This window comes from Carcharodon carcharias, chromosome 7 (assembly GCF_017639515.1).
Source record: "Carcharodon carcharias isolate sCarCar2 chromosome 7, sCarCar2.pri, whole genome shotgun sequence".
Taxonomy (NCBI): Eukaryota; Metazoa; Chordata; class Chondrichthyes; order Lamniformes; family Lamnidae; genus Carcharodon; species Carcharodon carcharias.
Genome location: NC_054473.1, coordinates 30,669,940 through 30,786,607, shown reverse-complemented (window position 1 = coordinate 30,786,607; position 116,668 = coordinate 30,669,940). Strand labels below are relative to the sequence as shown.

The window sequence follows — 116,668 nt, the reverse complement described above, 5'->3', positions numbered from 1 at the left end:
GGGGAACGGGACAAGTAATGTTAAGAAGATAAGCCTTAAGGCTATGTGCCTTAACGCGAGGAGCATTTGCAATAAAGTGGATGAATTAACTGTGCAAATAGATATAAACAGGTATGATATAGCCGGGATTATGGAGACTTGGCTGCAGGGTGACCCGGGATGGGAACTGAACATCCAGGGGTATTCAATATTTAGGAAGGACAGGCAAAAAGGAAAAGGCACTGGAGCTGCATTGCTGGTTAAAGAGGAAATTAACGCAATAGTGAGGAAAGGTATTAGCTCCGATGATGTGGAATCTGTATGGGTAGAGCTGAGAAACACTAAGGGGCAAAAAATGTTAGTAGGGGTTGTATATAGAGCCCCAAACTGTAGTGGTGATGTTGGGAATGGCATTAAACAGTAAATTAGAGACACATGCAATAAAGGAACATCTGTAATTATGGGTGACTTTAATCTGCATATAGATTGGGCAAATCAAATTAGTAACAATACCGTAGAGGAGGAATTCCTGGAGTGTATATGGGATGGTTTTCTGGACCAATATGCTGAGGAACCAACTAGAGAACAGGCCATCCTAGACTGGGTATTGTGTAATGAGAAAGGAATAATTGGCAATCTAGTTGTGCGATACCCCTTGGGGACGAGCGACCATAATATGATAGAATTTTTCATCAAGATGGAGAGTGATGTAGTTGATTCTGAGACTAGAGTCCTGAATCTTAATAAAGGAAACTACAATGATATGAGGAGTGAGTTGGCTATGATGGATTGGGAAACATTACCTAAAGGGATGCCGGTGGATAGGCAATGGCAAATGTTCAAAGAGCCCATGGGTGAACTGCAATAATTGTTTATTTCTGTCTGCGCAAAAGTAAGATAGGAAAGGTGGCCAAACCAAGGCTTACAAGGGAAATTAGAGATGGTATTAGATCCAAGGAAGAGGCATACAAATTGGTCAGAAAAAACAACAGACCTGAGGATTGGGAGCAGTTTAGAATTCAGCAAAGGAGGACCAAGGAATTGATTAAGAGGAGGAAAATAGAGTATGAGAGCAAGCTTGCAAGGAAAATAAAAACTGACTGTAAAAGCTTCTGTAGGTATGTGAAGAGAAGAAGATTGGTGAAGACAAATGTAGGTCCCTTACAGTCAGAAACAGGGGAATTTATAATGGGGAACAAAGAAATGGCTGACCAACTAAATACACACTTTGGTTCTGTCTTCACAAAAGAGGACACCAATAACCTACCAGAAATGTTGGGGAACACAGGGTTTAGTGAGAAGGAGGAACTGAAAGAAATCAGTATTAGTAGGGAAATGGTGTTGGAGAAATTGATGGGATTGAAGGCCGATAAATCCCCAGGGCCTGATAATCTACATCCCAGAGTACTTAAGGAAGTGGCCCTAGAAATACGGATGCACTGGTGGTCATCTTCTGAGATTCTATAGACTCTGGGAAAGTTCCTACAGATTGGAGGGTAACTAATGTAACCCCACTATTTAAAAAGGGAGGTAGAGAGAAAACAGGGAATTGTAGACCAGTCAGCCTGACGTCGGTAGTGGGAAAAATTCTAGAGTTCATTATAAAGATTTAATACCTGAGCACTTGAAAAACAGAGTCAGCATGGATTTATGAAAGGGAAATCATGCTTGACAGATCTACTGGAATTTTTTGAGGATGTAACTAGTAAAGTTGATGAGGGGGAGCCAGTGGATGTGGTTTATTTGGACTTTCAGAAGGCTTTTGACAAAATCCCACATCAGAGATTAGAGTGTAAAATTAAAGCGCATGGGATTGGGGGTAGTGTATTGAGATGGATAGAAAACTGATTGGCAGACAGGAAACAAAGCATAGGAATAAACAGGTCTTTTTCCGAATGGCAGGCAGTGACTAGTGGGGTACCGCAGGGATCAGTGCTGGGACCCCAACTATTCATAGTATATATTATTGATTTAGATGAGGGAACTAAATGTAATATCTCCAAATTTGTAGATGACATAAAGCTGAGTGGGAGGGTGAGCTGTGAGGAGGATGCAGAGATGCTTCAGCGTGATTTGGACAAGCTGAGTGAGTGGGCAAATGAATAGTGAATGCTGTATAATGTGGATAAATGTGAGGTTATCCACTTTGGTAGCAAAAACAGGAAGGCAGATTATTATCTGAATTGAGAGAGGGGAATGTGCAACGAGACTTGGGTGTCCTCGTATACCAGTCGCTGAAGGTAAACATACAGGTGCAGCAGGCGGTAAAGAAGGCAAATGGTATGTTGGCCTTCATAGCGAGAGGATTCAAGTATAGGAAATATGTGGCCTGTGCTGTTTGAGCAAGAAAACACCAATTTAAGTCCTATATTTCTAACTTAACTAATAATATATTCTGCATTACATTTTATCTGTCTATCGCATTATAAAGCAGATTGACTATACATTTCTGTGTAATTACTGTCCATCATATTTCAGATAGCACAAACAGGATATAACCTTCAACTTTGGCAGGGCATGTGACATCAGATTAGCTGTCTTTTATACATGCCGCACAGGAGCAGGATTTTTACCTAGTCGGGCGGGCGGGCTGGTAGCAGCCTTGAAACTGACCACCCCCTCTGTAATTTCATGCTGGCTGGCCAATTAACAAAAGCACAGAGCTGCCTCAGGGAGCTGAAGATTTTTGAAATGAGAAACAAAGCCTGGAAAAATGATTTAGATGAGGGGACTAAATGTAATATCTCCAAATTTGCAGATGACACAAAGCTGGGTGGGAGAGTGAGAGTGAAAATAAGGAAAACATGTCCCCTCATGTGACTCTGCCACATGAGCAGGGACATGTTAAAAATGAGTTGTAAAAGTTCTTTTTTAATCAATGGTTGAAAGCTCATCCCACCTGTAGATGAGGTTTCGCAAAAAACGCAATGGCCACTTGGCCTTTACGCCCATCCCTGCTGACCATAAGGTTGGATGGGCAGTGAAAAATTCAATTCAATTAATTGATTAAGGGCCTTAATAGGTCTCTTAATTGTCGGTGGGTGGGCTCCGCCCCTCGCGTGTACCTGCCGACTGAGATATTGCACGAGTGCACGATGATGTCGGGATGCTTGCCCGACATCATCGCGCACTATTTTTCTCCCATTCCTGTCCCCACCCAATGAGGGAAAATACTGCCCCTGGAGTTGTTCCCAACCCCGGAAACAGTGCGGAGGCAGCCAGATTGGGCTACTGCATTCAGAGGTAGGCTGTTTAAAAGGCTTGCCTCGATGGTCTGGGACTTCGTCCTAGCTTTAAAAAAAAAATAGCCCTCTAGCCCTCACCCCTCACCATCCACACACTCCCCATGCCCATCCATGCCAGCTCATGCCACCTCATGACCCCCACCCTGGTCCCCCATACTCCATGCCAAGCTATGTCCCTCTACCTTCCCCCATGGTCCTTTTAACCCTTATGCCAACTTAATGCCAACTCATATCAAACATGTCCCCACCCACCACCCTTTTCCCTTACAACCTCCGTGCCAACTCGCTTTGTATCCACCATGGACAGACCTCATTCTGAGATGAAATAAAATAAAGTTCTAAGTGTTTATTGCATACTTTATATTTTAAAAATACACTCTCTGATAAAAACCCATTCAATACATTTAAGTTCCTTGAAGTACTTAATCCCTTATGAAAACATTTAATTCAAGCACTTAATCCCTTACGAAAACATACATTTGTATTCATAACCCCACATCACAGACTTGTAGCTGTCAATCAAACTGTGAACTTTAAGCTTCCCATTGTGATGATGATAGGTTGTGGAATCAGTCGTGCAGCATTAATCCGATAATGATAACCCTCAGAATTATGTCTACAGACAGCTAGTGAAATTGCAAGCACTGATTTTTTTTCAACTGCAGTGTTTTTTTCAAAAACCTAAAGAGTTTGGGGAGTTAAATGCATTGACAGCTTGACAGTTCCACTGAGTCTATTTTTACACGCATTCATGTCTAATTTTAATAGATCTCTCCCAAAGAGGCATATGACTTCTCCTCAAAGGTTACCTGGACCTCGCCGAAAGAGTACCCCTACCTCTCCAAGTAACTCTGGCAGCTTTTCACCTTTTGCGCAAATATCTAAAGCCATGAGTCACGTTTTGGATATCCCACCAATGAAAATTGGATCTATTTGAAGGGACTGCACTTTTTCATGTGCAACTGGCTCCGTGAACCATGGATGTGCAAACTACAACCCGCTCCTGTTCTGCCCCCTCCCCCACCCCGGTGAAAATGGTGGGTGCCATGTTCGGGGGCAGGACTTCTGGAATTGGGGCTCTGGTGCTATTTTGGCTAAGGCACCGAGCCCTTCGAACTGCACATAAATTCAACCCAAAGACTTGGATTTTAAATGATATCTTATTGTCTTCCTCAGAAATGCCTCATTGCTCTTCACACAATAAATTGTTTTCAATTAAGTGACTGCTACATCAAGATTTCACATATGCTGCAGAGGTTTCTCATATTGTACCTGTACTTTCTAGCTTCTGTAGGCACATTAACAGCCTTGTTATACTGCAGTATTTCATTTGGTGTTTAACTTGTGCAATTTTTTATTCTGCTACACTGTCTAGGCAGATTCTACTTTGGGTCATTAATAAATGATTACATGTAGAGGCAACCAATATAAGATCATAAGATAAAAGCAAAACACTGTGGATACTGGATATTTGAAACAAAAACAAAAATTGCTGGAAAATCTCATGATAAGAGCATGGCTGAAAGGGGCCGGAAAATCCTCCCACGTACTTTATGACTGGGGTGAGGAGGAATTTCTTCAGCCAGAGGGTGGTGAATCTTTAAAATTCTCTACCCAGAGGACTGTAGAGGCTCAGTCATTGAGTATATTGAAAGCAGAAGCTGATAGATTTCTAGATACCAATGATATCAAGGGATATGAGGATAGTGCGGGAGGATGGCATTGAGGTAGAGGATCAGCCAGGATATGGTTAAGTGGCAGAGCAGGCTTGAGAGGTTGAATGGCCTATTCTGTGCTGCTGTGTCCCCTTGTTCTAGACCCCCTCATTCCTCTGCTTCTATTAAAGCACTTTGTCTGCAAGTATAATGCAATAAAATGGTAGTGATAAAACTGGAAAGGTTATTATCAAGGAGATATTAAATTTCAAGTCAGTTATGAAAATGTCAAAATAAATCAAATAGCATTGCCATGTTAAAAGCAAAAGGTTAATGTATATCATTGCAATATCCCACATAATTTAACAGTATTAATCAAAATAGTTTGTTGATGCATTTTATTATATTTAAAGTTAATATATTTTCGTTTTGTTTTCTTCTGGATGAAGGTTAATTTCCACAAGCTCAGAAACTACCCTGAATTAAACCACAGTTCTGTAAAAATTAGTCTCAGCTCAGATTACTGTTGGTTCAGTCCCCAAAATGCACTTTTTCATAATAATTTTCATAGGGTAGAGCAATTTCTCAGCTTCCTCCATCCCAGGAACATCACTGCACTGATCAGCACTTTGCTGTGAAGAAGTTGCAAGAGTTAATGCAGGTGATACGTAGATGCTATTTATAGTATTCATTGGTCATTATTGCAAGGTTACAGCATTTCAGTTGTTGGATTTAATCATACATACATATTTAACTTGACAACATTCCAACAGCGACTACACTTCAAAAATACTTCATTGGCTCTAAAGTGCTTTGGAACATCCTGACATGTAAAATGCTGTATAAATGTAAGTCTTTCTTTTTCATTTATAAAGTTTCAAACCTATAGTGCTACCCACAAAAGAAGAGATCTCTATCAATTCAAATTAGTCTCAGGTGTCATTGTTATTCACACTGACCTTCAGGCTAGAATGCTGAACAGTTCCAGTCCAAAAATAGGTTAAACTGGCTTAGTCATTATCTCTAACAATTTTCTATTGTAGTGAAAGGAGGTGCTTTTTAAACTCTTAGTGCTGAAATTCTGCAAAATGCTCTTATCTTTGCAATTAAACCAGGAAACTTTTTAGAAGTATGCACTAGGCAGTAAGGGCTGGATTTTGCAGCAGGCTTCAGGACCCTGGTGTTGGAACCAAATGTGGTCCTAAGCCCACCCTTGCTGGCAATGAAAACCGCTTACCAATCTTCCAGGAGGCAGCCTCTGGTGTCCCAGTGCTACTGGCCCAACCAGAGGGCTGGCAGCTCTGGACCCTTGGTAACCTCACCAGCTCAATGGAGGTGGCCTCACTGGGCTGCACAGCAGTGCAAAATTGAACAAAATTTAGGCTGGCGGTTCCACAGGGATGGAGGAAGAAACCCCTCTACTGGATTGGGTTCAGCTTCGATGTGGCCTTTCATGTTCACAGCCCCACCAATGGGTTGTGGAGCTTCTGGCTCCGATTAAACCACCCAGCCTGTGCCAAGGATGTCACCTTGATTGAGTAGATAGGGAGAAACTGTTCCCACTCATGAAAGTTTTGAGAACAAGAGGGTACAGATTTCAAGTAATTGACAAAAGAACAATAAGCAATATGAGAAAAGTCTTTTTCAGGCAGCAAGTGGTTAAGGTCTGGAGTGCTTTGCCTGAGAGTGTGGCAGATGCAGGTTCAATTGAAACATTCAAGATTGTTACCTGAAAAGGAAGAATGTGTGGGGCTTTGGGGTGAAGGTGGGAGAATGGCACTCGGGGAATTGCTCATTCGGACTGCCAATACATACACAATGGGCTGAATAACCTCCTCTGCGCTGTAACAATTCTGTGATTGAACTGGTGGCTTCTGCATGCAACAGGGGACCCTTCACCAGTAGCAAAATACCAGCAAGGCCACAAAATTGCCCCTAATTGGAGCCTTATGAAGAATAATTTGTTGCATGCCTCCATGGAGTGGGCAGCCAATCCAATTCCCAACCCGCCCCTCAGAAAGCTCCCCAGTTGTGGGAATGTATAGGGCTCCATCCTGATGTGGTCCCCCTCCGGTATTTTCCAGGCTCCTCTGCTTCCAAGCCTACCATCATGTGGCTGAGTCTACCTCCACCTCCTACGTGGCTGTCCCAGGAAGCAGCAGTAACTGGGATGGAAAAGAAGTAAAGTTGTATTGTGTCCCTCCTGCTATTTGCATAGGTCAGGCAAGGAAAGAGTGGCAGTGGAGGTCTCAGTTGGGTAAAAGAGGAATATTCCAGTGAGATAATGATAGACCTCACTCCATAAATATTCCGGCATTCTCCTTGTCAAATCCTGTTCTGATCCTGTCCAATTCTGGAGAAGAATTTCCTCCCCATACTTTTACTATGGATCGACAAATTAAGTACACAGAAACTTTAACATAAAATATTGTATGGAATTCCTAATCGGTGTATAGTTAAAAAAAAAGCTCCCAGAAGTTAGTATAAACACCAGTTAAACAGATCAAGCTAAAAGGAAATTTATTTTACTAATTTCTGTGTAGCAGAAATGCCTGTGATGTGAGTATTCTGAGCTTTTGCTGCCTTAGAGGATTAGCACAGTTTTCCAGTGTAGGGAATGTCTCTGGCAGTCTAGATGGCCATTGATTTACAGTGTGAGTAATGCTTTCCAAACATCAGCTGCAGCCTGGTCTGCTCAGAGACTGGTCCTCAGACTCATCGAGATCATCCATTTCATCTTCATCTTCGTCCTCCTGTACTTTCTGGTTAGGTTTTGATTTCCCATTCTTACTCAACAGCTTTCAGAAGTTTGGAAAAAGTAGATTTAATAATAGAAAGTGAGTGGCTGTGACCCTCACACTCATTGCTGGAGTCAGCAATTTTTCAATGATTTTTCACGGTAGAAATGATACAGATTCTTTGGCAGCTACCGTGGTATTTCTGAACCCAGCAAAGCAGAAATTTTGAATTGGCTGATTAGAAGTCTTTTTTGCAGGTTTGTATTGAAGAAACAATGTGTGAGTATGACCTTCACATCCTGGGACAGCAGCAAAAGCAGGGAATCATAGAGGTATTATAGCTACTTACAGATTGGAATGGGTGATGCAACGAGCATTTGTATTGCTAATTGAAGTCCTTGCTTGAGCCATTTTGAGGGGCCAATCCTATTCAGTTACTGCTGGCAGCTTGTGAGTGCTGTATCAATGCTCACAGTGGTTTGCTGCTTTGGAGGGGTGGGTTTGGTGTTAAGTTGGGGGTGAGCTGCAAATTGCATCTTAAAGGGTGGGGAAATAATTTTGGAGTCGGGGGTCACAGACAGTTCAGTAGTGGCCAGGAAGATTTAGCTTCTTCTGAACCCCATAAAGTTCTTTTAAGAACTTAGCTGGGCTCTTTTGTGTGGGCTACGTAGGCTGTTCAATGCCTGGCACCAACTGGTGCAATTCATGTAGTCAGTGGTACTTCTGGAATCATAGAATTGTTCCAATACAGAAGAAGGCCATTTGGCCCATCATTTCTGTGCCAACTCTGCGAGAGCAACTAATCCAGTCCAAATCCCCTGCCTTTCCCCTAGCCCTGTAAGTCTTTTCTCTCTAGATAATTATCCAATTCCCTTTTGAAAGCCATGACTGAATCTGCCTTCACCATACTTGCAGGCAGTGCATTCCAGATCCCAATCACTGGCTGCATGAATTTTTTTTCCTCATGTCACTTCTGTTATTTTTTACCAAGCACTTTAAGTCGATGTCCTCTGGTTCTGACCCTTCCACCAAAAGGAATAGTTTCTCCCTTTCTGATCTGCCCAGACCTCTCATGATTTGAGACATCTCTATCAAATCTCAACCTTCTCTAAGGAGAGCAAGCCCAGCTTTTCCAACATATCTTTGTAACCGAAGTCCCTCATTCCCAAAACCATTCTTGTAAATCTTTTCTGCACCCTCTCCAATGCCTTCATATCCTTCTTAAAGTGTGGTGCCCAGAATTAGATGTAATACTCCAGTTAAAGCTGAACCAGTGTTTTATAAAGGCTTACCATAACCTCCTTGCTTTTATATGCTATGCCTCTATATATAAAGCCCAGAATCCTGTAAGCCTTATTAACTGCTTTCATAACCTACCGTGCCCCCTTCAATGATTTGTGCACATATACCCCCATGCCTCACTGTTCTTGTATCCTCTTTTTAGAATTGTCTCTCTTATTTCATATTACCTTTCTTAGTTCTTCCTACCAAAACATATTACTTCACATTTCTCTGCATTAAATTTCATCTGCCATGTGTCTGCCTATTCTACTAGCCCATCTATGTCCTCTTGAAGTCTATCATTATCCTCTTCACAGTTCACAATACTTCCAAGCTTTGTGTCATCTGCAAATTTGAAATTATGTCCTGCACACCCAAGTTTAGGTCATGAATATAGTTCAAGAAAAGCAGTGGTCCTAATACCAATGACCACCAGGGAACCCCACTGTATACTGTTCTCTGGTGTGAAAGACAACCTTTCATCACTAATTTCCCTTTCCTGTCACTTAGCCAACTACCAAATTGCATTGAGATTCTTTCAATTGGCATACCTGAAAAGCTGAGGTCACCCAAAAAAGGCCCCAGTTAAAATGGCAGTGATTGTATTGAGAGTAGGAATGAGATAGTAAGTGGCACACATCCGAATTTAGTGTGCTTCTGCCCTGTTTCTGTCAGGATGCCACTCTAAATATCTTCTTCAATGAGTGGAATAGCGATCAGCTTGGGTCACCAAAACAATGGGGCGAAGCCTGCAATGCACTTGAAATGCCCATAAATATTTAGAAATATGCTTTTTAGGGTTGGTAAGCATTAGTTTAAACAAACTTGTCATCACAAGCTAATTTGCACAGATCTTAGAGGGATGCTTTCACCTCCAGTTCACAACATGTGTTCCTCATGCTTCAGGTTTTCCCGAAACCAGGCTTAGTAGATCAAGTAACTTTTCATTTATGTTGCTGTTAGATATATGAAATCTAGATGTTGGATACTGGTGTCATAAGGATCTCTCTAAATGACTTGCGTGTAATAGACACAATAATGCAATACCTGAACCAGGTAAGTCTATGGGGGAGGCGGTGATGCAGTGGTATTGTCACTGGACTGGTAATCTAGAGACCCAGGGTGATGCTCCAGGCACCCAGGTTTGAATCCCACCATGGCAGATGGTGGAATTTGAATTCAATAAAAATCTGGAATAAAAAGTCCAATGATGACCAGGAAACCATTGCCAGTTGTAAAACCCATCTGGTTCACTAATGTCCTTTAGGGAAGGAAATCTGCCTTCCTCACCTCCACAGTAATGTAGTTGACTCTTAAATGCCCTCTGAAATGGCCTAGCTAGCCACTCAGTTGTATCAAACTGCTAAAAAGACAATAAAAAGGAATAAAACCAGACGGACCAACTGGCATCGACCTAGGCATCAGAAACCAGAATGGCAAACTTGGCCCTGTCGATCCTGCAAAGTCCTCCTTACTAACATTTGGGGGCTTGTGCCAAAATTAGAAGAGCTGTCTCACAGACTAGTCAAGCAACAGCCTGAAATAGCCATACTCATAGAATAACACCAAACTTCACCGTCACCATCCTTGGGGGTATCTTGCCCCAACAGCAAGAGGTGGTGACACAGTGATATACAGCCGGGAGGGAGTTGCCCTGGGAGTCGTTAACATCGACTCCAGACCTCATGAAGTCTCGTGGCATAAGGTCAAACATGGGCAAGCAAACCTCCTGCTGATTACCAATTACCGCATCCCCCTGCCTCAGCTGCTGAGTCAATACTCCTCCATGTTGAACACCACGTGGAGGAAGCACTGAGGGTGGCACAGAATGTGTTCTGGGTAGGGGAGTTTAATGTCCATCACCAAGAATGGCTCCAGAAGCACCATTACTGACCGAACTGGCTGAATCCTAAAGGATAGTTACTAGACTGGGTCTGCGACAGGTGGTGATGGAACCAATGGGAGAGAAAAACATACTTGACCTCATTCTCATCAACCTGCCTGCTGCAGATGCATGTGTCCATGACAGTATTAGTAGGAGTGACCACCGCATAGTTCTTGATGTCCCGTCTCCACATTGATGATATTCTCCATCATGTGTGGCACTACCACTGTGCTAAATTGGATAGATTTCGAACAGATCTAGCAACTCGACTGGGCATCCATGAACTGCTGTGGGCCATCAGCAGCTGCAGAATTGTACACAAACACAATCTGTAACCTCATGGCCTGGCATATCCCCCACTCTACCATTACTATCAAGCCAGGGGATCAACTCTCTTTCAATGAAGAATGCAGCAGGGCATACCAGGAGCAGCACCAGGGATACCTAAAAATGAGGTGTCAACCTGGTGAGGCTACAACACAGGACTACTTGCATGCTAAACAGCTTAAGCAGTAAGCGATAGACAGAGCTAAGCGATTCCACAAACAATGGATCAGATCTAAGCACTGCAGTCCTGCCACATCCAGTCGTGAATGGCAGTGGACAATTAACTCACTGGAAGAGGAGGCTTCACAAATATCCTCAATGATGGGGCAGCCCAGCACATCAGTGCAAAAGATAAGACTGAAGCATTTGCTACAATCTTCAGCCAGAAGTGCCGAGTTCATGATCAATCTTGGCTTCCTCCAGAGGTCCCCATCATCACAGATGCCGGTCTTCAGCCAATTCGATTCACTCCACATGATTTCAAGAAATGGTTGAAGTCGCTGGATACTGAAAAAGCTGTGAGCCCTGACAATATTCTGGCAATAGTGCTGAAGACGTGCTCCAGAATATGCGTAGCCTCTAGCCAAGCTTTTCCAGTACAGTGACAACACTGGCATCTACCTGGCTATGTGGAAAATTGCCCAGGTATGTCCTATACATTAAAAGTAGGACAAATCCAACCCAGCCAATTACCAACCCCATCAGTCTACTCTCGATCATCAATAATGTGATGGAAGGGGTCAGTAACAGTGCTATCAAGTGACACTTACCTAGCAATGAACTGCTGTCTGATGCTCGGTTTGGATTCTGCCATGGTCACTCAGCTTCTGACCTCATTACAGCCCTGGTTCAAACATGGATAAAAGATATGAATTCCAGATGTGAGGTGAGAGTGACTGCCCTTGACATCAAGGCTGCTTATGAATGAGTGTGGCATCAAGGAGCAAAACTGGAGTCAATGGGAATCGGGGCAACTCTCTGCTGGTCTAGCATGAAGGAAGATGGTTGTGGTTGATGGAGGTCAATCATAGTTCCAGGACATCACCGCAGGAGTTTCTCAGGGTAGTGTCCTAGGCCCAATCGTCTTCAGCTGCTTCATCAATGACTTTCCTTCCATCATAAGGTCAGAAGTGGGGTTGTTTGCTGATGATTGCACAATGTTCAGCGTCATTCGCGACTTCTCGGATACTGAAGCAGTTCATGTCCAAATGCAGCAAGACCTGGACAATATCCAGGCTTGGGCTAACAAGAGGCAAGTAACATTTGCACCACACAAGTGCCAGGCAATGACCATCTCCAACAAGAGAGAATCTAACCATCGCTCCTTGACATTCAAAGACATTACCATCACTAAATCCCCCACTATCAACATCCTGGGAATTACCATTGACCAGAAACTGAACTGGACTAGCCATATAAATAAAGTGGCTACAAGAGCTGGTTAGAGGCTAGGAATCCTGTGGCGAGTAAGTCACCTCCTGATTCCCCAAAGCTTGTCCACCATCTACAAGGCACAAGTGAAGAGTATGATGGAATACTCTCCACTTGCCTGGATGAGTGCAGCTCCAGCAACACTCAAGAAGCTTGATACTGTCCAGGACAAAGCAGCCCGCTTGATTGGCATTCCTTCCACTAACATTTACTTCCTCCACCACCGAAGAACAGTGGCAGCAGTGCGTACCATCTACAAGCTGCACTGCAGAAACTCACCAAGGTTCCTTAGGGAGCACCTTCCAAACCCATGACCGCATTTGGAAGGACAAGGGCAGCTAATGCATGAGAACATCACCATCTGGAAGTTCCCCTCCACGCCACTCACCATCCTGACTTGGAAATATATTGCCATTCCTTCTCAGTCAATGGGTTAAAATCCTGGAATTCCCTCCCTACAGCACTGTGAGTGTACCTACATTACGTGGGCTGCAGTGGTTCAAGAAGGCAGCACACCACCACCTTCTCAAGGGCAATTAGGGATGGGCAATAAATGCTGGCCTAGCCAGCGATGCTCACATCCCATAAAGGAATAAAATAAATTCTCAGTTTCCTTGATGGCTGACTAACCAGTCAGGTTAATTGATGGGACAGGAGTTGACATGTCACTAGATGTTTTATATTATATTATATTAGTCCCAGGGGTCCCAGCAAGCAGGCCTCCATCAGAAAGCAGCAACGCCGCTAAGAAATGTACCCAGTTTTACGTATAAAGCAGAAGCAAAAACCTACATTTTGCTGGGTTCCCCCATCTCCCATTAGTTCTTGGAGTTCCTGAAAGTGGCCAATAAATGTGTTGAGTTGGAATCAACAATGGCCTGTATTTTGAGGTCAGCAGTGATGAAGTAACGGTGTTGCCGCTAACATCAAAGATAAGTGCCGACAAAGATCGCCAGATGGGATTTCACCTAGTGTGGATTTCATTCTCTCCGATATTAATTTGATTCAGGTTCCAACTACAAGGGGATCTCTGGTCATCAGCAACAGTGTTATCATCAAACAGGCTAAGCAACAAATCACATTGAAGAGTTCTCACAGACGGTAAACCTGGAAGTAAAATCACCATTCACTTTTTAAAATACTTACACAGAAACCAAAATAAAGATTGGGATATACATGTGGGTTAAGAAAGGAACTGAAATATCATAAACTTCCAAAAAATTTATTTTTTAGTATATTAAAAACCTATGGATTTTTAAAATCATAATGGAGTAATTTGACATTCCACAAATATAAAAATGGTTTTTCAGCACGTGAGAAGTTATTCAGCATTACTTATGACTAAGTACGCCATTAAAAAACCAATTATGCCTCATTAAACAAGGCATAACTTTTTCAAGAGCTTGTACAGTGAAACAAATAACTTATTAGTGAAGGTTCATATTAAATCAAGTGATTTCTTAAGCTTTCTGTTTGCGAGGACTTAAACAGCACATCCTGTGGAGGAGTAGAGCATCAATGACAGCAACATCTGAATTTCTGCATTAATCTGCTCATGTACAGACGGCAGAAGTTGCTGTCAGTTTTACGGGTTGTAATGACAATGAAGGCTGACAGTTTCGCTGCCAGTAGAACCACAAAATCCAGGCCATTGTGGTCTGATGTCATGACATGAATGCCAGGACCTTACGGATATACTGTAATTAATTTGCACTAGAGCAGTGGCCAAAGAGTCCCATCACAAGATAGCTGTTCAGCCCATCCTAGTTCATCCATCTAGAACAAATCTATGCCTCAAAGAATAATTCAAACCTCACCTATGATATATATTATATATGGCGTCAAATAGGAACATGAAAAGCTTGGTGAGCCCATAAAGCTCAAGCTGATGATTAAGTCTATGTTAAAGAGTTAAATGCACAATTCCTGTTCCCCACTCAGCTTGACAGCATGCCAATATTACTCTTCCCTGTGAAATCAGGAATCATCAATTTCTATTATAATCACTTCAGCCATGCTATATTTATTGCGCTAGGTGGCAGTGCAGTCCAGTCTAATCTAGTCTGCATTAACAACGATCTGTTTGAAGCAACTCAGATAATATTTAGCTCAGTTTTCTTCCATTAAAATTGTAATCCAGAAATTCAGGGTCTTTCAAAACATATTTTCCTAGAACTCCATGTCTGAACCACTCCAAACAGGTTTCTGCCCCCAAAATAGTATCCAAATGGCTCATATCAAAGGTACAAATGGCATCCTGTATGACTATGACAATAATAAACAATCCATTGTTACCCTTCTCGATCTGTCTGCAGCCTCCAACACAGTCGACTACACCATCTTCTCCAATGCCTCTCCACCACTGTATGGCTAGGTGAGACATTATTCTCCTAGTTATATATTAATGTACCTGGTTATAGCCAGGGAATAACCTGCAATGTCTTTTCCTTCTCCTACATGTTTCCTCTGGTGTCCCCCAAGGATCCATTCCTGGCCCCTTCTTATTCATTTTATCAAAATACTGCCCATCAGCAACATCATTCAAAAAAACATTGTCAGTACCCACATACATGCAGCTCTACCTCACCACCACATATCTTGACCCCTCCACTGTCTCTAAAGTGTTAGGCATCTTGTACTGGATGAACATAAATTGCATCCGATTAAATAGTGTGAAGGCTGATGCCATTTTCTTACATCACTGCCATGAAGTCCATTCCCTAGCCACCAACTCCATCCCTCTTCCTGGCAACAGTCTGATGCTGAACCAGACAACCCAAAGCCTTGTTGTCACATTTGACTCTGATATGAGTTTCTGACCACATATGCACACCATCACTATGGCTGCTTGTTTCCACTTCTGTCACATCATTCAAGTCACCCCGATTCAGTTATGCTGCTGAACTCCTCATCCATGTCTTTGTTACCTCTTGACTTGACTATTCCAATACACATCTAGTCAGCCTTCTACTTTATATCCTCCATAAACTTGAGGTCATCCAAACCTCTGTTGCTGTGTCCTAACTTGCACCAAGACCCATTCATCCATCAACCCTGTGCAAGCCAGCCCACAGTGGCTTCTGATTTTAAAATTCTCATTCTTATAAATCCCTCCAAAGCCTCAACCCTTCCTAGCCCTGTAATCTCCCCCAGCCCTACAACTTTCTAAAATATCTCGAATCATCCAATTCTGGCCTCTTGAGTACCTCCAAGTTTAATCCTTCCACCAAGACCCTAAGCTTTGGAATTTCCTCTCTAAATCATTCTGCTTCTCTTCCTCCTTCCCTTAAAACAATCCTTAAAACCTACTTTGTGGCCCTCATAATTCCATTATGTGGCTTGGTGTGAAATTTTACAAAATCAAAATACTGCAGATGCTGGAAATCTGAAATAAAAACAATCAATGCTGGAAATACTGGTCAGGCAGCATCTGTAGAGAGAAACAGAGTTAACGTTTCAGGCCAGGGTGACCTTTCATCAGAACAGAAGAAAGATAGAAATGCAAGAGTTTTTAAGCCATTGAGGGAGGAGGTGGCAGGAAGAACAAAAGAGAAGGTCTGTGATAGGAGAGAGGAGATTAAATAAAAGATTTCATGATGCAACGGCCAAAGAGAGTGGCAATTGGTACAATAAAAAAACAAAGGTTGTCTCCAAATGAGGTGTAAATGGCTATATAAAAACCACCTAAATGCAACATGCAGGGATAATGAAAGAAACAAGACAAAACCAACCCAGCAAAACAGAAAAAGAGGAAAAAACATAAGAACAAAATGAGGTAGAGATTACGATCTAAGATTGTTGAACTTGATGTTGAGTCCAGAAGGCTGTAGTGTATCATGTTAAATTTTGTTTGATAATGGTCCAGTGAAGCATATTGGATCATTTACTACTTTAAGGGTGCTATATAAATATATGTTATATATCATGTTTATCCAGAGATTATATTGAAATATTGTTTGAGCAGTTAGAAAATTGCCTGTATTAAACATTCATACATTATTCCATTAATATTGGATATCACTTACTATCTTTCTTTAAAGTGACAACTTTCTTAAATGATGCATAATTATACTACAATCACCACTTAATAATAAATTATAAAGTGTTATGGCTGCTTTAAATCATATATTTAACTTCAAAGTTATTGCAAGAAGCATGTCATTTAAAAAATACCAAGTCAGTATTTCTTTTCATCATTGTCATGATACTGACTTGGATTCATACTAATCCCTATTTACACAGAGTATAGAAGATATGTTGGGAGTCAGGAAAGCATTTGAGTAATTGAATATAAAGAAGACAATTTTGGCAGTAGATGGGGTTTAGGTGGAGCATAGGTGGGCCATGTTATAGAGTTGGAAGGAGGTGCTCTCTGTGATGGAGCAGATAAGGAGTTGGAAGCTCAGCTCAGTTGAAAAGGACAGCGAGGATGTGAATACTCAAGTAAAACTTACAGTAGCTGGAGAGGGAACTTGAAGATGGTTTTGGTCTTCCTAGAGTAAATTGTGGCTCAACCAAGACAGGATGTAGGTCAAACAGTCTGATATCACATTGGCAGTGAAGGGGAAAATAAGTTTTGGAGAGGTAGTGATGGGTCCTGTCAGCATGCGTGTAGAAAGTGGTCCCCAGGTCTATGAATAATATTGCCATATCGTCCAACAGAAGCAGAGAAAGAGGCCATTCATCCCATTGTATCTATGCTATCTCTTTGAAAGAGCTTTCCAATTAGTGCCACTCCTCTGCTTTTATCCCGTTGCCTTGAAGATTTTTTCTTATTAACTATTTAGCTAATTCCCTTTTGAAAGTTACTAATGAATTTGCTTTGATCATACCAACTTGTTCCTTAATGCTAACCAAATAGATTCTTTGAATCCTCAAACATATAATCCTTTCCCAAATCTATAATGGTATCTTTGATCAATACTGCCTACCCCTATCATTTTTTCCCTTCCCTATTCCATCTGAATATACTAGAGATGGTAATGTTAAGTTTCCATTCCTGTCTTTGTTTGAGTCAAGTCTCTATTATTGTCACTATTTCATTGCCTCATGTAGCAACTTTTGCCTGTAGCTCATCAACCTTATTTGTCCTGCATGTAGATGAAAAAGAGAAAGAACCCATAGAATAGATTTTTTGGAGGCTCCAGAGATAACAGTATGGGGTTTAGACAACAGAGCAATGAAATCAGAGGACTGAATTTAGAAGCCCAATGCTGATTCTAAAATTGTGCTTAAATATTTTGTTGAAAATGATTATTATAATTATTTTAATTTTATACACTTGCTTATTAAATCTTAGAATAAAGATTCAGACTTGTACTTCAAACCACAAAAATTAAGTGAGATATAAATGAGAATGTGGCAAGAACCAAACACAACACACCTCTTCCAACTTTTCCTGTTATAAATTCCAAGCCTGTATTTGTAAAGACCTATACCTCTGTATAGGATTGCCAGCTTTGGAATGAGCTAGTCCTGGAGGTTTTATTATGTGATGCTGGGCTGCAGGATGTCTAATTATGTGACATCTGCAAATGATATTGTATGCACCATATAAAGATTGGTTCCTCTGTGCTTTTGTATGAGAAGTTCTAAGAACCAGGAAACCACTTCTGAGCAGGCAAAGAGGGGAAATTGAGGGTGGGGTGGGATTCACAGGGGAAAACCAAAGGTATGAGGAACTTTGATTCCACCAGTGACTAATAGTAGCTCATTGAAATTGCACTATTAATAGTAATACTCAGATTCCCCTAATAACCAACAGTAATGCAATAACCCATTGATGTAACTGGCAGTGATAGGTACAATGACCCAATATCCTACCTGTAACTAATAGTAATCCTATGACCCACCAATATTTACCCTGTCTGTTTAGCCAGAAAGTTGCACAAGGTGTCATTTGGTTCTCCAGTTGTTACCCACTTTTGTCAGACCCATCCCTATCCTTTTCAAATACCTCAGTCCCTCATTTGATGTTCTAACCTCTGCCTTAATAAATACTTGCAGTGAATCATCAAGCCGGGCTAGATAGCTCATATGGTTAGAGTGTGGTGTTTAATGGCACCAGCAGCCCAGGTTCAGTCACTGTTCTGGCTGAGGTTGTATTAGGGACCTGCCATTTCTACTTGCCCCATTGTGATATTGTGGCATCATCAAGCCACAATGAATAGCTGAGGACACGGCATAGAGAGAGTGAAGCAACTATGGTCTCTTAGCCTTTAGTTTAAATATCTTTTACTCTTCTAAGATTTTTCCAGTGAATATCACTGGTCTTTGCCCAGCCCCAATCCCCCCATTCACCACCTGTGGAAACAAGTCACTCACTATATGTCCACAGGTTTTATGTAACTCTTTACCAACTGCTACTCCATCGATGCCACTTCACTAACCATATTACTGCTGCAGCTCCCGGCTCTGTAGGAAATGCTGGGCCCACACTCACCTATCCCATTTCCCAGTCTTCCTTTTAAACTTCAGCCTAATCATCAATCTTCCAGGTTCCCTCCCTCACCCTCACCTGAGCCCAAATCTGCCTGACCCCAGACTTGCATCTGCATGGCCTTTTCCAATTATCTCCTACCCTCTAATGTCTCTTCATCTGAAGATGATACTTAGTCTAAACTGTTTTTAATGGAGTGCCCCAAGAGATTAACTAAGATTTCATCTGGTTCACTAATGCTCTTTTGGGAAGGAAATCTGCTGCCCTTACCTGGTCTGGCCTACATGTGACCCCAGACCCACAGCAATGTGGAAATTAAGGATGGGCAACAATGTTGGCATTGCCATCAACACCTACATCCCATGAAAGAATAAAAGTTCCTGATATTGAGGGTATTTATATTATATTTACACATAGAAATGTTTAGATAATAAATTGCTAAGTATTAAGTTTGGGTGGGAAAAGTTAATGGGGTAGATTTTCTTTTAAATTAGGAGCAATATAAAAGTTTCATTTAACTCCAACATACTGTGGATGCTGGAAATCTGAAATAAAAACAGAAAATGCTAGAAATACTCAATAGTTCTGGCAGATATAAATTCAAAGCCTGGTCAGAACCTGATTCCAGAAGTGAGCAGTGTAATACACCAATACGAACCAGGCTCCCACCACATGGTGTCAAACTCACTTTAAAAAGTAGAAAATGCTGTAAACACTCAACGGGTCGGAACAAGTAGTGATGGTAACTGAAAAGTTAACTTGACTGTCCACTCCCCAGATCCTGACTCTTGTGTTTCAGATTTCCAGCACGTGCAGTATTTTATTCGCAATGTTTTAAAACGCGTTTGTTTGATCAGTTAGACCCTCTGGACATTGTATAAACGGACACAGAAATGCTTTAAAGTGTTTTGTGAAAGGGGGATGGTTCATGGAGCTACAGTATAAACACGCCCTCGTTTTGCAAAGCTGCCGAGGTAAGCTAACAGGCTGGGGCGGTGAAACGACCTGGGTGGAATTTCATTTGCTATTCGTAGCCCTGGTGACATACTGATCGTGGCTGTAATGCCGGACCTTCAAGGTCCAATATCTTGTTTCAACTGCCAGGCGTCATCAAGGCGCTCGCCTCTGAACGCTGGTGGAACAAATACAAAACTTTGATTTACTTTTTAAACTCGCCTATTAAAAACTGCATGCCACCCCCCCCCCCGAATAATATTATTTAATTTTAGTTTCCGTTCCCCCCCCCCCTTTAACATAGGTCGGATGTTTATTGTGAGCCCCTCTCTCAAAGGCGACCTTTGTTGGTATTTAAAAGAGTTATACCTCCCTCCCGAAAAAATAATTACGCATCTTTGCCAGGGCCCGTGAACACCATCGACAGGAAGATCAGCTGCTTTTTACTTTATTTTTTAAAAAGAAATAAGGCGCCGTGTGTGTGTGTGTGTGTGTGTGTGTGAGGGGGTCGGTGCAGGTCATGTAGCGGGAGGCGGGTGTGCATCGTGCAGCCTAAGCATTCCCACAAAAATAATTTGAAGTGACCATGATAGAAAGCTCTAACCACGAAATATTTCTCTCCCAGCATCCCACGCAGAGTGCGATGTGAAAGAGTTTGTGATCACAGCAGTTGGCAGAGTGTGGGAGCAGTTCAAGTGGGGAATATGATGATGTCAGCGGGCGACAACTTTTTCGCTTAGTTATGGCGGAGGTCAACTTTAGAAAGTTGGCCAACTTTCGGATTCGCAGCCCGGCACCCGTGGACCTGCGCTAAATGTGTACCCGGGTTTGTCGAGATTTAAAGGGGCTGCGAGCGGCCAGCGATCGGTGAACGTGTGAGTGTCTTTTTTTGTGTGTGGATTAGGAAAGGGTTAAAGCTCCAGTTTGTGCCTCTTGTTTGATTTACTCTGTTGTTGTTGTTGGGTGTCCCTCTTTGCAGGAGGGCCCGAAGCGTCGAACGTTAAATCTTGGCTTCTTTAGGCTGGTCCCAAAGTATCTTTCGGTTTTGTACCCAACGCCGGACTTGGTGTAGACCCGAAAGGTTCACCGGCGTCTGGCCGTTCGTCCCCAGGCGGAACTCGCAGCGACCATTACATTGGAGCTGATGTAAAACTACTGCAAACATCCGAGAATCCAAGCGGCCGTGTAGTCTCCTGGATTGCACAGGTCTGTGGCTGTAGGCTGCTTTATTCTGCCTTGTCTGTTAGACTAGTTTAAATGACCTGGTCTATTGTGTGCTCATTCTTCACATTGCAATGCAATCCTTTCTTTATAAAACTCACCGGCTTTGGGGTGGGGGGAGGGTTGAATGAAGAGAGGTGGAAGTAAACTTAGAAATTTTGAGGGGGGAGAAAAATATTTGTCTGTTTTCAGTGGGCTATGTTTATCATACCAGGAATGCCGTAAACACACACCCAGCTTCATTCGGCCAAATCCAAGCCTCGCCAGTGACTCGACTCGATAGTTGGCACTGTCGATAACTGATCTGTTTTGTGGTTGTGTTGTGAGGTTTAGTAGTTTCAGTGGCTGCAAAGAATTCACATGTGTGCGGTTCAAAAAAAGTCACGCATGTTCGAAATCACACCCGAGGAGTTTGGGAGTTGTGAATTTCCACCCAAGTGTTTGGGCAAGTAGTACAGTTAGTACGTGGTTTCTAAAAGTGGAAACATCCATTTTGGCAATATATTCTGGACGCATTCTTTCGTAGTAATAGATAATTAACTAGTGATCTTTGGATGTAAACCTGGATCATACAGACAGAAATATGATAACGGCAGCGCGGTATAATTCCTTTGATCACTATCACAATAGGAGCCAGACTTCCTTGAAACAACCGAAATGTTTCTAAGTTTCATTGAAGACTGAACTTAAAGTTCAGTTAGGAGCCACACGGCCCTCAGAATGAACAAAACACCACACCAGTGCAAGTGTCTTTCCATTTGTACAAAACCCCTCATCTCGTATCTTGGTGGTTTATAGGTTTTATACTAAAGAGAAAATTGCGATAGGTTCCCTGTCACCAAGGACAGCTTGAAGCAAAACATTTTTGAAGCATTGCTATTTGTTACTGTAGCTATCTTAAGTGTTTTTTTTTAAACACAAATATTACTCATGCTTTCTGGCGATTTACTGATAACTGGCTACTGGCACTTAGTTCTATGTAGCAGACCAACTGCTTTCTATTCACATATATCCATATTGGTAAATATATTTTTACAATACACTGTAAAACAACTGAAGATGTAAACTATTGGTGTGAAGGTAATTATTAACTGAAACATTCTTAGGAGGAAGGGGATTTCATTGACAAAGCCAAATAATGAGAAAAAAAATGTGCAATTATTTTTTGAAAGCTGGAAGTGCTAAAATATAGATCTGCCAGAAATGACCCAAAAGTTTTTGGAATTATACATTGGTGTCTGTTGATTCATGCATCTTTCTAATGACTCACCCAGGAGGTAGCACTGAAAAGTAGTGTCATGTGATTACTACCACATTGAAGGTTCTCGTTTTTGCCTGTAATGATCCCCAGAGGGCACTTTTCTAAATGGGTTTGGGAATATTGTATATACAATGGACCTTCTCCCTCCCACTCCTAATACCATCTGTGGACTTGTACAAGGAAGCATTTGTAATTGGGATATTTTACTTGTGTTTGAACTATCAACAGCCATTCTACACCAGGCCAGGAAATATTAAAGAACAGTATAAAGAAGATCTACTGTATCTTGTATTGTTGATCTGGGCAAACAGTCTGTATGCATCTGGCTAAAATACACCAATTCTGATGCCATCCTTGCTTAAATATGTGCAAATGGAGCTGCAGAAAGACTGGTATTTCTTTGTGTGATCCGATGAATAGGAGTTACACAAATTTGCATTCAGTAACTGTTCTGTGAATAACGACCATGAACAACAGTCAATGTTTGTGTTGTTATAGCCTTGGGTAGGTCACTTGTCTATAGAAAAAAGGTCGTACTAGGAGAGACTGTTATCTAGGTCCTGACACATAGTAAGTAAGCAATGCTGGGATTGAGATATTTGTCAATGTGTTTCTTTTACCATGTATTGTAACTACTGTATATATAAAATAAATAGCATATTCTGTAAGTTCAAATATACTCCTATGTTCAAATTCACCTTTTAGATGGGTAGGCTGTGTTGCTGCTTGGCTAAATTTGTTAGTCATCTAATTGTGTTTATAGCTATAGACCAGCAACAACTTAGCACTTTTGTACAGAGGAACATCTTGGAGTTCTTTATTGGGTGGTGGATAATTGAGATGATAACAAGGAGAAGGGAAGCACAGACAATAAGGATTGTCTTAATGAGGTTTTTGAAGTGAGGAGAGAGGTAGCAAGGGAAGGAGTTTAGAGGGTAAGGCCATAGTAGCTTAAGGAGCAGCCAACAATGGTGAAGAAAAATGGACAATTATCAGAGTAGTATTGGATATGTGCGGGGACTTGGTGCTGGAGGAGATCAGAGAGGCAAGAAAGAGCTAGATTAAGTATGAATTTGAAGGTGAAGGTGAAAGCCTTAAAGTTAACTCTCAATAACATGGCACACCTGTGGAATAATGAGCTTTAGTGCGGTGAGAAAAAGATGTTGAACACTAGATTGTGAGTACATAAATAATGTAGACCTGGAGTAAATAATTTAGGATCATGATTGCCAGGCTCTGCTGAAATAAACCGAGCTTGCATTAAGGTAGGATATACAGATTGGTTACCAGTGAGTTTTTAGAGGGAGCACAATAGCAAGTGGAGCATACAATTGTGATTCCTACCAAGTTTGAGCTCTAAGCTGTTAAGTCATTTTAGTTCTATTTATAACTGACAGAGTAATGGTTCTGCTGATATTGTATACCTAGTTTGGCATGTGATGTATATTTTTAGTGCTATACAGTATATGGTATGACATGTTTGGCATGTGATGTATATTTTTAGTGCTATACAGTATATGGTGTTACATGTCAATAGTTCAAAGCATATTATGTATAATATAGTGACTTTCAGCTACCACTGTTTTGAGAAGTTCTGTTTTCAGAGAGAAGTTCCTTTTTCACTTCTGCTATTTTTATGCAAATAGCATATTGATAAGGATGTTTTGAGGTGATTCTGAAGTTACAGTAACAAAACTGCAGTTTCCAAATTATATATTCGGTATGTTAAAGGCGCTATATAAATATAAGTTGTTGTTATTCCATGCTTGATTACACTTCAGAAAAGTGCTTTGGGACATTTGACCACGTTAAAGATGGCAAATACAAATTGTTGTTTAGCTTGTGCATATCGCACCTGCCTGGTTGTGGTGTAGAAATGGGAGCCATCACAAATAAAACAAACTCTTTTATTTTAACATTAAGGAAGACAAATTTATGGCTACACTATAAATGTTTGCTCTGAAAATAGCAATTGTTGCCTTAAAAGAATTCTCTGGAAGAACTGATATTCAAAGTTTCAGGCAGCATACTCTGGATGAATGACTGGAACAGGTGAAAGATTTTGTTAAATATAATGGAGGATGTTAATATGGGCAGTATCTTATTGGTGGTTGGTCAGGCTATTGTGTTTGCAATAGGTTTCATTTTGCTAACATTTTAGGTCAATGACCTTTCAACTGAGTTCTGATGAAAGGTCATTGACCTGAAACGTTAACTCTGTTTTTCTCTCTCCACCAATGGTACCAGACCTGCTGAGTATTTCCAGCATTTTCTATTTTTATTTCACACTTCCAGCATCTGCAGTATTTTTCTTTTCTTTATGTTTTATAAATTTATCTGTGCAGGAGTGGAGGGAGAGTTGAGTACAGGATGGGAGGATACCTGTAACTTTCCATGAGGCTAAGACAGATGTTTCAAGTTTCCATGTTAACCGTGGATGAGGACATTGCCCACATGATTTTGGGTGCCTGTTTATGCTGGGAGATGTGTCAGAAGTGGTGCCACAATTTCCATAAATTGTGAGATATAAGATGACTCAATTTTTCTGGCCCCGAAAATCATGATTTTGCATATACTAAGTGTATAAGTTGACCCCTTTTCAGCAACAACATGCATGAGTAGTCAGCCTCAATTTTTCTCCCCACAGATGGATGTTTTACTTAATGGTACCTTATAACTGGACATAAGGGATCAAGATGATGCAGGCTGTGTTGCGGAGGTGAAGGGGCATTTAAGACATGCCCACTCTTTGCATTGGAAGCTCATAGACAAAATAAATTACTTTTGGGGCAAAAGAGGAAAAAATACAGCCTAAAAAGTAATGTTATGATTCTTGATTTATGAAGCCGCACTTGAAATTGAATATTACTACCCGTCTTAAAGACCTAAGTGTGTGTTGTGAAATCTGTTTTAAATCTTAGCATTGTTTGTTTAAGTTTCCCACTTTTATTGCACTGTTCTATTTACTGATCATTTAACTTAAATTGCTGCTTACTGGCTGAATCTTAACTTGAGATGAGCCACCCAGTGCGATTGAAGCGACTTTGATTGGGAATAGATTACTGTTAACTTCAATTACCAAGAACAGAGTCTCCTCAGATATAGGTAGATGTGTCTTCCAATTACAAGTTGTCCTGCTTTATTTAATATGCTTGTACAAACAGCCCATTGGACAATTGACATTTGTGATAATTATAGAATGATTATGAGGGTTTTGATAAGAGTAGCAGGGTGAAATTGTTGCCTCTGGCAAATGAATAGATAACCATAGGTCATGGATTTAAAATAATTGGAAAAAGAGCTAGTAGGGAAATGATAATTCTTTTTCACACGGTTGTTAAGATCTGGAATGCACTATCTGAAAGGGTGGTGAAAGTGGAATCAGTAGGAACTTTCAAAAGGCAATGAGGTATATACTTGAAGAAAACAAATTTGCAGGGTTGTGGGGGAAAAGCTAGGAGGTAGGACTAAATCGTACAGCTCTGGCATAGGCTTGATGACCAAAATGACCTTCTTCTGTGCTGTAAGATTCAATGGTTCTTTTCAATGTTAGTGAAAATGAATTATATAGAACATGTAAACTTAACCTTTCTACTTGAGTTCTGAATTGTTTTTGTGAATAAATTTGAACCTGCTGCTACAAGAACTGAAGGGTTATTCAAAAGCACATGCAGAGGAGGTCAAACATGGTTTTCTGATAAGATTGGAAATGTTCTGTTACATGTTTTCAGTGATTTCTGCCAAGTGAAGTTGATCATTTGGCATTCTTGCTGCAGCATTTTCACTGAATTACACTGGGTAATTTTTGAACATCTTTTTATTGGAAGGTAGAGATGGTTCATTTTAAATATATATTTTGTTTACATGCACTTCAACCTAGCCAGTGGTATGTTTCTGCAGATCAGCTAGAATAACACGCATAATGGTGAGCTCTTGAAAATGGGGCAGGCTACAAATGACAGGCACATGCAGCTGAAGCTCAGCACCACTGAAAACGGTAGTTCTACCAGAGAAATTTACTTTCACAGGAACGTTACATATCTGCTACCATTATTCATCTGAACCTCGGCAGTGAGTCCTTGACCCTGGGGACATCACAACTAGCCTGAAGCTATCCTCCCTGGAATCCAGTACTCATGCATTCACAAACAAACTTTAGTGGCCACTATGGTTGATTTCCCTGTCCTAACTCAGGATATCTGAGCAAGTTGTGGCCCCCCACTCCTCCCCGACAACCATCACCCTGATGGAGATCAACTGATTCAGCATAGTTCTAGGTTCAAACTTTAGACCTCTGGTTAAATGGCTCAGTTACTTGCTGGATAAATTTATTAAGACACGAAGGGAAAGATCATAATTCTAATGAAGGCTGAGCTGTAGATTACTGTAGAACTGAATTATTATTTATGTATTAAAATAGGACATTTATTCATTTCTTTCTCACTCCTTACCCTTTCTCTCCAGAAGTTGTTGACTTATGCTTAATGGGTGGCAGTGGTCCTCTGGTCCTTGCTCAAGTGCCTACTCTTCATATGGAAGCTTGAGCAATAAATACTGTTGGCAAGTTACATGACCATCAAATTATAATGTTGACACACACATTTCCAACAGAAGTGCAGTATGGCAAATTTTCTTCCACATATCTAGCCCTGGGATCCTGAGGCCATTTTTTTCATCACTGCTGCTGCCCTGAGATTGGCTGACTCAGTGAATGACAAAGTGTCAAACCTCAACCATTGTACAGCTTAATAACAGCTTGTATTACTCTCCCGCATTTAACCTGGTAAAATGGTCCAAGGCTTCTCACGGGGTAAAATGGCCCAAGGCTATCAGACTAAAATTGACACTGTGCCAAAGGAGGAGCTATTGCTCGGAATCTGCTAGGGATTGTTTATTTTCAGGAGTTGGGACGATTTCCAGGACCCAAACCCACAGGATCTGCAGTGCATACTCTAGTCAGCCTCTTAAGTGACTACCTCTTTGTCCACCATTGACTTAAGAATAAGGGGCAGGTTCCTGAGGCTGCAGGCCCAATCAGAGGTCCACAGCATTCAAAGGCGGGCATCCCTTCTGTGAGAGGTGGGTGTTGCTCTAGCAGAAAGCACTGCATGAGAGCTCCCCAAAATAGTGGCGTCCTTGGAAACATACGTAATATTTCAGAAATGAAGAGTGATGAAGCTAGTAGGCCTATCAGAGCAGAGGGAAAACTCGTCTGGAGGATTTGTCTGGGCTAGAAGTGCAGCCTTTCCTGCTCACATCCTTGTCATTGGGCCATGGACCCTCTCTCTGTCTGCAATGGCCATCTGGCCTGCCAGGCTCAGCACTCTGTGGGAATCCCCTCCGACGCCAGAAAGATCTTGGTGGAGTCCTCCTTGCTCCCTCATTGGACCTTTAGTTGATGGTTACTGGCCACCCATCGCTGTTGGGCAGGTAGCCGCTGCTGGTGCTAACCTGCTTCCAGCAAGATCGCTCAGAGGAGGGAATGTGTTTTGCTGTTGACTGACATCCTGACCTCCAAGTCTGCTCCCAGTTACACCTTCAAACCTGCTTCTGTGGGAATCAGAAGATTCTGCTGATTAGTACAGATGACAAAAAGATTGGTCAAAGAGGTAATTTTTTAAGAAGGTTTTTAAAGGATGGGAGAGATATGGGGGGTCAGAGATGTTTAGGGAGGGAATTCCAGAGCTTAGGGCCTAGACAGCTTCAGACATGATTTACAAGATGAGAGGTCAGATTTGGAGGAACAAGGCTTGAAGGGCTGGAGGTGGCTACAGAGATAGGAGGCAAAATTTAAAGCCCTCCCCCGTGTGAGGTGAGGTGGTGGTGGTGGGGGGGGGAGTGTTTAATCAGGCAGGAGGATGGGGGTGCGGGAACCCTTCAGTCTTTTTGCCTTCACGCCAATTAAGTCAATGGTGGGAAGGTCTGTGGATGGCCGCTGTCTGTTGAGGCCCTTAACTTGGCATATAATGCTCACTTAAGGGCCTTTTCCCACTGCTGATGGTATTAACCCAGCAGTGGGTAGTAGGGGCTTGCCATGTGGGGAGGGCTGCATGCGAAGAGGAGGGGGATTTTGGGGTCCCTCTTTCAAAGGCATTCAGTGCTTGATTAAGGGATCCAGCATCAGGATTGCCTTTGCTGCCAACTTGGCACCCCACTCTACAACACTCGCCTTCACTCACCTGTGGCCTGGAATCCAGCGTCAATCTTGGCCTTGGGTGGGTGTTGTATTGACAGCAGCCACTGCATCCCCTCCTCTGATTGGCTGGCAGCTCTTGGTCAATCTTTTGCCCCTGGGGATCCTTAATCCTGGGAAAGGCCCACACTGTCCAGTTATGTGCCTGATTGGCACTTAATTCAGTGGGCCTTTCCTAAAAGAGGCGACACAAAGCTCCCACTGGCTCTCCAGAGATCCCCGTCACCTCCATTAAATCCAGTCCAGGGAGTGGCAAGACTGTGGAGGGATTTGAATATGAGGATGAGAATTTTAAAATGAAGGCATTCTGGGGACTGTGACCCAGTGTAGGTCAGCGACCAGTGATGATGGGGCAAATGGGACTTGGCATAAGCTAAGGTAGAGGCAGTGGAATTTTGGTTGATCTTAAATTTTTGGAAGGTGGGATTCAGCAAGGAGAGCATTGGAATAGACAAGTCAATGGGCTTAGGTGTGGTTGGAGATGGGTGATATTCGGAATGTAGAGGTAGGCTTGCACTTGGGTTTGGAATCTCAGCTCAGGGTCAGATAGGATGGAGAGTTTGCAAACAGTCTGGTTCAGCCAGGGAGGGGGATGGAGTTTGTGGCAGGAACTGAAGGCAATAGCTTGGTCTTCCCCAGTGCTTAATAGAAAGAAATCTTAGCTCACTCAGGACTGAATGTCATACAAGCAGTCTGACAATAGAGAATCATTCTAGGTTCGAGAAAAATAATAATAATGCACCACTTAAATTTTCTTGTGAATTTATTTGGATTTGATTCATATAGTTCTATAAAGTAAGTAGCATTCTGGGGCTCCAGATATTAATATAGAGGCAATTCCAAGAAATCCATTAGAAATTTTCCAGTAGAATAAATATTATGATTTTCCAATAAAGTCTGGTAGAATATTTGTGTTTCGAACAATTTAGAAGATTTATCAAGGGTTTTTTTTGCAAAGAATTGTTAGGAATGGCTTTGCAGTTCATCATGAATCTCCGGTTCTTTGCAGATTTGGAGAACTAGATCTGGATCACAGGGTATGTAGATGATAACCTTGGAAAACAGCTACATGGAAAAAAAAGACAGTCAGTGAAGCCACTATATTTAAAGCTCAAATGCCGTAGTACTAAACTTTGTGATGCTGTGACACAATGGTTTTTTTTCACCAGCCTTTTAGTCATTTGAAAATATATTTAGCTGCATAAAGCCCAGTATTAGCAATTTACAAGTTGGAGAATGGCCAGAGCAATCCCTGCATTAGATTAATTGGCACTGAATACCACGCAGAGCCCTGTTGCAAATTGATTTGGCTTATGTTTATATTCTAACTGACATCAACAGAAAATAGAAATGCTTAAAGTCGGCATTTTACTGAGAAGGAGTTCCACTGAGCAGACTAAGAAACTGAAATTTGCAGTACATCGCCATCAAATTAATATAGGCGTTTTCACACTGCCAGACATTTCAAGTGACCTTTAAATTAAGATTATTTTATAGAAAACATATTTTATTGACCTCAAACTTGAACCTCCATTAAAATGGTCCTAATTTGCAAACTTCTTAAAGAGACAAAGCTCTTTGGCTGATCTCTGCAAAGTTGTGGCGATGAGACACAGAGCAGAGCTCCGGGAACAGTTAATCTACCCAACATCTTGAACAAAGAAGGGTAGAAAGTACCTTAAACGTCTTGCCAATACCAACGTTCATCTAATGCATGACCCATTGGCTTTCACTTACGTATGTTATAACATTTCTTTTTCATCACCCTCAATTCATATGAAATATGATGAGTAATTTATTCACCCTGAGGCAATAATCAATGGGAAACTGGTACTTCAAAAATCTGAATGATCTTATGCCTTGAAATCAATCGATAGATTGTTAGATGATATTGTTCAGAATGTTTCTTTCCAGGACTAGATTACTCCAAACAGTTATCACTCTTTTAGTGAAGAAGTTCTTCCTGGCACAACTTTTAAATGTACTTTTCTCTAATTTAAATGTACACCCTCTAGTCCTATTTTTCTGTCTTAATTTAAAATCAATATACCATTACTGCATGGTATATAAACATGGCTTCAGCGAATGGATATGGTGTACTCTTTCATTGTTAAATGGTTAAAACCTTTTATTTAATGAAAATAATCTGTAGGTGTACCATTTTGCATAGGCCCTGTTAATACAGTGCCGACCACACTTTCAACAGGGGATTGTACTTGGCATGATTCCAAGAGACCACATTGCCAGGAGCAGGGCACATAATACAACACAGTTTTTGTTACAGTCAGCACTTTTTAACATGGTTCTAAAAACAGAACTGTAGTTTTAGTGTATGAAGTAATCTTCAGAGTCTAATACTAAATCTAGCCTAACTAAATACTATATATTTTAATGCATGATGTAAGAACACCATAAAGTGAGGTCTTCTTGCACATCTAAGATATTTAGTTTGTGTGTTCAGTATTTCTATAAATGGGGATCATTGCAGGAGGGTGGTGGGTGCAGTGGGGGTGTGGGATTGTTAGGATGTGAATTCAGCCCTAGAGTAGGCTAAGTTCCACTTGCCATATTTTTTCATTTTAAATGTAATGCATTAATCTTGGGGCAAAATGAAGTTGAATGGCTATCTTAAACCCACACTGTACTTCTATAGGTACTGAATAGTGCCACAGATTTGCTTTAGCTCATTCATTTCTTTGTTTTAGACGAGAACCTTGCCATTTGAACTGCCTACAGTCTCCTTTAACCTCATGGTAACTGTAAGCATCTGTATGGATAGCAAAGTATAATCAAGATGCATTTTTTTTTGGCAAGGATATGGTTTGCAGAGCAACTTTAACTGTCCTTCATTAAGAAGCACATTATGAGATTATTTTCCTGTAAAATATTCTAGAGTTTGATATGTGTATTTCGAAAGCAACAAAGGCTCACAGTTAAGGATAGAATTCTTTGCTATGGCTCCAGATAAACCCAATTACATTTTTTGCTTATACAAAGCAATTTTGAAGATTGTTATAAAAAATGAAACTTCTGTTTTTGAGCTTTATATTGAATATCACACAATATATTTCAAACAAATTGTGGATGAAAATAGTGCATTCTTTTTATTTTATTTGATTTTAATCAGTTAGATAATTGTGTTCGAAATATCATCAGAGCTATAGTTTCACTTTTCCTGTAAGGTAGGCTTGCCTTGGCCAGGCTATGTATTGACAGACTGCAGCTAGTAGTGAATCTCATTCAATCATAAAGGACTACCTGGCCTTGCTGTCTCATCCTTTGTGAAGCAAATCTGTCATTTCTGACGATGTGACCTCATGACCTTTTTATTGAATGTGATGTTTATGGGTCCATATAAATCTGACTGATTTAGGAACTGGAGCTTCTGGTGGTTCTTGAGTTCTGATGCCCAGTGCTCTAGCAAGCAAAATGCAGTTAGATTAGAATTTACACTGCAGCAAGATGATTCATTGTCACTTAGCAATTAGCTTACTTCTCCACATTTCACCATACAGACTTCCTATTGTTATCAAATGTTCTTTTGACCCAAACCTTAGAATTTTCTTAGTAGGACATATATATTGCAATAAGCAGATGCTTTTACAACTATTTGAACTACACAGTCATCAAAATATTTATGTTTTTACATGATTCCTCTTAGAACATTGTGATTTGAAACTGGTATTGCATAAATTTTTAAAAATGTACAAATTGGCTTAGGATTCAATAAATGCTCCAACATGAGAGCTCCTGACCTACTTAATGGGTTAGAATTGTACAGTGCCTGTGATGTAAGCACACTGTGTTGAATTTTGGAAATTGCTTAATAGCACGCTAAAGAGGCATCTACAATCTAAGGAATGTAAACTGTTTAAATGTTACATCTGCTTAACTTTCATAACCATATTAAATGCAGATGACATGATGCAGTTCTGTAAATTAAGAGATGAACAAAAACAATTATAAGCTGAGCCTTAGTTTTTTTAAAAGTTTGGTTTTAAAACTGTCATAATATTTTCCAGATGTTTTAATATTACATGCATTCCATCATAGATGTGGATCTACTAGAATGTAATAATGCATACATTTATGAGTTTGATAAAGCTGCATTCACTTCATCCACTTTTCTTGTTTGGCTTGAAACAAATCTCACCATCAAACAAGGACAATATCTGCTATTATTCTAAGTTTGCATTTGTACTCTGCTAAATTTACAGAAACAAATGTTCACACCACAGCAGTATAATCTAGCCCACACTGATTACAGATGCAGGCTAGGACATGTTGTCACTTACTTAAAAAGATTGTTTTTACTGATGTTCATTTCTTGTGGCTTAAAGGCCAGGGTGTAAGAAGTACAGAATTTTTTTTTTTAAATTGTTTTCTTTTTCCATTTTACTGTCTTGAAAACTAAATGTGCATCAACCCTGATTTGTTTTAGCTGTCTCTTCTGTGGGTGAGTCAGTTAATTTCTTAAAAAAAGATCTGTTTGGAAATACAGTTTTGAAACCAATACTTGGACCACATGCATTTGCAGCCTTAAATCAAGAAGCTATGGACAAAAAAAAAAATTGTACAACATTAATCTTAAATAAGTATGAAGATATTAATTCAGTGACTTTTTCATATGAGGGAATGGACACTACAGTGTCAGCATCAAGTGCTCTGGGATTAGTTGATGTGTTGATCTGATTAGTTTTCTTTCCCTCCTCACTCCAGTAGATCTTTCAATTTTACAAACCAATTTCTCTCTTGGCTTTTGTGAGTGGAATTGCTCAGCTCTCAATTATTCTAGGCAAGCTAAACAAAATGTCCTGCATTATTTTAAGATATTTCATCTCTCTGAATTTGCACAAGAAATCATTTTAAAAAGGAATTGAACTAATTGTAGTGTTTCCTAAATAATCATCTAGATGGAAGTGGAAAAATTATTCATTTCACGTGTGTGCTTTAATTATAATCTCTATTTGTCTTTATGTATTTACATTTTTAATTTTTCTCTTTTCTCACCATCTGGAGCACTGGCCTTTGCTGGGATATCAGTCTTCCACCTGTGAGCCTAGGTTGTGAGTGTTGTGGGATGTTTGGCTGTGAAGGCCATCAAAGATTTTGCCCAATCCTGCCTTCACCCAACCTCTAAGGATGTACAAAACAAAAACAGAATTACCTGGACAAACTCAGCAGGTCTGGCAGCTTCGGCGGAGAAGAAAAGAGTTGACGTTTCGAGTCCTCATGACCTTTCAACAGAACTAAGCTTTCTTTACAAGGAGAGGGAAATAAAAGCTGGTTTAAGGTGGGGCGGAGGGGGGGGCGGTGTGGAGAAGTGGAGCAGATCATCAAAAGATGTCACAGACAAAAGAACACAGAGGTGTTGAAGTTGGTGATATTATCTAAACGAATGTGCTAATTAAGAATGGATGGTAGGGCACTCCAGGTATAGCTCTAGTGGGGTTGGGGGAGCATAAAAGATTTAAAAATAATGGAAATAGGTGGGAAAAGAAAAATCTATATAAATTATTGGAGAAAAATAAACAAAAGGAAGGGGGAAGAAACAGAAATGATGCCACCACCAAACACATCTTCCCTTCACCCACCCTATCGGCATTCCGTAGGGATCGTTCCCTCCGGGACACCCTGGTTCACTCCTCCATCACCCCCTACTCCTCAACCACCACCTATGGCACCTCCCCATGCTCACGCAAAAGATGTAACACCTGCCCCTTCACTTCCTCTCTCCTCACCGTCCAAGGCCCAAACACTCCTTTCAAGTGTTCAAGTGAAGCAGCATTTCACTTGCATTTCCCCCAACTTAGTCTACTGCATTCGTTGCTCCCAATGCGGTCTCCTCTACATTGGAGAGACCAAACGTAAACTGGGCGACCGCTTTCCAGAACACTTGCGGTCTGTCCGCAAGAATGACCCAAACCTCCCTGTCGCTTGCCATTTTAACAATCCACCCTGCTCTCTTGCCCACGTGTCTGTCCTTGGCCTGCTGCATTGTTCCAGTGAAGCCCAACGCAAACTGGAGGAACAACACCTCATCTTCTGACTAGGCACTTTACAGCCTTCCGGACTGAATATTGAATTCAACAACTTTAGGTCTTGAGCTCCCTCCTCCATCCCCACCCCCTTTCTGTTTCTTCCCCCTTCCTTTTTTTTCTCCAATAATTTATATAGATTTTTCTTTTCCCACCTATTTCCATTATTTTTAAATCTTTTATGCTCCCCCACCCCCACTAGAGCTATACCTTGAGTGCCCTACCATCCATTCTTAATTAGCATATTCATTTAGATAATATCACCAACTTCAACACCTCAGTGTTCTCTTGTTCTTTTGTCTGTGACATCTTTTGATGATCTGCTCCTATCCTAACACCTCCCCCCCCACCATAAATCAGTTTATATTTCCCTCCTTGTAAAGAAAGATCAGTTCTGTTGAAGGGTCATGAGGACTCGAAATGTCAACTCTTTTCTTCTCCGCCGATGCTGCCAGACCTGCTGAGTTTGTCCAGGTAATTCTGTTTTTGTTTTGGATTTCCAACATCCGCAGTTTTTTGTTTTTATCTCTAAGGATATGCACTTGTTACTGTGGTCACTACATAGCAGTCAACTGCCTAAGATTACACTGGTAGTTGTCAGTGCGGGAAGTTCAAGTTTGGGTGGTATATGGCCCTAACTTGAATGAAAGAAAAGAAAGACTTGCATTTATGTAGTGCTTTTCACGTCCACCAGATGTCTCAAATTGCTTTACAGCCAACAAAGAACTATTTGAAATGTAGTCATTGTTGTAACATAGGAAACATGGCAGCCAATTTGCACTTAGCCTCGGCAAGCTCCCACAATCAGCAATATGACAATGGCCAGATAAAATATCATAGTGATTTTGATTGAGGGATAGATATTGGCTGGGGAATCGGGGATACCTCCCTTGCTCTTCTTTGAAATAACATCATGGGATCTTTACATTCACATGAGCATGCCTCGGGGCTTTGGTTTAAAGTCTCATCCAAAAAACAGCTCCAACAGTGCAGCAATCCCTCAATACTACACTGGAGTGTCAGCCTTGATTTTTATGCTTAAACCCTGGAGTGGAATTTAAATTGAGGAGCTTGTGATTCAGAAGCGAGAGTACTACCTACTCAGCCTCGGCTGCCTGGTAACGCCTAGATTTGCGTGAAGGTCAAGCTTCTGGAAGACTGATGGTGGAATGGCATCCTTCAGGAGAAAAGGGGAGAAAAATGAGCAAGATAAATGTTTTATTTTGGTTCAGTGCCTTTTCTGACTGCTGTTTTGGGAGAGATTCCACATTTTGTTGTACAGTGGTTGTATCATTGCTTGAAGCTGATATCAGGGAAATTGGTGTTTGTTTCATAGACTTGGGGTCTTTTTTTAATAGACTGCCACAAGCATTTAAATAAAATTTGGATAAGCAGTGAAGAAATATGGAGACATTTGGTAAGATTCAGCACAAGAGAACATCATTGCGCATGGAATTGAAGGTGACCATTGTGACTTGGGTTGGTAATTGGGTGAACGATAGGAATCAAGAGTAGTGATAAAAGGAATGACTCTGTTTCTTAGGATATGACAAATAGTGTTTCTTAAGAATCTGTAATCAGGTTTCCACCGTGTATGTGTGTGTATATATCCCAAAGCGCTTTACAGCCAATGAAGTATTTTTGTTGTGCAGTTAGCCAGCCATTGTTGTAATGTAAGAAACATGGTAGTTAATTTGGGCACAAGAAGCTCCCGCAAACAACAGTTTAATAATAACCAGATAATCTATTTTTATGGGGTAATTATTGGCCAGGGCACCAGGGAAAACTCTCCTGCTCTCCTTTGAAAAGTGGTATGAGTTCTTTTACATTCACCTATGAGGCCAGATGGGACCTTGATTTAATGTCTCATCTGAAAGATGGTACCTCTGACAGTATAGCACTCTCTCAGTAATTATGCGTCAGCCTAGATATTATGTTCAAGTCTCTGGAATAGAATTTGGTTTCATAGCCTTCTGATGCTGGTAAGATTCCTACCTCTGAGCCATGGCTGACACCTGACAAATGGAGTCAATACAGGGAAGTATGAGGTTATCCACTTTGGATCAGAGAAAGGCAAATCAGAATAGTTTCTAAATGGTGAGAGACTAAGAGCAAAGGGATTTAGGTGTCCATGTACACAAATCACTAACTGCTAGTGTAGAGGGGTAAACAAATAATCTAAGTACCTAATGAAATGTTGGCCTTTATCTCAAGTGAGCTGGAATTCAAAAGCAAGGAAGTGATCCTTTAGTTCGAGAAAGTCCTAGTCAGACTCCATCTGAAGTAGTGTATTTGGTTTTGTGCTCTGAACTTCGGCAAAGATATCTTGACCTTGGTAGGAATATAGCGGAAATTCACCAGATGCCAGAATGATTATTATAAATCCGCAGGTTCCATAAACTTGGCTACCATTCCTTTGAATTTAGAAGGTTGAATACAGATGTAATAGATGTGCTTAAAATGTTTTAAGAATTCTATATCTTACGCTTCCTCTGACGGGAGTCCAGAGCCATAAGGCATAAACTTCAAATTAGAGCTAGACCATTTAGGAGTGAAAATTAGGAAGCAACCTTTCACACAAACAGTAATAGAAATCTGGAAATCCTTCACCAAAAGTTTGTGGATAATGGGTCAATTAAAATTTTCAAGGTTGAGATTAATAGATTTTTGTTAGGTAAGGCTATCAAGGAAAAATGGCTGTTTGAAGACAATGTCCATCGATAGAGTTGAGGCACAAATTATCTCTTTGGTGGAACAGGCTTGAGGGATTGATTGGCTTATTACTCCGATGTTTCTATATGTAGACTGGGCATTAAATTGCATTTGATTCTGTATTGATCAGGCATCAAAGAAAGAAAAATAAATGTTTTTAATTTATTCATTCACGAGATGTGGACATCATTGGCAAGGTCAGAATCTATTGCCCTTCCCTGACATTTTCACTTGAGCATAAACTGTTGATTGGTCCAGCATGGAGTTGTGGATGAAATCAAAACCCCCTTCACTTATTCTTTCTGTCTGCTTGATCTGGAACCAGAAATAAAACAAAACAAAGGTGAGTAAACTTTAATTGACTTGATTTTAATGACAGCAGGACCATGTTATACAAATCCCTGTGATCAAACACCTGTTCTTGCGCTCACAGCTGCCCTCGCCAAACAAACCAGATTGTCAGCCAACTATCTTTGTGACAAGTGATGTGATTAATACTTCAACGGTTAGTTGTTCTTTAGAGGATAAATGTGTAATTGGATCATTGACCTGGATTTTATAGTGCTAATGATGGAAAAGCTGTCGTTGTTCACCACAGTTATTCCATTGAACCTCTTTGGCCTTTTGTCTATGACATATTTTGGCAATCTCCACCTATCACTGGCCCTCTATCCAGCTCTACTTGTCCCACCCCCCCCTTAAACCAGCTTATATTTCACCTCTCTTCTATTTTTCCTTAGTTCTGTTGAAGAGTCATATGGACTTGAAACGTTTACTGTATTCCACTCCGCAGATACTGTCAGACCTGCTGAGTTTTTCCAAGTATTTTTATTTTTGTTTTTGTGTTGTATATGAGAACCAGTTGTTTTACTGCTAACTGTAAATCTAGCTCAGTGAATATTGTAGAGTTGTGTCTTGACTTTTGCACTATTCTCGCGGGCAGTGCTCCAATGTGGAAGAGGCTGGGTATACAGTTTATTTATTGTACATGTAATTTTATTTAATTTCTATATAATTTTGCTCCAATTTTTCTTCTCCAGTTTTCTCCATCTTCTGAAGGTTCACGTCCACAGTGGGTAGAATTTTGAGCAGCTAGCAGTCACCCTACAATATATTGCTCATGTGCACATTACTCATGTGAGTCTTGATGTTGAATGGCAGTAGGCTATTTCATTGTGGAATATGTCACAACTAAGCCCATTCCTGTCTTCACCAAATACCTACATGTGCACATCCCCACATGGGATCCCTGTGTAATCAGGATTGGGAGCTTGGTCAATTCTTCTCTTCTCTAGCACAAAGGAGCTGACCAAATATTCTTTTTTGCCATGGCACAGACCAGCTGACATAGTATAATGTTTATATATAAAATATCCCTCCTGTTATAAAGGTACTGTATTTTACTGGGTACAGAACCATAGGTATTGAGCAGCTACTGGTTTCTCACCCAAGTGACCATTCTTCACCTGGGAGACCATTATTACTATTGCAAATGCTGTGACAATTGAGTGCATCTTCTAGTTGTGATTAAGAGCAGCTGATACTAATTAGGGAAATGTTAGGGCACATATATAAGAACCAGTTTATATCTGTGTGGGGAACAAACTGTGTGGAAGGGAAAAGTAGTTTTTACTTTTGTTATACAGGATTATTCTTAAAACCCTGTGTTGAAGTCTTGTGGCTCCAGCTTCTTCCATAGCCAGATGGATGTTCACCGAATTAACAGCCATTTCCCCTGTGAGGTTTATCACAGCCAAGTCTGATACTGTCCTTAACCAATACTCATGGTTAGACCTTTCTCTTTTCTCCCCTTATAACCCAGGAGTGCTGAGGAATACTGACGTGCCTCTACCACTGACTCTTGGGCTGATCAGCAAACTCAACATAGAATGAAAATTCAACGTGGAACTTTAAATGGTCTGTGTACCTCAGTTCCATGCTAAAAACTAAGCTATCAAGGAACTGAAACTAATTGTTTAAGTGGTACAACCTGACAAGAAAATGTGCAGCTGTAATGTTATCCAGGGAAAACTTGCAGCACAACTTGTGACACTCCACTATAAGGCACTCTATAGACATGCTGGCATTGTATCAAGAATTGCCTCTCCATTAAAGCAAAGCTATGTGGGTTTCTGACATTGAGATGGATAATTTCCTTCAATATAATACTGGCATTAATTCAAACTCTATATTGATGCCAGTAATCGAGTTTTCATCTATTAGGTTGTTTGTGGTCACAGGTAGGGGAGGGCTACTTGAATTTGCAATGGATTGTGTGTCTTACTATTTAAAAAAAGACTTCTGATGAGTGAATTCAGCACATTGGATCAGTGTGATCTGCTAAAAGAATCTGATCGAAAACAGCACGTCATGCAGGCATTTTTGATCAGGGTCAGTGAACATTGTAGCAGCTGCACTGCAGCCTGAGATCTCTATACTTTTTAAACTGTAAACTTTCATGATGCTTGTTGTGAATGTTGTTTGATTCACTTTGTTTTTTTTAAGATTGGTTTTCACTGCTATGCTATATTTAGCTTGGTGGCAGTCAGATCAAAGGGTACATTGGTTGCCAAAGGCATTGAGCAAGCAGAATTTACAACTGATCTGTTGAAGAGTCATATGGACTCGAAACGTTAACTGTGTTCCTCTCCGCAGATGCTGTCAGACCTGCTGAGTTTTTCCAGGTATTTTTGTTTTTGTTTTGGATTTCCAGCATCCGCAGTTTTTTGCTTCTATCTCAGAATTTACAACTGATGTGTATGTCACAGCCTAGAACTGGTTCTGGCATACTGCAGTAAATGCAATACCAAAGCCTATAGTTTTTTTGGGATTGTAGGCTATTAGAGTTTAGTAAGCTGAGAGAGCCATTTCAGATGAACATGGACTGTAAAATCAATCAGGGTTGGCAGGAATTGGAATCAGGGGTCTAAACCAGCTGTCTTGGCTCTGAAGTCAACTGGAACAAATGGAACTCACAAGCTTTTGTTCTTTGCTGCATCACTATGTCAAACCTCATTGTTATGGGTATGTTCAGATGCTTGATAGGTTTTGAATACTTAGGAAAGCCTGTATAGAATCAAAGAATCACTCTGTCTTTAATTTGTGTTTGCTTCTCTTGCAGATCCTCTGCCTGTCTGATCAAAATGGAGTATAATCTGGGATTCTGGAAATCCACCAGTAATGGTTTCAGTCCACAAGATTTTTTCCATGATGTTTCTACATCTGTTTCCCCCACCTTTGCTCATCACTTTGCATATCGTCGTGAATCCGAGGATGGGAAATTGGCAGATGCTTACAAAGCAAGTGGCACTATTCGGGTTTACTTACCAAACAAGCAGCGTACTGTGGTAAATTGATGTTCAATTACTTCGAAGCCAAATAATAGAAAAATATTTTCTTCCTTCAGAATTTTAGATTTTCTGTAAAGGGGTAATGGTTTTTAAGTAACTATTGTATTTTGTAAATAGTGCAATTCGTACAGTAACATTCATTAAAGTAATTAGTATCTACATAGTAATGCAATCTCACAGTGCTGGGAAGATGAGGATAATATTACATAAATGCTTCCATTTAATACATTACCTGCCTTGGATAATTAAAATATGATTGTTTTGCTCACGCTGAGGAGCAGTTGACTCTTGGCCAGAATGGTATGAGATTTCATATGACGGCTGAACTCAGGACTGGTAGATAGGAATGTCATCTCATGGAGATGCTTCTTCCTAAAGAGCAGGGCAAAAGGAAAAATGTAGAATCTAGGATGCAATTGTATCACTGATTATTTGATTCTTGAATAACTTTGAAGACAGCTCTGAGGAAAAATTACATCACCAAGACATTTTTCTTCTGAGCTCATACTTATTAATTTGTTAGAAAAAGGTGTAGTGTGAGAGGGCTGGTGGATAGCTCATGTAATTTCTACATTTAAGAAGTGGGATGGAACATGTCCAGGGAGCTATGGACCAGTCAGCTTGACATTGGTCAAGAGCAATAATGGAATCTCTTCTAAGGGAGAGAATAGAAGGACATCTAGAAACATAAAATATAATAATGATTAGTTAGCTCGATTTTCAAAAAGCCAAATCTTGCATAACCAAACTTGTTGAATCTTTTGAGGAGGTGTTAAGGCACAGCGGATGGTAAATGCTGAGCTGCTCAAATCCCATAAGATCATAAGACATAGGAGCAGAAATTAGGCCATTCGGCCCATCGAGTCTGCTCCGCCATTCAATCATGGCTGATAAGTTTCTCAAGCCCATTATCCCACCTTCTCCCCGTAACCTTTGATCCCCTTACCAATCAAGAATCTATCTATCTCGGTCTTAAATACACTCAATGACCTGGCCTCCACAGCCTTCTGTGACAATGAATTCCATAGATTCACCACTCTCTGGCTAAAGAAGTTTCTCCTCATCTCTGTTCTAAAAGGTCTTCCCTTTACTCTGAGGCTGTGCCCTCGGGTCCTAGTCTCTCCTACTAATGGAAACATCTTCCCCCACGTCCACTCTATCCAGGCCTTTCAGTATGCTGTAAGTTTCAATCAGATCCTCCCTCATCCTTCTAAACTCCATCGAGTATAGACACAGAGTCCTCAAACATTCCTCATATGTTAAGCCTTTCATTCCTGGGATCATTCTCGTGAATCTCCTCTGGACCCTCCCCAGGGCCAGCACATCCTTCCTGAGATACGGGGCCCAAAATTGTTCACAATATTCTAAATGTAGTCTGACCAGAACCTTATAAAGCCTCAGCATCACATCCCTGCTTTTATATTCTAGTCCTCTCCAAATAAATGCCAACATTGCATTTGTCTTCCTAACTACCAACTCAACCTGCAAGTTAACCTTAAGAGAATTCTGGACTAGGACTCCCAAGTCCCTTTGCACTCCAGATTTCTGAATTCTCGCCCCACTTAGAAAATAGTCTATGCCTCTGTTCTTCCTACCAAAGTGCATGACCTCGCACTTGCCCACGTTGTATTCCATCTGCCACTTCTTTGCCCATTCTCCTAACCTGTCCAAATCCTTCTGCAGCCTCCCTGCCTCCTCAATACTACCTGTCCCTCCACCTATCTTTGTATCATCTGCAAACTTAGCCAGGATGCCCTCAGTTCCTTCATCTAGATCATTAATGTATAAAGTGAAAAGTTGTGGTCCCAACACTGACCCCTGTGGAACTCCAGTAGTCACCGGCTGCCATCCTGAGAAGGACCCCCTTATCCCCACTCTGCCTCCTGCCAGACAGCCAATCTTCTATCCATGCTAGTACCTTGCCTCTAACACCAAGGGCTCTAACCCAGAGGGAATCTTGAAACAGCTGCCTCCACTGATTTGCAATTTGTATTTTTATTTCAAGATGTGTGCCTTGAATTAAGTAGTAATGAGCTCAGCAAGACTTAGAGGCTTTTTACAAAACTAAATTGAACATTTATTAATAGAAGAAAAGATTTTAAGCACATACATGGGTCTACAAATTACTACTATAATAACTCCTAAATCTCCTAATTAGAATAGCTCCCAGTTACACCTCCGTTAAGGCAACAGTAAAGCAACATAGATTTCAACAGACCCAGGCAACACACACAATGCCCTGGACAGGGATATTCATGATGAGTTTTCTTAGCTTCAGTTCCTGTAGACAGCAACTTGATACCTTGAGGCTGGAGGCTTTTCACACTTGTTAGATCTTAGAATGCCTTCTTCCTTACACATAACCTCATCTCATCTCATGTATACATGTTTTTCCCTTTTTAATGTAAACCCCATTGTTCCAATATGCCTTTGCAACTTTACTTTTTCCATAATGTAACTCTTTCATGGTGCTCACTATGGGCAGTCCTCAGGAGCCATATCTTTGAAATAGCAATGAAAAAAAGTAAACATCTTACAATCTAACAGAGCTCTCACTCAAACATAGTTCCAACTGAAAAAATTCATTCATAAAACCCATTCAAAAAATCTAAATCCCCTCAAGTGGTCAATCTGCTGTAAAAAAAAAAAAAATCTATTTTACTAACTACATCAAAGACAGATAATTCTTTAATAATCTCCTAAAACTGTCAGTCAAAATGTGAACAGAGCCCATTGCTGAGTTAAGTAGTTTTGGAGCTTTTGAAATTCAGCCAAGCATTTACAATGGCCTCAGCAATAACGAACCCTGGGAAATTTAAACAATCGATGAAATTGAAAATTAGATAACCTTTTTCTAATTAAGCTACACCAAATATCCTGTCAATCAAAGGAGTCCTTGATCAGGTGGGGGCTTCTTTTTCTCTTGAGTTAAATCTGCTGAAGTTTTTTTTAAACTTTAAAAGGGCTGTAGGCATTTCAGTCACTTAAACCATTACATTAGAGATTCCAAGCAATGGGCGGAATTTAATGTAGGTAACGGTGGTTTTGACCGCTGGTTGGAGAGCTGGTGAGAGCTCCACATTGCTATATTTTGGGAAGGCCTGCCACATTAAATGCCAATTAGGCACTTAACTGGGTAGTGGCCGGCCATCCCCAGGATCAAGGACCCCAGGGGCAGAAGGTCCACCAGCCAATCAGAAGTCAGCAGCTCTTCATTACATGGCAGGATCACCAGGGAGGCAGTGGCTGCTGGGGAAGGAAACAGTTAACTCACAAGGAGTTCAATTGCTAATTATCAGTTAACAACCCTAAGTACGCATCTGGATGTATAAAAGGGATAACAGGTGAGACAAGTTCTCTCCGTAGAGAGTTTTATGCCCCAGAAATAAAACTCTATCTGAAGGAATCTGGCTTGGTCTCGGTCTTTATTGCCAAACAGCTATTGAAGCTTAACAGTGGTAGCAGAGGATGGTTGCTGCTTGTAAGTAAAAAGATTGGAAACTAAGCTTTCTTCAGACAAAAGACTGTATTTGGAGTTAACTTTAAGAGCAGAGTGTTTTGGAGTCACTCAAAAATGGCTGAATCAAAATGTAGAGTGTCAGGCTATGATTATCCACCGATGTTTTCTGAGAGTGAATTCTATGAGCAATGGAAGAATGAAGTAACTATGTGGACATGGGTTACGTCCTTGCTGAAGAAAGACTAGGGAATGGCTTTGGCACTTTCCTTACCACACAAAAGCAAAATAAGATGCATAGTATTTTTGGAGTTGGAGCCTGAGCATTTGGACACAGATGAAAGTTTGGAAACATTTTTAGATTTTATGGATAAAATCTATTGAAAGGATGATTTATTAAGTGCTTACGAAGCGTGAACAGGTTTTGACAAATTTAGAAAGTTAGAGGATAGTCCAAAAAAGATTACATAATGGAATTCAGTAGACTATATGCAAGATTGCAAAAATTCAGTCTGAAAATTTCCAAATCAGTGCTGGATTTAAGTTACTAGACTGCATCAGAGTATCGAATGTGGACAGGCTTCTAGTTTTGATGGGAGTTAAATTTGCGGAAATATACACACTGCTAGAACAGAGGTCAGAAGATCTAAAAAAAAAATCCCTTGGAAAACATTCCTTTCTGGCAGTGTTCAATGTGCAAATGGGTCATTTGGTGGTCAGACAGAAAATGGCAGATACAATATTAACAGGATGGTAAGATAGTTTAGACACAGGCGTCAGTATGAAAGGAGATTTGTAATTAGAAGCAATGAGGACAGAAACATCTCTGACAATTATGGCAGGAGAAAAGAATTGGGGAATTACAACAAAAGAATGAAACCCGGAAATGCCCAGGGTGTGGTCAGTTGGTGTTTTGGATGTATCAGCCATGATTGAATGGCGGAGCAGACTTGATGGGCTGAATGAATTCAAAATACCATTATGCAATGAACTGTCCTAAACGATACAATAAGGTGTTGGAAATTAAACGTGAGACAGAAGACTCAGAAGAAGATGAAGATATTGTCCAAAGAGTGGGCATTAGTTACAAGAAGTTTCATCCCGGTGATGAATGTCTTGGCTGCAGATTCCTTCAACTATGCAGCGCTAGATAGCGGATACACCTCTACAGTCTGTGGAATAGACTGGTTAAAATGCTACCTGGACTCCTTTAAATGACAAGGATCAGAATAAGGTTAAGGAATTTGATAGTTCCACCACTTTTGGATTTGGAGATGATAATACCCTAAAATCTTAAAGGGTAGTGATTCCCTGTAAGATAGCTGGAGTCAATCATTTCATCAGCAGGGACGTAATATCTAGTGAAATTCGGTTACTGTTGAGCAGGCCATCAATGAAGAAAGCACAAATGAAGCTGGACGTGGAAAATGGCCAATGTGTTTGGAAAACCCTGTGGATTTGCACTCTACTATATTCCTTTAATGAAACCTAACTTTTCTACTAAGGAAATTAACGAAGTGCTATTAGCATCAGGGGATAAGAATTTACAAGACAAAAAGCTAATTGTGTTAAAAATGCATCGGCAGTTTGCCCACCCTTCACAAAGATTAAAAATTTTGCTAAGGGATGGAGAGTATACTAAATTTATAGAGGTGATAAGCGATAGGTGTGATTATATGTAAGAAATACAGAAGGACATCGACACAACTGATCATGCGTCTACCCTTAGCAAGGGATTTCAGTGAAGTTGTGGCAATGGATTTAAAGGTGTGGGATTTAAACAATAAAAGAGTTTTATTTTGCATTTTGTAGATTTGGCAGCAAAGTTTAGCCAGTTGACAATCATATAGTAAAGAAAATAATTGTGGATTAGGTTATGGAAAAGTGGATAAGGACTGGATTGGGACCACCAGCAAAATTCCTTGCTGATAATGCCGGGGCGGGGGGGGGGGGGTGTGGAATTTGCTAATGATGAGTTTCAGGATATGTACAAAAACATGAATATAATAGTTCTCAATACAGTAGCAGAAAGCTTCTTTAGCAATGGAGTGTGTGAAAGGAATCAGGCGGTGATAGATGAGATGCTTGGTAAGATTTTACCAGATAGACCAAGCTGTAAATTAATATCTGGTCTGGCATAGGCTGTCCGTGCCAAGAATTCACTGCAGATGGTTGGGGGCTATAGTCCATGTCAGTTGGTTTTTGGTAGAAATGCAAAAATTCTTTCAGTCCTGAGTGATCATCCCCCAGATTGGGAGGGAACTATGATTAGCTCTACCTTTTTTGAGGATTTAAGTACACTACATGCAGGCAGCAGAGCATTTCTTGAAGTCAAAGTTTCAGAGAATTCAGCGAGCCTGAAGATACAATGTATGGCTGTTGGAAACAATTTTCAATCAGGGAGAGTTGGTATACTATAAAAGAGAAGGACTTAATGAGTGGAAAGGCCTGGGAAAAGTTATAGGTAAAGATAGTAAATCAGCCATTTTACACCATGGGAACTGGACTATTCAAGTACACTCATCAAGGTTGGTTGGCACAGGTTACAAATTTGCTGGTCCAGAAAGGGTTGTAGGAAGTGATGAGGAACCATGTACTTCTCATACCCATATGTTGCATGATTGTGAGGACCAGGTAGCTGAAGTTGACAGGGCATCTGAAGATGGAGACAGCAATTCGGACTAACAAGATGAGGCAATTTGTCCCAGAGGAAAACTGCCAGAAGCTGGCACTAAGGTTACGTACTTGCCAGAAGGGGCTAGTCAATGGAGGGATGTGACAATTGTAGGTAGAGCAGAGAAGGCCACTGGAAAATATAAAAACTGGTTAAATGTACAAGATAAAGGACAGGAGGTTAGGCCTATGGATTGAGAACATGAAGTACAAAAATGGAAGGCACAAAAACACAGCATCAGTTCAGACAGTGTGCCTGGGAGTGAACATGTCTCTAGGAAGAGATCGTGAACTGTTGAAAGAACAATTGGGAGAGGGAGATCAAACAGCAACAGTTCAGAGTGTGATAGAGAGCAGGATAGAGGCTTAATAAGGTGGATTTATTGGATGAAAAATATATATTGATGTTTGTGTTATGGAAGAGAAGATCCATCTTTATTTAATCACACAAAAAAAGAATAAACTTAAGGGTTACTTCTAAAGAGGGGAATCTGTTGGGGAAGGAAACAGTTAACTCACAAGGCGTTTGATTGTTAATTATTAGTTAACAACCCAAGTACCCATTTGGATGTATAAAAGGGATAACATTTCTTAATTTAGTTTAATTGGTTGCTCAAATAGTAAAAGGGATAACAGGTGAGACAAATTCTCTCTGTAGAGTTTTATGCACCAGAAATTAAATTCTATTTGAAAGAGTCTGTCTTGGTCTTATCCTTTATTGCTTAACAGTGGCTGCTGCTGGTACTACATCCATGCAAGGCCCAGGGTTGCCAAGGGACCCAGGCACAGATGAGTGATGGGGAGGGGGTATTGGAGGAGGGTTGGCAGCAAAGGCAGGGAAGTGGCTCTTAGTGTTGCCTCCCCCAACTTCCTGTTGCTGAGTCCCTTGATCAGGCACTGAGTGGTCTTTGAATGAGGGAACCCTTCTGACTTCCCACATGGCGCGTCCCCTGCCCACCACTAGGTGAATACTAGCAGTGGCAGTATGAGGCCCTTAAGTGGGCATTAATTGTCCACTTAAGGCTCAATTGTCAGAGTGAGAAGTCCACCCAAGAACCTTGCTGCTCTGTACTAATTGGGGTGGAGTGGGGAAGGTGCAGGGTCCCCACCTGGCACACTTATGCTCGATTAAATGCCCCACTACTACCACAACCTGCCACAGGGGAGGGCATTAAATTCCACTCAGTATTTTATTCAGTTTTGAAAGTATAAGAGCACTTTTCCCAATGCAACGGTATTCTAATGCATCCCAAAACTTACATAATGCTGATCAATGTAAGGGTAAATTAACTTTACAGGACAGAGCCTTATAATCAATCACTGTAGTAAAAACACATCTAACTTATATAGTATAGCATCTAACTATTGAAACTGAAGGAACATGTTTTTCAAAACTTATCAATGAAAGAATTCCAGGAGCAGGTGAATGTTTGTGTATTTTTTTTGGTTCCCTACTTGGGACTGGGGTTTCTCCATAGTTCACACTTCCTCTGAGTGGCTGTGATCAATTTCTACTTACAGGAGGGGCCTGATTCCACTGAAATTGAGTGGGTGGGTGTTGTGTTTAAACTGCTCATCCCTCCTCCTCCTCCCCCCCCCCCTCCCCCCCCTCCCCCCCCCTCCTCCCCCCCCCTCCCCCCCCCCCTCCTCCCCCCCCCCCCCCCCCCCCCTCCTCCACCCCCCCCCCCCTCCTCCACCCTCCCCCCTCCTCCACTCCCCCCCCCCCCCCAATGGAGCACAAGAGTGGGAACGCTGCATGCAGGCTGACTGTCCACATCTTTATCCTGCAAAAATTGTCAGAAATGTGAATGATGGTGGGAAACCTGGAATCTGGTCCCACCCACCATTTTTAAAGAGCTCCTGAATTGGCCAGGATTTTCCCACATTGTGGGGAAGAGAACTAGAGGCCATCAGTATAACTGAAATCAAAGAAATAAAATAGGAATTCAGAAGAAGCTTCTTTACCCAAGAGCTGGAGAGAATGTGGAACGCGCTACCACAGGGAATGGTTGAAGCCAATAATGTAGATGCATTTAAGAGGCATGAGTAAGAGGCAAGAGTATGAGAGAGAAAGGAATGGAGGGTTACAATGATGGATTTAAATGAGGAAAGATTAGAGGAGTCTCGAGTGGAACTTAAACATCATGGCCTGGTTAGGTCGAATGGCCTGTTTCCATGCTTTAGCTCCTATATAATCTTATGTATGCAAACATTGTATTGCTACAGATTTGAGTTCTTAATAAGGAATCATTATGTTGATTGGAATTGGCTGCAATGAATATTTTGTGACATTGAAGCAGTGAGTGGACAATGGCAACATGGCTATCTAATAGCATTTAGTCTCCATGGCAACAGTTGCCAGAAGAGTATTTAATGGCAGGAAAAAAAATAGCGTTTGGTCTTTGTATGCTTGTCTTGCTTCCTTGGTATTGCTTCAAATGAGAATGGAGACAAATATGTTCATGTTGCTATGGTATTTGGTATTCAGAAAGTGCTGTCAAGACCTGGCTGCTGGAGAGTTAGGCAGATGCTTATTGGTGGATAAAAGAATAATTTATGATTTCCAGTAGGTAATTTGAGAGTTTGCATTTAATCCTTTCAGAAAGTTTAATTCCTACCAAATGCTGTATTCAAGCACTGGGCCAGTAACTAGGCTTTATGACCCACACCCAGATCCTTGTCCATATTAATGAGACTATTTACTGTAGACTGTATAAAATACACTGACTTATTGCCCATTAAAAAATATTTGTATATTTAGGTTTCTCCTGAATGCTAAGCAATATTGGTCAGGGTTTACTAGTCTTTTCAGGGCAGGGGCTGGGGGGTGATGGCTGGCATTGAAATGACTAGATCTAAATTACAACTAATTCTATTCCTGATCCTGAAGTGTGAGATTGAACAAAGTCTAAAGCACAAATTTCCTGAAAGGGCAAGTGCAGTAAAACAGACACAGCATTTTGGTGTTGCAGATTTCGTGGGAAGGACATATTGGGCTGAATTGAATCCAGGCGATGGGAGTTTCGCCCTCTGGCTGGAGAACCGCTGGGAGTCCTGTCTCGTCTCCTTTGGGGATGGCATAGCAAATTAAGTGCCTATCAGGTACATAAGTGGTCAGCGACGAGCCTTCCCCAGGATCAAGGACCCTGGAAAAATCCTGCCCCCCTCCCCCCAAGAACTGCCAACCAGTCGGAGGCCAGCAGCTCCTCATTGCTATCAGCGCCTCTGGGATAGCAGTGGTAGCTGTTGGCAATACACCCACTAAAGGCCCGGGATCAACAAGGGTAGGGAGTGGCTCTCTGTGTGCCCTCACCTTCCTGATGGCCGGTCCCTCAGTGAGGCACTGAGTACCTTTGAACAAGGGACTGGTTCCACCCACTTGGGTGACTGAGTTTCAGGCAACTGTCCAGACTGCTGCTGCTTGAAATCCATCAGTGGTGGGATGAGGCCCTTAAGTGGGTATTAATTGCCCACTTAAGGGCTTCAATTGGTGTTGGGGCAGGAAGGCCGTCTGTCAGCCAGCCCCCTTCTACCCGATGAAATGCTGTCCCTCGCTGTTAGCATCTAATAGGTTCTGTTTAATGAATATTAAAAACCCAGTACTTGAAGGTAATAAGGTGAGCAGGGCGTTGATTTGTTAATCAGACTCAATTATATATGAGGAAGAGCTAGCCAGCACTGGTGTGTTAAAGGGAAGAAATTTGTGCTGTAGTGGGCAATGAAACCCTCTACTTAAGCATCCTTGCCTCTGTATATCCTTCACATCTAGGCTTGGGAGGTAACCAACAACCGTCTCGAAACTTGCCTCGAGGAGGGCATTAAATTCCACCCATCACGTTCCTTGTATCACACCTTGATCTCTGCTCCATTAAGAACCATTCGGTACAAATGATACAATCAAGGCTTAAGAAAACAGAATTTTAAAAAGGCTAGCAGAAGTTAATAGTTGAACACAGCATTATGCATAACTGATCTGTTGCCCTTCCTTTTATATGGTGCTGCAGGTGAGCGTGAGACCAGGCATGACTGTACAAGACAGTTTAAAAAAGGCTCTAAAAGTTCGAGGTCTTCAGCCAGATTGCTGTGCAGTCTTCAGGCTGCCACAGGGATGGTAAGAACATTTTTTTGTTCAGTTAATATGAATAATAGCTAACTGTCTGTCTGTTATGTTCTTCAATAGTGGAGTCAAATGTACATTATGCACTGAATAAAATATTGATAGCATACTAGGTTTGTCTTATTCAGTTCCTATTTGTTCTTCCTGTAATAAATACAGCTGTCTGAGTTGTTCTTGATCCTGGCCTGAGGAAGGTAAAATGGTTCCATTTTATAAGACAAAAAAGCTGCAAGTTTTATAGAAAGAAGTCTTTAACATATTTTTGAGAAATTATTTAATATTATCAGAGGTATTTCTAAATTACATTAAATGCCATTGCTTGTTACGATACACTGTAGTTTTCTACTATGAACTTGCTTGACTTTGGTCACATGCCTCTGAAAATATGGGCCCTTATTTTAGACTTGTTATTGGCAAGAGGCCCAAATCATTTTTCTGATCAGGCCTCATTTGAATGTAATTGGCAAGCTGCCTGTGTGAACATTCATGGCTGCTTGCTGTTTTTGGGACTTGGAAAATCCCTGCAGCATTGTATTAAAGGGGAAGACTGTGTCATATTGTGGCGGGGTATGGGTCAGTTGAGTGAACTACTGATTAGGATGGTGGACAGGTGGGAAGGATTGTCATTAAGGAGCAATTATGCTCATCCTGAATCCCAGAAATGCTATATAGAATGCATTTTCCTCATTCCTGGCTTGTTTGCCCTTTTAAGGGGCACCAGTTCTGGCACTTCTCCACCCTGTATAATGAATGGGTCTTGCGCTTAGCAGGTGTTGTCCTGTCTGTTACCCAGTTACATGGTACAGTGAGGCTCTTGCCCATTTCCAGCATGAGTGCTGCTTAAATTGAGGCTTGTTTGAAAATCATAGTGGACAAATGTCAAATAGGAAGTATGTTGAGAATGAATTCCTTGCAATTTTGATCTCTACCTTCCTGCTCCTGCTGAAAAATAGGGAGATTGATCCAAATTGTGGTCTATGTCATTTAATATGCCCGTCACTCTTCATCTGCATGTGGTTAATTGGCTGCAGACATATGGTGAATTTATGTTTATTTTTAGAGCCACATAATTCTGAGTAGTGTTCAAGTTGCAGTGGTGGGTATGAAAATGGGCTTCACTCGTGTGACTGCTATTTGTCATTTGTCCCTAATTGAGCAAGGAAGAATCAACCACATTGCTGTTAGCTGGGAGTCACATATCAATCAGATGGTGACTGTTTATCAGAATATTGTTCAGTTGTCGGGTTTCTACTGACCTGGAAGCTAAAGGACCACCTGCTCAATGAAACAAGTAAAATAATTCACCATTTGTTATATTCTCTGTTCCTGTTCTCTCTGGGTGCCTATTAGTGATGGTGCATTTAGCTCTGTTGGACCACTTTGTGAAGCGCTGTCAAAGCGGGGCCAGCCTTCAGAAGGACAGCATCTGATTGCTCTCGCAATTTTCTTGGGGAATCTAGTGACATATGGGATGCTAACTGAAGAATTTGGTTTGTTTAGCTGGTAGTTGACAGTTTTCACTTAACAGTTGAGGTGTGATAGCACTGACTGGCTGTCAATGAGTGTTGAAATATGAAACTTTGGCAAGCTGGACAGTGTAGCAACATCCTAATGTGTTCAGCCATCATCTCAGTAAATCTGTTGAAATAAACGATTGAAAGTAATAGGGAAGCTAAGGATAGTATCAAATTAAAAGAAAAGACATACAATGTGGCACAGATTAGTGGTAAGCCAGAGGATTGGGAAAGTTTTAAAAACCAACAAAAGGTGACCAAAAAACAATAAAGGGAGAAAATAAACTTTGAGGGAAAACTATCAAGTAATATAAAAACGGACAGTAAGAGCTTCTTTAAGGATATAAAAAGGAAGAGAGAGGCCAAAGTGAACATAGGCCCCTTAGAGAATGAGGCTGGGGAAATAATAACAGGGAACCAGGAAATAGCAGATGAGTTGAATAAATACTTTGCTTCAGTCTTCATGGTAGAAGGCATTAATAGCATTCCAATACTAAATAATCAAGGGGCAAAAGAGGGGGAGGAAATAAATACAATAACTATCACTAGAGGAAAAAGTACTAGGGAAACTAATGGGGCTAAAGACCAATAAGTCCCCTGAACCTGATGGTTGCATCCTAGGATTTTAAAAGAAGTAGCTACAGATATAGTGGATGTACTGGTAGTCATCTTCCAAGAATCCTTAGATTCTGGAAAAGTCCCAGGGGATTGGAAAACTCCTAATGTAACACCCTTATTCAAAAAGGGAGGGAGACAAAAAACAGATAACTATAGGCCAGTTAGCTTAACATCTGTCATTGGGAAAATGTTAGAGTTCATTATAAAGGATGTAATAGTAGAGCATTTAGAATTACATAACCTATTCAAGCAGAGTCAGCATGGCTTCATAAAGGGGAAATCATGCCTGACAAATTTATTAGAATTCTTTGAGGAGGTAACAAGCAGGATAGATAAAGGGGAACCAGTAGATGTAATATATGTAAATTTCCAAAAGACATTCGATAAGGCACTGCAAGTAAGGCTACTTAATAAGATAAGAGCCCATGGTCTTGGGGATAGTATATTAGCATGTATAGAGGATTGGCTAACAAATAGAAAGTTGGGATAAGGGGGGTGTTTTCTGGATGGCAACCTGTAACTAGTGGAGTGCCACAGGGATCAGTGCTGGGGCCTAAATTATTTACAATATAAATGACTTAAATGAGGGAAGTGAATGTACTATCGCCAAACTTGCAGATGATACAAGGGTAAGTGGTGAGGATGACACAAGGAGTCTTCAGGGGTATAGGCAGATTAAATGAGTGGGCAAAAAAGTGGCAAATAGAATGTGGGAAAATGAGGTTGTGCATTTTGGTAGGAAGAATAGAGGAGCTGAATATTATTTAAATGGAGAAAGGCTGCAGCACAGAGGGATTTGGGAGTCCTCGTGCATGAATCCCAGAAAGCTAACATACCAGTTCAACAGGTAATAGGGAAGGCAAATGGAATGTTGACGTTTATTTCAAAGGGAGTGGAGTATAAAAATAGGGAAGTCTTGCCAAAACTATACAAGGCACTAGTTAGACACTAGTTAGACCACACCTGGAATACTGTGAACAATTTTGGTCCCCTTTATCTAAGGAAAGATATACTGGCCTTGGAGGTAGTCCAGAAAAGGTTCACTAGGTTGATCCCAGATATGGAGGGATTTTCTTATGAGCAGAGGTTGAGTAGGTTGGACCTGTACTCATTGGAGTTTAGAAGAATGAGAGGCGACCTTATTGAAACATATAAGATTCTTAAGGGGCTTGACAGGGTAGGTGTTGAGAAGTTATTTCCCCTTCTGGGAGAGTCTAGGACCAGGAGGCATAATCTGAGTAAGGGGTTGCCCATTTAAAATGGAGATGAGGAATTTCTTCTGAGGGCAGTCAATCTGTGGACCTAAAACAAAAATAGCTGGAAAAACTCGGCAGGTCTGACAGCATCTGTGGAGATGAAGACAGAGTTAACGTTTCAAGTCCGCATGACTCTTCATCAGGACTAAAGAGAAATAGAAATGAGGTGAAATATAAACTGTTTAAGGGGGGTGGGACAGGTGGAGCTGGATAGAGGGCCAGTGATAGGTGGAGGCAAAGGAGAGATTGCCAAAGATGTCATAGACAAAAGGACAAAGGGGCTTTGACTGTGGTGATATAAGCTAAAGAATGTGCTAATGATGACACCTGTCTTCCTGTGGAATTCCTTTTCGTAGAGGTTGGGTTGTTAAGTATATTCAAGGCTGATAGATTTTTAATCTGTAAAGGTATCCAGGGTTATGGGGACAAGGCAGAAAAGTGGAGTTGAGGATTATCAGATCAGCCATGAATTTATTGAATGGCAGAGCAGACTCGATAGTCCAAATGACCTACTTCTGCCCCTATGTCTTATGGTCTTATCCTTACCCTTGATTCGAAAAAGGAATTTAATTTACAATTATCCAATCCTCTCACACCTCCCTCCAGTCTAAGGAGGATTGGAAGATTATAGCCAGTACCTTCACAATTTCAATCCTTACTTCCCTTTAGCATCCTTGCATGCATCCCATCCAGTCCTGGTGACTTATCAACTTTAAGTACAGCCATCCTTTCCAATACCTCTTTATCAACTCTTAGCTCATCCAGTATCTCAGTTACCACCTGATTCACCATGACTCTGGCAGCTGTATCTTCCTTGATAAAGACAGGTGCAAAGTACTCATTTAGAATCCTGGCCATGCTCTCTGCCTCTAAGCATAGATCCCCTTTTCCATCCCTAATCAGTCCCACCCCTCCTCTTACTGCTATTTTACTATTTATATGCCTGTAGAAGACTTTTGGATTCCCTTTTATGTTAGCTGCTGTTCTCTTCTCATATTCACTTTTTGTCTCTCTCTTTCTTTTTTCATTTCCCCTCTGAACTTCCTATATTCAGCCTGGTTGTCGTTTGTATTATCAACCTGCCTCCTGACATACTCGCCCTTTTTTTTCCTGCTTCATCTTAGCCTCTATCTCTTTCATCGCCCATGGAGCTCTGGATTTGTTTACCCTACCTTTTGCTGCATCCTGTAATCGATGAAGCTAGCAGCAGACTATCTACATTTCAAATCCAAAGGTCCAATCAGATAATTTGATTTTTACCTCCTATTTTCTGGTTTGTAGCGGCAAATCTACACTCAACTTTAATGTAAAAATAATCAATTATTTTTCTTAATCTTTAAATACAGCCCATGAAGTACCAGATGGAACAATTGTATGCAGATTCTACGAAAGAAAACTTTGCGTTGTGCTAAAAATGAAAGACACTAAAGTTGCCCTATAATGTTCTGAAAGTAAAGCAGCTTTTTCAAGTAGTATGTAATTACAACCCAGATTCAGCCTGTGTACATAAATGTCAGAATTTTGTAGAAACAACCACTGCTCTAACATCTATTTGAGCTAAATTAAGTTCTGGACAAATAGATGATTTTTTGAGTGAGGTGTTGGTCTTTCATATTAACTGGGAAACTGTTATGGTTAGTGACAAAAACAAAAAACTGCGGATGCTGGAAATCCAAAACAAAAACAGAATTACTTGGAAAAACTCAGCAGGTCTGGCAGCATTGGCGGAGGAAGAAAAGAGTTGACATTTCGAGTCCTCATGATCCTTCAACAGAACTGAGTGAATCCAAGGAGAGGGGTGAAATATAAGCTGGTTTAAGGTGGGGTTGGGGGGTGGGAGGGGTGGGGAAGAGAAGTGGAGGGGGGTGGTGTGATTGTAGGGACTAGCAAGCAGTGATAGGAGCAGATAATCAAAAGATGTCACAGACAAAAGAACAAAAGAACACAGAGGTGTTGAAGTTGGTGATATTATCTAAACAAATGTGCTAATTAAGAATGGATGGTAGGGCACTCCAGGTACAGCTCTAGTGGGGATGGGGGGGCATAAAAGATCTAAAAATAATGGAAATAGGTGGGAAAAGAAAAATCTATATAAATTATTGGAAAAGACAAAAGGAAGGGGGAAGAAACAGAAAGGGGGTGGGGATGGAGGAGGGAGTTCAAGATCTAAAGTTGTTGAATTCAATATTCAGTCTGGAAGGCTGTAAAGTGCCTAGTCAGAAGATGAGGTGCTGTTCCTCCAGTTTGTGTTGGGCTTCACTGGAACAATGCAGCAAGCCAAGTATAGACATGTGGGCAAGAGAGCAGGGTGGAGTGTTAAAATGGCAAGCGACAGGGAGGTTTTGGTCATTCTTGCGGACAGACCACAGGTGTTCTGCAAAGCGGTCGCCCAGTTTAAGTTTGGTCTCTCCAATGTAGAGGAGACCTCATTGGGAGCAACGAATGCAATAGACTAAGTTGGGGGAAATGCAAGTGAAATGCTGCTTCACTTGAAAGGAGTATTTGGGTCCTTGGATGGTGAGGAGAGAGGAAATGAAGGGGCAGGTGTTACATCTTTTGCGTGGGCATGGGGAGGTGCCATAGGTGGGGGTTGAGGAGTAGGGGGTGATGAAGGAGTGGACCGGGGTGTCCCGGAGGGAACGATCCCTACAAAATGCTGCCGGGGTGGTGAAGAGAAGATGTGTTTGGTGGTGGCATCATGCTGGAGTTGGCGGAATGGCAGAGAATGATCCTTTGAATGCGGAGGCTGTTGGGGTGATAAGTGAGGACAAAGGGGACCCTATCATGTTTCTGGGAGGGAGGAGAAGGTGTGAGGGCGGATGCGCGGGAGATGGGCCGGACAGGGTTGAGGGCCCTGTCAACGACTGTGAGTGGAAAACCTCGGTTAAGGAAGAAGGAGGACATGTCAGAGGAACTGTTTTTGAAGGTAGCATCATCAGAACAGATGCGACGGAGGGGAAGGAACTAAGAGAATGGGATGGAGTCCTTACAGGAAGCGGGGTGTGAGGGGCTGTAGTCGAGGTAGCTGTGGGAGTCGGTAGGCTTGTAATGGATATTGGTGGACAGTCTATCACCAGAGATTGAGACAGAGAGGTCAAGGAAGGGAAGTGTCAGAGATGGACCATGTGAAAATGATGGAGGGGTGGAGATTGGAAGCAAAATTAATAATTTTTTCCAAGTCCTCACGAGAGCATGAAGCAGCACTGAAGTAATCATTGATGTACCGGAGAAAGAGTTGTGGAAGGGTGCCAGAGTAGGACTGGAACAAGGAATGTTCCACTTACCCCATAAAGAGACAGGCATAGCTGGGGCCCATGTGGGTACCCATAGCCACACCTTTTATTTGGAGGAAGTGAGAGGAGTTGAAGGAGAAATTGTTCAGTGTGAGAACAAGTTCAGCCAGACTGAGGAGAGTAGTGGTGGATGGGGATTGTTCGGGCCTCTGTTCAAGGAAGAAGCTAAGGGCCCTCAGACCATCCTGGTGGAGGATGGAGGTGTGGAGGGATTGGACGTCCATGGTGAAGAGGAAGCGGTTGGGGCCGGGGAACTGGACATTGTTGATATGACTGTAAGGTGTCAGAGGAATCACAGATGTAGGTGGGAAGGGACTGGACAAGGGGAGAGAGAAGGGAGTCAAGATAACGAGAAATGAGTTCTGTGGGGCAGGAGCAAGCTGAGACGATCGGTCTGCCGGGGCAGTTCTGTTTGTGGATTTTGGGTAGGAGGTAGAAGTGGGCCGTCCGAGGTTGGGCGACTATCAGGTTGGAAGCTGTAGGAGGAAGATGTCCAGTGGAGATGAGGTCAGTGACAGTCCTGGAAACAATGGCTTGATGTTCAATGGTGGGGTCATGGTCCAGGGAGAGGTAGGAGGAAGTATCTGCGAGTTGACTCTCAGCCTCCGTGAGGTAGAGGTCAGTGCGCCAGACAACAACAGCACCACCCTTGTCAGCGGGTTTGATGACAATTTTGGGGTTGGACCTGAGAGAACGGAGTGCAGTAAGTTCAGATAGAGAGAGATTAGAATGGGTGAGAGGAGCAGAGAAATTGAGACGACTAATGTCGCGCTGACAGTTCTCAATGAAAAGTTCAAGAGCAGGTAAGAATCCAGAGGGAGGGGTCCAGGTGGAGGGAGAATATTGGAGGTGGGTAAAAGGAGAGGACTCCTGCCCAAAGAAGTGAGCCCGGAGACAAAGACGGTGGAAGAAGGGTTCAGCATCATGCCAAGCCCGAAATTCATTGAGATGAGGGCGTAAGGGTATGAAACTAAGTCCTTTGCTGAACACTGAACATTCAGCGTCGGAGAGGGGAAGGTCAGGGGGTATAGTGAATACACGGCTGGGGCTGGGTTTGGAAGATGGGGTGGGGACGGAGGGACAGGCCGGGGTGGAGGGTCCTAGATGGGTGTTGGTGTCGATGAGTTGTTGGAGCTTGTGTTCCTTAGCACTTGAGAGAAAGAGCAAAAGTTTCTTTTTGAGGCGTTGGATGAGACGAAGAATAAAATGAAACTGGGGGCACGCATAGCTGTTCCCGTCACGTTCTGAGATCCACACTCAGTGCCATGCACCGACATAGGAACACACTCGACCTCCCCCTCCAGCAGCACCGCCGTACCCTTTTTCAAAGGTTGCACCACCCCCCCCCCCCCCCTTACCACCACCACCTTAAACCAGCTTATATTTCACCCCTCTCCTTGGATTCACCCAGTTCTGTTGAAGGGTCATGAGGACTCGAAACATCAACTCTTTTCTCCTCTGCCGATGCTGCCAGACCTGCTGAGTTTTTCCAGGTAATTCTGTTTTTGTTATGGTTAGTGACATGTTACCAATTTGACAAATTTTATCTTTTATGTATACAGTTTGTATAGTGGCTTATGGCGTGTTGGTGGATATGTGGTTTTATAATGAAAGGAGCAATTGCATTTGACACATTGTAGTATGTAAAGAAGGCAATAGAGAATAACAGAAAAAATAACAAAAGGCTAAATGAATTTGTTTTGCGTATTTTGTACACAAAGGAACTACAGAATGCTAAACTTTTGTGCTAAAGGGTTATGACTTGTAACTGGTCTACAATTCAGTTCAGCGCAAACTAGTTATTTGCATAACTTGGTATCAAGTTACCAAGGCACGTCTGTCTTGCAGATTTATCTGTTTTATATTTGGTTAATTGTGAAGCAGGAAGTGACAGTAGCAGAAATTGAGGTGGAATTGCAGAGTTGAGTACTAGTGTAGGATGAGTAGCAGATGAGGGATAAACATGGGGAGCAGAATGAGAGGTGATGGAAGCTAAATCAGCTAAGAGCAAGGATTTGGAGCAGTGTAACCCACAAGAGCATAATGTGGGTGAGATGTGCACACATTGGCATGTACTTGGTAGTGAATGATTAGTGGGGCCTGCAGGGGAAGTTCAGCTTTATATAGAAGTTAAAGAAGATGATCCAAGCAGTAATTAGTAAAACGTTAATTGTAACAGTGTGAAGTCTAGCTATGATTCTTGTTTGCTACTGTACAGTTAAAGAAATTGTGAATGAGCAGTCAGATGCAAGAAATTTGTTCACACTTGACTGTAAGCAAGAAGCATATGGAAATGGGTGCTAAAAATTAGTATATAATGTCGATTTATAAAAGCAGAATTGTACCACCAGTTTTGGAATTTAAACAATTAAGAAACCTTTGATAATAAGCAGTAGATACAAGATTTTTGACCACTCACTGGTAACTTACTTTCTGGAGACAGGAGTAATGATTTATTTTTCTCCAAAGCTAGCAGAGATTAATTTCTTAGACATCTCTCTTATACCTTACAAAAAGGCCACGTACAACCTCCAAACCCTGACAATCCTGCCTTTGAAACACAATAACTCTGGCACCTATATTTCTTAGGTGGTTTTTCCGATATGGATTTGAGAGTCTGAAAGTTTGGAAAGTGTTGCTTTTAACACTGTCACCCCATTGGTAGATAAGTCAGACTGTAAAGTTGTGCAAGATGATGGGAACATGGATTTAAGCTTTCTATGTGCCCCATCCCACTGAGGTTCCATGGTTTTTATCTACATAGCTTGCAAAGATAATAGCTTAGACTTCCTGCCTTACAATTCCCCTGAAATATTGAAGAAGGTCCCAATTTACTCTTGGGAGACCTCATCGGTGGGCCTCCTGGCTGCGCTGCTTCATTGGCCATCTGTTTTTTTTCAGTCTGTGGTACAAGGGTGATTCAGGATCCTCCTGGGAGCTTTGTATGAAATGAGTGTAGGACTTTTTATTGTGTTCAACGAAGTGTAGAAACATATGGAAAATCTGGAACATGTTCAACCTTTTGCCATGGAAATAGAAATGACAGAATTCTTGGCATTTCAATATATTCAAGTCTTCAGATCCATATTATCATTCTTTCAGTAGGTCTTTTTAATATTGTATATGGTGGTGTAATGTGTTGGAACAGTAATGCACAGCACCATTGAAATGGTGACCTATAGGTTTGCACATCTAACGCTCCACCACTTGTAGATACCAAGCATTCCCCAACAAAAGGAGTGAAGTGCAAGAAGGAGAATAAACAATCTATGCAACTCCTTGTGGCTGGTTTCCAGGTGAAGTTATTGGAGGTTTAGGAGTAGGTTAGCTATGTACATACTCACTACTGAAGGTGTGTGGATAGGGAAGAAATATATCTTAGGGGGAGTTTTACCATCTTATAAAAAATTCTTACGTTAATATCCTTTGCTGCATCTATAGCCCCAAGTACCGTATAGATTGGACCACAGATGCTACCTCATTGATTGGTGAAGAGCTGGTGGTTGAGGTCCTGGACCACCTCCCTCTAACAACTCACAATTTTGTAAGTACTTCAGCTTACATTTGATTCAGTTTGCACATGCTTCAGTAGCTTTACCGTTTTAAACCATTCTCATGTTATCTTGTTCAAAGGTCCGCAAAACCTTTTTGAAGTTGGCATTCTGTGATATCTGTCAGAAATTTCTTCTGAATGGCTTTCGGTGTCAGACCTGCGGCTACAAGTTCCATGAGCACTGTAGCACCAAAGTCCCTACCATGTGTATCGACTGGAGTAACGTTAGGTACTTGTGTAAAATGTTTAGTTGGCTTCTCAGATTGAACCTTTCTCTACAATAAACCATTTCACTAGATATTACCTATATTTGTATGCACTGATAGTTTATGCCATGTACGTAAGTTCATCAGGGCTGGCAATAACTGAATATTGATTCTGACTTTAGTAACTGCCATCAAAATGATTGCCTAATTGTACAACTTGCTGATCGGTAGTAAGGCATTGAACTCACTCCATGATCTCGGAATCTGAATTCTGGCTTTGAATGATACTTTATAAGTGTGAAAGTTTGGGAAGTGTTGCTTTTAACACTGTCACCCCATTGCTGGAGAAATCAGACTGTAAAGTTGTGCGAGATGATGGGACACATGGATTTAAACTTTCTATGTGCCCCCTCCCACCGAGGTTCTGTGGTATTTATCTACATTGTGTACAAAGATAATTGCTTAGATTCCCTGCTTTACAGTTCTCTGGAAATATTGATGAAAGCCCCAATTCACTCTTGGGAGCCCTCATCAGTGGGCCTCCTGGCTGCCCTGTTCCATTTTGTCTGTGACACAGAGTTGATCCCTCCTGGGAGCTTCGTGTGATATGACTGCTGGACTGTTTATTGCGTTTAACCAAGTGTAGAAATGTATTGGAAATCTGGAGTGCTTTCAACCTTTTACCTCTGGAAATGAGAGAATTCTTGACACATCAATAAATTCAACTGAATTTTAGGCACCCCTGCCAACAGTTTGATGGCAGAGGGCATAAAATCCAGTTGGTGGCCTTGATGCTGCCCATCTGCCTGCCTCTGACCTGTCTGCAATTTTACAGGGGTGTGGGTTGGCAGCGGGTAGCTCATCCGCCCTTGAGCCTATTGTGGTCCTTTCAGAGCCTCATCCTGCTGCCACCAGTTTTTCTTTTACCTGTGGGGGAGGTGCCAAAAGCTTTACCTGTGTGTGTAAGATGGTAAGGACCTCCTTTGTTGGGCCTGAGGCCCTTCCCCTGGCCTCTGAACATTAATGCACAGCACCATTTGGTTTGCACATTTGATGCTCCTTCGCTTGTAGGTACCAAGCATTTCCCAACAAAAGGAGTGAAGTGCAAGTAGGAGAATAAACAATCTATGCAGCTCCTTGTGGCTGGTTTCCAAGTGACATTATTGAAGGTTTAGGAGTAGATTAGCTATGCACAAACTCATTACTGAAGGTGTGTGGATAGGGAAGAAAAATATCACCCTCTCGCCCTGTCTTGCCAAGACCCCCTACCCCAGACTTAATTGGGCTCCTCAATATGGTGGCACCACTCCTGGCTGGTGCTCCTGGGACTATAGAGTTGCCAGTCATCTGATTGGTTGGCACCTCTCTAAAGCAGGAATCCCTCCTGAGAAAGAGGTGGAAGTCTTGCCTTAAAGCAACTAACACTGTTTCCAGCTTTAAATTACCGTGGGGCAGTTGTCAGGATCATTGGGCACCCCCCTGACTTTTTAGCTGGGAGAATGGCACTCTGTAAAATCCAGCCCTCTGATTCAGCAGACTGTCTTTCAGTTATGTGTGCTAGATTTTGGGCAGCCTATTAAATGGAATGCTTTACAACGATGTTGTTGCATGGTGTTCAAGTTTCATGTATTCAGTGTTCCAGTAACTTTAATGATTTGTTAACGTTTGTCGGAATACAATAACTGTCTAACGATTAGTATAATAAACTTTTATTTTTGGTTGGATGTTTTGGGTAATGTTAGAAGTCACTATCAGTTGTATTACAGTGATTTATCAAATTGCTTTCTCCCCTTTTGTCTGATCATTTTCATCCCTCCCAATTGGTGTATTGTACAGCTCTTATTTGGTGGAAGAATGGAAGGAACAGCCTTTGTCAACACCAGCTTTTGGTTGGCACTTAAATGTCCCTCCCCTAATCCTCCTGCAGTTTACCAATGGACTCTTATCCATAGGAGAGCAAGAGTTGACATTGCATACTGTGAGCATTATTTAAACCTTTTTTGCCATACGAGTGTATGCAAACTCATATTCCAAATAAAAAGGCCTTACAACAACTGCATTGGTCCCTTCAAATTCATGACATGACTTTATCTCAAACAACTGCTGAGTTTAAACCATCTTCTCTCCTTTTTCATTTCATTTGAAGTAAGCAATGCATTACCCATAAGTATGTGATCATTTTGTAACTTATCCTAAGTTCGAGGATATTCTCTTTATTAATTGCAAAATAATTGCAGTAAATTTAGGTATTTTAAGCAATTCTTGCTAGCTCATTTCTCTTATCCTCTGCCAGAGCATATCAAGCAGCCACAGCATACTCCAGACTGTTCTCCACATCCAACAGTGATGGGGTAGTGCCGTCTATTACACAAATGACTACACGCCGAGTACGCGAGTCTTTTTCACGGCTTCCTGAGAGGTAAGTTGGAAGCAATAAAGTAAGTTCAAAGAAGTTGTTCCATCACAGTTAGTAGTCTGCTTCTTTGACTGTTCTTAGCTTGTGTTTCTCTCTTTCTTGTTTTCAGTTTGCAGTACAGGCATTCCACCTCGCATGCCTTCAACTGCCCCATGCCTTTCTCATCCATAGAAGGTCAGCTCTGCCAACGGCAAAGGTCTTCATCCACTCCCAATGTTCACATGTCCAGCACCACCATGCCGATTGATAACAGCATTATTGAGGTAAAGAAAGACTCTTGTCCCCAGGTGCTTTGGCAGAACCCCCTGAGCTTGCATGTGCCTAAGAACACATGGGCATTTGCTGGCTACTCTTAGCTGTGGCTAGTAGATTTAATTTTCATTTGCCACTATAAATAAATAATGGCCCAGATGTTCCAGTCTCCGGGTCGTCAGAGACCAGATGTATGACCCAAGATGCACGCTGGGATCCCACAGAAGTCCCGAAGTGCTGACCTCTGGGAACTGCCTGGGAAGTTTGAACTTCTGGAGGGCAATTCCCATGCTCCCTGGGACCCCCCATGAATGTCTCCTGACTCTGAGTTAGACTTTGGACGGTTCCGACTTACGTACCTAGATAGTTACCCAGGAAATGTTAGACAGAAAATTCCTAGCCTAACTCCTCGGTAACTACAGAACTGACCCTCCCGCCCCCCCCACCCTACCCCTCCACAACTCTCCCCTCTCACTCCCTACTACCCTCCCTTACAGTCTTATCAACCCCCCTGACCATCCACCAACAATCCGTCCCAAACACACTCCTGACTACCAGACCTGACTAGCCCCTGATGTGACTACCCCTCCCCTACTACTGCCCAACCCACCTGGCAGCTCACCATCTGGCCACTCACCCAGCTGCCACCCTACCCAGCTACCACCTCATCCACCCGCCACCCTACCCCTTTACTCACTTACCTCACTTACCCATTCACTCATTCATCCACTCACTCATTCACCCATTCACTAACATTCATACTGGATGTTTAAACATATCATTTGGCAGCTGGTGCCATAAAAAGGGGGCATGCCCTGTCTTCACCAATCCCCACCCTCTCCCCCCTCGGCCCTGATGTTACAGCACTGCAGTGGAGCTCTTTGAGGGGCACTGCACTCTGCATTTCTGGAGATGCCAGGCTCAGAAGACCCAGCAAGAAATGTGGATGAGGTCAGGATGGGCAAAAGTTCTGAAAATGACTGCCACTTGGCGGTGGTTCTGGACCCATTTATTGTTTATGATCACTAGTTTGCATTTTTTTTAAAACTCTCATAGTTAGGTTTTCTTTTTCTACAGTCTCTGCTTTATAAAAAAAATTGCTTTCTGTTTTTTTTTGAAATTTTGCACTCACTGTACCATCATATTCTGAGTGCCAGGGCCATTTTTGCTGATACTTTAAACATTGAAGAATTAAGGAGCTGTCTAAAGTAAGGTCAGAGATTAGGGAACACTTGTACAGACAAAAGGAGGTAGAAGTTTGGAACTCTCTTTTGAAATTGGTGCTACATTAATTGAAAATTTTTTTTGTCTCCAAAGCTATTAAGGAATATGGGGCAAAGACTGGTATTTTGTAAAGTGCACATCTTCATTTGAAACACAAATAGATCAATATATTTAAATCATTTAAAGTAAATTATGGAAGAGACACAATAGCGACTGTTACAGAGCTAATGAGGAAGTTCACGATGCACGAGTTTATCGTGAGATCCACAGGATAGACTGCACTGGGGATTTCCCGAATGCAGCCAGAACCAAACAACTGCAGTTAAGATAAAAGCAAAATACTGCGGATGCTGGAAATCTGAAACAAAAACAAAAATAGCTGGAAAAAATCAGCAGGTCTGACAGCATCTGCGGAGAGGAATACTGTTAACGTTTCAAGTCCAAATGACTCTTCATCAGACTCTTCTGATGAAGAGTCATTTGGACTCAAAACGTTAACTGTATTCTGCTCTGCAGATGCTGTCAGATGTGCTGAGTTCAAACAACTGCAGTGTTGTCTTCACAAATAGATGGCAGGTCAGACATAATCTCATTGAATGGCCTAATGGGCTCAAGGGGCTTAACGACTTACTCATGTTCCTCACCGTTTTGGTAAAGGAGTTGAAACCAACACAAGAAACAGCTCTCCAGAGGCTAGTTAAGCAGTTGATTGCCATTTAAAATGGCAGCTAATATTCATTAAAAACGTCGCACAGCATTTTGGCAACTCGCAATTCAACAAATGCCCTTTCTTAACAACAATCAGCTATTTGGGAGTAAGTAGACATTGATGTCGATTTCATGATGTAGGTAAAATGATACTTACCAATTCCGATGATCATTGTTGCTGGAACTGTGAAGAGCACATCTGAAACACATTGTGAGACTTTCTGGGATATTTTGCCAAAGTTTTGTCACCACTTGAGCAAAATTTATTCCAAAAATTCTCCATGGACTTCGCCTAAAAAGAGTGAGAGCTGTGCTGCTCCACCTTGTTGGACACCTTTTTATAGGCGTGACCAGGATAAAGGGAGTGCTAGGGGAATCCCCCTTGGACTGGATAAGGAATGGGAGGAGGACATGAGGTGAGGCAGAACAGCACCAGCTGCTGCAGCAGAGAAGAAGAGAAGGACGATTTGGTGTCCTCTTCTCTTCCCCCCCACTCCTCCCCCCACACCCCCAACCTCTCCCTCTTAAAAGTACAGGACATCTCTCTTCCTCCACAAAGACCTTCAGTTCTGCATTGGATAACCTACATTCCATCTCCCTTGGTCCCTGAACCATTCTTCAACATGGTGCTCTGTGCCAGCCAGAGTACTTCACACCTTCAGTAGAAATGGGTGTGATGAGCCTACATACGTTGCTCCATGAAAATTACATCTAAGCAGCACTTGAGTGTTAAACCTGCCAGCTTCTGGTTAGCACCTGCAGGTGCATTAAAATCATAATCATCAATTAATCTGAAAATTGTATGATTAAATCTGGACTTTGAAGCAGAAACTTCTTATTAGCTCAAACATTTTATGCCGGATTTAATCTTTTTGCCAAAATAACCCCCCATCTCAATCAGTATTTACACAAAACTTTCACGTCCATGTACACTTCACTGAATCAGATGAAATGTTTTTTTTCTCCTTGTGCAGCACAACAACACTGCAACAGCACAAGATTACTTTGACAGTACTTTTAATGTAGATTGTTTTTGCAGTGTTTCTTCTTGGCATATTGCCATGTGCAGTAGATACACCATTCTTTGGATAAAGATTATCACGTTTCCTTCATTCACAATCACCAAGTCTTTTGAAAAAAATGTCCTGCAGATTGTTTCAGTTTTCTTTGTGGTAAAGTTAAGAGCATATTGAGGCCACATGTAGGGTTCCCCTGATAAACAGGAGTAATGAATATCCATTTCTAGTTCAGTCTTTTTGTGGAGAAATTGTTCTGGATGTAGGTAGATTATAGGGAATTACATAATTTCACCATTAAAATAATAACATTTCCCTTGGTATTCTCATGGATTGTTTAGTTAGTTGATGACATGAAATTAAAATTGTTTTGAAAATTGAGTGAACATTCTTTGAATATTTTCATGACCGCTTCTAAAACCATTAATTTTGAAAATTTATGATGGTCATGTTTGATATATATGTGTGTCTGCCATTTTCTTCAATTTGACCAACCCTGGTTCCTTTTATTTGTATTTACTTGTCTGCAATTTTGTTGTAGAATAAAATAATGCAACATCACAATTAGCATCCAGTGGCAGTGCTGCAAACCCTGAGAGCTAACATGCTGTGGAAAATTTGAAAGGTGGGATTTTGACAAAAAAAAGGTTCACTTTTCTAGGTTTGTGTTTTCAGTGGAAGAGGATAAAATTAGATTGTTTCAACACTGGCTGATAGTCATCGAACCTTTTCTGAACTTGCAAGTTAGCCCAGGAAATTTGTTACAGACTGGTAACAAGACAGGATGTGCTTTCAAAATGACAGAAGCTTGAACAAACCGATTATTATTGATCTAAGGCATTTAGATTTGCCACTTGTGGAGTTGACATAGATCCTGTTTACAACTAAGATGATCAATTAGTTTTGAACCTCAACCTCAAACCACATGAACAAGTTAATATTACAATTATACTGCTATCTTTGTCAAAGACCTCATGAAATTATACCTGTTCTGAAAATCAGGCCCATATGACAGAAGCACTGAGGGAAGCAAGGAATGTACTGTGGATGGCGGACTTCAATTTCCATCAACAAGCATGGCTCACTGTCACTGCTGCTGACCAAGTTGATTGAGTCCTGAAGGATTGATCAACCAAACTCAGATGGTGAGAGAACCAACTTAGGTGAAAAATCTAGTTGAGCTCATCCATGCCGGTCTACCTGTCGTAGGTACATCTGTGCTTGACAGCATTAGTCGGAGTGACCACCACACAGTCCTTGCAAAGGCCCTCCTAACACTGAGGCCGCCCTCCATTGTGTTGTGTGGCCCCACCACTGTGTAAATGGGATAGGTTTAGAATAGGTCTACCAGCTCACACTAGACATTAATGAAACACTGGGCTATAGACAACAAGGGAATTCTATTTCACCAAAATTTGTAATCTCATGGCCTGGCACATTCCTCACTCTACCATTACCATCAAGCCAGGGGACTAACCCTGGTTCAATGAAGAGTATAGAGGATCATCTGGGGAACAGACCAGGCTTACCTAAAAAATAAGATACCAACCTGGTGACGCTACAACACTGAACTACATGCATGCTAAACAGCATAAGCATTATGCAATAGATAAAGTTAAGCATTTCTACAGCTAGTGGATACAACCAAGGTCCTGAAGTCCTGCCGGGTCCAGTCGTGATTGATGTTAGACAATTAAACAACTAATGGAAATATGAGGTTCAATGAAAATTCTCACCTCAATGATGGTGGAGCCAACTTGTGAATGTAAAATACAAAGCTGAAGTATTGGCAATTGTCTTCAGCTAGAGTTGCCAAGTGGATGATTCATTTGTGTTCCCTTCTGATCTCCCCACTATCAGATCTGCCAGCATTCAGCCAATTTGATTTACTCCACATGCTATCAAGAAATGGCTGATGGCAAGCTGTACAATAAAGGTTATGGGTACTGACTTGGCCTCTAGGGACCTGGCTTTGAATCCCACCATGGCAGATGGTGAAATTTGAATTCAATAAAAATCTGGAATTAAAAGTCTGATGGTGACCAGACTTTAGAGAAGGAAATCTGCTGTCTACATGTAACTCCAGACCCACAGCAATGTGATTGACTCTTAAATGCTCTCTGAACAAGGGCAATCAGGGATGGACAATAAATGCTGGCCTAGCCAGCAATGCCCACATCCCATGAATGAATTAAAAAATGTTCAAAAAAGAAATCAATAGATTTTTGGATACTAATGATATCAAAGGATTTGGGGATAGTGGGGGAAAATAACAGAGGTAAGTGATCAGCTATGATCTGTTTGAATAGCGGAGCAGGCTTGACAAGCCTGACAATTACCATTTCCAATAAGGAAGAGTCTAACTGCCTACCCGTGACATTCAATGATGTTACTATGGTTGAATCCCTACCATCAACAACCTGAAAGACCTCTCCCTCCAGCAGCACCGCAGTACCCTTTTTCAAAGCTGCGCGTGCCCCCAGTTTCATTTTATCCTTCGGCTCATCCGACGCCTCAACAAGAAACTTTTTCTCTTTCTCTCAAGTGCTAAGGAACGCAAGCTCCAACAACTCATCGACACCAACACCCATCTAGGACCCTCCACCCCGGCCTGTCCCTCCGTCCCCACCCCATCTTCCAATCCCAACCCCAGCCGTGTATTCACTATACCGCCTGACCTTCCCCTCTCCGATGCTGAACGTTCAGTGCTCAGCAAAGGACTTAGTTTCATACCCTTACGCCCTCACCTCAATGAATTTCGGGCTGGGCATGATGCTGAACTCTTCTTCCGCCGTCTTCGTCTCCGGGCTCACTTCTTTGGGCAGGAGTCCTCTCCCAGTTCAACGGATCCTTTTACCCATCTCCAATATTCTCCCTCCACCTGGACCCCTCCCTCTGGATTCTTACCTTCTCTTGATCTTTTCATTGAGAACTGTCGGCGCGACATTAGTCGTCTCAATTTCTCTGCTCCTCTCACCCATTCTAACCTGTCTCTCTCTGAACTTACTGCACTCCATTCTCTCAGGTCCAACCCTGACATTGTCATCAAACCCGCTGACAAGGGTGGTACTGTTGTTGTCTGGCGCACTGACCTCTACCTCGCGGAGGCTGAGCGTCAACTCGCAGACACTTCCTCCTACCTCTCCCTGGACCATGACCCCACCACTGAACATCAAGCCATTGTTTCCAGGACTGTCACTGACCTCATCTCCTCTGGGGATCTCCCTCCCACAGCTTCCAACCTGATAGTCACCCAAACTCGGACGGCCCGCTTCTATCTCCTACCCAAAATCCACAAACAGAACTGCCCCGGTAGACCGATCGTCTCAGCTTGCTCCTGCCCCACAGAACTCATTTCTCGTTATCTTGACTCCCTTCTCTCTCCCCTTGTCCAGTCCCTTCCCACCTACATCCGTGATTCCTCTGACACCTTACGTCACATCAACAATTTCCAGTTCCCTGGCCCCAACCGCTTCCTCTTCACCGTGGACGTCCAATCCCTCTACACCTCCATCCCCCACCAGGATGGTCTGAGGGCCCTTAGCTTCTTCCTTGAACAGAGGCCCGAACAATCCCCATCCACCACTACTCTCCTCAGTCTGGCTGAACTTGTTCTCACGCTGAACAATTTCTCCTTCAACTCCTCTCACTTCCTCCAAATAAAAGGTGTGGCTATGGGTATCCGCATGGGCCCCAGCTATGCCTGTCTCTTTATGGGGTAAGTGGAACATCCCTTGCTCCAGTCCTACTCCGGCCCCCTTCCACAACTCTTTCTTCGGTACATCAATGATTACTTCAGTGCCGCTTCATGTTCTCGTGAGGACTTGGAAAAATTTATTAATTTTGCTTCCAATTTTCACGTGGTCCATCTCTGACACTTCCCTTCCTTGACCTCTCTGTCTCAATCTCTGGTGATAGACTGTCCACCATTATCCATTACAAACCCACCGACTCCCACAGCTATCTCGACTACAGCTCCTCACACCCCGCTTCCTGTAAGGACTCCATCCCATTCTCTCAGTTCCTTCGCCTCCGTCGCATCTGTTCTGATGATGCTACCTTCAAAAACAGTTCCTCTGACATGTCCTCCTTCTTCCTTAACCGAGGTTTTCCACCCACGGTCGTTGACAGGGCCCTCAACCGTGTCCGGCCCATCTCCCGCGCATCCGCCCTCACGCCTTCTCCTCCCTCCCAGAAACATGATAGGGTCCCCCTTGTCCTCACTTATCACCCCACCAGCCTCCGCATTCAAAGGATCATCCTCCGCTATTTCCGCCAACTCCAGCATGATGCCACCACCAAACACATCTTCCCTCCACCCCCCCTATCGGCATTCCGTAGGGATCGCTCCCTCCAGGACACCCTGGTCCACTCCTCCATCACCCCCTACTCCTCAACCCCCACCTATGGCACCTCCCCATGCCCACGCAAAAGATGCAATACCTGCCCCTTCACTTCCTCTCTCCTCACCGTCCAAGGACCCAAACACTCCTTTCAAGTGAAGCAGCATTTCACTTGCATTTCCCCCAACTTAGTCTACTGCATTCGTTGCTCCCAATGTGGTCTCCTCTACATTGGAGAGACCAAACGTAAACTGGGCGACCGCTTTGCAGAACACCTGCGGTCTGTCCGCAAGAATGACCCAAACCTCCCTGTCGCTTGCCATTTTAACACTCCACCCTGCTCTCTTGCCCACATGTCTGTCCTTGGCTTGCTGCATTGTTCCAGTGAAGCCCAACGCAAACTGGAGGAACAACACCTCATCTTCCGACTAGGCACTTTACAGCCATCCAGACTGAATATTGAATTCAACAACTTTAGGTCGTGAGCTCCCTCCCCCATCCCCACCCCCTTTCTGTTTCCCCCTTCCTTTTCTTTTTTTTTTCCAGTAAATTATATAGATTTTCCTTTTCCCACCTATTTCCATTATAAAAAGAAAAAAAAAATTATTTATTTATTTTATATTTTTTTTACATCTTTTATGCTCTCCCCACCCCCACTAGAGCTATACCTTGAGTGCCCTACCATCCATTCTTAATTAGCACATTCGTTTAGATAATATCACCAACTTTAACTTTAACACCTATGTGTTCTTTTGTATTATTGTTGTTGACATCTTTTGATGATCTGCTTCTATCATTGCTTGTTTGTCCCTACAACCACACCCCCACTCCACCTCTCTCTCTCTCCGCCCCCCACACACACACCTTAAACCAGCTTATATTTCAACTCTTTCTTGGACTCGAACTCAAGTTCTGTCGAAGGGTCATGAGGACTCGAAACGTCAACTCTTTTCTTCTCCGCCGATGCTGCCAAATCTGCTGAGTTTTTCCAGGTAATTCTGTTTTTGTTTTTGACCTGAAAGTCACCATTGATTAGAAACTTAACTGGACCAGTCACATAAATACTGTGGCTACAAGAGTAGTTCTGAGCCTGGGAATTCTGCAGTGAGTAGCTCACCTCCTGACTCCCCAAAGCCTGTCCACCACCTAAAAGGCACATGTCAGGAGTGTAATGGGATACTCCCCAATATGCTTTGTTACATTCTTGATTGGCAGCTGAGTGACAATATCTATAAGCTACTAGTTGACATGGTGGAAGTTTGGTTTGGCTGACACACTTTTAGAATCTTCACTGCTGTGACCTGCTTCTTCCTGTTGAGTTTCCCCATTTTAAGTCAAAACATAGATTTACTAATTCAGCTTATTATGTTGCTTCATTCTCCCATTTTTATCTAGTATGGCTTGAAATAATGGATAATTCCTCTTCATTTGAATGAAAATAGCTACCGCCACCTTACCCAACTCCATAAACTAAATGAGTTGATGAATCAAGTTGCTTCAGTTTACTGTATATTTGTTGTGATGATAGTCAGAAATAATATGTTTATTTACTTTTATAGGATGTAATAAGAAGTCACACTCAAAAAGGTAATTTGATTACTATTTTTATATTTTTCTTGTTAAAACCCTAGCTGAGTTTCTGCAAGGTTGGAGGGCAAGTGATCTTATGCCAACATGCAGCAATGGTGCAGCCTTTTTTCTCCCCATCCTCTTCCTGTGGTGATGTACCATGTGGTATGCTAGTTGTTGCACAATCATGGTGCTTGCTGACTGTTAGTAGATGTATCATTCTGTTTTTATATATGATACCATTCAGTGCATTTTACCTTTAACTCCAAATTTTTATTATATTTTTTAAATTTTGGTGCGCTGGGTGTCTGACATGCACGGAAACCCACCTCTGTGCTTAAGTCTCTAAACCAAGCGACTGAAATACATTTGGGTAAAGTTTCTGGTTTTCTGTTACACATTGTCTCCTGTAGTGATTTAGTTAAGTCCAGAGCATTTAGGTGCAGGATGGGAATGGCCAAGGCTTAAGGATACCCGAGTGTGTACAGGGGTACTCCTCTATTTTAGCTGAATATATTCCAGACAGCCTGCTAGCACAGTTAGCATCACTCTGCCATTATACTATTGATGTACAGTACAGGGTTATTTGGGCCCAAGTTAAATACAAATTGCTCCCCGTCTGATGGTTCCTACCTTTTGAGGTTTCGTTGGGCCAGAGAGTCTAATAGAATATCATCAGTGCCCTGAACTACTGTGAACATCCCTGATTCAGGTATTGGATTGCTAAATTTGCCACAGAGGGTTGACTTAGTTCCAGTTTCCCATTGTCAGCATGTCAACCGGACCCCAAAGAGACCCGATCAGACACTCGCCTCCAAAGAGTGTAGGCAGTAATTGGTTATTGGATAACTGACAAGTGTGGGTTTGAGTGCTGCTGCACTAATAAGTCATATGTATATTGCCACCTTTAAGTTTCAGTTGGGATGTTTACACCAGATTTTACAGTGTTTCAAACGTTCAAGAATACAAATCCAAAATAACTTTTGGGTCAGTTGAAATTCTTTTCTTAAAAAAAAAATTGAAGCCCAGCAATAACAGTAAACTGAAGCTACATGTTTTTCTTCAGTTCCTGCATCAGCACTGTCGAATAGTCCACCCAGCTTAAGTCCAACACGTGAATCTAAGCAAAAGTCCCCAGTTCAAGCTCACAAAGATAGAAGACCATCAGCAACATCAGAAGGAATAAAGAAGATTGTAAGTTGAAGTAAACGGATGAAACCTAATTATAGAATGTGTGCAGAACCATACTGTTTAAGACTGTGGATTTGGGGTGCTTTCACAATATTTGTAGCATTTTGTACATAGATGAAAATATTTCAGTGGATGACAACATTCACAGGAATAAACATATCAATAACCTTTAAAATGTTATTTTAAAAGAACTTTTCCCTGTAAATCCAAAAATAACCCTTTCCCAATTTGTATTTAGGCTGACGGGTGAAAAAATTAATAGTCTGTGCGCAGATCTTTTTATTTGCATTCATAATGTATAACAAAAATCAATTATATGGATAATATTTCTTGAATCATGTCTTACTTGTTGTCCTTAATGACAGTCTGGGATGAAGAAAATTTTAGAATTTTTATTTAAAATTGTACTACTGACACTCTTGGACAGGAAATTGTGTTTCATCCTATTAAAAACAATTGGGCATTATATTGATCTAATAAAATGGAAGGTATTGTGACACATCCTCCTTACCCCTTGTGGAAAGAGGAAGTGAACTGAGATCCAAGGCAAACCTTACCTCACCTAACTGGAAATCTATTTTGAATTTTTAAAATTCATTTACGGGATGTGGGCATCTCTGGCTGGGCCAGCATGTATTGTCCATCCCTAATTGCCCTTGAGAAGGTAGTGGTGAGCTGCTGCCTTGAACCACTGCACTCCCTGTTGTGTAGGCACACCCACAGTGCTGTTCGGGAGGGAATTCTAGGATTTTGACCCAGTGACAGTGAAGGAACGGTTATATATTTCCAAGTCAGGATGGTGAGTGGCTTGGAGGGGACCTTCCAGGTGGTGGTGTTCCCATCTATCTGCTGCCTCTGCTGCCTTTGTCCTTCTAGATGGTAGTGGTCGTGGGTTTGGAAGGTGCTGTCTAAGGAGTCTTGGTGAGACTCTGCAGTGCTTCTTGTAGATGGTACACACTACTGCTACTGTGCATCGGTGGTGGAGGGAGTGAATGTTTGTAGATGTGCCAATCAAGCGACTGCTTTGTCCTGGATGGTGTCCAGCTTCTTCAGTGTTATTGGAGCTGCACTCATTCAGACAAGTGGGGAGTATTCCATTACACTCCTGACTTGTGCCTTGTAGATGGTGGACAAGCTTTGGGAGATTGATGTTAGACACATGCCCTCAGAAGGCACAAAACAAAAATCAGGACTTTCACACACTTCATTCAGCAATCTCAGGTTAGCATAGGCAAAATTTTGTGGAAAGATTGTCTGTTTGTTATCACTACCAGTGGGCAAGAACTGGGGTGAGCAGGGTGAAGGTAGATTCTAAGAGAATAGAGATAACTTTTTTAAAAAAAAACATAGATGAAGTATGAAGTAATGTACTTTCTTTATTCCTTTTTCCTGTCAGTTTTTACTTTTCACCTGCTTCTCCTGCTGAAAATGTTAGTGCTTCCTAGAGTATTGTCCCACAGTCATCCCCTATTAGCTTTGGCAGGTGTGTTGCTCGGTGGCTTTATCATGATGGACATTGCAACTGAACCAAACCCTAACTCTCTCACTCGAATTCAAACTCTTCAGCAGTAATCTTTGGGGGATAACCTGGATGCGAATCCTAGCAGGCTTTCCTTTCCTTAACCCAGGAATGCTGAGGCCAATTGTGCTCAACTCTGCCATACCAGCCAAGATCACTAACTCAGCAGATTGGATACGGAATTGTGTGGGGGAGGCCTTAACAAACCTGTTGCCCATCACTTTGCTTGAAGAATTGCATCTGAACAGCCTGAGATGAATTGAGCCCTAACTGCATTCCAGAGAGATAACAGAGTAAGATTTTTGATAAATTAGTAATTTCAGGTCAGGAAGATTTTAGCGGTTTGACTGATTTAATATTTCTAAAATGAGTGCTTAAACAGGGTTGATATCTTCTAAGATTTTATCCTGCTTGTTTGAACACTATTGTCTGTTACAGCGCCCCCGTGTTCAAAGAGATTCCAGTTACTACTGGGAAATAAAAGGGGAGGAAGTAGTATTATTGAAGCGAATAGGCTCTGGATCCTTCGGAACTGTATTTAAAGGAAAATGGCATGGTAAGAAGATAATTTTCTAAATCCATCTGTCGTCTAAAGGTGTTCTCTTTTTTACTTTAAAAGCTCTGTATTTTAGATAATAGAAAAACTTGAACTGCCAGGATAACACTGCCTAGTAATCAAAGGTTGGAACTATGAATGTTTATGTATCAATTATGTAATTCTGGAAGAGAATCCATCTAATCTATGATCTTGTTGTTGAGTTATCTAGTTGGAAGACCTTTCTTGAATAACCAGGGCTTCTGTGGGTAATTTTTAAACATTTTTTCTTCTACTGAATTTTGCGTGTTGACCAATGTGAAGGATGTGCATATTAGGGAGTGAAACTGTTCCCACTTCAGCCATCCATTGTTTGCACCAAGGACTCGTGAAGTCAGCTGGAGCATAGTCACGTGCAAAGCTTCCTCTACTTTCACCCAACAAGGAGCCTCAACCCCAGCCTTGTAAAGCACACCCTATTGAAGCAGTGGGACTTTTATCACACTTTTTCCATAAACCTACCTGTGGCCTCTGAATGAGATTGGCAATTTTCTTTTTTCTCATTCTCAGCAAGTAGGTTTGCTGGTGAGGCAAGCGTTTATGGCCCAACCCTGGAGATAGTAGCTTAGTGGTAATGTCATTGGGCTAGCAATCCAGAGGCCTAGGCTAATGCTCTGTGGACAGGGGTTCAAATCCCACCATGGCAACTGGTGGAATTTAAATTCAGCAAATAAAACCTGGAATTGAAAAACTAGTCTTAGTAATAGTGTTCATGAAACTATCATCGATTGTTGTAAAACCAATCTGGTTCACTATGGGCTCTTTAGGGAAATAATTTATTTTCATTTATTCGTTCATGGGATGTAGCTGTCACTGGCTAGGCCAGCATTTATTGACAATTGAATTGCCCTTAAGAAGGTGGCACACCACCACCTTCTTGAACCGCTGCAGTCCATTTGCTGTACGCCCACACTCTGTTAGGGAGGCAAATCCAGGATTTTGACCCGGCTACAGTGATATATCAGCTGCTGCTGTCCTTCGAGGTGGCAGAGGTCTTGGGTTTGGAAGGTGCTGTCGAAGGTGCCTTGGTGGGTTGCTGCAGTGCAACTTGAAGATAGTACATGCTGCTGCCATGCTGCTGCCAATGTGTGTTGGTGGTGGAGGGAGTGAATGTTTGTAGATGGGGTGTTTGTAGATGGGGTGCCAATCAAGCAGACAGCTTTGTCCTGGATGGTGCCAAGCTTCTTGAGTGTTGTGGGAACTGCACTCATTCAGGCAAGCGGAGAGTATTCCACCACACTCCTGACTTGTGCCTTGTAGATGGCAGACAGGCTTTGGGGAGTGAGGAGATGAGTTAGTCATTGATGAAGCAGCTGAAGATGGTTAGGCTCAGGACACTACCCTGAGGAACTCTTGCAGCAATGTCCTGGGAATGAGATGATTGACGTACAAAATATCCAGTTCAGTTGAAGGGTCATGAGGATTCGAAACGTCAACTCTTTTCTTCTCCACCGATGCTGCCAGACCTGCTGAGTTTTTCCAGGTAATTCTGTTTTTGTTTTGGATTTCCTGCATCCGCAGTTTTTTGTTTTTATCTTTTTGTTTTTATCACAACTATCTTCCTTGATGCCAGGTATGATTGCAGCCAGTGGGGAATTTTCCACTGATTCCCATTGACTCCAGTTTTGCTAGGGCTCCTTGATGCCACGCTCAGTCAAATGGTGCCTTGATGTCAAGGGCAGTCACTCTCATCTCATCTCTTGAGTTCAGATGTTTAGGCCATGTTTGGACCAAGGCTGTAATGAGGTCAGGAGCTGAGTGGCCCTGACAGAACCCAAACTGAGCATCAGTGAGCTGTTTATCGCTGAGTAAGTGCCACTTGATAGCACTGTCAGCAACACCTGCCATCACTTTGTTGACGAGCAAGAGTTGACTGATGGTGTGATACAGTAATTGGCCGGGTTGGATTTGTCCTGCTTTTTGTGGACAGGATGTACCTGGGTAATTTTCCACATTACTGGGAGATGCTAGTGTTGTAGCTGTACTGGAACAGCTTGCCAAGGGGCATTGCTAGTTCCGGAGCACAGATCTTCAGTACTATTGCCAGAATGTTGTCAGGTCCCTTAGCCTTTTCAGTATACAGTGCCTTCAGCCTTTTGATATCATGTAGAGCGAATCAAATTGGCTGAAGACTGGCATCAGTGATGTTGGGGACCTTGGGAGAAGGTCGAGATGGAATATCCACTTGGTACTTCTGGAGGAAGATGGCTGCAAATGCTTCAGCATTCTCTTTTGCACTGATGCGTTGGGCTGCCCTATCATCGAGGATGGGAATATTTGGGGAGACTGTTCCTTGTGTTAGTTGTTTAATTGTTTATCGTCATTCACAATTGGATGCGGCAGCACTGCAGAGCTTAACTCTGATCTGATGGCTGTGGGATCGCTTAGCTCTGACTATCACATGCTGCTTCCACAGTTTGGCATGCATGTAGTCCTGAGTTGTAGCTTCACAGTGCCTCATGGATGCCCAACTTTGAGTTGCTTGATCTGTTCAAAATCTGTCCCACGCAGTGATAGTGTTACACAACACAGTGGATGGCATCCTCAATGTGAAGCCAGGACTTATCTCCACAAGGACTGTACAGTAGTCGCTCCCACCAGTACAATCATGGACAGATGCATCTGTGACAGGTAGATTGGTGATGACAAGATCAAATAGGTTTTTCCCTCTTATTGGCTCCCTCACTACCTGGCGCAGACCCAATCTAGCAGCTATGAATTGGCCACCTCAGTCATTAGTGGTGCCACAGAGCTGCTCTTCATGATATTGAAGTTCCTCACCCAGAGTATATTCTGTGTTGTTGCCACCCTTAGTGTTTCCTTCAAGTGGTGCTTAATATGGAGGAGTAGTGATTCATCTGCTGATGGGGAGAGGGGTGCTGTAGGTAGTAATCAGCAGGAAGTTTCCTTGCCATGTTTGACTTCGTGCCATGAGACTTTGTGGGGTCTGGAGTCAAAGTTCAGGTCTCCCAGGTATGGCGGTGGTCATGTCTGGGAGGCTGGTAGGTATGATTCCATGAACATGACTGTATCAGGCTTTTTTTTGATTAGTTTGTGAGACAGCTCTCCCAATTTTGGCACAAGCCCCCAGATGTTACTAAGGAGGAACCTGCAGGTTGCCATTGTCATTTCCAGTGTCTTGGTCGAGGCCACATGATCCATCCGGTTTCATTCCTTTAAGGCTTCGTAGTGGTTTGATACAACCTCGTGGCTTGCTAGGCTATGCTAGAGGGCAGTTAAGAGTCAACTACTAAAAGGCATCAGTGAACCAGATGGGTTTCTGCAACAATATACAATAGTTTTGTGGTCACCACCACTGAGACCAGTTTTATGTTCCAGATTTGTTAATTGAATTTAAATTCCAGCTGCCATTGTGGGATTTGAACCCGTTTTCCCCTGACCATTAGCCCTGGATTACTAGTACAGTGACATTAGCAGTAAGCGCTATATCCCCTTAAGGAAATTTGCCATCCTTTCCTGGTTTGGCCTAGATGTGACTCCAGACCTACAGCAATGTGGTTGACTCTTACCTGCCCTCTGAAATGCCCTAGCAAACCATTCAGCTTAAGGGCAATTGATGATGGCATCAAATTCTGGCCTTGCCAGTGACACCCACATCCCATGGAAGGAATAAATAAAAAATTGGAGGGTGCGCCTGACCATGGAACTTATCCAAACATCATAGCACTGAATTGCAGATGAATATAGATGAGACCTGGGAGTAATCTGTCTCCAATCTTCTCATTGAGGAGATGGGGCAGAGTTTTTAGGTTGGTGTGCAGGCAAGACCGGTGGGTTCGGGAGCAGCTGGGGAATGCACAGCTGCCTGAGATCAACTCCAGACCGCGATTTCATGCTGGCTGGCCAGTTAATGGCCAGCCAATGTGAAGCACGCGCCAAAATGCTCAGCGCTGCCAGGGTGGGGGTGGGAGGAGGGCAGGCGCTGACATAAGAGCTGAATGAAGGCAGAGAGCTGCCTCAGAGCCGAAGACTTCAAAACAATTATATAAAGATTTTAAAATCTGGGGAAAAAAAATGTCCATGCATCACAATCGGTCACCTGAACATTTAAATGGTGAAATTCTGCTCATACATTTCTATTTTTTTAAATTTAATAACGGAAGCCTCATCCCAAATTGGATAAGGTTTCATCAAAAATGCAAAGTGCACCTGGCAGATTCACCCGTCCACCAACTGTAAGGTTGGACTGACCACAATCGAGGACAATCGGAACTTTAACAACTTTAATTGTCTTAATTGTAGGCAGACACTCGCATGTGCCCACTGACCGAAATATCACGCAAGCGTGAGATGACGTTGGGACGCTTGCCCAATGTCATCTTGTGCAATTTCGCGTCCGATCAGGTTGGGTGCACGCCCACACACTGATCTAAATATTCTGCGCATGGTGAATGATACGTTGTGAATGGGAAGAAAAATACTGAAATCGAAAGTTATTAAAAGATTTAGTTTGAAGTAACAAATTACCCAAACTCTAGAGCTGAATCTTTAAACCATGTTTATGAGGAAATTTTATACTTAATGTATATTTTTTAGTCTAGAGAGAGTTGGCTCTGGTTAGTGCAGTGTTTGACTCTTAACCTGTGTGCCACATTTATGGCCTCAGTTAGGTTACAGTTGCTCATACATGTACTGTGTGAGATGTAATTTACATCTCCACTTTTGTCTTTTAAAATTTTCTGCTGCTGCCTAGACCAACTGAAAAACTTAATTAAATCGACTGTTTATGTGTAGGTAGTTTATCTAGATGTTATAAAGCTGGTATTTAGGATTCAACTCAATTCCCCTCTAAAAAAAAGTTTAATAAATAAACACATCTCCAAATTGACTGTTCATACAGTGGCTTGCTTGTGGTTTACTGGAGAGAATATGATTTGGAATTGCAGCACTGACCACAGTGGGTGGGTGTTGAAGATTGTGGGTGAATTGGCCTGCCTCCTGACTGGTTATTTATACTGTTGATAATAATGAATGGTTTGTTTAGTCTGATTAGCTGAGGAAGTTTGCAGAAGTGTCGTAATGGAAATGTAGCAAGTTTGGGTCGCACACTGTTTTACTTAAATGTGAAAATGAAATACAGCTCTGGAGTTGGAGCTGGACACTAAACTGGACTGAAAGCTAACTGGAGTTGTCTCCTCTTCCTTCTAGTATTGCAGCTTTACAGTTTCATCTGTGGCTTTGAATTGGAACTGCTTATAACTTCCATAGAGGTTTACACAAAAGGAGACCGCTGCCCGTTTTGTTGGTACTGTCTCTTTGCTGAAGCAATCCAAAACTAATTCCTGCTGACTCTGCATAACCTTACATCTTCCTTTGCTTCAAATATTTATTCTTTTAAAGATGCAATGGTCTCTGCTTCAGCTCCTCCCTGTAGTAATGCATTGCATGATGAAATAACTCAGTTAAAGAAATTTCTCCATAAACTTTCTCTTAGTCAGTAATTTTAATTGATGACCCCTCACCGCTGACCCCACAAGTAGAGGAAATGACTTTTTCTATTTATTATATCACAACTTTACATCTCTTCTTGGCTTTCTCATAGTATCACAAATCTTTTTGTAACTATAATTTCACAACCCTGGTATTGCCCTGTTAATCTGCCTGTATACGCTATGGTTTCAATGTTTTGTTTGGAGTACAGAATCGAATCTGTCACACAGTATCCTTGTGTAATACTACTTTTTACCTCTTTGCTCTTGTTTTATATGCCTGTTTCCAAAACCCAAAATGCTATTTTCATGGCTTTAGCAACCTAACTTGCAGTTTCAGGAAATTGTCTTTGAACACTCATCTTGTTCGGCCACACTGCAGCATCTTTCCATGAAGTGTATACTCCCGTTTCTTGTTTTCCCTCTCAAAATGTATTATTACCTCACACATATCCACATTGAATTGCACCTGTCTGTCCATTCCATTAACCTGTTTATTATGTACAATGTAGGAGAAGTATAGCACAGGCAGATATCGAAGCAGAAAGCATTTTCTTCCTCATACAATCCATTTGACTGTTAAGCCCTCTGCTGTTGTTAGCAAATGTTGCTGTTATGCTCCTGATGCTTGCTATACTATTTCTTCAGTATTGCTGTGGTTTTGAGGCTATTTACCCTTACAAGCTGCATCTGAGGAAAATTTGGTTTCTGCCAAGCCTTTCTCTTATTCGTGAGAACAAAGCAAAGAGCAGTTGAGACTGTTCATAGCATATTCTAAAGAAAATGGGGAGCTCGGCTCTTGAAAATTTTATTTTAAATCTGGCACAGGATATATTGCTGTAGTCCAAAGGCTTAAAAAGCCTGAGGGTGAGTCTCACTTTGATGATATGCTCCCATCACTGGGAGAGCCAAAGTATAGGGCAGCATCTGGAAGACACAAAAATAAGAGAGAGATCTTGTTTTTCAAATTCATCGTTGAAATAAAATGTTTACAGATTTTATTTGATCTTTCTTTATCTTACATAATGCCTAACACACCCTTGGATAACTGAATTCACTCATATTTCCACAGGAATATTTTTCTGGTTCCTTGCTGACCTTTGGATGTGGGGAATAAATGCCAAGCCTTAATGAAAATTTATCAATCAGTTCTCCAATTTGTTACTTTTTAATCCAATTTATTTTTCATCAAGGAAGTTACAGAAAGTAAAAGGGATTTTATTAACAAAATGTTAATGGGCTAAAGTGCAGTGAGGTGACTTTGTCACATAGACTGTATTGGATTTGTAATATAACTTTTATTTATGTGATCACTGTCTTTTTAGGTAGTTGTTATATTATCATGGCATAATGACTGTGGCTGAAGACTCAGTTTTAACATCATAATCTGAGACCAAATAATTTGTTTGTTTAAAATGCACATTGTTTGGCCACACAAGGTTAATATCGGCAGTCAAGGCAGTAGCTGCCTTATTTGAGGGGTTATCATGTTGCCGCTATCGATATATATAGAGTTGAAGCATTTGGAGAAAGTTGTGAAGCTGGGGTGTCAGTGGAGAAGTGAGATTTTTCATGGTCTGATACATACTCCAGCCCTGGTATCACAATGACACACAATGGAAATCACAAGTCACAGATGAAGGCAACCTGACTGGACTGCTCTGCTGTGTAACTGATGGACATTGTTGTGAACTTGGTATTTCAGGTGATGTAGCTGTAAAGATTCTAAAGGTAACAGATCCAACACCAGAACAACTCCAGGCTTTTCGGAATGAAGTTCAGGTGCTAAGGTAAGAAAAATAGAGAGTTTCTCCCAGTATCTTGTCCAATATTCCTCCCTTGACTACTACCACCAGAAAATGAAGAATAATTGGTCATTTCTATCAATGTTGATTATGGGATGTTGCCAGCAGAGTGTTTCTATGTGCTTACATAAAATCACTGAGCTCCACAACTGGTTCATTGTGCAAAACATTAATGATATGTCACAACAGAAATGCAAATATTTATTTTTCATCAAGACTGTAATAGAAACACTTGGGTACACAGTTTTTGGCAAGATATCCCATGGAGCAGTTTAGGGCTTTGCCAATGGGTGGTGATAAAGCAGAAGAGAGGAGGAGCTAACCATGTTGTCATATACCACATCCTACATTTATATAGCCATTTTAAAATAGTAAAATATTCCAAGGTACTTCACTGGAGTGATTAAATTTAAGACCAAGCCACATAAGGAGATGACGTTTCAAGTCCTCATGACCCTTCAACAGAACCCGTTCTGTTGAAGGGTCATGAGGACTCAAAACATCAACTCTTTTCATCTCTGCCGATGCTGCCAGACCTGCTGAGTTTTTCCAGGTAATTCTGTTTTTGTTTTGGATTTCCAGCATCTGCAGTTTTTTGTTTTTATCACATAAGGAGATATTAGGATAGGTGACCAAAAGCTTGGTCAAAGAGGTAGGTTTCAAGGTGCATCTTAAAGGAGGAGAAAGTGGAAGAATATTTAGGGTGGGAATTCCAGAGTTTTTACAAGGACAAAATACTGTGCCTCGTATTATACTCAATTGTATTACGAATACATCCTAGCACGCTGTTTGTTCAATGATTACTTCACTGCATTGTCCATGTACCTTCAGGATTGCTAGTCAGAATCACAAATAGACACATGAATGTGTAGATGCCTGAATCAAAATTTGATTAAGTAGCCTGCAGGTACTATCATGGTTTGCTCGCCAAATGCATGGATGTCTATTACCTATTCAAATTAGCAAGTAGTCAGTACCTATTGGATTGGAGAGAGGGGAGGAAATTGACAAAGAAAAAATATAGTGTTTGAAGTTCTCTTTTCTTCCTCATCATTTTTTTTATAGCAGATACTTTTCTGATTGTAACCTGTTCTCTTGTCACAGAAAGACACGACACGTAAACATCTTATTATTTATGGGCTACATGACTAAGTTTAACCTGGCTATTGTCACCCAGTGGTGTGAAGGTAACAGCCTCTACCAGCACTTACATGTGCAGGAAATAAAGCTGGAGATGTTTCAGCTAATTGACATTGCTCGTCAGACGGCACAAGGAATGGAGTGAGTAGAACTTCATTAAAATTGGCATTGTGGTGCAATGACATGACTTCTGACCCTGTTGTATACATTCAAGTAAAAGCTTTGTTGTGGTGTAGTTTAATTTCACATTTAACTCCTTAAAGGATTCTAGTCTTATAGCTACATTTCCTTTCTGACCTTCTGGTATTCTCATCCTCTATTGTACACATTGTATTAAGCTGTGATAAGTGAGTTTGATCTAAATAGACATCAAGCAGTGAAGGAGTCCAGGGTAACAGGTCTGCTTTAGGCTGTGACCTAGAGTTTGAATCACTACACTGCTTATACATCAGCCATTCTAGTGTTGAATCAGGATTGTTGGAATCTTTACTGCCGCATAGTGCTAGCCATGGCTCAGATGGTAGTACTCCTGCCTTCAATCAGAAAGTTGTGGATTCAAGTCCCACTCTAGAGACTTGAACACAAACATCCCAGCTGACATTCCACTGCAGTGGCGAGGGAGTGCTGTATAAGAGGCCCTGTCCTTTCTCAGGTGGATGTTAAAAATCCCATAGAACTATTTTGAACAAGAGCAGGGGATTCATTCTGGTGTTCTAGCTAATGTTTATTCTCCACTCAGCATCACTAAAACAGACAATCTGACCATTATTATATTGCTATTTGTGAGAACTTGCTGTGTGCATATTGGTTGCCACATTTCCTACATCACAATAGTGACTACACTTCAGTAAGCACTTCATTGACTGTAAAGCACTTTGGGATGTCCCGAGGTTGTAAAAACCACTATATAAATTTTTTTTTGTACAACATCTGAAATATAAATGTCACAAGAACTCATGTCATTGATTTGTACCAGCTATACTACATGGGTGGGTAAACTAGTATTGGAAGGTCTAAGTTACTACCATCGGGGAAGACCCACCAGAGGTGGGAACACAGTCAAGAGAATACAGCCAAGAGTGAGTGGTCTGTGGAATCCTCAACATTGGCTCTGGATCCCATGAAGGCTCATGGCACCAGGTCAAACATGGACAACGAAACTTGCTGATTACCACCTACCACCCCCTCAAATGGCTGAACAGTCAGTACTCCTCCATTTTGAGCGCAACTTGGCAGAAGCATAGAGCAGCAAGGACACAGAACATAACCTGGGGATCTGCATGTCTGTCACCAAGAATGACTCGGCACCACTTGCAGCAAATGGTGAGAGAATCAATACAAGGGAAAAACCTACTTTGTCTTGAAAAATCTACCTGTAGCAAATGATGATGTTCATGATGGTATTGATAGCCGTGATCACAGCAATGTCCTGTGGAGACAGAGTCCATCTTCACACTGAGGACATACTCTATCATGGTTTGCAGCTTTATCACCATGCCAAATGTGACAGATTCAGAGCAGGTCTAGTAGCTTAAAACTAGGCACCCATGAGGTGCTGTTGGTCATCACAGGAGAAGAATTATGTTCCATGGCAATCTACAACCTCGTGGTCTGGCATATCCCTCATTCTATCATTATCATCAAGCCAAGAGATCAATTCAATGAAAAGTGCAGATGTACATGCCAGGAACAGCACCTGCTGTACCTGAAAATGAGGTGCCAGCCTGATGAAGCTACAATACTGGACCACATGAATGCTGCAGACAGAGCTAAAAGTTCCCATGACCAAGAGATCAAATCAAAGCTCTGCGATCCAGTCATGAAAGGTGGTGAACAGTTAATAACAGAAGAAAGAGGTTCCATAAATGTCCCTTCCTCATCTGCTGGGCTCTATCTTCATTGAATGCAGAAGACGAGGCCAAGTATTTGCAAACATCTTCAGCCGGAAGTAGATGATCTATTTCAGCCCCTTCCATTACAGATACCAGTCTTCAGTCAATTTGATTCACTCCATGTAATTTCAAGTGAAGACTGAGCACAAAGGCTGTGGGTCTTGACAAAATACTGGCAGTAGAACTGAAGACTTGTGCTCAATAATTGCCATGGTTCAAGCCAAGCTGTTCCAGGAGAACTACACACTGGCATCAATCAAAGTGGAAAATTGTCCAGGTATATCCACAAACAGTAGGACAAATCTAACCTGTTCAATTACTGCTCCATCCAGCTACTCTCAATCATCAGTAAGGTGCCAAAAACAGGGTCACCATTTCACACTTATTCAGTAACCTGTTTTCCAATGCTCAGTTTGGGTTCCACCTGAACCACGCAGCTCCAGGTCTCATTACAGCCTTGATCCAATCATGGTCAAAGGGCCTGAATTCCAGAGGTGAGGTGAGAGACTACCCTTGACATCAAGGCAGCAATTGACTCAGTGAGGCCTCAAGGAGCCCCAGCAAAATTGAAAAATTGAAGCAGTGGTAATCAGGAGGAAAGCGCTGCACTGACTGGTGTCATATCTAGCACAAAGGAAGGTGGTTGTGGTTGCAGGCCAATCATTTCAGCCCCAGGACACCATTTCAGGAGCTCCTCAGGGCAACTGTGGCCCAACTATCTTTGCCTGCTTTAACAAGCCAGTGTCAGAAATGGTGACCATGCAACTATCATCAATTGTTATAAAAACCCATCTGGTTCACTAGGAAATCTGCCATCCTTACCCAGTCTGGCCTATATGTCACACTAGACCTACAGCAATGTGGTTGACTCTTAACTGCCCTCTGAAATGGCTCAGTAAACCTCTCACTTCAAGGATCATTAGTAATGGGCACAAATAACCTTCCCTCCATCATAAGTTCATGCAGGAATTTTGCTGATAATTACCCAGTGTTCAGTTCCATTCGCAATTGCTGAAATAATGCAGTAGTCTATGCCTGCATGCAGCAAGATGTAGGTGATATCTAGCTGGGCTGCTAAGTGGTAAGTAACGTTCGTACCGCAGAAGTGCTAGGCAATGACCATCTCTAACATGAGGGAGTCTAAGTGCCTTCCCTTGGCATTCAGTGTTATTGTCATTGAATCCCTCACCTGTGATATCCTGGGGTCACCGTTGACCAGAAACTTAACTGGGCCATCAATATAAATATTACTGTAAAAAGAGACATGCCAAAGCTTTTCATCTTGCACTCATCAGAACACTTTGCAAGAAGATCAATACAAGGGGAAAATAACAATTTATACTGTATGAGAAGAGATTGCTGATTGGTTGGCAAATGAACTCGATAGAGGCCTTACCATGGAAAATGCACCTCTGACCTTGGTCTTCGCCACTAACAGGATGCTGCCGTCAAGCCAAAAAGATGTTCTGCCTATCACAAATGAGTAATGTGTCATGTGAATTTCAGTGCCAGTTTGATGCTAGGTATGTAGGCCGTACACCCCAAAGACTGGTGGATTGTATCAAACAGCAAGTCCCAGCTGTTGTTCGCAATGGGCAAAGTGCAGACCGTACCCAACCAGACTGTGGTTGCAAAATTCAAAACAGTGTTCGACATTAAATGTGATTCTGCGATTGGACAACATTTGCTAAATTAATCCTCAAGTGTGCTAGGAATTACGCTGACAATCAATTTAATATTGTCAGTTGGCCTTGTAGTATGGCGCATTGGCGTTTACTGGAAGCTATATACATTAATAGACAGGGCCCTGTTCATTGCAGACAGAAAGAACATGTACACACATTGTACCTGTTTCAGCTAAACAAAATAAGAGCCATTTGCTGACTCATTGGTTAAGGCATTGCCCTGAGGAATCGGTGTGAAAGCTGTCTGGTTTAAATTTCAAACAATGCTTGGCACTTAACTGTCAGTCACCATCAGTTGGTGCACTTTCCATCGCAATGCCTCTACCAATCAGAGTCCACTTGCAATCAATCAGCACTGTCTTCTCGTATAATATAAATTGTAGTTTTCCCCTTTTATTGGTATTCTTGCAAAGTGTCCTAATGAGTGCAAGACGAAAAACTTCGTCTGTATTTTCAGCAGTACTCAAGTTCTGTACTTCTGAATGACTATTCACTGTGGCTACAAGAGCAGATCAGAGGCTGGATATCTTATAGCAAGGGACTCACCACCTGACTTCCCAATGCTTTTCATCACGTATAATGCACAACTGAAGAGCGTGACTCTTGCCTGGATGAGTGCAGCTCCAACAACACAAGAAGCTCAACACCATCTAGGCCAAAGCAGCCCGATCAACCACCTAAACATTCCTTCCGCCACCATTGCAATGTGTTCCATCTGCAAGCTGTACTGCAGTAACTTTCCATAGCTTATTTGATAGCATCTTCCAGACCTGGGACCTGTGTCACCTAGAAGAACAAGGGCAGTAAGCGCATGGGAACACCACCCCTTGCAAATTCCCCTCCTATCTCACACACTATCTCAACTTGGAAATATATTCCCTATTCTTCATCATTAGTGGGTCAAAATCTTGGAACGCCCTCCTGGCACTGTGGGAATACCTTCACCTCATAGACAACAGCATTTGGAGAAGGCGGCTCATCACCACTTTCTCAAGACAGTTAAGGATGGAAAATAAATGCTGGCCTTGTTAGTGACACCCACATCCTCAATGAATAAATTTTGAAACCAGAAAACAACAGAACCAGTATGTCAGATCCAAAGGATTTTTCTTTCCATCTGTGTCAACATGTAGTTGACTAATATTTATGGAACTTGGGTCCTTTGCTGTATGATTCATTAGATAAACTTGCTGAGCCTTCAGGGAAGCTCATGTGAAGCTTTTATGGAAGAGTAGGACTAATTAAATTAATTGCAAATTAGTTCCCTGATTGAAAATTGGATGATAATAGAAAGTTTAAAAATAACTATGCATTTTCTCAATTTGTTTTTTATTTTGTATATAAACAGATGGTGTAGGTAAAGTGAGAAGTGACAATGGTTAAAGAAAACAGAACACTAGTCTTAAACTGATTAGCACTGGTAGAGCACTATCTGTGCGAATATTAGTCTGCGTTCTGCTATTGCTGTAGCTGCCTACTTTTTATAACCTCTCTGTATATGCCAACTGGAAAAATGTGCCCCACAGTTTGTGAACCACAGATCTAAATGTTAGTTTCTGATACTGAAGATTTCATCTTCACAGGTAAATTATCTACTTTGCACATCATTTATAGCAATCTCTGTCACTGTTCAAGAAGCGGAACAGGTACACAAGCCTGTTGTTCAATTTTATTTGCATTGAATAAATAAACACCGCTGATCTGGCACGATGGTTAATTGCCATTGATAATAAGGAAATTGTCTCAAAAAATCCAACTGTGAATGTTAAGGTACTTGTATATTGGCTGAGTGCTGTCAGTGGTATTCTTTGCATTTACGGCTGCTCTCCGATATAAGGCAGGCACCTCTTAGAGACCTGAATCTGTTGGCGACCCACATTCTCGTGCATTGCTGTTAATTTTCAAATTTGATCTGATTTTCCTTATTTTCTACTCGTTAGTTACAGGTTATTAATTCGGAGGAACCAAAGTTTGGAGCAGCTGCAAAAAAAGGTTAAAATGGGAGAGCAGTGCACAAAGTTGTGGCTCACTCTCCTGGGACCCCTAACTCAAATGTAAAAGTGCCGTTAATAAATAAGACAAGGAGTCCTCTGCTATAATGTTGGAATTACTCCTGTTCTCTACAAATCCATATTTTAACTGAATGGTACTTAAGTTTAGGGATAAAGCCTTGGTCTATCAAATCCCTTGAAAATTTCGTGGGGGAGAATTACAGCCATTTTACATGGGCTGGCCAATTAAGGCCTGCCCAGCATGATGCACACCCAGAAGCGCATGATTGCGAAAGAGCGCAGAAATCTCCTGAGGCAAAAAGCTGCCTCAGGGAGATTAGTTTGATCTTAAAAATTTGAATCAAGACTGGAAATTTTTTAAGACCTGAAGGTTCTGCCCCTATCCAATTGTTTGTGACAGTTTCACAGATACTACGCAAAGATAGCCTAGAGATTCCATGTAGCGAATTTCACCCCTTTAATGTCAGTGGAAAGGACAATGTGTCCATAAAAAGACTGGGCCAGCTTATGCTCATGTCTTTAGGAGTCAAACCTACATAAAATAGAAGTACTCTTATGGGGTGCATGGACGTTTCAGTGTAGTCCTTTCATTTATGTAAAAAACTGTTCTACCTGATGTTTGCAGGCTGTGGGAGCAACAGCTAGGTGAGGAACAAAGCTTGGCTCAGTCAGTTCACTGTTGGCTAACTTGATTCTGTGGGCCCATTTTTAACTCCGAGCAAGTAAATGGGTTTTAAGTAGGTTAAAATCTTGTCCTATGTCTCATGATTATTTTTGTGGCAAGAACAAGAATGTCTAACAGAAATGGCCAAAGTAGCGCTAACGGGCCAGGTAAGCAAAGAAGATGCCACGTTTTCAGAGCTTGCCATTCAAACCCTTCTCTATGAAATAGAGCAAAGGGGAGACAAGAGTGTTGGGTTCTGTGGCATTAAAGCTATGAGGAGGACTACTCATGCCAGGTAGAACGAGGTGACCTCTGGACTACAGGGCAATACCCTATAAATTTCAGTGACCTGACCAGGCATTGCAAGGTATCACTCCATATTCCTTAAGGGACACCTTCTGTGCTGTTGCAGACAGCATTGATGAGAGAGGCTTTTTAATTAAATATATTTCTCTAGAAAGAGAGAGAGACTGCATTAATGGCCAGAAATGTCACTGAGCCTGACTATGGTTTGCTTCTCTTATAGTTACTTACATGCAAAGAATATTATCCACAGAGACATGAAATCAAACAGTATCCTTTCTTATTTGATCTTTGACCCTTGTTGTTTATTCTTTGAGTAATTCAGCAGGATGATACATAGCAGAAATAAATGCCAAATTTTAATGAGTGCCAAGCATGAGATTTTCCATCCTGACATTACCAAAAGCAATGGAATTCACATCCCCAACTACACAATCAGTTTATTTTATTTGGAGCTCAGGGTTGACTCTTACTTCCTGCAGTGTGCTGCTTTCTCACCTAACTCACTGGTATGCATTCTTCACAATTCACAATTGACAACCAAGCCAACCAATAGAAAGATGCAGATTCCAAGAGTCATATCAATTTGTGGGTTTGAGTGATAACTAGGTTACGTGCAGAAACCCTGTTACACAGAAATCTGGTGCAATTGGCAATCTTTTCTCTGCTGACCGGTTGATAAATAGGCAGTTTCATGGTGATGGGCTATTTAGGATACAATTAATGAACCTTGGGTCCTGCCCCTTGTGTGTTGCTGACAGTAAGTGAAACAATGTCCACTCCATTGAAGAAAGCCAGTGAATAGTGTGGGCACTGTAGAGGCATGTGTATGATTTGTTTTTAATTTTAAGAGACTACTCAGCACTTGATTGAAATAGGAGACTTAGCATCTATGAACAGAATTTGAGATTTTTGAGTGATTTCTACTGGAAATAGTGTTGGTTCACCTAGGTGTGTGGGATAAAGTTTTGTTAACGTGTAGAATAATAGCAATTAAGCAAGAGGACGCTTAAGCAAATTATTAAATATTGTTAAATATTAGACATTTAGATAGGACTAATTTAATGCATAATGTATTATTCTGCTGTTGAAGTGGTCTGTGTTCCTTTACGGCTGCATTGTTTGATTGTTATGAAGCAAACACAATTTGAGGTTATTTAGAGGTCAATTGCTTATTAGTGTAGGAAACTTGCAAATCAGCGGGTGCTCGCAAATTTCAGATAACAAATCAAAAGAACCCATGATAAAGTGTATGGCTATCCTTTTTATTTTTATGATTGCTTTGAATCTGCAATAAAATATGACATCCAGAGAATTACAGATGCAGATCCATTTACTTTTGCTATATTATCTCTAACTATAATTTTTATATTAAAAATGATTTCATAGTTCCTGTCAGTCACATTTGCTATCACATACTCTGGTGTCAGTTACAGAAATGTAACTCGGTTCACTTACCACTTTGTTGAATCAAAAATGTTTATGAAACTTGGGGATTTGAAATATTTTTTCACCCGCCATTTATCCCCTCACCTTGCTAACGAATTCAAAATAAGATTTTTATTTTCAGTGTATTCATTAACAACTAAGATGATCACATATTTAGAATTGCTAACAGTTGAGAAGTTTGGGTTATAATTTGGGGCCTGTATGCTCTTTTGCAGCTTCCTTTACTGATGAATAGAGAAAATTATGGAAAAAAGGCATTTACACTGTATTGCTGGGTTTCTGTGGTACGGTGGGTGAATGAGAGAATCATAAAATTATAAAATAATACAATACAGAAGGTGGCTATTCATCCCATTAAATCTGTGCCGGGTCTTTTGATCTATTTACTTCCAATTTCTGCTCTTTGATGATATCCCTGTGATAATTTTGTTTTCTCCTTCTGGCACTTATCAGTTCCCTTTTGAAGGCTACTATTGAATTTATACCCACTGCCCTACTGAGTACTGCATTCCAAACCCTACACTTTCATTGCTTTAAAAAGCTTTTCCTCTGATTCTGTTACCAAAGTTAAATCTATGCCTTCTGGTTGTCAACCCTTCAGCCACTGAAAACAGTTTCTCTTTTAATTACTCCATCTAAACCGTTCGTGATCTAAACGCTTCTATCAAATCTCCTGTTAGCCGCCACGGTTCGAAGATGAACATACTGAGCTTCTCCAATCTACCCACATAACGGTAGTCCTTCATCCCTCTAGAAAACCCCTTCTAAACCCTCTCCAAAGTCTTCATGTCCTTCCTGAGGTGTGGTGGCTAGAACTGTACACAATTCTGCTGGTGCCGAACTTTATATAGAACTTCTGTGAAATTCACCCCCATTGTGTATTATATGCAGTAATCTTTCTGTTCATATAAATTAGGGCACCCCCTAATTTACAGTGGACGATCAGGAGAAGTCCCCAGAAATTCACGTCCATACATTCTTCTGCTACGGCATAGGTGTATACTCCTTTCTGAATTTCCATTACAAATTTGTAAGTCCACGTTAAATAATGGAAACAACCAATGTAAACTTTGGGCGGTGAAATTCAAAGCAACAATGGGACTAAAGTGCCTCCACTGGGGCAAAATATTAATTCAGCTTCTCAAATTGATGGGCATTTTTCAATCAAGGTGTGTACATAGGAGTTTATAATGGAAAGTTGGCAGCAAGAGTGTGCAGATATAAACCTTTTAATACTCTATAGATATGTAGAGAGTAATTATTTATTTCAGATGGGGAACATTTTATTTGGGCAGTACAAATGTCTTGTAATCTTATTTCCTCAATAGCTCCTGTATTCTTGTGACTAAATTTTTAGTGTTAAATGATTTCAAATTCATTTGTATTTTGTGTTGACCAGGGTTGTGCCCATCCCTGCCACGGTTTGTGACTTTAGATTTGTATTGATGAAATGCAACCACTGCCTGATCAAAATGAACAACAAAAATAGTGTTGTTCCATAGAGTTTGTGAAACATTTCAGATAACTAGCAGCAATACATCTGGAAGATTCAGCTTGTTATTAGGTGGAGACTGACACATTTTAAATTGTTTGGTACTTAATATTTCAATGTATGAATTGGACCATCGCTTAAGATGGGGGACATATGATATGGGGACAGATGTTTAATGGGTGACTAACTAAAATTTAAACAGGCCTAAATGTGTTTTTATATGTTATGCAGCTACTTGGCTGGAAGAGGAAATCTGTGCAGTATTGTAATTGGCTCATTAACATTCTTTATTAGATAAAAATGTAAACAAACTAAAGGAATCTCCTTAGACACTCATCTTATGATTGCCTTATTTTACCAAGTGTTTTTATTACACTCAGTTTGCCGTCTTGTCAGATAATATAGATTCTAGTATCTCATCATTGGCAGAACACACAATGGTGTGTAATTATCACCTTTCTCATAAGTGGATTTTTTTCTTGCACTCTCAAATTGTGCAGGAAATATTTCTGAGAATTGATCTTTGTGCGAGGTACAGTCTATCTCAGTTGGGCACGTGGACTATTAATTTCTTTTAGTACTTATAAGGTGTTGTGAAGTGAATTAATGAAGGATAAAGGCTGTAAAATTTGCAGAAATCCAGTATCTCGCATTAAACAGTACAATTACCTTTTGGCAGAAAATACTTTGCAGTGTGAATTAAGAAGAGGAAGTTAAACTAAAGCCTAGCTGGGTTCTGACTATTTGGGTAGAAGTTATTGGGAGCAGCTTTCTTTTTGGGGGGTAGTACTTGGCCATGATCAACAGAAGTTCTCCTTGACAGAAGCTCAGACATCTTTCTTCACGAAGGCCTCACTGTGAAGATTGGAGATTTTGGCTTAGCAACTGTGAAATCTCGATGGAGCGGCTCCCAACAGGTTGGACAGCCAACAGGATCCATTCTTTGGATGGTGAGGAATTGGACACTTGATGGTTGTTTAGAGTGTTGAGTATTTAGAAAGCTGGTTTAATTGAAGTAGTTAAGGTAAATAAAAATAAATTTTAGTTTTGTTAAATAGGCTTCTTTGTTACCCATAGGCCATTTTGAACAGATCCATAGCCTGAGACTCCCTAAAGCCTTTTATTCAGGAAGTGAAGGATGTAATCTGCATCAAATATTTTCACTATTAAGCAAGAGAGTTATCAAGTTGCAGTGTTGTTCTTGTTAATAATACATATTTACTGCATTATAAATTGCCCTACTCATGATCTTAAAAGCAATTTCTGAACTACAGTCAAACAATCTATCACTAAACTTGGACTTAAAATGTAGAACATGTGTAGATAAATCCTTGCATATTTGCAACCCACTGGTGAATGTATTCAAATCGATTCTTTGTTATTATGTGGTTTGTTCTAACTTTTGACTTGCTGTGCGCAAATCATGGAAATGCTGTAAATTTGCTAAACTGACTGCAAAGATAATTGTGATTAAAGCTTTTGCATGTTCTTTTTGGCATCGTACAAACCTAACTTGCTTTCTGTGACTTTTGATTTATGATGGTGTGTTTACTTTCCCTATTTTTCGATTGCAATCTCCTTTACTTTATTACCCTAAGTTAATATTTCCTAAACGCATTGTAAACCAAAATGAACTTCATATTGAGCATTTAGGTATAGCACTTTTATTCCCATTTATGCAGCCCCTAAAGCGATTTGCTTGTTCCTGCCTTTCTGAATGACCAGCAGCAAACAGCAGTTGAAAAATGACAAGTGATCTCATCTTAGGCTTCTCAATTTGTCTAATGGTCTTCCAAAATAAATTTTTAAAAGTTTTACATTTGCATATACCATAAATTTCAGCACATAAGTCGACCTGGTGTTGTAAGACAACCCTATTTTTACACCCCCAAAAACATGTTTTTGCATATCCTTGGCGTATAAGTTGACTCCCCTTTTCAGCCGTGACATGCTATATTCACATTAGTAGTCACTCAATTTTTCTCCACACAAATGCAAGTTTTACTTACTGGCTCCTTTATAACTGGGCATAAGGGATCAAACGGATGACACAAGCTGTGTTGCGAAAGCGTGTGGTAGTAAGACATGCTCACTCTTGAGTCGGAAGCAGATAATATTTCAAAATGGTGACCACCCACGCCCATGGTGGCGTTTCACTTTTATACTTGGCATATAAGTCGACCACCATTTTTTATGAAAGGATTTTTTGAGGCTTCAAAGATCGATTTACGTGTCAACGCCAATGGTATTTGTTGCTGATTCATCTGGGATATCTGTCACTATTCCATTCCAGTTAGGAAAGGATAAAATAGGCCAGAAACTGGGATTTCTGCCACTTGGCCTTGTTTTCAGCACTGATAAGAATCCACTCGAATAATTTGGTATTTTCATGTACACTGCTATATTTGTCTGTGAGTACCAAGCATTCAGTATTAAACTTGGCTTCTATCTTGTCCAAAGGTCACTAGTTTTTTCAAAATTACTTTCAATTAGAGTCTATTTCTAAATTACATTATGCTGTCAAAATAATCTTTGGAAAGACCATTAGAGGTTGAGATGTGATTATGTTGTCATTAGATGAGCAGAAATGTAACCTTTTTTTGTTCAGAGTAATCAATTCTGCCTAATCCTAGCGAGCTGTTTAAAATTCTCTATTGTTAGGCACAGGCAGTTTTGATGCTTCTATATTCAGAGATGCAGCCCCCCTCCAGCAGGGGTCCAGGCACTGGTGAATGCGACACGAGAAATAGAAAATGTAACTGAAAGTGGCTACTTGTTCTAAACTGAGACAAAGGGAAGCAGTTTAAACAATGAATATAGAAAAACCGCATTTTGAAACCTTGCCTTTTAGCTTTTAGAATATTCCGGCTTATAGACATCTTCATGGATACCATATAAATGGTCTGTTTCTCCTCTTAACAAAATAAATTGTTCCATTTTGGTAGGAGATATAAGGAGGCCACTTATTTCTTAGGTAAAAAAAACTAAATGGGATGGGAAAAGCAAAGAGATCTGGGAATGCAGATACATTCATTGTTAAAAGTAACATTATAAGTTGGTAAGGCCATAAAGTGTGCAAAGTACTGAGCTTCATTTCTTGAGGAATAGAATATAAAAGGAGGGTGGGATTGTTAAATTTATGATAGAACCTTGGTTAAACCACAGTTTGAGTGCTGTTGTGTAGATCTGTACTGTCCGAGATTCATTCCTAAGAAAAGAAAGCATGAATGCTCGTTTGGATTGAGGTTGAGGGTATAGTACTTTTAGCTGCTGGGTCACACATTGGAGAAGATTTAAACAATGCCTTTCTGTCTGCTCTGATTATTCATTCCTAGGCAAGACTGGACAGAATTCTTGCCGTAGACTGACCATTTCTAGCCTATTGCTCAGATTAGGAGGTTGTAAACAACCTAGAATGTTTTAGTATCTCCTGTTTTCTTTTCTCCCTTCCTCTCCTCCTAAAAATACTGAGTCGTGCTATATGGTTCCACATCTGACCATCTTAAGTTTCATGATTTCGCACAGTTTGCTTGAAAATATTTTCTAAGATTTGGACTTTCTAAAACTCTCAGTGATCCCAGTCCCTCAACTGGGTGGTGTAACTTATTGCAAGGGATTGTTTTCCTAGGCACCCGAGGTCATCCGAATGGAGGAAGTCCATCCATATAGTTTTCAATCTGACGTCTATTCATATGGTATTGTGCTGTTTGAACTAATGACAGGGGAGCTGCCCTACTCCCACGTAAACAATCGAGATCAGGTAAGATGACAATATGTTCAAGTACACAACTCTTTAAAAACAAGCTACTACTTGGTATTCACTTCTCCTCCTCTGTCCCCTATTGTTCTGTTTTTCCCCTTTGTCATGCACTATTGCAGGCTAGTGACTTGTTCTGCACCTCTGATGATGCTACCATGTTAGCCAGGGTAGCACAGGGCAGTTGTCCAGTTTGCATTGGCTGTTGATTTGTTAATTTTTCCCTCCTCTTTCCCCCAGTAGCAAAGTTCCTCCTATGATGAAGCACTGAAACTTGGTAATGGTTTTGTAAGGATATGCAGCACCAATGACCTACAGTTTGTTGTACATGTGTCCTAGAGGTGTACAGTTTTACAGGCGTCAAAAACCATCCAGTGGCCATTTTGCATGTGTGAGCCACAAACCATTAAATTGTAGGGAGCATCAGGAAGCTGAGCCTGATCCTGTTAAAAACAAAAAACTGTGAATGCTGGAAATCCAAAACAAAAACAGAATTACCTGGAAAAACTCAGCAGGTCTGGCAGCATCAGCGGAGAAGAAAAGAGTTGACGTTTCGAGTCCTCATGATCCTTGAACAGAACTGAGTGACTATTAGGAGTTGGGTGAAATATAAACTGTTTTAAGGTGGGGTGGGGGGAGAGAAGTGGGGTGGGGGGTGGTGTGGTTGTAGGGACAAGCAAGCAGTGATAGGAGCAGATAATCAAAAGATGTCACAGACAAAGGAACAAAGAGGTGTTGAAGGTGGTGATATTATCTAAACGAATGTGCTAATTAAGAATGGATGGCAGGGCACTCAAGGTACAGCTCTAGTGGGGGTGGGGTGGGAAGACTAGCAGGACATACAAGATTTAAAAATAATGGAAATAGGTGGGAAAAGAAAAATCTATATAAGTTATTGGAAAAAACAAAAGGAAGGGGGAAGAAACGGAAAGGGGGTGGGGATGGAGGAGGGAGTTCAAGATCTAAAGTTGTTGAATTCAATATTCAGTCCGGAAGGCTGTAAAAAGTGCCTAGTCAGAAGATGAGGTGCTGTTCCTCCAGTTTGTGTTGGGCTTCACTGGAACAATGCAGCAAGCCAAGGACAGACATGTGGGCAAGAGAGCAGGGTGGAGTGTTAAAATGGCAAGCGACAGGGAGGTCTGGGTCTTTCTTGCAGACAGACCGCAGGTGTTCTGCAAAGCGGTCGCCCAGTTTATGTTTGGTCTCTCCAGTGTAGAGGAGACTGCATTGGGAGCAATGAATGCAATAGACTAAGTTGGGGGAAATGCAAGTGAAATGCTGCTTCACTTGAAAGGAGTGTTTGGGCCCTTGGACGGTGAGGAGAGAGGAAGTGAAGGGACAGCTGTTGCATCGTTTGCGTGGGCATGGGGAGGTGCCATAGGGGTTGAGGAGTAGGTGGTGATGGAGGAGTGGACCAGGGTGTCCTGGAGGGAATGATCCCTATGGAATGCCACCGGGGGGGTGAAGGGAAAATGTGTTTGGTGGTGGCATCATGCTGGAGTTGGCAGAAATGGCGGAGGATGATCCTTTGAATGCGGAGGCTGGTGTGGTGATAAGTGAGGACAAGGGGGACCCTATCATGTTTCTGGGAGGGAGGAGAAGGCGTGAGGGCGGATGCGCGGGAGATGGGCCGGACACGGTTGAGGGTCCTGTCAACGACCGTGAGTGGAAAACCTCGGTTAAGGAAGAAGGAGGACATGTCAGAGGAACTGTTTTTGAAGGTAGCATCATCAGAACAGATGCGACGGAGGTGAAGGAACTGAGAGAATGGGATGGAGTCCTTCCAGGAAGTGGGATGTGAGGAGCTGTAGTCAAGGTAGCTGTGGGAGTCGGTAGGCTTGTAATGGACATTGGTGGACAGTCTATCACCAGAAATTGAGACAGAGAGGTCAAAGATGGAAGGGAAGTGTCAGAGATGGACCACGTGAAAATGATGGAGGGGTGGAGATTGGAAGCAAAACTCTTTCTCCGGTACATCGATGATTACTTCGGTGCTGCTTCATGCTCTCATCGGGACTTGGAAAAACTTATTAATTTTGCTTCCAATCTCCACCCCTCCATCATTTTCACATGGTCCATCTCTGACATTTCCCCTCCCTTCCTTGACCTCTCTGTCTCAATTTCTGGTGATAGACTGTCCACCAATATCCATTACAAGCCTACCGACTCCCACAGCTACCTCGACCACAGCTCCTCATACCCTGCTTCCTGTAAGGACTCCATCCCATTCTCTCAGTTCCTTCGCCTCCGTCACATCTGTTCTGATGATGCTACCTTCAAAAACAGTTCCTCTGACATGTCCTCCTTCTTCCTTACTGAGGTTTTCCACCCACAGTCGTTGACAGGGCCCTCAATCGTGTCCGGCCCGTCTCCTGTGCATCCGCCCTCACGCCTTCTCCTCCCTCCCAGAAACATGATAGGGTCCCCCTTGTCCTCACTGATCACCCCACCAGCCTCCGCATTCAAAGGATCATCCTTCACCATTTCCACCAACTCCAGCATGATGCCATCACCAAACACATCTTCCCTTCACCCCCCCTGGCGGCATTCTGTAGGGATCATTCCCTCTGGGACACCCTGGTCCACTCCTCCATCACCCCCTACTCCTCAACCCCCACCTATGGCACCTCCCCATGTCCACGCAAAAGATGCAACACCTGCCCCTTCATTTCCTCTCTCTTCACCGTCCAAGGGCCCAAACACTCCTTTCAAGTGAAGCAGCTTTTCACTTGCATTTCTCCCAACTTAGTCTATTGCATTCGTTGCTCCCAATGCGGTCTCCTCTACATTGGAGAGACCAAACGTAAACTGGGCGACCGCTTTGCAGAACACCTGCGGTCTGTCTGCAAGAAAGACCCAAACCTCCCTGTCGCTTGCCATTTTAACACTCCACCCTGCTCTCTTGCCCACATGTCTGTCCTTGGCTTGCTGCATTGTTCCAGTGAAGCCCAACACAAACTGGAGGAACAGCACCTCATCTTCCGACTAGGCACTTTTTACAGCCTTCCGGACTGAATATTGAATTCAACAACTTTAGATCTTGAACTCCCTCCTCCATCCCCACCCCCTTTCCGTTTCTTCCCCCTTCCTTTTGTTTTTTTCCAATAACATATAGATTTTTCTTTTCCCACCTATTTCCATTATTTTTAAATCTTGTATGCCCTGCTAGTCTTCCCACCCCACCCCCACTAGAGCTGTAGCTTGAGTGCCCTGCCATTCATTCTTAATTAGCACATTTGTTTAGATATCACCACCTTCAACACCTCTTTGTTCCTTCGTCTGTGACATCTTTTGATTATCTGCTCCTATCACTGCTTGCTTGTCCCTACAACCACACCACCACCACTCCCCCCACTTCTCTCCCCCCACCCTCCCACCTTAAACCAGCTTATATTTCACCCCTCTCCTAATATTCACTCAGTTCTGTTGAAGGATCATGAGGACTCGAAACGTCAACTCTTCTCTGCTGATGCTGCCAAACCTGCTGAGTTTTTCCAGGTAATCCTGATCCTGTTAACACTTGGGGCCTCCTGCTGGAGGATGTACAAACAGTGATCAGGAGCATTTGTTTAGCAGGCAGTGAAAACAATTATAGAATTCCAATTGCTGTGCTGACTGAAACCACCCAACTCAGCCCAAAATTAGAAATGATAACTGGAATCTACCAGTCTATTTGGTTTAGTACTGTAGCTGGTATTTTACCCACTGGAAATCTGTCTGTTTTACCTTTTTGTTTGCAAACATTTTAATTTCATAGTAATGATGCCATGAACTGTTTTGATTTCTTTCCAAATTCAACACCCCAATTTTGTGATGCAGTGAATTCAACCTGTAATATATAAACGAGCTATGTATGTCGCACACCGCTTATTTGGGTGTCAATGTTGTGAAGGCCACTCCTGCATTTGCATATCTCTGCCACCAGATGGAGCATCAAAAACAACCAACTTGCATTTACATACCACTGTTAATGTGATAAAATATCTCAAGGTGTTTGCAAGTCCAAGAAGACTCTCAGAGCTATAGATTCTGTATCATTCTGTCACTTAACAGCTATCTTTAAATAAATAAATGCAAATTAGTGTAAAGGACAGTATTGTTTGCATTGAAATTATTTGACTCAATATATATATATCACTTCAATAGCTAAATGCCTATCTGAAAAGAAATTCTGAGATAAACTGTACTATGTTGGAACAAAGCCCTTTTATAATATGTTTACTGCCATTTTTTTGGGCTAGTAAGTTAAATCACAGGAGTTCCAACTTATCACCATTCATGTAAACAAAACATTAAAAAGTATTAATACCAAAGCAAAATAATATGGATGCTGGAAATCTTAAAAACATAAATGCTGGAAATACTGAAAAGGTCAATCAGCATCCATGGAGAGAGAAATGGTGTTAACAGGCAGAATTGTCTGTTGTCCCCTGTGGCGCGTTTAGTAGCAGGGGCCAGTATTTAACCGCCACTTTCCCATCACCATCCCAATTAAATCTTGGCAGGAAAGGCCATAGAAGGCATTCCTGCCTTACTGCCAATTGAGGCCCTTGGTGGGAAATTAATGCCCACTTAAGGTCTCATCGTGCAGCTGCTGGTAGTAATCGAGCAGCAGGCAAAGGAGTTGCCATGTGTGGATCATGATAAGCAGATCAGGTCGGGTTTCTTGAGCTCTGGGGGAGGGTGAGGTCATTCAAACACACTCAGTGCCTGATTGAGGGTCCTGACATCGGGAAGGTAGGGGGGGCCTGTTGAGAACCACCCCCTGCCCTTGCTGTCAATCATCTTCACCTCCCCCACAACCCCCATCCCCACAACCCCCATCCTGCCAACACTCACCTGTGGCCTGGAATCCAGTGACCTCCCTAGTCCTTGGCTGATGTTGCACCAGCTCCCTGGTGGCACTGCCATTCAATAGAGCTGCTGGCCTCTGGCTGGCAGCTCTTGGTGGGCAAGACCCCTGGCCCCAGGTCCTTGATCCTTAAGGGGGAAGGCCTGCCGCTGGCCTGTTAAGTGTCTGAGTGACACATGATGTGGCAGGCCTTTCGAAAAGAGGCATTGAGAGGCTCTCGCTGGCTTTCTGGCTGGTGGTCAAGACCCCTGTCTCCCCCACACGATTCCTCCAATGTTTCAGGCTAATGCGACCTGAAACATTTACTCTGTTTCTCTCTTCACAGATGCTGCCAGGCCTGCTGAGTATTTCCAGCCTTTTCTCTTTTCACACTAAAAAGTATTTTTGTTAAACATGTTTCACGTTATTTCATCCATTGGTAAAACACAATTTTAAAATTTGTATTTGCCTTTGCTTTTATGCGATTAGATTATTTTCATGGTGGGAAGAGGATTTTTAACCCCTGACCTCAGTAAACTCTACAAAAATTGCCCAAAAGCAATGAAGAGACTTGTAGCAAACTGTTTGAACAGGAACAAGGATGATCGACCTCTCTTTCCTCAGGTAAGTCTAAAAGCAGTGAGGGTATCTGCTGATTTATTGATGATAAACCACAAAAATGAGGTGTGGGTTATATTTTTGTTATATTGACTATAGAGGCAAGCTTGACAGGTTAGTGAATTGATCTTGTGTTTTTTTCACATTTTGAGTTAACTAAACACTATAACTAAACCAGTGGAGTACGTCAAACTATGCTACACTTGTACTCTGGTGAGATCTTGAGCACTGTGTCTAGTTCTGGTCATTAAGATACAAAAGAAGCTTGGAATATTTGAAGGGAGTTCAGAGAAGAGTCACAGGAATAATCCCAGAATTCTTGGACTGAGAGAATACTGAGGAATTAGCATGAGATTAGAAAAACGTGATTTCTTTGAATGAAGGCAACTGAGAGAAATGTAGATAATATAAAAAAGATAAATGCAGTGCTAGGTGAAGGTTAAATTTATGACTAATGTCAGAACTAATGTTGAAATAGATGTCCAGAAAAAGTAGTGGAGGCATACGCATTAGGAGTTATGCAAGTCATAATTGGGAGAATTATAGGTTTTTGTATAATGAACTGAGATAGAGGCCATTCAGCCTATCATCTATATTTATTACATGGTAAGGAAATAAGCAGGGCTCACGCAATGAAAAATCTTGTAGTAGTCTTCTGCTAGACTTAGGAGTATGGCATGTCACAAGCAAATTATAGCAGCTACCAGGTGTACTGAGGAAATTGTATACCACCAGCTGGCACTAAATGTTTTTAATACCATTAGTTGTATAAGTATTATGATTACAATCACAAATATATAATGATAATAATGAGAATTCGGTCCATTTTGGGATGATCATAAGCTAACACACTTGGTTGTTTGTCTTTGTCATCTCAACTGCTGTTGGTGTTTTTTGTTACATAAAATGATAAAAATCTTAAGGCTTCCTATAACCATGTTTTAAACAGTAGACAGGATGCCACATGACCCTCAGATTCTGCAGGAAGCAGTGATTTCAAGGCAAGGATCTCTTATGCCCTTGGGGATTAGGAAATGAGCTCTAAACGCCCATCTACAAATGATGATTCCCGCACTCTTGAAAGAAGGTTACAACAACATCCACCTTCACTGCTTCCTTGCAGTGATTTCAGATTACCTGCTCTGCACTATCCATGTCAATCCTTGTTCTCTAACTGTGATGATCCAGCAAGAACCAGATATATTTGTATGATAAGAATTATCTACCACGTATTCTACAAAATCTTCTCCACTTAGTCCCTGGTGGAATAGCGGGAACTGATAGCAGTTCTGGAACCTGATTTCCTAAAGGATGTACTTTTCCAGAGCAACGGCATTAACATTCAGCCTCCAGGCTTCCTGACCAGTTATGGAGTGTGGGTGGGCTGTCTAGTCCACCTGTCAAAGGCAGGGTTTGTAATTAAAGGGACCACAGCATGGGTTACAAGAGCTCAGCTTGGGTTCCTGAGGCTGCAGCCAACCACAAGAATGGACAGGAGGCCTGGGAAGGCCACCACCAACTCCCCTCATGCACTCTCGTCTCTCACTCTTGGCTGCTGTAGGATCTGAGGGGCTGCAGTGAGGGGGGCTCTCCAAAGGACAGGAAGAAAAGGATAACCTCTCCAACCAAGCAGGTGTGGATGGAAGTGGCTGAGGAAGTTGGCAGCAGAAGTGTTCCTGTTCCTCCAAACTGGAGACGATGCACCAGTAGGATCGTTTTCATATGCAAATCGCACAGTTTTGACACCCAGTATTCTCCTGCACAGCACTCCTTAGGTCAACACACCTTGTGACTCCACTCATTGCTCTCTCTCTGCAGGAAGCTTGCATTCCCATCCAAACAGCTAATAATCACACTGGCCTCCACCCTATTGCCCCCTCACACCCATGCCTCAATGGCCCTCCACAAAATAGGTACTGCCCATCACTCCACTCCACACAAACTGTTACAAACAGCCATACCTCTCTACTTTCTTTCCCTGCAAGAGATGAGAGCACACAATTTGGCGAGAGGCAGTGACCAAGCGGTTGTGGGGAAGAGTGATCCTCCCATGATAGGCGCTTTTGTCGGCCACTGGCATTGCCGCCGCCCACCTGCTCCATTAGAAAGGATGCTTTGTTCCAGGAGACAGCAGATGTCAGCGGTGACCTGTTGGGAGAGCTTGAGCCTCCTGAGCACTGGTGCTCAGATGTGGCCAGAGACCTAACCAATGACTGTAGACCCTATGTTGGGGAACTCATCTCCTTCTGCTGGATCACAGCGCCATCCCTTCTGCTCTGTGATGGGGCACAGGGTTGAGGAGAAGGCAGCTGGTGTTGCTGCTGCTATTGCTCCTGTTGTTATTGGAACTGTTGGCTGTGGTGCGGCCTGTGTTCTTGTGTCTCAGCAGAGGCGGATGTTGGAGCTGCATAAGCTGCTCCCATGCTGTGGTGAAGGCTGGCATCAGGTGAGTGAAATGCTGGGTGGGCGAAGTGTTTTCCAAAAAGCTGGACATCACCTGTCAAGCAGTGATAACACTCAGAAGAAATGCTTTGAACATCAGCCTTTCAATGGCCATGGCTGGAACTCTTCAGTGTAACTAATCAAAGCCTTCCTAACTTGTCAGTCTTATTGAAGAAGTTCTTCACATTGTGCACTCACCTTCGTCACCCTGATGAGGTGCAGTCACAGCATGGAAGCCGTGCACTATTGGGAAAGATCTAATTCATGGTTTAAAAATGCTCATAATTGTTTTTTTTTAATCACCTTTAATTGCTTTCACATCAGTCTCTGCTCGTTTCCCGGAGCTGTAGAAACCCACCCTGGGGAAAGTTGGAAGGGGGTGGGATCCTGGATGTCACCGTCTGGGACTTGCCCCACTTACACGCACCCAAATCTGCTTCCACCAGTTTGAGAAAATTCAGCTCATTTCTTTCTTTTCTGGGCTAAGTGTCAGAAAGAATATGGGTGGGTTTTCTGCACCCGCCTACCGCCGGGATCTTCCGGTCCCGCTGCAAGCCAATGGACTTCTGGCTGGGGCACCACCTCGCCCAAGGCGAGTCCCACCCATGACGGGGCCGGAAAATCCCGGCCTTAGAGGACAGATTCCAAAAGCTTAAATGCTGTGCAACCAAAACAACAATTTTTCAAATGCCTGTGAGATTATCTGTGCATTTCTGGTGAAGCATATCTCTCTCTTACCAAGCAGTGGAATTTGAAGATCCTAGTGATATTAAAGAGCATTTCCTGAGCACATTATTTGATCTAACACATCATCATGACATTCAGAATGTCTGCCAGTAAGCTGTACATTTCAAGTAGTATTATTGCCATGACTTTGCATAAGAATAAATAGGAGCAGGAGTCGGCCACTTGGTCCATGGATCCTGCTCTGCCATTCAATAAGACCTTAGCTGATGTGAATGTGGCTTCAACTCCACTTTCCTGCCTACCAGCACCCCCATAACCCTCGACTCCCTTATAAATCACAGATCTGTCTAGCTCAGCTTTGAACATATTCAATGACTCAGCCTCCACTGCTCTCTGGGGTAGAGAATAAACTGCTGTCAAGAAAAGCCTGTGCCCCATATGCTAGGGGCATATTAGTTCTCATTCTCTTCATTTGAGGCACCATGGTCAGGGTTAGAAACCTGAACATTTTAGGCAGTTGGAATGAATGAGGAGGTAAAGAATTCCATTATTTTGAGGTGTTATGAAAAAATGAGTTAGAACATTGTCATGAATGTTGACTTCAACACCTTTTGAAGATGAAAGAAGAAACAAGGGCATGGAGGACTTGCATACTTAATGCTTTGGAGTTTAATGGAAACGATGGAAAAATTAAAATGAGCAGACCATGGAAATATCAATAAAATAAAAACAAGAAAGGTTGCAGGGGTGGGAGGGGTATTGGATGTTAAATATAAGGAAAGACTGGCCATCACATCTTTTTTATTTATCTCCTGCCTAGATGAGTGAAAGATAATGGAAGATATGTTGAAGTTTGCGTATTACAGTTTTTAGAGGGAGATTATAGAAGATTTCATTGAGGTGTATAAAGTATTAAATGGTATACAGTAATAATTGAGGCATACTGATTATCTGACTGAAAACTCTTAAGGTCATGTTCCTCTTTTTTGTTATTCTTCTCTGTCCCAGTTAGCCAGATTATTTATAGTAACAACAACAACAATGACTTATATTTATATAGCAGCTTTAATGCAATGAAACGTCCCAAGGTGCTTCGGAGGAGCAGTATAAAACAGGGTATGATATAAAAACCAAGGAGATAATTAGGTCAGGTGACCAAAAATTTGGTCAAAGAAGCAAGTTTTAGGAAGTGTCTTAAAGGAGAAAAGTGAGACAAAGAGGCATAGGGAGGGAATTCCAGAGCTTGGGGTTTAGGGAACTGATGGCACAGTGGAGCCAATGGTGGAGCAATTATAATAGGGAATACATATGAGGCCAGAATTAGAGGAGCTCAGATATCTCGGAGCGTCGCTGACTAGGGAATGGAGTTTGGAATGGGGACTGAAAACAGTGGTTTTAATCTTCCCAATATTGAATTGGTGGAAACTTCTCATTAGTACTCGATGTTGGATAAGCAGTCTGATAGTTTAGCAAAGGTGGAGAAGTCAAGAGAGGAGGTGCTGAGGTAGAGCTGGGTGACTCAGCGTATATGTGAAAACTAACACTGCCTTTGGATGATGTTGACAAGGGGCAGCATGTAGATGAGAAATAGGAGGTGCCAAGGATAGGTCCTTGAAGGACTCCGGAGGTAATGGTATGAGAGCAGAAAGAGAAGACATTGCTGGTGATTCTCTGCTATGATTCAGATAAGAATGGAAGCAGGTGAGTGCTGTCCCACCCAGTTGTATGACTGTGGAGGGGCCTTGAAGGAGGATGGTGTAGTCAGTCATGTCAAAGGTTGCAGACAGGTTGATAAGGATGAGGAGGGAAAGTTTACCTTTGTCATAGTCACATAAGATGCAATTTGTGACTTTGATAAGAGTTGTTTTGGTGCTCTGGCTTCTTTTGCAGAATAATGATTATTGCCTTAAAAAATCAGTATGCTATCCTGTCTCTCTTATTGTATGACAAGCGCTGTAATAAAATAATTACCTTATTGCATTATTCCGTAATGAACAAATTTAATCTGAAGTTGTGGACCTCTACCAGTTGAATTGAAATTTAGAAAATACTTTTGGATATTACATTTTGGGTTCAATCTGCTGTAAATTTTACATGTAACAAATATTTTGATTTGGTTTTGATTTAATGTTAGGGAACAGGCTCACTCTGAGCTTTGCAGGGGATGAGTACAATTAGCCTTGAGGCACAAGGCTCCCATTTCGCCAAGTAAATTACATTCCCACAGGTAGGATGGAATGATTGGCTGCAGTAGGAATCAGAAGGCTCAAGTTTCAGCTCATATAATCATATGGAATTCTAGATGCAGAATACAATAAATGCAGGAGATGATTAATAACATCCAGACATTAGAAAATGTACTTTCAGGATTTTTTGTGATTGGATTACAAGAAAAAAAACTGTATTTCTATTGAACAGTTGATTAGATAAATGGCTCTTGCAGCATTCTGATATAAAAGGTTTCTTAAAAATAGCTATTACAAAGAATCTAATTAAATCCAATTATAAGGATTAGATTAAAATGGGTAATAGTTTCTAACCATAATTTCATATAACGTAAATTGCCATAATTGTAATTTAAATTACATGATTGCATGTATTAGACTTGAATGTGTGCCATTGCTTGATTTTTCTTTTATTTCCTTTCTGAAATTGTTAGATTTTATCCTCTGTTGAACTGTTGCAACATTCATTACCCAAAATCCACCGTAGTGCCTCAGAACCTTCTCTCCATCGAGCTGCACACACTGAAGACTTGAATCCTTTAACCTTAACATCAACAAGAGTGGTTGCTTGCTGATTTCGAGTCAAGAGCAATGGAAAAAGCTGTACAGTTACATTTCTTTGGATGCTACAGGCCAGTGAATAATATGCAGCATCTGTTCACTTGTAATCAATTCTGGAAGCTGCCATTGTTCAGATTTAATGATACCAACTAGTAAGGTAAAGGTGCATCCATTTCATTTAATGTGTGGATTCCTGGGAAGTTTTATGAAGCCTTTTCCAAAGATGGACATACAGCCTACTTGTACATCATGGATTCTTGTGTGGCAGACATAGCATGCCCATTGCCATGCTTGGCACCAGACTTCAAACTGTGCACTCGTGCAATGTGGTTGAATTGGAATCAACTATATTACAGCATACTACATGATGATCCAATCAGCAAATAACTTGCTTATCAAAGAAGACGTTTCTAAAGCAAATATTCACCGCTTTGTATTGACTTAGCAGATGTGAGGGTTAAAGGTGGACTAATGCGGTAAACTATGAGTCAGTATGATGCAACAAGTGTGTTGAAGTGGTTATAAATAATTGGGAGGTTTATTGTTTAAGTTTTGTTTGTTTTTTTTGCAATTGAGTGGGGATAACACGGTATTCCATTGGATACCTTTAGAGTTGTTGTCAGTCCATGTATTTTAATAAAATAAGTTAATTTGCATTTTATACAGAACTATATGCAGTTCTTTTAGATCAGTCTATTCAGAACATTAGATAATTGAAAAATGTAATTACAGTATTTAACAGCATTAAAATACCAAAAAATTATGAATGTACGATTAGTTACTACTGAAGAACAGTACAAAAACATCCAATAGAAAACTGGAGGCTGCTGTGATTCGTTGCAACCACTTATATTCATTTCCATTTTACTCCAGTTTAGCCAGTAGAGCAAGCAGGCCCAAACTTGCCTGTGTTATTTCATAGTCTACCATAATACCATTTGTTTTTATAACCCATCATAGTAAATTTATCAAAGTTACATTAGTGATTTTTCTCTGTGTTGATTTCCTCTCCTGCCCTCTTTTCCTAAGATGTTAGCTTATTGATGGAGCACAATTCTATGGTCATCAACATGCCTGTGTGTTCATTTTTGGGTGGTAAAAAGAACTTCAAACTAATAAATGGGTCAAGGGCTCAGTCAGGAGGGATAATAAAAATTTGTTTCAACTTGTGATAATCTCCATAGAGGTCGATAACTTTTTAAAAAAAAAATTGAGCTTCCAGTTGATAGCTGAAAGGATGATCTGACAAGATTTCATGTTCTGTCGAAGGGTCATGAGGACTCGAAACGTCAACTCTTTTCTTCTCCGCCGATGCTGCCAGACCTGCTGAGTTTTTCCAGGTAATTCTGTTTTTGTTTTGGATTTCCAGCATCCGCAGTTTTTTTGTTTTTATTTCATATTTTACTGTCTGACTTACAGACTTCTACTGTAACAAGAAACTAAAAGTGCCTTTGACTGAACACTATTTTTGTAGGTAACTTGTACTTTAAATTATGGAACAAAACATTCCTGTTTTACTTTTAAAACAACTGAATACCCACTTTACAAGTAGACATTACAGTGTCCTTTAAGTAGACATTGGCTCAAAACTTCCAATTCGAGTTGGAACCCCCATGTCTGATGCTGGTCAGACAGGAAACTACCCGTTTACCTGCATACATTGAAAAGACTTCGATAGAGTAACACCAACAGTGCAGGAATCCTCTCAGAAAGCATCCAAGAGGATCTGCTCAGAAGTCATGGCTCCCTTTTTTTATGACACTGACATATTATGGTGTTTAAAGGTCCCCAAGCTTCTCACTGTGCAAATGAGCGAATGGGTAAGTTTGTCGGTGTGTAAGTGGGTAGAGTAAGGGGACAGAGTGGGAGGTGGGTATGGTTGGGAGGGGTGGTCAGGTCGAGTTGGGATGATTTTGGGGGGTCGGGGGGGGGGGGCGGGGTTGGGGTAGTCAGGGGGTTGAGGGGGGTGTCAGTTGTATAGTTAAACTAGGATTTTTCTGTCTAACATTTCCTGGATAACTATCCAGGTAAGTAAGTCAGAACTGTCCAATGTCTCTGACTCTAACTCAGAGTGGGAAATTTTCTCAGTGGGTCCAGGGGAGCAGGGGAATTGGCCATCGGAAGTTCAAACTTCCTGGGAAATTCAATGTCCTTGTGTCAGGTCCCTTCTGTAAGGTCCCAAAGCGCATCTTGGAGGGTATATCTGGTCTCTGACGATCCAGAGACTGGAAGATCTGGGCCATTCAATTCTCCTGGAATCAGTCCAACGTGATTCTTAGCTCCCTCGGGGTTTACTTTCATTCTTTTCCTTTCTCAGCCTGGTCATTTTTAACCCCAGAATTGTGTTCATGTTGAGAGTTTTTCTGGAGATACCCACTCTCTCTAGTGCAAGTTAGGTGAATCTTTCAGCCTCATTTTAACTCTTCACAAATTTGGTTCTTTCAAACAGAGTGTGAGCTCTCACTTATATTCCTAGAGAGTGAACCATAAAGGCTTCCAGCCTCTAGTTTCACTCTCTCCCACATCCAAGCAAATTAACTTTGTCTGTGATATTTTAAGCCTAAGTTGACAATGGCTCCCTCTGCGCACCTCCCCTTTCAAAACCCATCTCCATGTAATGTGAATCACATGGGCTTTGTAACCAGGAAGAAATGCTGATTAGCTGTTCTTTAGTAGTTATAGGAGAAATGAAGGATAAGATATAGATTAAGTTAAACAGTGTGTGGAATAGAGCATTAAGGATAGAAGGACACAAGGTGTGCTGCCAAGGTAAAACACAGAATACAAGAAATAAACTGAGTGAGTGAATTAGAGGTTCAAGTACCTTGGAAGGAATGACATGGGGGCTATTATTATGACATAACTACAGGCTGGTCATAATTGAGAATTGAATATTTTGGGTTATAAGGCCTTTAGAAAGGATAGAGAAAAACTTCAAGACGAGGAGGGGTATTCTTATTGATTAACTAAACTGCGGCAACATTAGTAAGAAAGAATGTAGGTAAGGGAACGGAGACTATCATTATAATTGAGGAAATAAGAGGACTTAAAACTGAAATGGGAGTTGTCCACAGGGCCCTTAATCACAGCAATGAAGTGGCAGAATAAAGTAATTCGGAGACGAGTGAGGCTTGTAGCAAAAACAGTTGTTCTAATGGGACACCTGTTAATTTTCATAAAGATTGGGAAGCCAGGGGTAGTGAATTTCTTGAGTGCATTCAAGATCATTTCTGGAGCAATATTTTCAAGAACCAATGAGAAAACAGGATATCCTAGACCTAATGAGTATTGAGCCAGACTTGGTTAGTAATCCAAGTGCAAGGGAACATTTATTTAACAGTGATCATGATATAATCACGTTTAATATTAGATTTGTAAAGGAGAAATATAACACAGCCAATAAAGTTCTAGATTTTGGTGAGGCTAACTTACAAGATGAGACAGACTGTCAGAAACTGCACAAAATTGTTATTGGGTAAAACTGCAGACAAACAGTGACAAAGAATTTAGCTTAACACAGAAGTAATGTATATTCCCTAAGGGGCGAGAGCTCTACTTAACAAATAAAACAGCCATGGTTGACAAAAGAGCAAAGAAATAACATTAAACTAAATGAAAAAGCATACAAAAGTATGAAGAATAAGGGAGATCCAGGGAAGTGGAAGAGATGTAACAAATAGTGAAGAAAGATGAAAAAGATGATGGGCTGCTCAAAGGAATACCAAAAGAAACTTGAGGGATATTAAGATTAGCGCAAAGTTTTACAATTACATTAGAAAAGGATAGTTAAGGGTAATGACAAACCTTTTTTAAAAGCAATGTGGGTAATGTTGCAAAGAAGGAAATAGCAATATTTGTTGAATAATGACAGTGTCAAACTTCACAGCAGAGGAAAAGGATAATATAATTGCTATTCCAGGGAAAGGAATAATGAATCGAGGACTGGAACTCAATAAAGTTAATGTAAGCAAAAGAACAGTATTGGAAAAAATAATGGCACTAAAGACTGACAAATCCCCCAGACCTGATTGTTTCCACTGTTGTGTTTTAAAGGAAGAAGGTAAAGAAATTCCAGATGCTTTAAGCATCACCTTCCAAAGTGCTCATGATTCAGGAATTGACCCTGTTAGATTGGATTATTGCAAATGTAGCTCCATTATTTAAGAAAGGTATGAAAGAGGAAGCAGGAAAATATAGACTTTTTTTGGGGGGGGAGGGAATTATTAGAATATATAATTAAGGACAGTGACTGAGCATTGAGAGAAATTTGAGCTGATTAGAGGGAGCCAACATGGATCTGTGAAGGATAGATCATGTCTAATGAATCTAATAGAATTTTTTGAGGAAGCAATTAAAGCAGTAAAAGGTAAAATTGTCTGTGGTGGTTTATATGGACTTCCAGAGGCAGTCAATAGTTCTACATAAGAGACAACATGTTAACAAGAATTAAAAGCAAATAACTGACCTAGTTCTAAGATTGGTTACTCAATAGAATATCGAGAGTAGAGATAATGGGTGGAAGTTTCCAGCTCTGTTGCAGTGAGTTCCCCTGCAGTGGATGTGGTGAGCCAGCCAAAAGTCCATTTGACTTTGGCGGGACCAGAAGATCCTGCCAGTGGGCAGGGCCGGAAAATTCTAGCCAATAAGTATGTGCTTGCATTGTAAGGATATGACTAGTGCAGTACTTCCAAAACTATTTTCCAATGTAACCCCATTTTAACACCTAAAGATTAATGTGACCCCAGAGCCCAGCAAAAACAAAACAGCAATAAAGCAGCAAAGTAACATTCAGCATATTATTAAAGTTTTCTTATGTCAACATAGAAATTTGAAAATGATTTAAAGCATTGTAAATGTTATTATTTTATGAACTCATAGATTTCAGCCAAGCTCTCCATATTCCCTGGTGACAGAAGAACTGGTGAGAAGCCTCTTTCCTCCCCCCATCCCCAGAACTATCTCCCTGACTCCTTCAGAGCCATTGTAATCCACCCCTCTTGCCCCACCGCACACAGACATACACACATCCCTATTCCTAACAACTCCCCCACCTTCCCACCACCTCACTCACTCAGTAACTCCTTTTCCTCCATTTGAGTCCAGTTGCCAGTTGGTACCTGTGAAGCAGCGTTGCTATCCTGGGATACAACAAGCAGACAGCAAAAAGACAGAAAAGTTTTAAGCCTCCACTTACCTCCCCTGCTGAGCCACATGACTACGTGTTTATTTCTGCACTCGGGCAGTGACTAAAGTTACAATTGCATGCCTCTAGCTGTACCAAGTCAGTGCACAAATATCCTGGGCTCACTTGAACTGTGTTTTCTGAAGTGCTTAGGGCCTACTGTCTACCCCGTGTTTTTGGTGGAATTGATCCAGTGGGCCCAAGGATGTTCTGCCACAGGTTCCAGGCTGAGTTGTTTCTCCTCCACTCGTTATTGCTGCTTAGAGGAAGGGGAGCTCACAAACCCAAATATGATTTCTGTGACCCCGCTGAGGGTAGCAACTAGCGGTATCCCAAAAGGATGTGAGCTGGGGCCTCATTCAATATTCACTATATTTGCTAACAATTTGGATAACACAATAGAGAACCATATATCCATGTTTTCTGATGTCATGAAGATTCGTGGCATAATAAGTAGATGCAGACACAAAATATATTAATGTTATTAAGTGAGTGGGCAAAACAATGGCATGGATCTCATTACAAGTAAGTTTGAGTTCATCTAGTTTGGTTCAAAAAGGATAGATCCGCGTTTTCTTTTGCTCTGTCATGGGATGTATGTGTTACTGGCAAGGTCAGCATTTGTTGCTCATCCTTAATTGCCCTTGAGAATGCTGAAAGGCTAGGAAAATGGAAGCCGAAAAGAGATTTAGGGATCTGTGTAGTGGTCAAGTACAAAAAGATAAAGGATAATGGAATTTAGCCTTTCTATTTAGAGGACTAGAAAATAAAGGAAAGATTTTGCCTTGTTATACCACATCTGGTTCACTGGGCGCTGCACCTTAGGATATATTGGCATTGCAATGCAGCAGCAATTCAAAATGTTATGAGGACTCCAATGGTTAAATTATGAGGAGAGATTACATAAACAAAGCTGGTATTCCCTGGAATATAGACGACAAAGTGAATGTTTGACAAGAGAACATAATCACAGCCACGCCATTCAGGAGAGAAGTTAGGAAACATTCATGCTAAGGTGGTAGAAGTGTGGTATTCTCTACCACAAATAGATACTAACTTAATTACTAATTTTAAATTAAATTTTTTGCTAGCCAAGGCTATTGAGGGTTTATGGAATCAACACAAGTGGTTGGAGTTAGGATACCGAACAGCCACGTATTCACATAACTGACTCCAGCAGCTGAATGGTCTACTCCTGTTCCGATGTACACATGTGGACTGAGACAATGAGTGTCGGTAGACTATTTGGTTGCAGTGGCAATCCTGATCAATGTCCATACGTTTGCACTTCGGGAGTGGGAATACTATCCAACTTTCTTTTCCTTTCTGCGGGTATGTTGGAGACATTCTTGTACTCATACTGCTGCCCTGGATGAGATCAGGTAATCCTTCTCACCGGGGATCGAAGTTGAGAACTTCCTGAGCTGTATAGTGCAACAAATCACTGCCTAAAAAAAGCAGCATTACACGTGTAATTTACTTGATTTCTTTTTGTGTAAAAGGCCAATCTAAGTCTTCATTCTCCCTCTGAAAATTGTAGGTCTTGTAAGGTCGCTGGCACCTGTGAAACAGCCCATGATGAATCACTAGCAATGGGGAAGAACTTGTGAGATGGAAAGCAGGAAAAAGTTTGCATCATTGTTTATTTAACAGACATCCTGTTTATAACTGGATGTTTTTTTTCCCCTGGCATCTTGTCATCATAAGTCAGTGGGTGCATGTGATGCACTTAAATACTTTCCCATGTCTGCCAATGAAAGGTTCGCATTGCACTACAGGATTGTTTGACAAAACTACTATTGCTGCTGGGATCAAAGTGTCAGAATAAACCATTTGCCTGTAATTACTTACCTCTAACTTTGCAAATTCAGTGACCAGTTTATTAGCAAATCATTATTCACAACTATTTGCATCAATAAGTCAAATTGGCTTTTTTTAAGCCAAATTATCATGCATCAGAAATTAAATCAGATGTCCAGGGGAGCAGACAGCATTGGAAAATGCCAACAGATGAAACAAAAAATGGGGAAGGAATTGCAGGACTAGCTCAGTTTCTCATTTTGTCAGGATTGGTAAGGTTTTTTTTAACTAATTCAGGTTTTTGATACGTTGTCTGATTCAGAATCACAGAATTTTAACAGCACAGGAGGAGGCCATTCAGCCCTGGTGTCAGCACCTGCTCTCCAAATGAACAATTCACCATGTGCCATTCCCCTACCATCTCCTCGTACCCCTGCACATTCT

General features: G+C 41.5%; 1 protein-coding gene across 4 annotated transcripts; it reads left to right on the top strand.

Moving 5' to 3' along the window:
- The first annotated feature begins 19,802 nt into the window (after window positions 1-19,802).
- LOC121280165 (RAF proto-oncogene serine/threonine-protein kinase-like) lies at window positions 19,803-110,005 on the top strand. Of its 4 annotated transcripts, XM_041191873.1 has the most exons (18): window positions 20,410-20,809; window positions 20,914-21,140; window positions 40,481-40,706; window positions 50,844-50,950; window positions 61,079-61,181; window positions 61,271-61,419; window positions 63,690-63,815; window positions 63,922-64,075; window positions 72,915-72,942; window positions 73,991-74,118; window positions 76,073-76,190; window positions 83,385-83,469; window positions 84,589-84,765; window positions 91,404-91,450; window positions 94,953-95,071; window positions 97,750-97,881; window positions 103,199-103,333; window positions 109,116-110,005. In XM_041191873.1, exons 3-18 carry the CDS (start codon window positions 40,503-40,505, stop codon window positions 109,254-109,256), a joined length of 1,953 nt encoding a protein of 650 aa, XP_041047807.1. In that variant the 5' UTR covers window positions 20,410-20,809; window positions 20,914-21,140; window positions 40,481-40,502; the 3' UTR covers window positions 109,257-110,005. The 4 variants fall into 4 exon arrangements, with proteins under 4 accessions (XP_041047806.1, XP_041047807.1, XP_041047805.1 ...); XM_041191872.1 differs by lacking the exons at window positions 20,410-20,809; window positions 20,914-21,140 and adding an exon at window positions 19,803-19,954; XM_041191871.1 differs by lacking the exon at window positions 20,914-21,140.
- The last annotated feature ends 6,663 nt before the right edge of the window (window positions 110,006-116,668 follow it).

Coding starts and splice junctions, on each gene's coding strand:
- LOC121280165 (XM_041191872.1), top strand. CDS start 40,503: ATGGAGTATAATCTGGGATTCTGGAAATCCACCAGTAATGGTTTCAGT. Junction 64,076..72,914: donor TTGATAACAGCATTATTGAG/GTAAAGAAAGAC, acceptor TTACTTTTATAG/GATGTAATAAGAAGTCACAC. Junction 91,451..94,952: donor CAGAGACATGAAATCAAACA/GTATCCTTTCTT, acceptor ACAGAAGCTCAG/ACATCTTTCTTCACGAAGGC.